The sequence below is a fragment of the Bidens hawaiensis genome, unplaced genomic scaffold (genome assembly GCF_021521415.1).
Source record: "Bidens hawaiensis isolate Kalapana, Puna unplaced genomic scaffold, B.hawaiensis_p1.1 tig00020517_1, whole genome shotgun sequence".
In the NCBI taxonomy this organism is placed as follows: domain Eukaryota; kingdom Viridiplantae; phylum Streptophyta; class Magnoliopsida; order Asterales; family Asteraceae; genus Bidens; species Bidens hawaiensis.
The window spans coordinates 241,423-385,601 of NW_027493135.1; the positions used below are offsets into that span (position 1 = coordinate 241,423).

Genomic DNA, 144,179 nt, shown 5'->3' on the forward strand with positions numbered 1-144,179 from the left:
ACACACATAAAAAGATGAGGTTGTACCACGGATAGAAGCCTTCGTGGCTGATTTTGGGGTACCGTTTCATTAAAAAGGTCCAACACTTTGTTTAGATGTCTCATGGATGTATTTGTTTAATGGTATGATGGGATGAGTCAATGTACATTGTTGGACATATGGGGTCACATGTACATATATAGTATAATACAAATTAAATTATTGGAATATTATGGTGGTGGCCACCACTCATAATCTAATGAAATCAAGTTTGTGGTTTGCAATGGTTGGGCTTCTTTTTTATTGGACATGATATTATTACATATAATGGCCATTAATTAGTTGTGTTATGAGCCCGTTTTTATTGGAATTTGTTATGGAGGCATGATCATTTGGATGAGAATGCACACAATTTTATTTTTACAAGTGAATCGATAAAAGGGTTTTTATATTGAATTTTGTTAACATGTTTCAATCAATGGCTTTTAATTTTTATATTGAATTTGTTATTAAGATGTTTCAATCAATGGTTAGCATTTTTTTAAAAACTTCTACTTTTTACATACAAATCTTATGTCATACTTTAGACAATTATCAGAAAGAGTGAGCATAGATGGGTTAAACGCGCCATGTCTAGACACACATTGTCTATGTGACCCTATAACCATATATATGAGGGTCGGCCCTTTAAACAAATAATGTTGTTCAAAGGAGGCCATTATTTACCAAAAGGTTTACCAACATCGAAAATACTAAAAATCTTTTTTATGCTTGTTTATAGATGTCTCAATATTCAATTAAACGCGAAATTTTATGAATATAAAACTTGAAAAGGTTTGAGTTTAATTATAATAAAAGATGAAGTTGATGATGCAGAAATTGTTTATTGGGCCCAAGAATCCAAGATGACCATGCTCCAGATATACTTCCAAGTTTTCAAAATCAAGTTGGGACATTAATGTGGGGAAGATTAGGATATTTTCCTAGTTGTCAAATGTTTCTATCCAAATGGAAAACTGTTGTGGGAAGCAAATAAGCCGACACCTAGTTATGGCTTATGATATGTAGTCAAGGGACATGGTGTGGTTATGATATGTAGTCAAGGGACATGGTGTGGTTCGTTTAAAAACGAACATGAACAGTTAATCGGACAAACATCTGTCTTCATGTTCGTTCGTTTAAAAAAATGAACATGTTCGTTTATGTTCGTTCATTTAAAATATCACGAACATAAACGAATATAAATGAGCATAACTGAATAAAGATAAGCAACCATATATCAACAAACATAACCAACGCAAAACATAAATGAACACAAGCAAGCAAACATAAAGCATTAAGGTGTAATTTGTTTTTTAAGTGGTAAAATGTATGTAGTTTGCAGGTCACATCTGCTGACACAGAACTTTGTAGAAGAAGACGTAGACAAAATGTCTAAAGTCTGTTTGTTTTTAATTTCTGCAAACTGTTAAAATAAACTTAAATTTTAATAAATTGATTTTTTAAACTTAAAAGAGTTTTTCAAACCTATGTATTTTGAATATGAGTTCTTAAATGACTAATTTCAATCTCATCACAAAAACCTAATGACTAATTTCAATCTCATCATGAAAAACTTTTAGCAAATAAAAAATTTAAAGTCTGTTAGTTTCATTTATAGTCAATGTCGAAGTTCGGAAGAGACGACAGGCGGTGGCGGAGGGCAGCGGGGACGAGAGGTAACGAAGCAGGGTACAATAGGTTTATGCCCCGAGTGTTGGATTTCGATCGATGGAGTAAGGGCTAAGGAGGGGCTAGGGGTGGCAATTTAGACACGATACACGAATACATGACACGAACCTTTACGACTTTAACAGGTATCGGGTATGGCCTTAACAGGTTTTGTGTATTAAACAGGTAGACACGAATCTACCTGTTAATTTTCGTGTCTAACATGAGAGGGAGAATCGGAGAAGGGTTTGTGCGTCGTCAACTTGATGTTAGACTGGAACGGTGTGTAGCGTGTTCAATTGTTTGGTATAAAAGTTTAGTGATAACTATTTAGGGTATACAATATATTATATTAGTATGCATTTTATTAATAAAAAATATATAATCAAGTACTAACGGGTATTTTAAATGTTTAGAGCATTCCCAATCCATTCTCCAAATTATGTTAAGGAGTTCTCCATTTTTTAGAGACGGTTAGAAGTGGTTGTAAGAGGAGAAAAGAGAAAATGTTTGTACATGGTTAACTTTGGAGAAACATAATGTTCACCTCTACAATTTGTAAAATTTTTTGAAAATGGTTGTGAGTGAAGGAGAGAGAAAATGTAATGATAAAGGTATAGATAAAATATTATTTAATTGAAAATAAGAGAGAAAAATTGATGTTTTTAGTATAATTATATAGATAGACATGGGCAATGGACTTTAAGAGCATTCCCAGTCCATTCTCCATCTCTATCTATATAATTACACTAAAAACATCATCTTTTCTCTTTCATTTTCAATTAAATAATATTTTTTATACTTTTATCATTATCTTTTCTCTCTTCTTCACTCCCAACCACTTTCAAAAAACATTAAAAAAATATAGAGGTTGTCACACCCCAACCTAAGACGGAGATGATGGGGCGTGAGCTGATTGTTCACAGCTCAAAGGTACTATCATAAATAAAAATGACAATAACTATTAAGTTAATTATTTCATTTATGGTATGTTTGGTTGGAGGTAATAGAATAAAGGGAGAATAGAATGGAAGTAGGAATGGAATGGCCAAGGGAATGAAATAGATCATTACATTCCTTTGTCTTGTTTGGTTAACCTATAGGAATGAAATTAATTATTTTTATGTTATTTGGTATCCAAACAAATTATAAGAATGAAATAGAAATAATAAAAACACTCCTATCTCAAATTAACTTTTTTTTACCAAAATTAAAAAAAAACTACATTGGCGACGGTGGTGGTGATAGCTCCGGTGACGAAAATGGTGATGGCGATGGCGATGGTAGCAGTGGCGCTGGCGGTCAGGCGGCAGGGGTGATGGTTGTGGTGGCAGTGGCGGCGGCGGTGGTGGTCAAGCGGTGGTAGCATTGGTAGTGATGACGATGGTAGGAAGGCAGCAACGGTGGTGACGGTCAGGCAGCGACAATGGTGGTGGCGGTGACGACCAAGCGAAGACGATGACAACGGTTGGATGGTTACAGAAACGATGGTGGCGACGACGGTGGCGGTGGTAACGCTGGTTGTAAGGTGGTGGTGGCAGCGACGACCACGGTGGTAGCGCTGGTGGTAAGGTGGTGGTGGTGGCGATGGTAGTGGTGGTGGTGGGTGTTGTGTTAAGTAGTGGTGGTGTTGAGAAAGTAGGATGCAGGGGAAATGGAATGAAAAAAATAAGGGGGGTGGGAATGAATGGTTTTGATGGAATGGAATTCCATGTGTAATGGATGATTCAATTCCATTAAGCAACCAAACATCACATTTTTCATTCCCACGTAATGAATCATTCCATTCCCCCTGTCATTGTTGCATACCAAACGCTACCTTAAAGTGCATACAATATCCAATACATAAACTAAATAATTTAAAACAAATAATCCAATCAAGATAAATATAATCTTCATTAAATTCCCTATGGTCTTTACTAGATGTCATTTTCACGTCAAACTTCAATTCAAAGGCAACCTCCATATGCGTAGAAAATAGAGTTTGTCAACAACACATGCTGAGTGAGATTATGACCAATTTTTGCAACGTTATAATAATAATAATAATAATAATAATAATATAAGAAATAAGCAATACATAATAAATTACGGCAGTGAAATCAAACCATGAGCAAATAAGGTGTCAATTAACCATCGCCAAGCGAATCGGGCGCCGGCATGAGCAAGTACTAAAACCGTTGCCAAGCGAATCGGGCGCGGTTCTATAGTATGATCATACTATAAATGAGAATATTTTGGACATCTCCAAATACAATAAAGTAAACAAATAAGTAAGTAACAAGTATATTTGATCAATCACACAAAATTACACGTTTGCTAGTTTGTGATATATAGATAATGCTAAATACTAATAAAAATACGCATACGTCCCCAAAACTTGTGAAAACTTAATAAAATAGGGGAATGATAAAACTCACCTTGATTCCTAGGCAAGCGAATAATAATGATAATAAACGGTTAAAAATTAAACGGATCGCCCGTTAACGCTTCGAACAAAATAAACCAAATGAACTTAAAACTTTGAGTCAAGAAAATATGAGTAAACACGAACTCGTTTCCGCTGGAATCATTCCAAACGGATGTTTAGAACTCCGGTTATGTTAAATTAAACGTTTAAGCGAGTCGGTACTTACCAGAATCCAAACAGGGAGTCGGAAGTTGGGTTTGGTCAGTAGCCTTAAAATTTTCTTACGAGAATAAAAGTTTTCTGGACCGAAAGCTAATGCCAATCAAAAGATATAGTAATTGAAAAATCATTAAAATTAACTTTTATGCCCCTAAACGGGTCGGAAAGCAATTGACCGACAAAACCCCATCAATCTATGAAATTGATTGAGGGATTTTGTTAGTTGGATAAAAATATTCATTTTTTATGGAGACAACTTACCCAAATGAAGAATGGAACAAGAGATAATCGAGGTCAAAGTAGTCTTGAATATCAAAGTCAAACCATAGATGAAAGAACTTGAACAAACTTTATGAAACTGATATAGGGAATGGGAATTTCGTGGGATATAGGGAGGATGGATGGAAATCAGTAGTTTTTAGGGTTTAGTTATGTGTTTTGATTAAATGTAATAGGTTATAGCTTGTTTATGAAGTAATTCGCTCGATTATGAAACAAAATAAGCTATTTAATGAGAAAATCTGGTACAATAACTAACAAAATTTGGCTTGGACACCATGAAAACGAAATTGGACCAACTATAATATTTCTTGGAGTTTAAGTTTCGTTAATTTAATCAAAAATAGAAAAAAATTGGCAAAATTAGTCCCTGTAGTTCCCGAAAATGCATATTTAGCCATTTTAAGCGATTTTAAAAGTTTCTTAGGACTATTTGGCATATTTAAAAGTTATGGAATTATAAAATAAGTTAAACCAAGTTAAATACCAATAAATACAAGTTTTAAATAGTTCAAAAGATCCGAATTACATTTTCGAATTGGTTTAAACAAATACGAAAAATCCTAGATGTTAAAGAGGTGAACAGTGTGTTTCTCCAAATTTAGCCATGAACAGTAACATTTTCTCTTTCCTCCTCTCACAGCCACTTTTAACCATCTCTAAAAAATGGAGAACTCCTTAATATAATATGGAGAATGGATTGGGAATGCCCAAACAGTAAAATACCCGTTAGTACCTGATTATATTTTTTAATTAATAAAATCTTACTATACTATTAAAGTAATATAAGGTTTCCACATGGCATTCAACTGGCATGTCCACATAGGCTTCCAACTCATCAATTTTCCATTTTTATAATTTCCACATGTTAATTTGAACAATAATTTTAAACATTAACTCCTAAATTGAAGAAAGTTTCAAAATAAATTGTTATACTCATTATTTATTGAATAATAAAGACAATTAATTATTTTCATTGCTGTTTATTTAAATTTTGAGACTATGTTATTTTATTTTCTTTGGATTATGGGAAATTAATTATAAAAGTTTGGAGTGGATGTTTGGATTGAAATGGTGGTTTAAGTCACGATGTTTGGATTATATTGTTGCTTTATTAAACGCGCAGTTTAATAAAAATTATAATTATACGTGACATTTGAGCCAAAACCAGGTACACCTCAGTACGTATTTACCGATTAAGCAAATAAACGCTTAAAACGTAACGAACGAACGATTAACCGAGCGGGTCTGGTTATGACCCAGATATCCCGGGGGGGCATCTATAAGTGATATACGTTTAATATAAGCTAATATATTTGTTTTATGGTCTTAGTTCGATAGCAAACAAGTTAAACGAAAACATGCTCGTTTAACTACTCGTTATAGATTTAAACGCGAAAGATAGTTACAAACCAAGCATTGTATCATCCGTTAAGCAGAAAAAGACTTACCAAACACTTATTTGAAATGTTTTAAGCTATCCGTGAAAATATTTTCAAATTTTACAAACGTATACTATGTTTTTTATAAATTTATACAAAAATAGCCGAAAAACACTCATTTTCGCGTTGTTTGTCGTGCCCGATATGTTTTTCGCGCCAAAAACCGAACCCAAACTAAATTTGAACTTGGGCTTTCAAATTTGGGCTTATAACTTTTGTAGTTTGGGCCAAAATGGCCCAAGAGGGAACCCATGGGAGTTGCGGTCGCATAGGGGGGGGGGGCACCCCCTTTATGTATAACTTCTTGATTAAGCATTCTTTATACATCACTTTCATATAATTTCAACTCCCAAGCAGCTGCAAAATGAGTTCTATCAGCTCCCTTCAAAACCTAGGTAATTTTGATTTTTAATCACGTTTTTTAACTTAATAATCATAGTTAATACCATGTAAACATAGTTTAATTGCCAAAAATCATTCCAAACCATGCAAAAATCCTAAAATGGTCCAAAAACATGTTTTGATCATACACATGGTTAGGAACCTGATTTGGTAGTTTTTTTTGCCATAAACACAGATTATAGGGTTTAAACGGCGTTTTTACGGTTCAAAAGTTCGGTTTAATACCCTAGCCTAAACCCTAAGTTAATAGGTTGTTGTGTTGATGAAACTTGCTTGGTTTGTAATATAGGACCTGTATCTAGCTTGCATAGAAGCACAAGAGCCTGAAAACTTGATTAGAAAGGATAAAACGAACCAAAACCGCTAAGGTAATACCGAAACACTCGATTACGGGCTGTTTAGGTTAAGGTTGTCATGTGCATATTGTTAGGTCATGAAATTTTGCAGGGACATCAGGGACCATATCATTGAGTCCCTGTTCAAATTTGGTAAGTTTTCGACCATCCGAGAATATTTGGCAAATTTATTACCGAATTGGGCGTTTATTTGGGAAAAATAGTTAAATGCTTGAAAATTTATAAAAATTTGTGGGAAAAACATATTTGGAATATTATGATCACATATGAAATTTGGGGTCATTTGGAGAACCTAAGTATGTTTTGTGCATTTGCGTTTATTTGAATTTTCATAGTCGTTTTTTGTTCGGAAATGATATTTGGCAAGATTGTTAGAGTTTGGGATTTTTACAGGTTGTTTTGTGACATATTCTGGTCACTCATAAATTTTGGTGGAATTTTTGGAGATTGTTTGGTATAAACGGACAATTTTCGGGCTAAATATAGCAGATAAAATGAATTTTTATAAATTAATAAATCAGTAATTCCAGAAATATTTTTATAAAAATATACATATTTTAATTGATAAGTGGCTAAATTTTCATAATTTAAGAATTAACAGATAATTAATTGTGCTAATTCAAATATTAAACAAATTCAATTCTGATAAAAACCGACAAGTTGATTAACAAATCTGTTGGAATATCAGAAGCCAAGAGTGATCAAAAATCATATTTTTGGATTAGTTAAGTAAAAACAAACTTTTTATGAGAAATCCGAACAATTTGAATAGATTGTGCACGCTTTTCTCCAAAAGAAAACTGAATAAACGGAAACGAGCCCCGTAGCAAATCCAGAACCCCAATGTGTGATCTTTCTTTATAACTTAATCATTTTATCGACCAACACATTTACCCAAGCTTACATCCACATAACTGTTTTCTAAACGCATAAACAAACAACTTAGCCCAGCTGGGAAAACGAGAAAACTCAGCCAAGTTCGGTTTTAAGTATTAGACATTGAACAACATCACAATCTAAGCCTATTGACACTTTCTGGGCGTACCAGCTATACCCAGATTAGATATATAGCCCAGTTTAGTATTGAGATTATAATAATATTAAAATATTAATTTTAATATTATTATAATATTAATTATAGAGACCGGTGATTACAAGTCAAGCAAACCTCGAACTGACGTGCTACTGAATACTGAGTAAACCTTGAGTTTCACGACCCCTCTCTTAAACAGTTTTTACGAGTTTTTGGGGTGAAAAACATGTTTGATTACATATACATATCTGAAACGTGTAATTATGTGAATTATCTAAGTGCTAACACACAAAAGTCCCCACTAATCCAGTGATTAACTTCGAGCCGGTGGCTTGTGAATAGTACTATTGGTTTGGCAAACCCAGGCGGGGCCAGCACGGTTTGCTGAGACATTATCCCGTTTACACATGACCATAACTATACAAACAAACTATGTAGTGTTGGACATAGCTACTTGGGGCATATTGTGGATGGAAAGAGGGCCACAGTGGTTGATTGGGCGTGGGAAATGAATGCACACAACACAAACGAACAATCAAGGCTTCACTGTAGCTTAGCATAATTACATCATTTACTTACATACTTACAATCGTACATACAAGTGTTAACTTATGATTACACATAACTATTTCCTTGAAACTCGTGAAACTCACCAACTCTTGTACTTGACCCGTTTTAAATTACTTTTCAGGTATACCAAAGTTGAAATTACTTGATGATGCTACGTGTCCAAGGTGTGGTTGATGATGTGTAAATAGAAGCAAGGGTCTTTAGTAGTAAGATTAAATAGTTTAACGAACTAGTTTGGTTTGTATCGCCTTGACTGTAAAACCATGATAGAACAATGTAATGTAATAAATTGTAAATTAGTTTGTAATGTTTCTTTATAAACAATGTGGTTGATACCAGAGGTGTCTGTTACATTCCCGTTTTACACTTCCGCATTGTGCTAGTCGGAGTGTGACATTATATCTCATTGTTGTATTCATACTTTTAGCCTTTTTTATGTTGTGTACTTAAATGTTTTAATATTTCACTAAAAATAGTTTTTATAACACATAACTTATGTTACAACATCTACATGTTTACGCTTCATAGTTTACAACATATGACTTCAGTAGGTGATGAAGTTTGAAGTAATATGTCTTTTTTGTTTTATGGTATAAGTTAAAAAGATGTGGCATAACTTAAAATTATGTTTTAAATTGTTATTTTCCTCTATTTGTCTTTATATGTTGGGTTCTTTTAATTAAAATAACAATGCGATACCTTATAATAATAATAATAATAATAATAATAATAATGCTAGATTACCTGACGTTTACAATTCGTTAAAATATACGTAACACGCGCGCTAGCACACACATGCGCGCGCGCGCACACACACACATATACATGAACTTTATAAATTTTCCGTCCTTCTGTAACACGGGATGTAACCTAGCACATAATAATATAATATATTGTATAGCCTAAATAGTTATCAGTTATCACTAAACTTTTATACCAAACAATTGAACACGGCGCACACCATTCCAATCTAACATCAAGTAGACGACGCCCAAACCCTTCTCCGATTCTCCCTCTCATGTGATTTCTCTCCACATCTCCGGTAGTCTCGGCCCTTCGATTCTCCGATCTACTCTCCACATCTCTGATTCTTCGACAATACGGCATCCTCGCAGTTGCAGCGGCGCCACCGGCCACCGAATGGCCAAACCCTTCTCAGATTCTCCGGGAGGTTCGTGTCTTATCGTGTTTACCTGATATTAGCAAGTTCGTGTTTAATTATGGGATACATGTGCACGATAAGTTTTCGTGTAGTGTAGGTATACATGTTTCGTTTCATTTCTTATCATGTTTGTGTCTTATCATGTACGAGTATACACTATATGCCAACCCTAGGAGGGGCGACGCCAGTGGAGGAGTGAAGGGCGGTGGCTAGGGTTGAGAGTCTGTGAAGAAGATCGATGGTTTATGAGGTTAGAAGAGGTAAAAAGAGGTTGAGCCAAATATGCACCAAGAAGAGCACGCGCAGATGTTTTTAATGAAACGTCTGCGAGATAACAGTTACTCTGCAGAAGCTCATGCCTGAGCGTGGTTTGTGCGACATAGACATAAGAGCTTTTTTCATAAAACAAACACCACCTAACTAGATAATTCATCCAATATTTCAGTCAAAAAATGAACACAAGCAAACATAAATAAACAAACATAAATGAACGTTCATGAATATAATTGAACAAAGAAACATGTGCTCGATTGTTCATGTTTCATTTAATTAAACAGATTTAAACTTTTTGTTCATGTTCGTTCGTTTATTAAATGAACGAACACAAACGAAATTCCATCGAACGATTCATGAACAATACATTTAATGTTCGGTTCCTTTACAGGCCTAACCACAGACCAAACCCTTTTTTTTCTACAGCAACAAAGAGAATCATTTTATAGGCAGGCGTGCGTGTGTGTTTAGCAATCATGCCTCCCTAGAAGAGTGGGCCTTATGCGGTTGCCTATCCCCCCAAGGGGCGAGGTGGCCCTTAAAACGGACAACGACAACAAAAATAATGGGTAGTGACATATCAAAAATTTCTCGTCAGTGAAGCCTAAAAAATAGGAGGGAGACGGGTATGGTAAAACAAATTATATTTTATAATAAAAAATCAAATTATCTCTATATGGGATGAATTTTAAGATACCATGATTCTAAGTATCTCCATATATAGTAGTACATTACGTAATAGTCTAGAGGTTAATGTAAATCTGGTATTGTTATTCATATAAGTACATGTTGGACGGTGTGAAATAGCTTGAAATATCGTGTGTATTAAGTTGAATTAGTAAATTAGGGGTGCACATCAAATAAGTCATTTTTTGAGTGTTTTTGGTATAACTTACGTCTTGGTTTTATCATGATATTGTACAAAGTGGGCATAACGTGATAAATAAGGTTGCAACATTATCACTACAAGAATGTATATTCGATTTTTTTTCTATCATTATAACAATAATGATATTAGTTATCTATTAAAATAAAGAAAATAGTGTTGGTGAATTGACTGATCCAGTTGTTTTATTAATTATTCCCCGTAACATTAATTTAAATTTCGGTAAGACCATCCATTGTATAGACGTCATCCATATCACATGGGCATAATGACACCAGCTACATTGCCCTGCCTCAAATCCAATGGAGTGCCATCAGACTAAGCGTCATGTCATTAACACCGTTGCCCGTTGTATTTAGGTGGCCCCCTCCAATTTGCCATCGTGTAAAGGCTACACATACCATACACTTCAACCAAATACACCACACCAAAATTCACATACACCAAGAGCTGTTTTATACATCTCTTATCAACTTTAAAATTTTTGGCTTTCACCATGCAACCAAACAACAACCAGAATATGAACATATGGGATCCGAGGCAATCGTATTATAGAAACCGTCCACCGATCGAACCAAATAATCCCGTATTTTTACAACAATACAAGAACAATGTGGTGTATCGGCCGATATTACCTACCTGGTCACAAGCTCCACACGAGTTGATGTTGCAATGGTTTCAGCCCATAACGATAGTAGTGTTAGTCACTTAGCATGCTCTTTATTTTCTATATAATCTATGTAAGGTTTTTCCCATATTTAAGAATGGAAAAACAATGTCACAACATCTAATTCATTTCTGATTCCCTACGTAGGATAGTTTTGTCTAGAATAATTCTTCTCTATTGTAATTTATTTGCCTACCACATGTTGTCTCAAATTGTGGTGTGGTCCTTAATTTGTAGGTATGTGGTGGTCCTCATATGGATTATTTGCTCTTATAGATTTGGTTTTTGATATTATGTGCATTACTTTTGAATCTTTATGTTTACAGTTTCCACCATTAGTTTTGGAATGTGATAATCGAGATTTTTAATTTAAGCTGTTAGTTTCAAGAATCATGGTCCAATTTTTCTTAATTTGAATTATACATTTATATTTTGGTGGGGGTTTGGTGATGATAATATGAAGAAATGTTAAGAATACTTGAGTCTACATGATTAAAGATGCATATAAATAAATTATAAATTAATAAATAATAAATAAGACTACCTAAGAAACATTAAATCTATTAGAAGTATTACATGTTCATGGGTATGTATACTCACGACCCAAGTATGAGCTAGAGCATTCGTCAATTAAAGCACCCTTTCATGTCTACTTATGACAATGGATTTTTCAAAATGGGTATAATGGTTTTAGTGTTCGTGGGTATGTATAAGTGTAATTACAATACAATATCTTTTAGGTATTTGCAAAAGTCTCGAAACATTAAATCTAATAGAAGTATCTAACTTTTATAAAACTCATAACTCTAGCTAGTTGGTCTAGTGTACCTTTTCAAGATGAACAACACACAATAACGTGACACTTTTGTCGGAGAATGTCAAACCAAGTATCTGATAACACTTTGGTCATATTATTAGACGATTGAATAGTCAAACACACATAACTAAGATACCAAGGCAAAACCATAACTTCGATAACTTGAGCATCACTCTCAAGGTGTTTCATACGCTAATGAAACATTGTATCGATTACTAAATAGGTGGCACCAATATTGTTATACCATAGAGTTAATGAACATGAAGAAGTAATGTCTAGCTCATGTAAAACAAATGTAATACAACAGATTTCTACATCAGTGTGAGCCAATGCACGATACTTAATCTTTGTATAAGAACAATCAATAATATGTTGTTTCTTGTTTCCTTGAACTCACTACCCGTCGGTTATAAGACATTCTCAAGTACATTTGTCAACAATTTTAAATTTTTACATGGTTTCATTACCTGAGGAATTAGCAATATAAAAACTAAAGTAGGGCTGGTAGTTCGTGCCTTATCGTGTTTAACAAGTTAGGGCGACACGATTAACACAAGTATCAAACATGAAAGTGACTCGTTTAACATTTGGCTTTGGAGGTTTTAGCGTGACAGTTATATATTTTATGTTTCAAGGAGTAATGATGAACCTTAGCCTCCTAGTTTTAATTATTTTTAAAAAAGTATAAAATAATAGTGTATTTTTCTACTTAATTGGCGTTATCGTGTGTAAACAGTTACCCGATTGCCCGCTCTACAGTAAAAAGTATAGGTACAAACAAGCCGAGCCCGAGCTCTGGGTGTAAACAGTTACCCAATTGGCTCGTTTAACTTACACAGAGCTCAGGCCCGGCTCGTTTCGATCTCTATTTCTAAAGCTTGAGCTCTGCTCGGGCTCAATTACAATTTCTTAATTTTATATTATATATATATATATATATATAGGGAGAGGATCAAGAGAAAACTCACATTTAGAGAGAAAATTAAAAGCCTCCTAAAAACTTCTAAAGAATTATTTTTAATTAAAAATAAAAAAAATATTTTCAAAATTCTGTGTTAGCCATTATTCTTATATTTTCTTATATTTCACTCGAAAAATATAAAAAAAATAAAAAAATAAAATAAAACCGCTGTAATGCACATACGTATTACTGTGCGATACCGTTGTATTACACATGTGTATTACTATGTATTTTTGAGTTTAATAGTGTTTTATTGCATATATTCAATATTTGTCTATTGTATATGTGTAGTAATGTTGTATTATATGGAAAAAAATAATAATAAAATAAAAGTTGATGTGGTGCACATGTGCGTTAATGTTGTATTACACATACGTACTAATGTGTATTCGATGTGTGTATTAGTCTTATATTGCATATATACAATAGTGTGTATCAAATATGTGCAATAGTGTTGTATTCTATGCAATACAAACACTTTTGCATATATGCAATGCACACTATTACACATGCGCACTATACCGACGAGGTTACCGACAAGTTTTTTTTTAACCAATAACAACATATAAGAATAATGGAAAAAAAGAAACTTAAAAAAAAATTAAAAAAAAGTTAAAAATAGTTTTTTAAAAGTTTTTAGGAGTTTTTAAGTTTTCTCTTTAAGAGAATTTTCACTAGAACCCACCCCTATATATATATATAAGAAGTGAAGTTATATATATTGGGTGGAGTTATAATAAGAAGTGAAGTGTGTCTAAAAAGTGTAAGAAGTAATCTGGTGCGTTAGATTTAGTGATCTGATGGTCTAGATGGAAAATGTGTTTTTTAGGCGGTGTGTTTTATTTTAATACTTGTTTTATAACACTTTAAGAGCATAATTGTCTGGTGTGTTGTATTATATATTGAAACAAAATTAAATTACAACACCAAAAACATATCGTAATCTGTATTACAGTGTGTTTTAAAACATAACACCAAATATTAATCCATATTTAGAACACAACATCAAGAACACCAAGAACACTATAAACACCAACAACAAAAACACACTTAACAAAAACACACCAATAATTATAACATAATTAGTATCAATTCTAACTACAAAAAATATTTATTAAAGCATAGCATATTAAGCTGGCGACATTTCACTCACCTCCGCCGTCACCACCACTGCCTCCGCCGCCGCCACCGCCGCCGTACACCCCCCACTCCACCGTCACCAACATTCACCTCCGCCGTCACCACCACCGCCTCCGCCGACGTACACCCCCACTCCGCCGTCACCACCATCTACCTTCGCCGTCGGTAAACCGCCGTGTTCCGCCATAACAAGAAACAAGGTCGGCTGGATCTTTACGTTAAACCTCGAAATTCAATTTTAAATTCAAAAGATAAATTAATTTTTTATACATCAAAATAACATATGGAATTCTTACCTTTAAACAAGATTAATCAAAATCTTGATTGAATTTCCTAAGAAGTGGTTCTGCAATGAAACAATCGAGAGCAAAGAAAATTTTTAAAAAAATAAAAGAAGAATCGTGATTTGGTATGGCAACCATAATTGTAAATCAAGATCCTGGGTGGTATTAACCACCTAATAGTTCATCCGATTGTAATTTAATCGTTTGAATTGGTTAAACATAACTATATTAATTAGATGTAGGAAAATTGGAAATAAATAATCTCACCTTTTGTGTATTGGCCGATAATAATCTCACCTTTAAAAATCACTACCAATTGTCCCACCTTTCAACTATTTTTGTCACAATGCTCATTCGTTAAAAAATACTTAACGTCGTTAAGTTTTTTTCTAGTTTCAAATCGATGTTTTAGGGCTTTTAATCGGAAGAAGGATACGAGTCGACCGATGTAAAAACTTATCTCGAAATGGTGATCCAAACGACGAAACAATGTTTTAATTTGGGTGCTTGAATTTCCAATTAACAAAAATCAAGTCATTTGAATCACCGTTTCGAGATAAGTTTTACATCGGTCGACTTATATCGTTCTTCTAATCAAAAGCCCTAAAACATCGGTTTGAAACTAGGGAAAAAACATAACGACGTTAAGTATTTTTTAACGGAGGATCAGTGAGACAAAAATAGTTAAAAGGTGGGACCGTTGGTAGTGATTTTTAAAGATGAGATTATTGTCGGCCAATACACAAAAGTGAGATTATTTATTTCCAATTTTCCTTAGATGTATAAAAGTAGGAATTTCCATTAATTCAAAATTTAATTCCAAAATTAGACAATTTAATTTTTGACCATCCTATCCCTATGTGTAATATCTTATCCAATGGCTAAAATTATTTCATACACTTCTTAAGAAATATTGTCTTTTATTCTAACCTTGCTATATATATATATATAACATATTATATATTATTTAGTTATTTTTTCATAATATTTATAGATTAATTCATAATTATTAAATACTTATATATACAAGTATATACATTAATTATATCAATGCCAGGCTCGTGAGCCGGTTCGAGCTTGATAAGTAAAGCTCGGGCTCGTTTATTGAACGAGCTTACTTTTAGGCTCGAGCTCGTGTTTGGGCTCGTTTAAGCTCGGCTCAATCGAGCTTTTTCATGAGCCGATCTCAAGTAGCTCGTAAGCAACTCGGCTCGTTTACACCCCTAGTAAAAAGCCAGTGAATTAGTAGATTACTCTATTACTGAACAAGTGAGCATCACAAGAAAACAAAAAAAAATAAAGTAAAATATTTACAAGTATGGTTCGAATAAACATGTATGCGTGTTTCGTGTAATCGGGCCTCAATTGAATGAAAATTAGCATATAGTTTAGGGGTGTTTACGGTTTGATTTTCATGGATTTTAGGTCAAACCGTAAACCAAACCATTAGTAATGGTTTTTATTTTTGTAAACCAAAGCCAAACTGTTGAACTCTTAAACCGAACCGAACCAAACCGTTAGTAACAATTTGATTCCGGTTTGGTTTCACGATTTGGACTTGTTAGGCTTTTATACAAGATATTCAAAATAAGCAATTTTAACATAATAATCAACAGAACCCAGATACATAAGGGATTTGAAAAGAAACACAGATGATCTCATAACATGAGCATATTGGATTTACAATGTTAGAAACCTGCAAATTAAAAAAAAAACACATTGAGGTCTATTCATTTGTCTAATACATATGGGTGGAGTTATAATAAGAAGTGAAGTGTGTCTAAAAAGTGTAAGAAGTAATCTAGTGCATTAGATTTGGTGATATGATAGTTTAGATGGAAGGCGTGTTTTATAGGCTGTGTGTTTTATTTTATTACTTGTTTTATAACACTCCAAGGGCATAATCCTCTAGTGTGTTATATTATATATGGAAACATTATCAATCTATAATTATCATTTTTAATCCAAATTTAAAACATAGCACCAAAACCATCACAAGATATATAATAGTGCGTTTTAAATCAAAATTTAAAAAAAACAACAGATTTTAATCCAAATTTAAAATACAACACCAAGAACACTAAAAACTAAAACACACTAACAGAAATACACATGATATTAAGAACTAAAACACAATGATCAAAAAATCTTACTAATATATTAAAGCAAGATGATTCTCTCCACATGTCCTTATTCTAGTCTATCCACATAGGATTCCATGTAATCATATTTTCATATCAATAATTTTCACATATTCATAATTATTTTTAATCCACTAAATTAAAATAAGCATTCCAATTTAATTCAATTAATTTTACAATTAAATCTATTTATTCAAATTAATGCAATTAACTCCATAATTAAGTCTATTTATTTCAATTAATATGTCAATGATTTAATTTACTCTTGAGAAAAGAAGAAGAGTCGGTGAATGGTGATCAAACCGAATGTTCTTTAAGTTTTATTTATTTACTTATTAAGAAATGACATGAAAAATGCTATAAAAATATAGATATCTTTGAAAATTATTTATAAAAAACACTCTAAACGAAAAAAGAAAAAAATGTTCTTTAGAACAATTAGGAACATCTTACTAATATATTAAAGCAAGATGATTCTTTCCACATGTTCTTATTCTAGCCTATCCACATAAGATTCCATGTAATCACATTTCCATATCAATAATTTCCACATATTCACAATTATTTTTAATCAACTAAATTAAAATAAGCATTCCAATTTAATTCAATTAATTATACAATTAAATCTATTTATTCAAATTAATGCAATTAACTCCATGATTAAGTCTATTTATTCCAATTAATAACCACCTTGTCAATAATTTAATTTACTCTTGAGGAAAGAAGAAGAGCCGATGAATGGTGATCAAACCGAATGTTCTTTAAGTTTTATTTATTTACTTATTAAGAAATGACATGAAAAATGCTATAAAAATATAGATATCTCTAAAAATTATTTATAAAAAACACTCTAAAAGAAAAAAGAAAAAAACGTTCTTTAGAACAATTAGGAACATTTAAAAAAATTAAATAAAGATGTTTACAAAGAGATTTTCGAAAACTTAATGTGATACAGTTTAAAGTTGGTATGTATTTGTAAACTTAGTTTTCAATTAATATTACAAAATCTTTTACTAATATGTGTTTTTTATTTTTTTCAGGTCTAGTGGTTCATTTGTGCTATATTATTTCTTATTCATTGCATTATTTATTTATAAAGGATTTTCTTTTTATATTATAGATATAGTTTAACATCTTTTGTAACATCTGAGGGTAATAAACTTATGTCAAATATTTGTGTTGACTGAATGCGTAATTTATATTTTGTATTGTTTGTTGATATGTTTTTCACCCGTGTATAACACAGGTTATTATCCTAGTACATACAATATTCAAGTACAATTTAAACACAATGAATAGTTCTTCTAATGATGATTATAAAGAACAAAATATTCAAGTATAATTTAAAAACAATGAATAATTTGTCTAACAATGATTATAAAGAACAAAATATTCAAGTACAATTTAAACACAATGAATAATTCGTCTAACAATGATTATAAAGAACAAAAACACTATGAATAGCATAATTACAATGAACAAAAATACCATAATTCATCATTGCCGTCCTTATTCTCATTTTTGCAATATGATGTGACACATTAAATATACATAAAAAAGATTAAAAAGCAACTTTTTCAAACAAAAGATCAAAGAAAGTAAAATATAATGTGATAGCTGATAATCGTTAAAGCTTCAATGTATAAGCCAATCAACAATAACTTAATCCAACGTTAAAATCTTTTTAATTTAATAAAATAAAAAATAAAAGTCAGATCTGACGAATTAAATTTTCTAATGATTATGATAGTGATGAGTATCATTCTTCTTTAGGCTCATGATGTGGGTTTCATCATTAAATACACCTGAGGTCGAAATGCATTTGGGTTTTGATGGATGCCACCAAAATAACAATTGTGTCGATCAATTTTTTGTTTAACAAATCCACATCACAAAAACAATATGGTGTTTTGTTTAACAATGGTTCCTAAGAACAATAAGAATAATAACTCAAAAAATAATAAAACTGTTATTGACTTGTGTATTACATGGTCAGAAATATAAAAAACCGTCCAAGTAACGTATATATAATTTCAAACGACAACATTTTTTTAATATGTATTTTGAGACAGCAATATAATTTATAATTGTAAGTCATATTCAAACGAAAACATAATATTGAAGGACATGGACTTACAAAAAAATGACATTATATAGTAGAATGTTTACAAACAAAATTTTAAACTTTAAAACATAAACTTCAAAAGCTACAAATTTTTACTTATAAACAATATTTTTTGCTTTGTTTGCAACTTTCTCTTGCTTATCTAAAATAAGTATTTATTTTTTGTTCGTCTCTACTCTTCACTCTTGATAAATCTACATAAAGTTGACCATGTGTAAAACGGGTCTTTTAAGTATGCCAACTCTTACTAAAGACTGGCCTAAACTTTTGTTGATGATCATTGCAAAACCAAACTATAACAGGAAACTGTATTCTCTAAAACTACAACAGGAAGCTTTTTTATCTGAATGTGTCAATTATATATATATATATATATATATATATATATATATATATATATATATATACATACATACTTATATATTTGAATAGTTTGTAAATATTGTATTTGTGTCAAATTATTTTAAATAAATATTATGTTTGCCCTTAACTCACATATAAAAATGTATTTTAATAATCACAAAATTAATAATTCATATTAGTGAACATAACACCATCTGCCAAAAAAAAATAACTATATAAAAGGACTCCTTATTTTATTTCATTCACTTAAACATTTTCAATTTTTTATAAAATAGATCGTTTTACTTTGAATAATTAATTTGTTATGAAAAATAATCCTATATATTAATTTTGCGTGATACAACAATATTCATAAATTAGATCGTTTTACCTCGAATAATTAATTTGTTGTAAAAGCTAATCCTATATATTTTATTTAATTTAGTGTGTCACAACAACAAGCGTTAAAAATTTATTTTATGGAAATTTTTTAAACTAATTTCTATTTAAACCATCATAAATATATTATGCCAAATAAATGTGGCTATTTTATATATTTAATATTAATGTTAGTGTAATTTGGAAGAGATGATGATTATAATGGCCCAAACTTTTTTACTAAAAGAAATAGACGTATTAGATTTTGACCAATTTTAGAAAATGTAAACAAAATATGATACACAATAAAATTATCATATATTATTAATAGAAGTACGTTTTATGTTACAATGCTACTTAACATTACATATTACATGAAAAATTAATCAACACATTATAAGTAGTAACATGCACAAAATTGTCACCCCTACGACAAAGGATGACGAACTGGCATTTATGTTGTCAAATACTATCACTGAATATTTATGTATATCCATAAAATCATGTTGCATTTAACCAATCAGAAAAGAAAGATGAAACCATAATATTATTATAATGGCGTACCTATTCAAAGAATCCCCAAATACAAATAGCTCTCTGAAAGGATCAACGTAAAAGAAATTATCAATAGTTCAATTGTAACATATCTTTTCTTGTAATTAAATTCTCAATACTTTTGTGAAACGATTACCTAATCCAAATCAATGGATACAACAACATAGCCAAGCCTATTACTAACTATCTTTGCCACATATGGCGTCTCAATTTGTAATTTCTAATATAAGTTTTACCTGATAAGAAAACACGAATGTAAACATCGTATGTTACGACTTCTATACCCTTGGTCTATATTATGTAATTGATACATACCAAAACCGACCCATCATATCCTACTCGTTAAATAAAGTTAACTCTCATTACTTATTCTTATTTAATAGTTTTTTAAACAACTCGTTTCGACCCGAACTCATTATGATCATTATTACCTATTTTGTCCCGAATCTAATTGGCATGTTACTCCATCCAACCTGACCCGCTTGTTTAAAATAACATAAAAATTAATAATGCATCATTAATGAATTTGCCTTTTAAGTTTATAGTATAATCTAAAACAACTGGTTTTGACCTAAACTCGTTATCTTGGGTTTTCCATCCATGGAAATTCTTAATTTGCCATTTACTGTATATTCTTTTCCTTCTTATCTCCAAATTTTAAATTTAATTTTGCAACATAGGAACGCGTGTTTAATGTATGATAATTTACTAACAAAATGAGCAAGAATAGAACAATTTATGGGAGCATAAGTGACTCACCAGTAGAGAATAGCAATTTATCATCTTTTACATCTAAAGCTTCAATTGCGAATCAAAATAACAAATTATAAGAAAACTATTTTAATTTTAATTTAAAATTCATTTGCAAATGCAATTAATTCAATATGTGCAGATACCAAACAAAAATGTTATTAACAAAAAATGTCAAACTTTAGGCAAAATTAATGCAAAAGTATATAGAGAGGAAATATTATAATTACCTCCAGATAAGAAACAATAACTTTTGCTTATATCAGTCCAACCAGTGATTCTAATTTGTCGATTCTAAACTCTTCAAAGACACCAAGAACTTGATAGCATTGTAGACACAAGGCATATTACATTGAGGGAAAGATACATATTCAAATAAGATAATTTGAAAATGGTGTGATTCGCAAACAGTGAGTTGGAGAGAAAGGAATGAAAATTAGGGTTATGAAACGTATACGGGTCCATAATTGGTTGTCTAGGAGAAAACGCATCCAATTAAATGATTATTATGATTTTAATTTTGAATTACTTTATTAGTGACAAATTCTATGAGAGATTATTATTTTTGGAATATAGTAAATCAACCAATAGGAATGAGGCAAAAAGAATGTCTTTAATAGTATTTATTATATAGATTAAATGATTTTTATGATTTTAATTTTAAATTATTTTATTAGTAACAAATTATATGAGGGCTTATTATTTTTAGAATATAGTAAAATCAACCAATAAGAATGAGCCAAAATGAATTTATTTAATAGTATATATAAAATAGAATATAGAATATATAGATTTTAATTTAGCATAAAAATAGGAATCTCAATAATTACATATTTTAATTTCAAAAACAATAGATTTCTATATTGACAATCTTACCAATATGTGTTATAACTAATCTAACGGTCAATATCTTTTCCTACGCTTCTTATGAAACTGTGTCTTTTTATTCAAACCTTCCTCTAATACATATATGTGTGTATATGAAATATCCAAAATTTTAATATAAGAATTTCTTACAGCCCGGCCCCGCCCGGCCAGGTTTTATAGGGTTGGTTTTTAATATAAATCGTAAATCCAGGGGCCGACCCACATGTAGAGGATCGGGGTCCCGGGACACCAATGTTTTTTTTTCTTTTTTTGTTTTTATAATTTCTACTCAGTATTAGTTTTCTTAGGGTTTTAAACTTAGACAAAGCACGCAGTCAAAACTCAGAAGACGCTAAACAAATACGATCTGACTCAAGACAACCTCATAACCACTTCACCGGCCGCCTCCCTCCTCTACCGGCGCTGGACCTCCACCCTCTCGGCTCTTATCCCTCTCCTCAAGCTACAAAAGGTAATTTTATGGCTAACTAATTGATTTTGTATTGGCAATTGTATGTTGTTTATCAAATTGTATTTAGTTTTGTTAAAATCTTGAATTTTAGGGCTAATTATGTGAGGATTGAAAATAAAGTTTGAGTCCACATCTTCTTCAAGTAAAACAATAAAGAAAACTGATTTAGTTCTACCGATTGCAACGACAAATGATGAGAGTTGTTTTTCATCCATGAATATGTGAAGACGGATTTATGAAATCGGATGGGTGATATTAATGCTTGTGTTTGTCACTTTGTTATAGCGGAAGAGAGCTTCTTGCCCATGTTTTTTTCAAAAATGTAATGGTTCATTTTCAAAATATGAAAAATCGTCGGGAACAACTTCAAAATTTCGTAATGTTTTTTTTATTCTCGTTTCGAACAACCTCATATTTCGTGTGTTTTCTAATATATTTCTCGTGTTGACCCAACCCGAACAACAACCGACCCAAAAAACACGAACATCAAAAAAATGGGACCCCGTTGGATAAAAATCCTGGGTCCGCCACTGCGTAAATCAAACCCCGTTAGTTACGGTTTAAAAATATTGGAACCGACCGACCAATCGACCATAGTTAGCTAAAAAAACCGACCATAAACCCAAACTAATAACCAGTTTAAACAATTTCTGTGTTTAAAACCCAACTATGAACACCCCAGACATGTTAGGGACCATTCGTATAACAATAATAATAATAATAATAATATCCATGTGTTGTGCTATCTAGGGCTTGCAAAATCCAGTCAAGACAGAAGCTTGAAATTGAAGATCGCCGACGACCTGTGCCGGTATATTTCTATATATATTATATATATATATATATATGATATTCATTCGATTCAAATTCAGCCATCAATTGTAATTATCATTTGTTTGTTATCTGTTTTGATCGAATCGACGGTTAAAAGCCTCGGCTCGGCTCAGCTCGAGCTCGGCTACTTTATTTTCTATTAATTGTATTATATGCATTTAGGTTTGTTTAGTAGTGCTGTAAACGAACCGAACGAGTACGAACAAGGCCTTGTTCATGTTCGTTTGTTAAGGAAATAATGTGTTCACGAAAGAGATTTTATGTTCGTGCTCGTTCAGTAAGGAAATGAATGCGTTCATGAACCAAATACATGAGCCCAGAGATTGAGACCGAAGTATTCATCAATATGAATAATGAAAGCCTGTAAACGAATCCAACGAATATGAACAAGGGCATGTGTCTGTTCATTGACTTTAAACGAACACGGACACTTAATTGAACAAATATTTATGGTCACGTTCGTTTGTTTAAAAAATGAGCTTATGTGTCCGTTTATGTTCGTTTGTTTAAAGTTCTAGACGAACATATTTGAACAAAGATAAATGAACATAAACAGACATATATGAACACAAATGAACAAATATAAAACCAAGTAGATGACTCATCCAGATAATAATTATTTAATTATTTTCTTTTAATACATAAATGAGTATAAATAAACAGACATAAATAAGCGAACGTTCATGAACATAAATGAGCGAACGAAACATGTGTTCATGTTCGTTTGTTTAACTAAACGAACACAAATATTTTGTTCATGTTCGTTCGTTTATTAAATAAACGAACATAAACGAACTTCCCGCTGAACGGTTCACAACAGTTCACCGAGCGCTCGGTTTGTTTACGGGCCTAACGTTTAGGCTCACAAGCCAGTTGGAGCTTGATAAGTGAAACTCGTGCTCGAGCTTGTTTAAGCTGGGCTTTTATCAAGCTTATATCTAAGCTCCAGCTGATCTCGATTAGGTCACGAGTGGTCGGGTATATTTGGTATATTTATACAACAGTTATTATATGAAAATCTATTTAATATATTAAATAAAAATTATATAAATAATAGGCATGTTTTGGCTCTCGAGCTTGATGACTGATGAGCGAAGCTCGGTCTCGGCCCTCAGGCTTGTTTATTGTACAAGCTTATTTTTAGGCTCTAGCCGATCTCGAGTAGGTCACAAGCAGCTTGGCTTGTTTTCACCGCCTAATTCTGTTGGTTAGCAGGGTATTGACGGATGTGAGAGTCTTCCGTTAACGAGTTTTATGGTTACCAAAAAAATTTTATTTATATATATATATATAGCATGATATTGTTCAGAATTTCAGATGCTTGATTGTGGTCATTGTTTGTATTCTGTAGGTTGAAAAATGGGAGAGAAGAAGAAAAGTGCAACACTTCTTATAAGACTGGTTTCTGCCGCAGGGACTGGTTTTTTCTATGTGAAGAAGAAGAATCCAAGAAAGATACAAACCAAGCTTGAATTCCGAAAGTATGATCCGCGTGTCAATCGGCATGTTCTGTTCACCGAGGCCAAGATGAAATAGTTTGATCCAATTTAGCTAATAAAACTTAAAAAGCATGAATCTTTATTACTTATCATGATCATGAACTCTGTTTTGGTCATTGTCTTTTTATAACATGTAAGCCACTATGTTAAAGATTTTATCTTTTTATCTTTGAACTATGTTTAAGTTGATTGTTGGATTGGATATGAATCTTTTTGGTTAGCTTTGTCTTTCTATATCATGTAAGCCACCAAGTTGAAGATTTAATCTTTTTATCTTTGAACTATGTTTAAGTTGATTGTTGGATTAATTATGTATCTTTTTTGGTAGCTTTGTCTTTCTATATCATGTAAGCCACCGAGTTGAAGATTTAATCTTTTTATCTTTGAACTATGTTTAAGTTGATTGTTGGATTGGATATGAATCTTTTTGGTTAGCTTTGTCTTTCTATATCATGTAAGCCACCGAGTGGAAGATTTAATCTTTTTATCTTTGAACTATGTTTAAGTTGATTGCTAGACTGGATATGAATCTTTGTGGTTGGAATTTGGTAGTTTTGTCTTTTTATAGCGTGTAAGCCACTGAGTAAAAGATTTAATCTTTTTATCTTTTGACTATGTTGTAGTTGATTGTTGGATTGGCTAAATCTTTTTGGTTAGAATTTGGTAGCTTGAAGCATTTTTGCAGGAACATATTGGAAGATTACTTTGGACACCGACTTCCCAATAAAGAGCAGTTCTTTCGTATCAGACACAAGAATAACTGATTTGCTTTGTAACTCGGTAAGTTGTTTCATTCATTCATCTCAAGTTAGGCAAAATGTTGATTCTTGATGTAGAAAAAAGTTTAAAAATTTGTTATAAGTGGAAAAAGTGGCATTCAATGTATTAACTGTAAATCCCTCATAAATGGTATAATTTCCTAATCTTGATTATCTTCGTAATCTTCAAGAAAAGACAAGCACACATTTTAGGTTGGCCCAACTTGTTTTGACTGAAACTTGTTTTGACTTGTTACTTAATTTGTCTTTTATGTGTAAATGATGAATAATTCATGTGTGCATATGCAGACAAATAAGAGTTTTGGACACAAAAACATATTCACAATCCAGCCAAAATAAAGATTGTGATTGCACGCATGGAGATGAGTCCAAATTCAGCCTTGTAAAGCCAAGAAAGTGGGCCCTACATATCTACCAGATTGTATATGCAGATGATTATGTGTGTCATCTTGACACAGCATATCTTTTTGTTGATAATAACTTAATAGCCATTGCAAGCATGAGCCAAGATTTTGAAAGAGCAAAAGCCGATTTTGACCAAACGAAATCCGGAGTCAAAGGAATCCTAGATTCCGGGGTGTCGAAGATTCCGAGTATATTTATCCACCCACCGGAGAGTTTACAAAAATATCTGTCTCATGGAACAAGCAGTCTTGATCTGCAAGTCCCGGTGATTGATCTTAATGACTTGGAAGGTGGGAAAGAAGTCAAAGTTGGTCAAATCCGAGAAGCGTCGGAACAATGGGGGATTTTTCAACTGGTGAACCATGGGATTCCAGTTTGTGTCTTGGATGAAATGTTGGAAGGCAGCGTGCGAGGGTTCCACGAGCAACCGAGTGAGGTGAAGATGAAGTGGGACTCGCGTGAGTACGAGCAGCAAGTAAGGTTTTACTCTAATGGTGTTCTTTATGAGGCGCAACCGATTAGTTGGAGGGACTCGATTTCTTGTCACTATGCTGATGGTGAACTTGATCCTAATGCATTGCCACCGGTTTCCAGGTATTACTCGGTTACGGGCGAATTTTATGAAAATGTAATCATAAGTATATTCAAAATAGCGTGCTTTTTTATATGCATACCCTTTGAAAATCGATTTCGGTTGAGTTTATTCAAGATAACGGTTTTTTTTCTTTTTCTTTTTGCATGCCCTTTGTTTTAAATGTAATCAAGTAATCAACTTTGGTTAAGTGTATTCAAGATAACAGGTAAAGTAATCAACTTTGGTTAAGTTTATTCAAACGGGCTATTTTGCATACCATATGAAAATGCAACCAAGTAATCAACGTTGGTTAAGTTTATTCAAGATAACGAGGGTTTTTTTTTTGTTGCAAATCCTTTGAAAAATATTTAATCAAGTAAACAACTTTGGTTAAGTTTATTAAAGTTTAACGGGTTTTTTTGCATACCCATTGAAAATGTAATCAAGTAAATTTTGTTTAAGTCTATTCAAGATAACGGGTTTTTTACATACCCTTTTACTGGTTTGCAGGCGAGCGATACAAAACTACATGGAAAAGATATTAAATCTAAAAGTTACACTAGCAGGATTACTATCTGAGGCTTTAGGGCTCGACCCGAACTACCTAGAAAGCATTGACTGCATGAAAACCGCAACACTCGTGTGCCAGTATTATCCACCCTGCCCTGAGCCAGACTTGACTCTAGGAGTCCCAAGGCACTCAGACCCATCTTTCATAACCATTCTTCTTCAAGATAGTCTCGGTGGTCTTCAGGTTCTCAAAGGAAATCAATGGGTGGATGTCAAACCGATTAAAGGGGCAATCATAGTAAATATTGACGATCATTTGCAGGTAAATGTAATATCTTCGACTGATCATGTCGGCCCAAAAAACCTTTTTGTTCATAAGTTATGATTTTCACAAAGTAATCTGTGTGTCAAATACTCAAATAGGGCTGCTAAGGTCGTATTCATGGGTTGGCGTGCTATATCTGACACAAACCCAAAAATCGTGTCGCGCTCATGAATTTGAATACGACCCGTTTAACCCGATATATATATATATATATATATATATATATATATATATATATATATATATATCTCGTTTTATACTAATACTTAAGTTTTGAATTTACCTATTACTTTTTAGAGCAATCACAACATGTTTTTTAGGTTAAACAGGCCAACTCACGAACCTGTTGGGTTGATACAAACACGAATGGAAAGTGACTCCTGTTTAGACTAAATCCAAACTCACGAATTTCGTGTTAGGTTCATGTCGTGTCTGATTTGACCCGTTTCAGTTTTAGCTAATTTATTTTATTTCTTATTTAACCTTTTTGACTGGCCCGTTCATAAAAAAATACGTTGAAATTGTCACCTATAGTTTTTCGACCATTCACTTAAGTTCTTTTGTTTAAATGTGTGTAAACATGGTTTTGCTAAAGGTGGCAAAACAGGCTGGTCAAAAAGGTTGTGTAACAGGTCAAACGGGCCTAGTTGACCCAACACACTTTTTATCTAAAAGTTTTGAACTTTATAAATAATTAGTGTGTCACATAAGCATTATATCTATTCCAATAATAATATAACGTCATGATTTTAGGAGGTCTACGTTTTAAAAACCCTTTTTATTACGCGTTTGACCCATTTACCCGAATCGGCCCGTTTATAGTTCTTTCAACGTGTGTAGCTCATGAGCAATGACAAGTTTAAGAGTGTGGAACATAGAGTGCTGGCTGCACCAGTCGGGCCGAGACTATCTGCTGCATGCATGCTTCTTTTACCCGAGGACTGCTAATTACTCTAAGCCCTACGGGCCCGTAAAGGAACTGGTGTCAGAAGAGGGTGGGCCCATATACAGGGAAGTGGCCCATAATGAATATATGTCTTGCTACAGGTTAAAAGGTGGAGCGAATGGTAACTCAGCACTTCCTTACTTTAAGCTTTAGAGATGAAGTTTGTGAAGCAATTGTTGGTTGGGAGTATAATGTTGCTGCTTATTTTAAATAAATTGGATATTAGCAAGTAAACTCATATATAAATATATTTAAACTGATTATTTTAGTTTTATTAGTAAGAACACTGTTACATGTTCGTTGTTGTGTTGTTGGCCCGTTTCCCATGTCATCGCGTTTTCCCGGAATAACTGTTGGTCCACTGCCTTTTTCGCCTAAGTCCTAACCTAGGCGGTTCATGTAGCTGGTAGCCACCGCACTCCTATGTACACATGGCACGCGAAAAGTACATGTTTATTTCTATAAAAGAAAAGTCAGAGTATATTTTGTTGACTTTGACCGATCAAATGTTCATTTTGCTGATTTTCCTCAAAATTAATGTATATGATGTAATATGCATTAAAATAACACTTTTGATGAATCTAGTTATAGGTCAAATTTGTGATCATGAGTCATGACAAAATGGACTCATTTTTATGGTCTGATTTGGCTCTTTAAAGTTTCAAATCATAAGTCAGACTATTAAACTGTCAAACCGTGATAACTTGCGTTGATCGACGGTTGGTTGCTTTCAAATGTTTATAAACACCCTAATGGCCTAATCTATATTATGGAATTGGCTTGAAAAATTATTATATTCAACCTTATCACATCATGTAGGCATCTTGAATTATAATGCTAATTCTAATTTCAAAATACAACTCTGCTCTTACTTCAACTAATCTAACATGCTACATGAACTTTACAAAAACCATAAATATATAAGCAAGAAAACAATTAGCAAGAACACTATTACATACATATATACATACTTGACTGAATACGGTTGACCCGTGCTCATGGTCAAACTTGAATCACCAACCTTGTGGCCATCTCCCTTTCGGGTCAAGCTTCGGCAACCATCTTCTTTTCTTCGGTTTATCACCCGGTGCTTTGTTTTCCTTGTCGGGCCATATCAACTTTAACAAGAACCCCTTTCGAAACGCTTTAAAGGTTTGACCTTGACTTTGACTTTGAGTATGAAAGATTTGATCATGTGTTCTAATGGTGGTGAAGTTAATATAGCTTTGTTCTAGGGATTCTTTGGGTATTTCCCTAGCTAACAAAGGAGATGAACCACCCCAATTATTATTATTGGTGCCTAAATATGAAGATGCATGTTGAGGTGATCTAAATTCCAATAATTCTCTTTGCCTCATGTCTTCAAATATTGTCAAATGTCATTTCTTCACTTTTGAGGTTTTTATAATAATCGAAGTGTTAGATAGTTGACCATGGTTGCCTGAGTCAATGGTTTCTAAATGTGCAGTGACCCTTTGGACATGTGGTGTTTTATTATTCATAAATATATTATCTTATTATTTTTTTAATTATGTTTTGTAAAAATAAATACTTTATTTAATGATACTGCTAAGCTTAAATAAATATTTTTTTAAACTATCAGTTATAGATTAATCTTAAAACATTTATAGACACTATTAAAAAATAGATAAAGATAAAATAATTTCCTTTACGTTGTTTTCAGTAATTAGATGAATTTATATATTTTATATCAAATATAAAGTCAATAATTATTTTTAATCTGTAGCAATTTTGTTTGATGTCGTAGTTTGATTTAATGTGAAAAGACATGATTTTAAGGTCGAGAACTTAAGAATAGTGTCTTGACAATAGCTTATAATTTAAAGATAGTTGTATTAGAAAAACACTTCGGTCTCAAAACATTCGCTAATTTTTTTCAAGAACGTAAACATGACATTCGGTCTTAAAACATGCTGCTTTGACGAGTCGAATAGTACAACACGAACACAACTAATATATATGTATTATATAAATCATAACTGAATAGATATTATTTCAGTAGAGTTGGAAACTGTATTCACATCACACAACCAGATTGTACCTAGAAACCTAATCAAAAATCAAAAACCAAAAACCTAAACCTCGATACCGGCCTTAAACTAGTTATGTCAGTTAGCATTCGATAGTCTTGTGCGTATTGATTCCGAGCTCGCTATTTTGTTAACACTGCAAAAGAAAAACTCTATAAATGAATTGAACAAAATGCATTTTAATTCAATATTATTTTGTAAAAATGTAAACTTACCAGCACAAAATATCACCACTAGATGCCACTTTCTCATAAATCCATTCAGAAGCTAGCTCTTGCAACAATCTAAGCTGTTCTTCAGCTTCTCCTGCAAGATTATTAAAAACAGATTAAGGTTTTGAAGATTTTTAAGGTTTTTAACGTTATATAATAATGAAATTAGTAGAAGAAACTTTGTACTTAAACCGAATTAGAGATACAAAGATTCTTACTTTTATCAACAATTTCCACTTGGCTTGAAGTTAACATGTTCATAAGGTCCACTTTTGTGACAACCGTTCGTTTAACCGATTGAAAGTAAAACCAGAGCGTGTCGAATAATTTAGGCAACCCCGCAACCATCTTTTTCCTCCATTTAGCCCGAGAGATTTCTGGATTGTTTTCCTCTAATACTTTCAACTCATTTTCTTTAATCTGAAACATAAACACACTTTAGTAACATAAATATATGAAGCAATGTGTATATATTTTGCAATTTGGATAATGAATGAACCGATGCTAGAAGATCATCCGAGAGAATATCAGAAAGATATTCGTCATCTTCGTCAGTAGATACCCTTTTGACAGGTGGCATTTTACTCTTCACAGGAGTATCAAACGTTATCGATCTCTTGCCACTCGCGCGTCTGGTTAACTTGCTAGGATGCATGAATGAATCGTCATCCGGTGTCGTAAAACACCTAACCGGAGGTCGGGTTGACTGTGCAGGTGTGGCATTGAATGGGGTCCAAACTAGCTTATCTGGAGTTGCATCAATGGAGGACAAATCAGACTTCTTAACAGGTGTTTCGGGTAATTTATGGTCAACCAGAGTTTCAAAAGTCAAAACCGCGGATTCTTGGTTGGCTGGTTCTACATTTGGAGTCAAGATTTGTTTTGAGAACCTTCGTTTGAACGATTGAGGAATAAGAGACGCTGCAACGGGCTGATGTTCGGAAACTGGAGGTGTTGTATCTTGAACCGAATCAAGATTCGGGTTTTGAATTGAATATGAAGGTTTATTAAAAGGTTCAGGTAACCTCTCCTCTGGAACTTCATCACCCTGATGATAAAAACTCGAATCAGCTAAGAAGAATATTATTCAATAATCACAAACCGAACGCAAAAACAAAACCTAACTTGAAATCAGACACTATCGTAAACGGGCTGAACCGAGCCCGAGCTCGACTAGGCTCGAGGCCGGCTCGTTAGAAAATCTATTTCTAAAGCTTGAGTTATGCTCGTGGGTAGTTTTAGCGATCTAGCTCACCCGGGCTTGACTCGTTTATTATTTATTAATTATAGTCACCCACCCACCAGAGAATCTAATGCAAAAACAAAACCTAATCTAAAATCAGACCAGACCATAGAGATAAGTTTGTAAACGAGCCGAGCCAAGTCAAACACAGGCTCAATTGGCTCGAGCTTGGCTCGTTTAACTTATAGAGAGCTCGAGCTCAAGCTCAGCTCATGATCGGTTTTTCATGCTCGAGCTTGACTCGTTTACAATTTATTAATTAATTTGTATATATTTACAGCTATTTTTCACACATGTTTATTTAATATAACTTTGTCTAACATAATGCATATATTGTTTATTTATTTTATCATAATTTTATATATAACAACATTTATTAGATAAAAACCTATTAAATATATTGAATAATATATATATATATATATATATAAGGCTCATTTAGGCTTGCGAGCCATCTCGAGATCGATAAGTAACGATCATTAACACACTGATGAATATTATTACCTCAGGATTGGATTTACAGAAACTCGAAAGCCTGGACCGAAACAGCTTGCTCAGCAGTGAATAATCGGAGGTTTGCTTCTCATCCTTCTGAACAACACTGAAATTCAAAGTGATGTGAAGATCCGGTTTCATACAACCCGTCCGGTCATCACGAGCGAGTATCTTCTTAATCTCAATCGCCTCGGGTATTATAAACTTGAGCTGAGCTAAATGACTATAAGCAAATTTCCTAAACAACAGATAAGCAAATCAGTAAACTCACAGTTGGTTATTAAATTCGTTAAGTTTTACAAGGAGTGTAAACAAGCTAACTCGAGCTCGGAATGTTTATTATTTATTTATTAATTAGTTTGGCTGCCACTTTATTTTATTACAATAGTTTTTTTATTTTAATGAGAAAGCAAAAACTAGTCCGAGCTCGGGGTAGCTTGTTTACGATAAAATGTTTTTCGGGGGACTCAAATTGTTTGTTTCAGAAACCACAGACTCAACCTGTTCAATGCCTCCCCTTAAAACCACATGGAAGCAACCACTAATTTTCTCTTATTTTAATATATTTTAAAAAATAAGCTTAAACAAGCGAAGCCAAAAGTAAAGTTTTAAGGTAAAAAAGTTAAAAATACATAAGGCTCGGGTCAATAACCAAGTGAGTTTAATTTTTTATTGTTCCAGTCTCGAGCGGCTCGTTTGAACTATCAAGTTTATGATACCTGTCGGTTAAGCTCTCGACGATTCGGGCAATGTTGGTAAACGTGGACGCCGATCGTTTCAATCCGAGTAATTGAATCGAAGATAACAATCGATCGAAGAATGAGTTCAGCATTTCATACCTACACACGAAATTTAAATAAGTCATTAGCATTGTTATTGATTTTCTAATAATAATAATAATATTAGAGGGAGGATATGAAACGTACTTTTCCGGTATCGAATCGGGTACTTTCGGTTTCAAAACCGGGTCAGTTACAGGATCTGATGAAACCGACGGTTTCGGATCCGAAACGTGAAGCTTCTTCGCGGCTTCTCGGACTTGTTTTACCGACCGGAGCGATTGACGGCGCGTGAGAGGTCCTCGAGTCGGTTTTTCGGGTGTTTTGGAGCTCCACGGGCTGTGTTCCGGTTTGGTGATGGATGAGCGTTGGATCTTTTTGGATTTGAATGAATCGAACGGTGATGATGAAGCTCCGGTGGAATCCATTTGATGATGAATTGGAGTTGTTTTGGTGTGAATTGGAGCGATGAATGATGGGTTAAATAATAGGGTTTTCTTTTTGGCGCGGAAGCTGACGTGGATTAGTGACAGGTCAGCGTTGGCGGGAAAGCTTACGTGGACGCGGGAAGGGTGGGTTTTGTAACTTTCTTGTGTTTTTGTTTTAGACCCTTAAGTTTTAAGTTTTTTAAGATTTGACACTAATAGTTTTGAGATTTTTTATTTTTTTATGGGCTCAAGAATTTTGACCGTTTGTAACAAACTGGAATTTGTATTTATTATTATGTTATTATTTTATATGCTATCACTTTTCAGACTTTTAAGATTAAAATTTATTAAATTATAAATTGTGAAAAATTCTAAAAAAGAGTTAGTAAAGACAAACTATATACACGTATCTGGAATCAGGATATATACGTAATATATATACCGGCATATACACAAATACCTTGATAAAAGGGAGTATACCAACGTATTTTGATACAATAATACTCCGGTGTAGAAGATTGTAAAAAACTGAATCGATTAATAAAAACAAAATACCTGATTATATCCTTAGATGTAATTCTCGTATCGTTGATGAGAACTTTAACTGCTCAAGTTTTCTCTATCTCGAACTCCAAATTCAACTTCTCCTACACGTGACGAAAGAAAATACACCGACCGTTATCGATAGAAATGCTTTTCAAATGCTTGAAACCCTTCTTTCTCTACATATATATATATATGCATCTATGTATACATTCATGTATATATATCATGGTTAAAATTTAAAATTGAAGACCGTTGGCATTTATGATTTATATCATATCAAATATCCTCATTTGGCATAACCTTTAATTAGTTAGCCGTTAGCTAACCCCTAATTAACACTCAAATCCCAGCCCATTTGTAATGGGCCAAACTTTTAGCCAATTGGGCCTAATTTAATCAAAAAACACTTCATTAATATTCTGGAATCTGGCTGCCTAATTCTAATGCAACATCAATTTAATTTTTTTATATTTTATAACAATAATAATAATAATTTATAATCATCATCATCATCATCATCATCATCATCATCATCATCATCAAGTCTTCGTCTTGTTTGTTAAATCAAACTCTAGAGAGAGAAAAAAACAAACACACAAAAGCTTCTTGGACTAAAAGAAAACTGCAGGCATAATAATAAAAAAAAACACATAAATTCCTTCTTTTTCTGCACGCAATCAAACCAAGATTTATTATTATTATTATTATTATTATTATTATTATTATTATCTTTCCAATCGATTACTTCTGGGGTTTCAGTGACTCATCGATTACGTAATCTGGTCTGGGTTCTTACAGTTCGAGTTTCGTGAATAAAGGGTCTTTTGCCCCTTCGATTTCCCACAGGTAAACTGCTTCAAGTTTTGATTTTTATGGTTTCCAAGAATCTTTTTACTGATTTTGTTGATACCCAAGTGGAATTTGTTTGTTTTTGATGTGGGTTTGATTTGGGTGCAGCTGATTTTGCCCTAAATTGGTTCAAAATTGTATCTTGATTGAATTAGTCTCTTTTATTTCCCCAAATTTGAATGTTAGGATATTGTTGAAGAACTTATGGCTGCCCTTAAGGTTCTTGTTTTTGTTAGAATGTGGTGTTAAGATGATATTAATGTGGAAGTAATTATGGACCGCTACTATATAGAAACATAAAGGAATTATTTACATGATAATAGGATTGGTTATCGATATGTAGAAAAATATTTTGTTGCTTGCCTTTTAGGGTGAAAATAATCAAATTTGGAGAGCATGTTTGACATTGTTATAAGAAAGTGCAACTTACTTGAAACGCATTCTGATTATTCGGGGTCAAAAGAAAGATATTTGGAGGATAAGGGAAGACGTTGCTATAAGAAAATCATTTACTGATATTAATGCTGATTTAACTATTCTTAAATTTAAACAATTGATTTTCTTGTATTTGACTACTCGTTTTCAAACGTCCAAAAACTTTCATCTTTTGTGCTCTCTGATCTAATTTTTTATTAGTTACGTTTGTGCGATGTAAAAGAGACTCGAATTCTACATTTGAATTGATTGCTGTAAGTAGAATGAGAAGAAAGGGGGGGGGGGGAGTGTCAATATATGCAGGATAGAAACCAGAAATCGTGGAGACACCTAACATGGATATAAGCTCATAAACCCTAATAATAACAGTTAATAGTTATAATTAGCATGTGATTTTCTGCCTTTTCCAGAATCGTGGTATGAATAATTAACTTCTTTGGGGGATGGACGACTTGCTTGTGCATATATATAGTTCTATATAAACAATGTTTGGTGGGAAAAAAGGCGCCACAACTCTACACCATTTAAAACAAAAACTACTTGGCGAGTCATCTCTTACAACATCAAATGACTATATTACCCCTGAAATCGAGTTATCGGATTACCAGCGGGCCCCAAGTCCAGGTAGCGAAAGCCCATCTGGGCTTCTTAACGGTGAAAGCTTGAAAGTCGAACCGATTGCTGACTTGGATTTGTTCTTTGAAAGACTTTATAGCTACTATTGTGAAAAGGGTCTATGGTGCATTGTTATTAAGTGGATTGTTGAGCTTTTGAGTTTGGCTTTCACGATATGTTTTTCGGGGTTCTTTTTGTTATTTGTCGATTGGAATGGTCTTCGAAGGGCAAAATGTGGGATGGATGCGGTTGAATCGGGGATAAAACCGTGTGATCTTGCTAAAGAAGCGTTACATGAACATCCTTTGACACCTTTAACAACTTTTAAGGTTGTTATTCTTGGTTATTTGGGAATCACTTTCGTTTATTGGATATTTTGCTTTCTAAGGTTCTTTGTACAGTTGAAGGATACACTAGACATACGCCAATTCTACAGCAACAGGTATTTGTTAACATGATCACCTTCAAATTTCACATGCAAACACTTGTTTAGATGAAAAATTTAAGGTTGATTTTGCTGATCTAAAATTATTATTATTATTATATTATTATTATTATTAATTTTTTTTTTGTTGCAAGTCTTGGTGTGACCGACAATGAGATGCAAACGATGCCATGGGCATCGATTCTTGAAAAAGTGGTTAGAATTCAAGAATCACAACAATTATGTGTGGTGAAGGATCTTTCGGCTCATGATATTGTGATGAGGTTGATGAGGAAAGAGAATTACTTGATTGGAATGTTGAACAAAGGGGTGCTCGCTTTCCCGATCTCTTCATGGGTCCCGGGCGCAGGTCCCACTATCAAGAAAGATGCAAATGGTACACGATATTGCCTGACGCTAACCAAGACCCTTGAATGGACTTTAAATTGGTGCATATTGCATAGCATGTTTGATAGGTCCGTAATCTATCTTTCTCTCTCTTACACACACTCACACACACACATATATATAGGACTCCAAAAAGTTATAGAATTTCAAAACTTCTAATGACCAATCATTTTATTTTAGTTATATTATACATATTTAATATTATTTGAGGGTAGTTTTGTCATTTTTATATCTAATCACAAGTTTACCAATGTGTAAATCAATATACATATATGTCATCCTAAAATTGCATATAATAAATGACAAAACTACGCTCAAATAATATTAAATAAATAAATGTTTGGCTGTTAAATTATTTGGAAGTTATGAAGTGATCCTAATCCTTATGTATATATGTGTGTGTGTGTGTCTATATATATATACATACAAACCCTATTTAAAATTCACGGATTGCCACTTGTGCAAGTTGTTACTAGTTGATATAAATCATTTAACCTGTGAAGGTATAACATTATTTGTTTTTGTATGTACTAAAGTTATATGAAATCTTGTGCAGAAACTTTTGTATTAGAAAGGACTTTGTTAGTGACCGCAATACGTTAAAGAAAAGGCTAATGGTTGTTGGGACTGCGATGCTTCTTCTATCTCCATTTCTAGTTATTTTTATGCTCGTATATCTATTTCTAAGACACGCAGAACAGTTTTATAAACATCCTAGCACTGCTTCTTCTAGAAGATGGTCAAATTTTTCTAAGTGGATATTCCGGGAATTCAACGAGGTGATCATTTTTCTTATTTTTTTGTTTATTTATATATAAATTGCTTGCTTGTTTGATGTCATGTTCTTTTTCTCTCTAACTTATCAAAAAAAAAACGGGTTGATGAGTTTTCCCACACGACCCTGATCACGACACAAAAATAATCAGGTTTTGGGTTGGCATATTTAACCCATTTAAAAATCGGTCATGTTTGGGTTAGCCTGTTTAATTAAATGGGTCGTGTTATGTTGATCTGTTTAACCTGAGCAGGTCGACCCACTAACCTGTTAATGACCCGTTTAACCCATACTTTTACAACCCACTAACACGACTAACATGTTTACAACTTAATTACTATCCACTGACCCGTTTGACACATTTAGATAAATGGGTTAACTGGGTTGTGTTTAGGTTACACAACTTCAAGTGTGTGCGGGCTAGGGTTGATGTTTCTGACACGAGTAAATATATCGGTCGTGTCTGGTTTGCACATTTCAACCCGCAGCCCGCTTGTTATACATCTAAGTTTTTACATTTTTTCAGGTGGATCATTTATTCAAGCACCGTATCAACAGCAGCGTTACACACGCCTCGGATTATTTAAAGCAATTCCCGTCTCCAGTTCTTTCTATCATTGCAAAGTTTGTATCCTTTGTTTTTGGTGGCTTTGCTGCAATCTTGATCATCATCGCGTTTCTTGAAGAATCTTTACTTGAAGGCCATGTAATGTTTTTGTACACATGTTAATATGATAATAATCCCAAAAGTCAAACCACCCTGTTTTGACTTAAGTCTCTTTTTTGTTGCAGATTTTTGGTCGTAATTTGTTATGGTATACAGCTGTTTTTGGAGCAATAACCGCCATGAGTCGAGCCCTTGTTTCAGATGAGCTTTTAGTTCTTGATCCACATGGGACTTTGTCTTTGACCGTTCATAGTACTCATTATATGCCCAAAAAATGGCGCGGGAAGGAAAACACTGAATTTGTTCGAGTAGAATTTGAAACCCTTTTTCAGGTAAAGTTTTGTCCCGTTTGCATATGAAGGGGTTGATTTGGATGAAGGTTGTCCTTGCAACCTTCGATATCTTATTGTGATCATATGTTTTTATGTGTTAATATTTGGTGTGGTGCTGATGTGGCAATGTATGTTTGTAATTTAGTACACTGGGAAGATGTTGCTGGAGGAGATGGCGTCTATCTTTCTAACTCCATTCTTGCTTATCTTTGTAGTACCCGAGGTATTGTCAATATATCTTTGCGATTAACATTAGTAGAATAATTTGTTGAATGTATAAATGCCCCTTCGGATGAGGAAAATATAGAATATTTTGGACCCAACGCAGGCTGTGTTTGGAAATTTTCAAATATGAAAGTGATTACCTACTTATTTTGACTGAACTCAATAGTAATCGGTTTTCTGTAATCATGTTACCATTATTCAAGTGAAAACAAAACAGTCTTATTTACCTTATTTTCCATTATTCTTTTATAATAAAATATTAAATTTGTCAATGGTGCAGCGAGTTGATGATATATTGCAGTTCATTGCGGACTTCACTGTTGATGTTGAAGGCGTTGGTCATGTTTGCAGGTTCATATGCACCACATTCTTATTTATCCTCATGCAGTTTATTTTCTATATCTCTAATTAACATATAATAATTAACTTGATAAATTAATATATATCTGCAGTTTTAGCTTGTTCGACTTCCAAAAACACGGTAACAGCAAGTATGCATCTCCACATAACTCGTCAAAAACCAACAGAAGTTCACAAGGGAAAATGGAGAAATCATTTCTAAGGTAAGAAAATGTTCAACTGTTTGTTAAATGTCTAAAATACCCTTATCTTGTGAACAAATTTTTAAACTTTTCAAAAATGGAAATATGTTTGTTTCATAATTTTATTTTCTTTTTGCAGCTTTCAAAGCAGTTATCCTTCATGGGAACCAGATGCGGACGGAAAGCAATTTCTTTCAACGCTTAAAGCGTTTAAGGAACAAAAGTTTAAAGAACAGGGTATAAGCCCGGGCTACATGATCCCAAACCAACTACCACAGTGGGCCCAAACCTGCCCGTCCCATGGTGACCCGAACAGCTACTTTTCTCGGGAAACGGGCCCAAACGTGTCAAAAAGTTTTTACCAACAAGATTGCATGTGGCTCATCGATCCCGTTCACAAAAACCACCCGTACATCCTCGACTGGTACTACACATCCCCTCACCATCACTCACGTGGGCCCCAAGACATCGAGTCAGGTCCGGTTGATGACATGTGGGACCCACCGGACCTATCCCGGGACCGGCCCCGGTATGATGAGAATTGGGGAAGCTTTTTTGATAACCGTGTTGAGAGTAATCTAGAAGCTTCCACGTCAGCTCCTTTATCGCGTGGAAGTGTTTTACAGCATCATGATTCGGGCCAGACGGGTAGGAGCCACTGGTGGGATCGGGGTGGTGGCCCAAGAGGGGTGGGCCCAGGCCCGGGACCTCAAACGAGCTTTGTCGAGCCGCCAAATTTCAATCGTGACGATTACAATGACTATTATCATGATAATTTGTCGGACCGGAGCTTTGAAGAACATGGTCAACCGTTTGACTGGGGGCCGTCAAAGTCAAACGAGTTGTCGAAGACTTTTTATATGGATGAGATTGGAGGGAAATTTGATCTCCCATTTGATGATATCTATGAAGAACAATCTGAAAGCCCGACAAGAAGCCGTGTGTAGGAACGATGTATGTGTGTTTCGGGTTTTAATCAGTGTATGGAAAACTATTGAACATTCTTTCATTGTATATAGAACTTGATTAGCGAAATCAAAGTCGAAAACGTGTAAGAAAAGGCTTTAGTTTTGGCTTAACATGTTTCTTTCTTATAGTTTTATAGTTGCATGCTTTAGAAAATCATGTAAGTATTTATTTTACCATGCCAGAAAACAATTATATCCATAGTCATGCAAGTGGTGTTATAATGTTTTCAACGTATCAAAAGATGAGAGCATAACTGGTGACGAGACGTCACTAAAAGTATTCATGATACATTAACACCTCACAAATAAATAAGTAGTATTAAGGGGTTATTTGGCAATACACTGCTGAACAATTAAAAGATCTGAGGTGATTTCTGAATAATTTGGCATGTTACTAAAATTTATATAAACCTAGGTAGTACTAACACTTCAATGATCATAAATCAGCCATAGATTTCTAATACAAGGAACATTTTAGATGAACATGTTTAGTATCATAGTTTTTTACATAATATAAAATCTTATGATTTAAAAAAATATCACATTTTACCTGGTTAAAGAAACATGTTAAATCACCTCTTAAACTGCTAATGAGCTGGTGATAGAATTATAAGAAAGTCCTAATGTTCCATATAATTCAGGTTCGATTCTTGCCCCTAACATTTAGTTTCGGCATCACCTGGTGATGATAGAAGATTAGGCGAGTAGGCAGCGATCGCTAGCTCGATCCTTGACCTAAACGGATTTTATCTCACCGCACTGTCGCTTCTTCACGCGAGTGTTCACTGGCCGTCAGCCCTAAGTTAGGATTTTCTCCGGTTCAAAGGCGAGTGCATTGTCGAATTGTCGATGGGTGAATTTCGCGAGTAACTCGTTTGAAGGTTTGTTGGTCATTTAAAAAAATAATAAAATAAATAAATTACCACAATCCTCTAGGGTTTTAACAAGGGTTTCTCCCAAATATCAAAACCCCCAATTCCCACCTCTCAATTTCTTTCTTTAAAAACATTCACCATGAAAAAAGCTTCATCAAGACTTGTTCTTCTTCACTCTCAATCCCAAAAACTCATCACCAAGACCCCAATTCCCCTTTATTCCACACAACCCATCACCCATTTCTCATCAATTGATGACCAAAACACCCACTTCAAACCAAACCTTAACCCCAAATCACCAATCTTTTCAAGAAACCTCAACACCCTTATCAACCCACAACAACCCACTTCCCAATTATCATCCAGACAACGAAAAATCAAAGAAAGATCCCAACTTGTTGACGAATTCGAGGCGGCGAAAACATCCGGTGACATGATCAAGGCATTTGAGCAAATGGGGTCCAATAATTTTGATGAAAATGAGTTGGGTTTGGTTTTCTTGAAAATTGGACTTAAATTTGAGAAGAAGGTGAGTACCCTGATAAAGTTTTTGACTTTGCTAATAAAGCCTTGAAAATCTTGGACCAAAGTGATAATCTTGGTAATCAAGATCAAGATTTGTCTTTGTCTTTACCACTTGCTATGAATTTGCAGTTGTTAGGTTCAGCTTGTTATAATTTGCATAGGTTTCAAGAAAGTTTAGGGTATTTGAATAGAGCCAATAGGATTTTGACTAAGCTAGAGGAAATGGTTAGCGATGGATTTGAGATCAAGCATGTGTTGCATGCGGTTCATCTAAATTTAGCGAATACCAAGAATGCGATGGGTAGGAGAGAGGATGCAATTGGGAATTTGAAAAAATGTTTGGAGATTAAAGAAATGTCGTTGGAGGATAACAGTCTAGAGCTCGGGAACGCGTATCGAGACATGGCGGAAGCGTACGTTGCTATTTTGAACTTTAAAGAAGCGTTACCGTATTGTATGAAAGCTATTGACATGCATAAAGTGGAATTAGGGAATAATTCGGTTGAGGTGGCGCACGATAGGAGATTATTGGGTGTGATTTATACCGGATTGGAAGAGCATTTGAAGGCCTTGGAACAAAATCAGTTATCGCAAAAGGCTTTGAAAAATTGGGGGAAAAGTGCGGATTTACTTCGAGCCGAAATCGATGCAGCGAATATGCAAATTGCATTAGGGAAATTTGATGAAGCGATTAATACTTTGAAGGCGGTTGTTCTTCAAACAGATAAAGAAAGTGAAGGCCGCGCGATGATATTTATATCGATGGCGAAAGCTTTATGTAATCAAGAAAAGTTTACCGAAGCTAAACGATGTTTAAAAATGTCATGTGGGATTTTGGAAAAGAAGGAAAAGTCAACACCTTTAGAGGTATCCGAAGCGTATATGGAGATATCGATGCAATATGAAGCAATGAATGAGTTTGAAACTACAATTTCTTTATTAAAGAAAGCACAAAGTATGCTTGAAAAGATACCGAATGAACAACATTCAGTTGGGAGTGCTTCGGCTAGAATTGGGTGGTTACTTTTGTTAACGGGCAAGGTGCAAGAATCGATACCGTATTTGGAAGATGCGATTGAGAGATTAAAAGAAAATTTTGGTTCCAAACATTTTGGAGTTGGATATGTTTATAATAATTTAGGGGCGGCTTATCTTGAACTAGATCGACCTCAATCGGCTGCACAAGTTTTTGCATTGGCTAAGGATATTATGGACACTTCACTTGGTCCTAATCATGCTGACTCGATCGAGGCGTGTCAGAATCTTTCAAAAGCGTATAGTGCAATGCAAAGGTATGGAGCTCGTTTTTTTCTATGTTAATATTGCTTGGATGTGTGTTATGAAAGCGATAATGTTGATGTTGAAATGTTGAGTAATGTGAATTAGATAATCAGCTATAATATTATGACATACGCGAGTAGGTGATAATATCTGGAAGCACTTTTATTGTTTAAAGTTACAATTAGAGGTGGAAATTTGGACAGTATACTAAATGGGTTGATTTGGGTTATCTTTTATCTTTAGCGGTAAGCACAAGTACAACTGATTTAGCTAAAAAGGAAACAGGTCAAATGAGTTGAACGGGTCAAGGTCAAATCAGCATCGAAATAATGTAATTTTGGTAATCATATTTGATACTAATTAGTAATTTGTAATTACTTATATATATATAAAAGTTAACAAAAGTGGACAAAAATGTTTCAGACAACCTGACTTGACCTGACCTGTACAAACCATTTTTGACCCGTGCAAAAGTTACCATTTTGACCCGTACAGAAGTTACCATTTTGACCGCTACAGAAGTTACCAACCTGCATGAGTGCATGCTATTGAAATTCCGAATTTTGAAACTCAAATACATAAAATGAAACCCTCGGGTGGGCAAAAGTGAAATTGCACTAATTTTGACGTTATTTTACTAATCTCGTGAAAATAACGTTAAAAGTGACGGACGGTTAATCAGGCATCATGTAGTGGCGTTGATAGCCGAAAGACAAGGGTACATGCACCGATTAGCCGGTCCGATGATTGAGTGCTATGTGCCTTATGTCCAAGGCTTGATGCAAAACTACTATCGAGCCGGGGGTCTCACCGGAAGCAGCCTCTCTATCCTTATGGGGTAGAGGTAAGGCTGTCTACATCTTACCCTCCTCAGACCCTACCATAGCTTTGCTATTGGTGGGATATACTGAGTACGATGATGATGATGATGAAATACATAAAATGACCAAAAGGAATATTCATGTGATTAAAAAGATACTAAAGTCCTAGATAATCAAATAAGCATTAGCAAAATCTACTTATCCAAACATTAAAAACTGATTAGTGCAACTGCAACTAACGATAATAATATAGTCAGCTTCATAATCGCAAATCCAACCCCCCGCCCCTAATATGTGTTTTTATTAATTTATAACTCATTTGCTATTCTTTTTATTTTGTTGTGTAGCTATGCACTTGCAATAAACTTTCAAGAAAAGGCGATCGATGGTTGGAGAGGGCACGGGCCGAGTGCAAGTGAAGAACTCAAAGAAGCCATCAGGGTTCTTGAGGAACTAAAGGTGAAAGCTTTGGGTGAGTTCCATGATAAAAACGCGCTGCATGCAACTCATCCTAGGAGAAGAAGCCCACGGTCTAGCGGTTCAGTCGACTAAAGGTTATTGAATGAAAAGGAAGCATAAAACATTTTGAAGAAATTTTACTGCTTGCTATTGACTTCCATTTATATAAGGCTTTTAGCTTTTGATGAGAAGTTTTTGTTGCTAGAAAACCTTTTGCTTTGTGGGATGTATTAAAGATTATTTGATGTATGAGTTTTAATTGAAAACGCCCAAAGGTTATTAGATATCTTGAGTTCTTGACCCTTAGAGATGAAAGATTGGCGGGTCAATGGTTTGAGTAACGGGTCAAAAGAATTTATAGTATGGGCCTAAATGGGTCGAGTTAGGTTGTGTTGAAATACATACACTTTTTTTCTCTTTTTTTTAGTAAGAGACTAAAGCGTATTATTGTTGTTGTTAGAGCATTCTCATCCAACTCCCCTTATTTATGTGAGGGGTGTTTTTATAATTTCGAGAGTGATTCAGGGTGTTGTGAGTGAAGTGTTTTTATATTTTAGAAAAAGTAGTGATTTTTCGGTATATTTGAAAAACTACTGTTCATCCTCTACAATTTTTAATATATTTTAAAAGTGGTTGTGAGTGAAGGAAAAAGAAAATGTAACGATAAAAGGTATAAAAAGTATTATTTTATTGAAATAGAGAGAGAAAATATAGTGAGCTTTAGTGCAGTTTTTGGTCTAGAGATAGAGTGTGGGATGAGAATGCTATTATTCTTTATTGTTGTATATATATATATATACCGTATTAGCATAACTAAAACTTTGAATAAAATGATGTAGGAGGTTTTATAATTTAAAGATTTTGTGCAATTTTTAAACTCCTTTTGTCTCCTATCACATGTTTGCATTTTAGCTATTTTTTGTTACTTATTTGAGATAAAAAAAAATTGTTTCTTTTAATGGATTGAAATTGACAACTCAACTGTTGTATTTTGTGGTTGATTGATCATTTGTGTACGTCTTTTTCTACGTTATGGGTATATATTCAATGGTTGGTGTGTATATATACTCCCTTTGACCTACCAACAATTTGGCTTACTTGATCAAAGTCTTGGTCAAACAGGTGCACACAAGAAAGTACCCATCTTTGCTTGGAAGTTTAATAAATCATAATTAAATCCATTTAATCGATTTAGGAAGTTTAACAACTCTCGACCTATTTGACATGCCTTCGTTTTAGAAACCTGAAGAGGTAGGTCCCAGCAGAGCCCAGTTGGACCCGCAAGACTCACCTCAAAGAGGGACGTCTGCGCAGTTGAACCCGCAAGACTCACCTTCAACAGGGACGTCTGCGCAAAGGCTAAACTCGCACGACTCACCTTGAAGAGGGACGTCTGCGCAGAAACCAACTGGATCCGCAGGACCCACCATGCTCAGAGACGTGACGTCCTTACGCGCAGTACGCAAGCTGTTCCCGCAGGAAAAGCCTTCCAATGGTGAAGTACCCCGCATGTTCCCGCAGCTGCGGATACAAGCCATCAGGGAAGGCTACCTGCGCAGCAAGGCTACACGCACAAGGCACTTAACTCTTAAATAATTCAGTAATGTCACCTGAAGAAGGAGTGAGCAAGCCGGGAACACTCCCGCCCAAAGCCGGGAATACTCCCGCCCAAATGAGCCAGTCCGTACGCTACTGGAGGACCTTTTGTACTGTACCTGACGAGGTATGGACAAAAGGTCTGACCAAAGCAGCGACAGCTCACTGTGACAAAGGAATAGTACACAGCCGGCCTGGTCACTATCAGCCGCCGCCTACTCACCAACCCCTGTCACTATTAGCCGCTGCCTACTCACCAACCTGTCGTAGCACGTGCATAGCCTGCAGTTGGTGGAAAAGAATAGTACACAGCCGGCCTGGTAATTATCAGCCGCTGCCTACCCACCAACTACCAGCATGGCATGTGCGTAGCCCACAGTTGGCAGAACAAGAACACTATTCAGCCGGCTGTACCTTCTTGGAAACCTACCTTCGGCTATAAATACTCCAACACCTTGGAATGGTATGGACACATTTACATTACCTTATCACATCTTATCTTCTCTAGCAATCTCTTAATATACACTTATATTCAAGAGCAATCTAGTCTGATTCTCACGCCGGAGGGTGGTCACAAGGAGGTACCCCCCCCCTTCTCAGTGACGAGCTCACGGTGTCTGTTTTGCAGGTCACCAGAAGAACCATCTTTGCCGTACATAACCCCTCGTGGGAAACATCTATTTAACCCCCAGATTATCCGTAATCTGCCCGGGGTCAATTAGTGTTTCTTCAAAACCGCAAAAAAAAAAAGCACGGAACTTGAAGGGAAAACCGAAAACCTGAAATATTTGTGACCGACATCAAACATGAATGTATTGCAATGTTATATAATCTTAATATATATAATAAGTAATAAGTAATGTGTTGAAGTTGTTAGAAATTCGAAATTATTATAACTAACCAATTGTTAGAAGTGTAGTCGAGTATTCGATATTTCAAGTATGAGCTTTGGATGAGCTTATGCTTAGCATCCTAACAGGTAATTTTTTTACTACATGAGATCATAATCTGACTAATATTCGCTGGTCTACCCACCAAACAACGGGTAATGACTAATGAGTAATTCACACGGAATCGCACCCAATAAAACATGTCCTAAATAGACGCCAAACCGTTAGTAACTTGTTGGTCTGGTTCATAATTCGACTTAAATACCGTTAAAACTGGACCATAAACATATCCATATTTCACAACTCCAACATATATGGATGATTGGCAAGTCCAAGATAGATGGCTAGTTTTTAAAAAATAGAAATACTACCTGAGATGTGGCATGGATCTAGAGGAGTTGACTGCCTTTATAAGCAAAAGAATCTTAAAAGACCAGCAACCAGCCAACCATGATTAAAATCCCTTGGTGATTACTCAAAGTAGACCAACAAGACTTACAGACATGTCATATCTTGCTTTACTGACTTATACATCATGCAATAGAAGTTGTACCTCATGGGTCCATCACTCAAGCACTTTGTAGATGGAATCAAATTATTTCCATTCATTAAAGTTTCTCCTAACAAAAGTGATATATGACAATCATTCTTACACCCCATGCTACCATTTTACCATAACCAAATTTTGTCTCCTTTTTGTGTAACTATAATCTTTTACATCATGCTATCTTTTTCTAAATACAAACCCGATGAAAGAGCGAAAAAAGAATAAAAGAAAAAGAAAGAAAACTCGCTCTGCCTATACGCAAAACACTAAAACTAGACTGGTAGAATTGCGTTTCTTGATCTTGATTCTCGACCATTCCCAAACGAGAAAAAATGTCGTCTTGATCTCCCACTCGTACTCCCCTCTTCGGTGCTCCTATGTTCTTGGAGATTCATGTTACTTTGCAAGATTTCTTGAACCGATAAATAAACATGTAGGTCGATAGCTGAATCCATCGAGAAAGATCTTCGTATCGGTTGGATTGTAAAGCTTTCATCTTTTCCCCTAATATCAATGCTTTCATCTCCCATAATGGAAACATGATGAGTCTTTCTTGTTTTAGCCCTTTTCCCACCAATCTTTCTTGGAGAATGGCTTCTTGATTGACCCGATCTTGACCCGTTTTGATCATGTCCCAACTCAATCACCAGGAAATCCTGATCCCCTGTCGGGCTCGATAGGGGATCCTGAGGTGAAGAAGTTGGGGCAATTATTTGGTCTTTCGGGTACCTTGCGGTACCCGAAATACTCAACCTACAAAGAGGACAATTCGCGTTGTTTTGAAGCCAAATATCGATACAATCCAAATGAAACGCGTGGTTGCAACTTGGCAACACTCGTAAAGTATCCATTTCTTGAAAATCATTCAAACAAACCACACATTCATACCAACTCCTCTTTTCGCCTTCGGCTTTTGTGTATTGACAAATGGGAATCTCGCGGATTAGTAACTCATCAAGCCCTCTAACTTGCCAAGGAGGGGTTGAGTAGGCCGACGATAACGGGTCGGGCCTGGCCTGTTCTCGGCCCATAGAAAAACGTCTTAACGGGTTAACCTGTTGCCAGTTGAAACACCCTCGGGTGACGAAGAAGTAGTAGGAAACAAGTAGGAACGCGGTTGCAACGATGCATAATGCCGCAATGGCTAATATTGGGACATTCGAAGGCGTTGGATCGGATTCGAAAGATGAGTTTTGTTGAATCTTGATTGAAATATGATGATCCATTGGTGAGTTATGGAAATGGTGTGTTATGATCAATAAGAGATGTGGAGATTAAAGAAGGTTGTTATGAAGTGAGAAAAAAGTCAAGATTAATAATAAAAGGAATTGAAGTACAAAAGGCAATAAATGAGTGGGAAAAGAACACATGGTTGCTTCAATGAAGATCTTGAAACATGGAGGGGTTTGACTTGAGCAATGTGCTCCATGAGGTTGACAAATGCAACTACTAATTAAAATATAGGCTATTTGTTCACACCCACACCCCCTCCATACATACATACATATATAGATTATTATTATTATTATTATTAGATCAAATGGAAAGCTTATTTTAATAAGATAATAATACTAATAATAAAATCATTTCACATCATAGTTTTTGGAATATTATTAATCTGATCATGCAATAATTAACGGAGGATTTCATCAGCTTATTGTTTATTTTGAGGTTTGTCTAGTATGTCTTGAATGATAATATAAAAATTTGTATTTGTTATATAAACATTTCTTTTTAAATTAAAGTACATTTTTTACTATTCTCTAAATCTACTTCTAAAGTTATATCAAAATATCATTATAACAAACTAAATATATACAGGAAGAAAGCTAAAATTTATAAGGTATCTATCAATGTTTTAAACCGGCTTATACGAGCTGGTAATACCAGTTAAACCGCATGCGGGCAAGTGGCCAGTACGTTAAAGCCCAGTAAATTACACGAACGGTTTGTAATTTGAGCAATTGTATTACCAACAATAATACCGGTTTATACAATCGTAACGGTTTAAGCCCAAGATATATTTTTTAGACTTCGGATAAAAGATTTTTAGCACCCCGTATTTATCTTCGATTAAAAGTTCTAACCTAGCGGCCTTTTCTACACCATTGAATCAATCAGCTTTAACATAGCAGTCTTTTCTATACCATGAAATTTTTGAATTATTTTTTGTGTTAAAGTTGTATTTTTATGGAATTATAGGATTAACCAGTAAATCCTGTTGAACCATACGATACAACCTGATACAATCGGTTGTATCATTTCTAAGCCTAAACCGGTAAGTTTAAATATCCAGCTTTTAAAACACTGGTATTTATAAGTGATTCTTTATTTATAGGCTAAATAAGATCACTATAACTTAACACAAGTGGGCTCCTGAGTCATGACCGATTGTCAAAAATAGCTGTAAAAGTCAACAAACTATAACAGAAAAGTCAACACAAAGTAAAAGCGCTAAGCCCGAGCGCTAAACACGTGATTTGGCCTATGAAACATTTGTAAAAACAAGTTTGGAATCTGTAAGTGGTTCTCCTATAACTCCCAATGAATTTGGCAAATAATTTTGTTTTAAGAGGTGGAATTGAGAATAGATTTAATGCTTGTTTTTTTTTTTTTTAAACTTGCTGAAAGTTTTATTCTTTAACGGCCAGTCAAAGTTTTAATATTTTTTTAACGGTCATTTGGATCATTGGCGAACCACTAACCTATTAGAGAATAATATATTCTATAATATTCTTTATGAAAAAATAATGGAAACCGCGCCAACATTGCCTGACTTTGCTTTAGCCCTGAAACCAGATGAATATCAACTTCCGGATGTCGATTCCTCATGAAACCATGAAAATGTCAACAAAGGTCAAACAGGAAAGAACAAAGATTAAGAACAAATGTAACATCTATGTGGTGACGATGTTGACAGCCCAAACATGGACTGTATCGCCCTATTGTCTTTTATGAATCATTTTGTTGTTGAGTTTGTTCAAAAGTGTTACCAAATCGTTCATATGTATACTACAAATACAATCTCATAATTATGATAACACTATAATACTAAAACTCTAATAACATAGCCCACCCATGCATTTACATTCCATACTTAAGAGAAAACCCATCATATGTGAACCAAAAAACACTTTTTTTTTGTGACAGGGCAAAGTTCTAATGCAATTTAAAATTAGATATTATTATTTTGTTACATAAAAGTTATATTTATGTTGTTTTCAAAGTGATATTCCTACTAAAAATATCTAGCATTCACACTTATAACAAATTCTGTTTAAAAACTCTTTACTTTATTATTATCAAAAGATCAAATAGATTTATATTTTCTTTACATAACTATTTAAAAGATATAAAGAAGATGAACTCATTAAAATAAACCGGTCAAACAGTTTAATACTGATTTTTTATTTTTATTTATAAGTATTTAGACTTGTTTGGGCGAAATTCATAAGTGACTTTTCATCTTAGTACGAATTTCACATGTTTCATCTTAGTGTAAATTTTGCCCAAGATCTCAAACCGCAACATCGCTGTTTACTTTGTGTCGCTAGCAATTTTTTTGTACTTTTCATATTTGAAAATCAAAAGAACATTTGTTTTGCATCCACTTGTGGCCTTTACGCGTAATTGTATTGTTTGTCATTTTGTCTTTACTTGTGTAGATGTGATCCTTTTTTTTTTGCCGGATTGTTGATCGGGGTGTTACCTTTACAAATCCTCCTAGTCAGTTGGTGTGGGGCATTGTTTTGGACCATCTGACTTTCTTGATTTTGTCTTTTTGTGAGGGTTTTGTTAAGTGTTACCTAGCTGTTTTAATTTTACCCCCTTTCAAATCTTTTGAAAACTCTCATTTTCGCATTTCCATCTCCTTCCTCTCTAAATATCTTAGGCCAAGTTTTCTTACTATGTTTTTCTTCTTTCGTTGATAATGGGATACTCTGAGTATGACACGAGTGAAAAATTCTCAACCATGTCAATGGATGATATTCATGTTGCAATGGATGAGTTTAATGTTCCTTGGGATTTGAATCCCCTTGTTCTGAAATCTAAGAAACCGATCTATAGTTTTCCCAAAGGCACCTTTGCTCTTAGGTTGATCTTCTTAGGGCTTCGAATTGTCGAATTCCCTTTAGTAAGTTCTTGTTAGAAAACCTTGATGTTTTTTAGCCTTCATATTTCTCAATGCCACCCTTTGGCCATTGCTCAAGTTACCCATTTTGAAATTCTCTTTCGATCTTTGGAGAGAACCCGTTCCTCAACCCAATTTAGGGCTTTTATTGTTTGACTTGGTCCGCTCATTTGTTTGTCTTAGAGACACGCTATATGCCATCCATGCCACCCATCCTCCAATTAATCTTCGTGATTGGAAGAATCATTTATTTCTTCTTGATGATCATTGTCTTCCAAAAAAAACATGAAGTGGCGTTCTCTTGACGACGGTGCTATAACATAAATGCTCATGACAAGTATAAGATTGATCGGGATTTTTGACTTTTTGAAGGCAAACCCTTGTGATTTAAGACCCTACCCCGAAGTGGTGTTGTTGTGGGCTCGTATAAGTAGGAATTCGTTCAGTGAAGATGCTATACCTACCGTGGTTGTAGATGATCATGGTTAGTTTTGTGATTGCACTTTATTTTCTTTTTTTTATATGGTTATCTTGTTTTATTGTTTGTCCTTCCTTTTGTCACCAGAGACGGATCTTCGTTCACTTTTGAAGTTAAAGAGTGCAGGTTAAGGAATAGGTGACTAGGTGATGATAAACGAGAGATATTTATGAAATATAAAACACACAGTAAAAGTTGTAAAAGTATGAGTATATTGATAATCGTCTAAAGACCGCCATGAAGAAGTGTTTCTCTTGCTTTTATGCAAAAAAATCAATAAATTCTGATACGCATAATAAAACTAATCAATCAACTTAAGATGATCAAGGAAATCCCATAATCAAGAGATACCCATTTGCTCAATTGGTAGTTGCCACCAAAAACTTTAAAGAGGTTAACTTTTTGGGTGAAATTGGATTTCGCAAGGTTCATAAAGGAATTTTAAAAGTTATTAAAAGATTGGATGTTAGTGGGTTTCAAGGGGATAAAGAATTTGAAAATAAAGGAATTTTAAAAGTTATTAAAAGATTGGATGTTAGTGGGTTTTAAGAAGATAAAGAATTTGAAAATGAACTGTTGGTGTTAGTCATTCTAAATTATTCAAACATCATCAAGGCTCTTGGTTATTGTGATGAAGAAAATGAAAAGTTTGTCTATCCTTCCTATAAAAATCACATTTCCCGTTTGAACCTAGTCCTGACTTCCTATCGCTAGCGTATAACTTATTAATAACAAGCCGGCCAACTACAATACTTTTACCTCATTTGAAGTTAATTGCTCGTGGCTATATTGGCGATGACACTCTTGAGGAGTAAAACAAAAATTTTAAACAATACTTTGTATGTACCACACTAAGTTGATTGGTTTACTACTTCTAAGCCAATAGTTACTCTTTACATAGCGGTGTTGTGTGACATGCGACGCACCAGTCAACAATGTAGAGTTTTACAAAAAGGGGCGTAGTGATAAAAAGTCTCAAAACTCTTTTACAATCCCTCCCCCCCCCACCCCCACCATTCTCTCTCTCAAATCAGCATTTCCTACACAACTCTCCAACCAAAACTTAATCCACAACTTTGAGAAGGGTGGGGGGGGGGGGGGGGGGGGGGGGGGTCAAACGCCGCCCACAACTCTCTCACTACACTTGGTCTTAGAAATAGGATTAAGACAGATAATAAGAATAAATAATGTCCCTTGCTCAACGCTTAGACATTCACAAACCATTAACCGTCATATGATCATATTACAAACTTCTCTAATAAACTCTAACTTTCTTCCACAACATTAAACCTTCATGAACCTCATTAAAAATATTAAAACAATATAATATATATAATGTGTGTGTATAAGAGAGAGAGAGATTGGCCCGCCGTCCATTTACACGTTTGCAGCAACAAAATTCTTCTTGCCAAACTTGTCTCACAATAATAGTGCGCTTGGGTTGGTCTGCAAGCACTCATGTCGGTCGGACGAGCCTAGAAACCTTACGTTGTGGGTGCTTTAATGCTTGTTTTCTCAAACTCTAGTTTTGTGAGTGCCTCAACGTTTGTTTTTTCAAACTCTAGTAGCAATTTGTTTGGGATACGCGCAATTGCGGTGTAGATTACTAATTACCTTTCAAAGTTTTTTTATCACAATCGATTAAAATGACTTCTTTTTGAGTGTTTATTAAAGATCGGTATTTTTTACGAAAGTCGGTGCAAACACGCCTCTTTCTAATGTAACTTAAATCCAGATGCTATTATTTTATAAAAAAAACTATATTTATACTGTTTTCAAAATGATATTCATAATAAAAAATTTTCGAATTTACGCTTAAAAACAAACTCTGTTTGAAGTCTCTTTATTTCGCTATTATTTAAAAGATCAAATCACTTTTGTATTTTGTTTATATATTTTTTGTAAGGTGTTTTTTGCCTATGTTACGTGACACTGATGTGACAAACATTTTTCATTCTTTTCATAATATGTGGCACTGATGTGACAGAACATTTTTCATTTTTTTCATGGAACCATTAGGCTGAGGGGTGTGGGGTCTCTAACGGGGGCGCGAGTGGGGGCTCCAGCCAATAATATTGTGACGTGTGGCAGAGAGAGAAACTGGATAAGGGGGGTGTTGGAGCCCCCGCTGGAGCCCCTGGCCCTGGTGTGGAGGGGCTCCAGCAGGGGCTCCAGCGGATTTTTTTTTTATTTTTTTATAAATGTATTAAAAAACGTATTATTAAAAAAACTCATAAATTATTTAAAAAAACACACATTTTTTTTAAAATTCAAATTACAAAAAAAAAACATACTAAAAATTAAACAAACAATAATACTTAATAATAACACTAATCTAATACAAGATCATCGGGTCGCCTCGCCCACAAGATCATCGGGTGACCTTAGCACCCGATCGATCACGATCACGAGGTGGTGCTCTAACCCTCGGGAGTCGAGGTTGATGGGCTTGATTTTGCAAGAGATCGACCACGGTTGCGGTCAAAACTCCCCCTACATGAAGAAGCAAATCATCCTCTTCGGAGGAGTAGGAATCAGACGAGTACGACGACATTATTTTTAAAAAAAAAATTGGGAAGATGGGTTGATTTTGGGTTTTATTTTGAAGTTGTGGTGATTGATATGGGTGAAATGGGGTATTTTATAGATGAAATAGGGTATTATTTAGGTAAAAAATATTTTTTTTTAATTTAATATGTTCCCAACGGCTATTTTCACACTTCCCAACGGCTATTTCTCTCTCTTCTCCCGCGACCAGGCTCACGCCTGCCTGGATTTCCGCGCTCGCGCCCCGCTCGCGCCCCGGTGGTGTGGGGTTAGCGCCCCGGGGCGCGAGCGGAGGGGCTCTCGCGCCCAGGTTAGCGCCCCACACCCCTCAGCCTTACAGGCAAGTCGCTTGAGTTGACCAGCACATGTGTCCATATTGTGTGTTGCCGTTGACCTTATGATTACCAGAGTGGCCTGACTTCACTCATTAGAACATATTTTGTTAATTTGTTCTTTATCTATCAACTTTTAACAACCATGGACCAACAATGGGCCGAAACATTGAACCTTTTATTCTCTCATTAGTCTCCGGTGACTAGTGACTAGATTTGCACAAAAAAACTTATATAACTGGATCTGAAAATAACCGGGTTTTTATATCCAAGCTTTTACTATCCGAACTTACCCATAGGGTATGCATTTCAATACCAAAACCCGTATCTGGAAACGGACCTGATTTGCACCTGGTAATACACGAAAACCGGAACCGATTCCATACCCGGAACTAGATTTTTCTAATATCCAAAACCGGGCTTTTCAAATACCCAATCTATACCCGAAAAATAACTGGAAAATATATGAAAAATACCCAAAAAATGTGTAGCCCCTTAAGAAACCCAACCTGTACCCGAAAAAAACCTGAAAAACCCGAAGATAGAGCTTTTTCAATACCCGGAAATAGGGTATTCAAATACCCGGTTCTATACTGGACCCAAACCCGATGCATAGGGTATGATTTTAGAGACTATACCCGGACTTGAACCCGGGCATTACTGAAGTTTGCTAACCAGAATCGAAAACACAAACGATATTTAGATCATAAGCTCGATCTCGTAATTCTCATTAGCTCAAAAATTACAATACCATGATATAACCCATGTGCTCGGGTATATATACTAATTTAGATTTCAAACCCCAACTAGACTAGAATACAAATACCATAATCATACTCAAATACTAATTGGTAAAAACAAATCTAAATAATTAAATATCTTGTATCCCAAGTAATGTGCTCGACTTGGTCCACAAGATACCGATCCACCATAGGCTCGATGGACCGGCCCAAACCAAATTATGGCTAACAATTACCAATACTCGATTTTCCAATACCCGGTCATACCCGGAACCGGGTATTAAAAAACCCTGATTTGTGCACCTGACCATACAACCTTCACAGGTTGTGGTCATGATTCCATCACATAATTTCTTAAAAAATGGCTAGCCTGCAGCCGGCAAATCCATTAAACATTAATTTCGAAAGTCAACCTTGAAGCCTTTGTATTGCAACATTAATACAGCAATATTCACCATACAAGTCTTGCATATCAACAACTATGTCGAATCTAGTTTCAACATGGTCCAAAACCACTCAAATCTTACCAGAAAACTACATCTTCCCCTCCAGGATCGGTCGATATTCCGCTATGCCAAAACATTCCATTGGTTGACCTCTCTACAAGTCATAGTCAAACAGTCCAAGAAATACTACATGCTTGTCAAGAATTTGGATTCTTTCAGGTTTGAATGCTTGATAACTATTTAACTTGTGAAGTTAAGTTTTGTGGTTCGATATTAATCTATTATAATCAGGTGATCAATCATGGAGTTTCGAAAGATCTTATTGGTGACACCATGGAAGTAGTCAAAGAATTCTATAACATGCCTGATGAGGAGAAGGAGAAACTATACACAAACGATACGACAAAAACTTGCAAACTTTACACAAGCGTTTATAACTACCTTAACGAAGAAATCCATTTTTGGCGAGACAATCTACGACACCCGTGTCATCCGGTAGACGAATGGGTTCACTCATGGCCCGAGAAACCTGCCAATTACCGGTAATTTGACTTTTATCCGCGTAAGAACCTTGAGTTTTATGATACCTGAAGAGGTAGGTCCCAGCAGAGACCAGTTGGTCCCGCAAGACTCACCTTGAACAAGGACGCCTGCGCAAAGGCCATCTGCTCCCGCAGGACCCACCATGCTCATAGAATCTTACGCGCAGTACGCAAGCTGTACACGCAGGGAAAGCCTCCCAATGGTGAAGTACCCCGCCTGTTCCCGCAGTTGCGGATACAAGCCATCAGGGAAGGCTACCCGCAGACAGCAGGGCTACACGCACAAGACACTAGCTACTTCAGTAGTCACATGAAGGAATGAGCAGGGCGGGAACAATCCCGCCTAAATGAGCCAGTCTGATTCTGAAAGATCTTTTGTACTATACTTACCAACCAAGGTATGGGTAGGACAGACGATCTGACCAGAACAGCCCATGAGCCAATCACAGGGTGACAGCTCACCGACAACAGTGCGAGGAGGAGCACCCTCTAGTACTGTTTGTCACTATTAGCCGCTGCCTACTCACCAACCCTTACTGTGGGGCATGCGCAACCTACAGTTGGTGGAATAGTGTTACTGTTGGCCGTAACCTATTCACCAACCAGCATGGCCTGCGTACAATCCACAGTAGGTGGGACGTGCATAACCTACAGTTGGTGGAATAGTGCAGCCGACTTTGTTACTGTTGGCCGTAACCTACCCACCAACCAGTATGGCCTGTGCATAGTCCACTGTTGGTTGAACAGGAATACTATTCAGCCGGCTGTACCTTCTGGGAAACCTACCTTCGGCTATAAATACTCCAACATCTTGGAATGGTAAGATCATCTGCTATCCAGTTATCTAGCAATCTCTTAATATACACTTATATTCAGAGCAACCTAGTCTGATTCTCACGCCGGAGGGTGGTCACAAGGAGGAACCCCCCCTTCTCAGTGACGAGCTTACGGTGTTTGTTTTGCAGGTCTCCTGAAGAACAGCCTTCTCAGCTAGACCTCATTCGTGGGAAACATTACTTAACCCCCAGATTATCTATAATCTGTACCGGGTCTCTTAGTCTTGAAATTGGCCGGACTAAGCTGGAGCAAGTCGGCCGGTTTGAGTTCAATAGTTTCAAACTTGATAGTTTGCCTTTTTAATAGTTTGGTTTTGGTTTGGAACTGGCCTTGTAAACAAAACTGGTCATTTAACAGACTAGATTTTGCAATTCAAAAATGGGTAGCGGGACAGCTTGTTGCCCGCTTGTCTTATGTTTCGATGTAATCACTACTTTTCAATCTTGTTTTTAAAACAACAATAATAATTTAACTTTTATTATTCGTGTTAAAAATATTGTACTAATGTTTGTTTTATGAAGGTTAATGGGTATTGCTTTATTTTGAAGAGATATTGTTGGAAAATACTCGCTAGAAGTGCGGAAATTATCATTGAAAATGTTAGAGCTAATTCGTGAAGGACTAGGACTTGAACCTGGATATTTCAGAGAAGAGTTAACCGGGAGTCATTTGTTGTCGATTAACCATTACCCTCGATGCCCAGATCCCGGTTTGACATTAGGGTTACCAAAACACGCTGATCCTAATATTATAACGGTGCTTTTACAAGGAAGCGTTTATGGGCTTCAGGTTTTCAAGAACGGGCCGTGGCTCGACCGAGCCACTATTTCTAATGCTTTTGTGGTTAATATTGGCCACCAGTTACAGGTGGCAGTTTGCACCAATTTTAAGGGAAAATTCCCAAAGCATTTATGAAAACAAATTTCTAGTTTTAGGTACCATTTGTAAAAAATTCCAGAAATAGGTATTATAAACTAGTCGTGACGAGTAGTTTGTAGAAACCAATTAGAACTTGCCACGTGTCCTTAAACTAACCGTAACGAGCACGTTCACTAATTATTTACTCGCCACGACTAAATAAGTTTCATGCCTCGTAATCAACGCCCACGAGACTTATGAATTACTCGTGGGCGTTGATTACGAGGCACGAAACTTATTTAGTCGTGACGAGTAAATGATTAGTGAACGTGCTCGTTATGATTGGTTTAAGGACACACGGAAAGTTTTAATTGGTTCTACAAACTACTCGTCACGACTAGTTTATAATACCTATTTCTAGAATTTTTTGCAAATGGTACCTAAAACTAGAAATTTGTTTTCATAAATGCTTATTTTGGGAATTTTCCCCCAATTTTAATCATAATTTAACTAGTTTTGTTTTTTTTTGACCTGAATCGTGTGAATAACCGTCAGTGAAACTGTTTTCAGATAATTAGCAACGAGAAGCTAAGAAGCGCGGAACATAGAGCAGTGACAAACTCAAGGGAGGCTCGGACAACGATTGTGAGTTTCATTAGTCCTTGTATGGACGCCATTGTAGAACCAGCTAAATCGATGATCGACACTGACGTCCTCGCTTCAAGTTCAAAGATTTCTTGAAGTCGTATGAAGAGAAGAAGGGAGACACCGAAGCAATAATGGAAGTGTATAAGATTAAATCTTAAACCACATGTAGATATCTCCTGCTAATTAGTGTATCAAAAATAAAACCCTTTCAGTTCTAATATTGTAAAAAATTTTATCATTGATTTATCTTGTCTTATGTCACAGTTTTGCGTTTTATCTTTGCCTAGCGTGCTAGCCAACGCCGATTAACATGTCAGACATCAGTTAATGCGTCAAACGTCGGATGCGTCTCTATTTCAATGTGACACTTGTCCACAGGCGGCTGGCATAAGAGGGCACGAAATTTATCGAAGTATTTGAAGTCACCGTATGTACCGTTAGGTAGTCATCTTAAACCCGTAAAATAACCCGGTTCCCCGAAGGATCTTATGAAAGAGTTACCTCAATAAAAAAATTAACTAAAAACAAAACCTAGCAGCACCTAGATTAATCAAGTTGCCGCCTGGATTTTAAAAATCTCCCTGGCGCCTAGAAAAATCCACCGCCACCTAAAAGAATCCATCGGATGCCTGGAACATTTTTGTTGGGCGGGTCAGAAAACAAGGCGCAGACGGGAAATATTCTTGACAAGTGTCGCTCAATCATTGGGGGAGAAAAAAAGGGCGGTTCAGTTGGTTTTGAGCTGGACTGAATGAAAACGGTGGGATATGTATCGATATTTTGAAGATTACATCGGTCAAAACGGACATTGTTGTCACTTTCCCTTTTTTATAATACTGTTTAACTTATCATTTATATTTGTATTATTATCTAATTAGTATAATTGAGAACTTTGGTGTCACAAAGTACATTAATTTTGTTTTTTATATATTTTAATGGTTTTGTCTCTTTTTGTATAACTCTAAGTGCTTGGTTTTATTGGGACCCAAGTTCAAATCTTTCATGGTGCAAACATTGGGTTTCTCTATTTAGTTTTCTTTCTTAAGTTTGCCATTATTATTATTATTTTTTGTATGTGAGAATGGCTGTCCTTTAATATTAACTTTGGTGTGGGCCGGATGGTTGTGTTATTAAGTGCACTAACTTAATTCGATCACCCGATTTTGTTTTACTTTCGGTACCATAACGAACATAATAAAAACCGACCGTATTCGAATTTTGTTTTAGTTTCGGTATCGTAACGAACGTGACGGGACCGGCCAAATTTGCGTAGACCGATCGCCTCAACGCTCGGCAGGATCGAAAACGCTCAGTTCTACCAACGCCCATGTTTTAGTGACTAACGCCACCCCGTTGGTCCACCTCGGTTTTTATATTGTTTTTGTCTTTTTATTTGTTTTAGTTTCGATACCATAGCACACTTAACCAAAACTGACTTAATTCGCGTCGACTTACCGTCTCAAAACAGGAGATCGGCAACGCATGAGTTTTACTATCGCCCGAGTTTTACCGACCTGCCCTAGTTATTATTTAATAAAACAGTTGTTTTATAATAATAATTATTAATTAAAATAAATAAATAAATGATTCCTACCCTTTATTTGTTCCCTCCAAATTAATATTCATATTCAAAGAATAACTAACTCCCTCACTAATCAACTAACTTCTCCAACAGCCCACAATCCAATGTTTTTCTCTAATCGATTGATCACCACAAAACCTACATCTCGATCTCTCTATAAACGACGGCTGTTCGCGGTTAGCAGCAACGTCTATACTCTCTGCCAATTGGTGCGTAACTTAATCTTGTTTATGTTTACTCAAGCCCTAGAAATTGCCAGCATTACGTTCGATTGATTGATTGCCTGTATGAATTATGAATAATTGCTCGAGTTTATGATAGTATATGTATAAACGTGTGATTATGAGGTTGAACTGAATCGAATTTGACATTTCACATTGTATTTAATAAATGCTCACCAACTGTTCGATGAAATGTATGTGTGATACGTAGTAGAGGTGGGCAAAAACAACAGGTTAACTGAATCGATCCAAAAGCTATTCAGTTTGAACTGATTATTTAGAAACCGGTTTGGAACTGTCTGAAACAGTAGATTCGGAACCGGTCTATAAGTAACCGAACCAAAACCGGTCAAAAAGTAGCCAAAAACCGATCGTAAACAGTTCAAGAAACCGGTTTTGACTTTTGTTGACCTAACCATGCCGGTTTGTCACCTCTAGTTGATAGAACTAATATGATTCGTGTTTAATAAATAGCATATTCATGTTATGCTATTATTCTAGTAACTAATTGATAATGCTAGGGTGGACAATGGATACTTGTTACTCATTTATGAACATGCAAATCACACTAATTACAAATGGTAAATGCATTTTATGTTGGATGAGGTAGTCTGTGTAAAAGGTACGGGCGGTGGCCTTTTTAAAAACCATTTAGGACAGATCAAATCTTCGGATTTGATCACCTTTTTTCAATCGTAATTTGTTATGTGTTTTAACTTCAAATTCATACCGCTTGTTCAGTTTTTCACATTGAGTGGACAAACGATAATACTCTCTCTATCCTGAAGAAAGACTATTGTATTTGATGATCAGCACATTGTTACTTGTACTGCAATTGAATAACTGTTGTGAAAGCCATAATCTTTAGGAAGATTGCTTTATGACATAACATAATCTTTGAATCTTTATTAGATTTTGCTTCTATAAACATTAGGCATTCTAATTCTAATCTCACATGGTGTTTATCATGGTCAGGGCCTCCATTTCAAAAAGACGCGTAAAGGTGCATTCTCCGTTTATGCCTTTAGTGAGTTATCCAGTCGCTAATTGATATACTCTTCTAATTTGATAATATGTTCTAGCAATAATTTGTTCGGTAACATCGCTTTGATTATATGTTTTGATATTACCCTATATTTCCCGATTATTCCCCAATTTTGTTCTGATTTTTCCATAATTTTATAAATCTGTTAATAATGTTACAAGTAGTTTATTTGGTGTTACTTGATAATCTACTACAAATTGATAATATGATATACTTGCTACACTTGATAATCTGCTAAAACAGCCAGACTGTTTTTACCACTTTTATATGTTTATTATTATTATTATTATTACTATTATTATTATTGTTATTATTATTATTATTATTTTATTTTATTTTAATTTTTTTGTACTTTTACGTTAATGTTATTATGCTTTTGTTTATTTTCACTGATGAAGAAGTTTAAACTAATGCACATTGTTTTGACTTTGCTTATGCTCGTCCGATGATCACTTACATCAGGAGTGGGGGCTTTCTTATCTAGATTTATATGATCTCTCAACGATATTTTTAAAGGGAGCAGATCACACATTCAAGACTTTAGCTCTGAACTTTCTACAACAATCAGATCAAGAGTATCAGGTAAATACACACACACACACACACACACACACACACACACACCTCACCTTATTTGGATTGTCAGTAATTCACTAATTTGTTAATTTGAAGTTCAGTGTATTATATCTTATAAATCCGTTTGAATTGGTTTTCATGTGTAATTCAGTTATGCCACATGCTGCAAGTTGCAATGAAGCTTCTGAAGGGGAATTATAGAAACCGTGCAGTTTGAAAAGATAGCCTCTTGCACGTACTCGGTAATCTTCGATTATGATACGTGATATCAAAATAATGCTGTAATTTTGATTTGTTAGTTGATGTTTTAACTTGATAAGGTTTAATGACATCTTGTTCTGTGTTTAATTATATTATAGCAGGTTGTTATTTGTGTGTTGGATCAGTTTGGTGTTTGAATAATCATCTAAAGACAGACATGAAAAGTGCATCTCTTGTTTTTCCGGGAAAGGATCAACAAATTTTGATGATCAAGGAAATCATATTATCAAAAGATATTCATTTGCTGAATTGGCGGCTGCCACCGGGAACTTTAGAGAGGCTAATTTCTTGGGTGAAGGTGGATTTGGAAAAGTTCATAAAGGAACTTTAAAACACCATGGTCTGGTTGATATTAAAAGACTGGACAGGAGTGGGTCTCAAGGGGCTGTAGAATTTGAAAATGAAGTATTGGTCTTAGCAATTCTAAATCATCCTAATATCATCAAGGCAGTTGGTTACTGTGAAGATAAAAATGAAAAGTTATTAGTCTACCGCTACATGCTTTAGGTTGTCTCGAGGCTTATTTGCGAGGTGAGTTAATTTGTGTTTTATTAGCACACACTTGACACTTGAAACTAGGAGCGACAAATGTAAACACAACCCGACCCCGACACAAAAAACAAAATGATTAGTTATTGGTCTACGGCTACATGCCTTCCATGGAGGCTCTTGGCTATCAAAACAAAAATCATGTCATTCATTGACTCCACCGACTCTAAAGTATATCTAATTTGTTATAGATAACACTTTTATTTAGTTTTTTTGATAAATTGGTTAAACGGGACCCGAATTTATGTGTGTGTGGGTGGGTAGAAATCTTTGACACGAACAAAAAAAAAAATCATATTATACATTTGAGATAATATGCTTTGGTTACTCATTTAATAAATTCTTATAAATATTTACTTAGAACAAAAATCTATATATTTGGCTCGGTTCGGTTTTTGTTAAATGCAAAACCAGCTAGATATGATAGCCCAAAACCCGATTAGTATAAAAGAGAAATCTTTTATGTGTCATAAAACGATTAACTTTATATAAATCAAACTTCATGGCAGGTGTAAATCCTGATAGAATACCACTCGATTGGAAAACAAGAATGAAAATAGCAGCCGATGTGGCTCGTGGGCTAGCTTATATGCATCATGAAGTGAACCCGCCATTGATATATCGGGATTTAAAGTGTTCAAACATTCTGTTAGACGAGAACTTTAGTGCCACATTATCAGATTTCGGGTTGGCAAAATTTGGCCCGGTTGGAGATCAAAACAGTATCTTTACCCGGCTGGTGGGTACCGTTGGCTACCTTGCTCCGGAATATGTAATGAGCGGTGAACTCACCTTCAAATGCGACATCTACAGTTTGGGAGTTGTTTTGTTGCAGCTAATTACAGGCAAAAAAGCTGTTGACCTTACAAAACCCGAAGGTCAACAAAATATTGTTGATTGGGTACGTGTTTCTTTTTTATTCTTTTGTTAAAAGTTTTGAGCTAGGAGTAGGGGTGTGCAACGGGCATGACCTGGACCGGATGGAACCAGAACCGGTTTGAACTTTGAAGGGATTTTCAAACCTGGAACCAACCATTTATGTATGGGTCGGTCCGGGTTTTAAGCTTGTTCTGGAACCGGTTTTAAACAGGTTACCCATGAAACCGGTTTGCAATTGCATGACTCATGGACCACAGATTCCAAACAGCATGCTACTGGCCCGTTTTGCTTTAATCCGGGTTCCCCAATTTATATCAGAAGGCATGACCTCAAATAAAAGTCAATGCTTGACTTCTGAATAGAAGCTTGATGAATGATGACTTTTTGCTTATAAAGTATCATAAATATTTTAATTTCAGAGGAAAAAACTTCACATTCAGTGAAAGCTGGACCTCTATGTCTAAAGTGCTTCATTTTTCCTTTTTAAAAAGTTTATTATATGTTTCTCATTTGTAATATATGAAAACAGATTTGTAAGTTGCCAGTTTGATGGAATGAGTCACATGTCAAAGGACTTGGTCCTCCAGATTGACCAAGTTTCCAATATGCACTTACCGGAAACTTGGCCAATCTGGCTCCTTCGCAGTTGACCAAACCAGCCACCAAGGACCAAGGTATATTTTTGTTTCCAGTGTTAGGAGAGCTTCACAAATCACCGGTTAGTCGTTATCTATTACGGTATCTGATTTTAATGATATATATATATTTTTCTATGTTTATTGTTATAGCATTAGGCGTCGTTTAAAAAAATTAGCTTATATATTTCGTTACTGGTTAGGGATGCAGGCCTTTTTAGCCGAGGTATTTAAATCCTTGGAGACGGCCCTGCATATTGCATTAGTTTATTTACTTTTTCGTGAATTCTAAATTAAATTAGTCATGTGTGTGGATTAATCCCATGGTAGTTCGGTTAGTTAGCTGATTTTCTGCAGTAGTGCATGTGCACGCTCACATAAGTGTGTTTTGTCACTTTGTGTGTGCAACCTTGGGGCCTGAACCAGCAAGTTGATTTGCAGGCCAAGATTAATGTTCACGGGTATCACCTTTTCTGGCGGGTTCATAACCGGACCGATTCCTGGTTAGCTATGGAATACAGAACCGGACATGCTTTCTAATACCGGTTCGGTTAAAATAACCTGAACCTAATAAATAACTAATGGTTTAGTTTTACGTTTTGGTTCGGCTTTGGTTTTTCTATTGATTTTTGTGACCAAAAAACCGAGTTTAAGTGGTTTATAACAAATTAATAAATTGTGTAAAACATTTTAGGTCCAAATGTGTAATACTAATTTAACCATTAATAGGCCCAAATTCATTATTTTGGGCCATGTTTTTTGGTCCAAAGTTTTCAAATAAAGTTTTCAAAACCATATGGTTTTTCGAAAACTCAAAAACACGACTTTTGGGCTTTTAGTTTACTTTGTGCCAAAAACTGATAGTACACACTCTTAAGCTGACTATATTAAAAGTAGTAGTTTTACATGAACTTATTTGGACTCACCCGCCTGTTTTGCTACTTACAATATTTCAGGCTCGGCCGTTGTTTAGAAATGAAAACCATTTCATTCAAATGGCGGATCCGGTCCTCAACAATGTGTACCCGTTTAGAGAGTTATATCTAGCTTTAGGCATGGTTGCAATGTGTGTTGACAGGCAACCAGACGTGAGACCATTAGCAAGGGAAATATCCGAGGCTCTCGACTCCCTTGCTTCGACATCATGAACCAAAACAAACTAGCTCATGAGCTATGGTGTTGAAGCACACTTTGCCCACTTTTAAAAAGTTGACCCCTATCAAATCCAAAATATTCCATAAATGACAGAAAAATATTGTCTTTAACTCTAATCCAAAACCAAACATTAAATGTCCAAAATTAATCTTTTGATCAATCACCAAAGTCATGACCCTAAAGATCTGAAACCAAAGTCATGGCACGAAAGTTGAAACACACTTTGGCCCGCTAACTCTTTTTAAATCAAAATGCCTTAAAAACCACCTCGGCCCCTATCAAATTACGAACCAATTAACACTCTTTTGCAGCAAAAATCGTTGTTCCTAAACTGCCCGTTCTAGAGAGTATAACCTGAAATCAATTTTTTTCTAAATTGCCCAAAATACCCTTTGGATAATAATAATAATATAAATCAGTATTAAACTGTTTGACTGGTCTATTTTAATGAGTTGATCTTTTATATATCTTTTAAATAGTTATATAAAGAAAAGTATAGGTTTATTTGATCTTTTGAATAATGATAATAAAAATAAAGAGTCTTTAAACAGGATTTGCTATAAGTAGTGGTGTGCATGGGTCGGTTTGGGGCCAAACCCATAACCATAACCGACGTGCCAGTTAATAGATTACCATAACCATAACCGATCCGTTATGGTAGTTTCGGTTAATCAGTTCTGAAGGTCATAACGAATCTGTTATGGGTCGGTTAACTATGACCAAAATAATATGATACCAAATATTACTAAAAAAACATGACATAATCCAACAAAGCGTGATAGAAACCACACAACGGTGAAAAATACTAAGCTACAATCAGTTATACAACATTTACGGTAGTTAGATTACAATAAAAAATTAATATATATACAATATACTAATTTATTTAGTTTGACCCATCTGTTGATCAGTTCTTCACGTATGTAATAGAAAACATGAATGTTATGATAAACCCATAAGTAAAACATAACTGTTACAGTAGGGGAAGTAGTAACCGCCCGGATAAGAATGTAGATGACATGATAGTCAGCTTGGTCGAGTTCCCCTTTAGGATGTATGTTAATGATAGGGATTAGGGTTCTTGAGGAAACCGAATATGGAGAGATATATGGGTCACGAATTTCTTTAATGTGAGAGTTAGGTTTTTCTTATGATGTTAATATGTCTCTTCCATGTTTTTATATACACCTAAGGGGAAACCCTTGATCAGCAAGTAATGGCAATATGGTCCATCAACAATTACCTAGCTAATATAATAACAAGGTATAATTAATTTTGATCTATTATTATATAAATGATAATGAAGGCCACACATAAATATATATATCCATATATTTATTCTTACATTCTCCCACTTGGCCGAATAATCATTTATTATAAGCATTAGATTAGTCTGCAGATTTTAACACTCATTTTAGCTTTAAACTCAAACTGGAGCAGAGAAATACAATCATTGAATTGAACATCAGCTCAAGACCCCCATTAATCATACTGCAGTCCTTGTTTAAAACCTAAGTAGTTATGATCAAAATTTTATAAGTAAGCCCTTCAAATATTTGATTTGTATATTAATTTGTCTATATGTCATTACGCATGCAGAACATATTAAGAGACATACAAAATCAAAACTGGTGAGGAAACTTAATAATTAGTCAATTAAAATAAGTCATTCATATAACGATATACTATTATACATGGTCATAAATGATCTCATTTTTATTATAAACGCTTTCAAAAGACTTATGGGTAATAGACCTTTAGTTATAGGATCCTTAAGCATATCTTGAATGTATCAATATGAGAATTTAGTTTCCTCAATTCGTTCATAAGTGAATAATTTATTTCATATCGAAATTTAATGCAGCACCTCTTGAACTGTTACTGTTTGAGAATACATGGCAGCTGACTTTATCACAATAAGTCTTCAATATATAATTTATATGGAGTTTATAAACTTATGAGTCCAATGATAAATTTTCAACAACATTTATTGACAATTGCGTTGAGATTTAATCAACATATTATGTCATTAAATTTAGATTGTTGTTATCTGTTTATTATGAATCTTCCATGAGATAGATTATCTTCTGACATAAGAATATATCCCGAAAATTATATCTTCTTATTTTTTTGAATATGACGAAGTTTAGAGTAATCAATCGGTTTGAATTCTCACTTATTCTTTTAAATTATAGTCCCTCGTTTCCTTTAAAGATATTTCAATACTCTTTTAGATGCTTCGCATTAATGTAGACATATCTAGTGTGTTGCAATTCGAGTAATATTTGAACGAGTATAGACTTGTACTTACATAAGGCTTCTACTTAATGAAGCATAAGGAAATAATCTCAGTGATCCTATTATCCTCTAAAGGAGAACATTATTGTGTGTTACATGTATAAGGACCCTTTTAAGTTAATACTTGTAAAACAAAACTAATGTCTCTTCAGGTCTATCTCAGTATGTTATGATATATATTATGTAAGGGATATCTCTTGAGATCTATCATATCAAAGTATGTATAAACAATACTTAGACTTATGTAACATATGCTTGTCAAAAGAATGTCATCTATATAAGGACAAGTTTGTTTTTAGTTGCTCCCACTCATCTTGAGGTAGGTACATTGATCCACTTAGTTGTTGATGAAAATTATTATATAAAGGTTTCATCACATTTTGATGTTTTCATTAACCCATACATGGATTATATTGACTTACAGACTAAATGTTCTTTGACCTTCAATTTAAAACTTCAAGTTGCTTTATGAACATGTAAATATGCAAGTCAGTTGCTAGGAAAAGTTATTTAAATGTTCATGTAATGTAGCTCTTAAATATTATAAGATACTTTGAACAATGATGATCCTCAAAGAAATCTTTTATAACAAGGGTAAGAAGATTCTTTGATGATTTAATCCCTCTTGAATATAACCTTTAATAATCAATCGTGCTTCTTAGCGTCTTAACGTTTGTATTAGGATTTAGTTTAGTTATGAACACTGTTAGGTGATTCAACCAAATCCCAAACGTTATTTTGACTTATGGAATTTAATTTAGATTGCTAATAATAGCTTTATTCCATTCAGAAGATTGATTAATATTAATGGTTTAATTAGAAGACGTAGGATCAGTAAACTTTTCATCATCCATTTCAACTTCAGTTAAGGAGGTTATATAATCATCAAAGTTAGTAGGCTTTTAAAACCTAGATGACCTCCTGACTTAATTATTGGGTTTATTAGAAGTTTTGGTTTTCTGGATTAGCTCTTGTTTAGGTTGCTATCATTTTCAGGATTCTAAGTGTGTAAGAGTTGGTGCAGTATGGTATACAATAGGTGAAATAGGAGTTGAGTTCGGAGTAAAATTTGGTGACTCTCTTCCCCCCCCCCCCCTCTTGTACCTATGACAAGTCATTATAAAGACTTTTACTGCTCCCATTAACCTTAGAAACCTTTAGGAAATTGGCATGCTTAAGGTCAATATTTAAAGACCAACAAATTCTAATAGAGAAACAAGTTAATAATGTAAGTTGTTGTAGTTTCTCTTGGTGAGGATTAGTTTAGAAAGAAATCTATATGCCCACATTTAAGCAATAATGAAATTTTTGTAAGAGTAGTATTAAATTTTAAGGAGATAAATTTTGATGGAACAGTTTTGTGATGGAGCAATGTCTTGTACGAGAGGTGTAATTGAGTTAATATCAAGTTTTCACCCCTCTTGCAAATCTTACAAGCTATGATTATGACACTTAATGCTCCCACTGATCTTCGAATCTCTTTGAAAGCTACATGAGAAGTTTCAATGATGTATGTGACGCAGAAACATTTCATTCATATGTTAGACTTAATTTGATTTCTTTAACGCCCATATGTCATAAGAAACTTAGGGAGATATTTAGAAGAAAGCATATTAAGTATATATGAATGGATTTCTTTAAGACCGTGGATCATAGAAGTCAGATTAGATACAAGTAAATAGTTATTAAATGATAACTTATGTCTAAATATTCCATTTGGAATAAGTTCCACGAATGTCAGTGAAATATAACTTTGGGTGGACCATATTTATTCCTTAAGCCTAGTAATGTTTATGGCATCCAACATTTGATTTTAAAATCACTTAGAATGAGATTATATGAAAAATCATCCTCATCAACCATGTCATGATTTCTCATGAAGTTTTGGTTTTAATGGATGACATTTATAGGTCTCATTTGTTTTTTTTTTTGTTAAAAAAAATTGATAACAAGAGTTGTGAAAGTATATAGTATCATTTAGTTCTATCTTATAAATGTTTCTATCCGGATATTGATAACAAATAATATGAGAGTTTAATGTAAGAGTGACTTTATGTTGGCTATGCAAACCTCACAACTGTCATAACGTAGCTTAAGTATTGTATTAAATTCTGATTAAACACCCGAACTTATAAGGTATCCTAAAGCATAACTAGAACAGTTTATTATGGTTTATGATAACTTGAACATTTAATTTTGTCACCAACACTCATTTTAGTTATTCGTTGATTTTTGGTAAGGAAACATACAAAGAACTAGAATCAACCTATCATGTGTTAATTGGAATATAGAATTAACAGACTTAACTATCATGAATATGTGACTACTTATTTCAGCCAGTTGTTCTTTTAAATTATGGATAGTCTCATTGTTTATGCCTAGTAAAATGGCATATATTTGCAGCGAGGCTTTTCCTTAGAGAACTTAAAGCTGAAGGTAATATTTGTATTTTGTCCATGAACCTTAAAATGATCCTCTTTTAGGTTTTATTTTAATGGTAGTGAAATAACATCTTAATTTCTAGTACCAGACATTTCTTTTCTTGTAGATATGTTGGTGATCAACACACTCATTTTCGTTTGATACTTTTGAGTGTTATAGTTGATTCTTAAGGCATCAAATTGTACTTTTGAAAAATATAGTATTTAATGTACTGGAAAATTATACTTATTTTCATGTGTGAGCCCTTAATTTTATGTGTCATGTCATGATACTGTACATTATGATGTATTTAATAATGCCATTTGACCTTATAGTTAGAATTTTAAGAAGGAATGTATGCATCTTAGGAGTTATTTTGATTATTTTCTAGATATTAGATTAGTTTTAGGGAAAACTAAATCTAAAATAACTCTACTTGATAGCATGAGTTTATTATTATCATAAGAGACATTATGTTTGACTCATCCCATTTATGCTCTAGGTTTCTTCTTTATTACTATTATTAAAAGGAGCAACGGGATGGTCATGTCTTGAGAGATAATCATAAAAATGAGAAGAGCTAAAAGTTAATGAAACTCTTTTGAGGTAAAACATATTGGGTTTGAGATTAGAGTGAATGATTTGAATGAGAGTAATTTCAAGGAAGAACATTATGACGAGTAATGTAATGGGATATTAAAGTAAGATAGATTATTTAAAATGATCATTAGATTAATGAAAGATCATTAATTGTGAGGATCATTATATTTTGTTGAAGATGTGATATGTCTATTATTAACATCAAATTAATAGACAACTTAAATTAAAAGTTCTACTTAAATAAAAAATATATCACCTTTGGGCAAAATTAAAATTTATTTAAGTATATGTGCAAAACAATTGTAACACATCACCTTTGGGCAGAAGTGAGACAACCATTTTAATTATGAACGAGTTAGTTTTGCTCTATTTAAATGTAACTCATCACCATTGGGCAGAAGCGATACATTTAAACCATGTTAAGCGAAACTAACACGGCTTGTATTAAGACTTGAATGATATGTTAGACGTAATGCATCACTTTTGGGTATAAGTTTACATCAACAATTTATTCAAGTTTAAGCCTTTCTATGTTTTGTAATGTATATTTATATTTTAAGTGTTTACAAAACATTTAATTAATTAAACCAACTGTTACCCGAAAAAAAAATTATCGTGTTTTCGGTTTTATGAGATCTCGGAAATTATGAGTTCTCGGTTAACACTTGAGTTTTCAATTTTTATTGGGTTTTAATGAGATCTCGGTTTTAATGAGATTTTAGTTTTGATGAAATCTCAATCTTTTGAGATTTCGGTGTTATGAGATCTTGGTTTGACCAAGATTTCGGTAAGCACTAAAATCCAAATTATTTAGGGTAAACATATTTTGGTTTAAATTCTTTAGAGATTAATTTTATCTTTAAGATTTGTTTTAATTTTGAAATTTATGTTTTCCATAATTATTCAAAATTTAAAAATCTTTGAAGATTTGTTTATTCAATTATTTTAGATAAAACATAATCATAATCCGAATTTTAACCAAAATATGTCATATTTTCAAAAAACCCATGATGAACACGAAGAACACCACCGAAAAACATAAAGTTTTTAACAGGTTTTTAATGTGAGATTGGTTATAAGATTGTTTTTAAACAGTTTATATATAACCATATTTCAATAAGTTCAAAAGGTTAATAATAATAAAAAAACAGAATTAGGGTTTATTAGATTTTAGTTCATGTCTTCCCGTTTAGATCCAGATTTAAGGAAAACATAAAGAACTGATTAATCATTTATATAATAATAAACAAATGTAAGAATAAATATATGGATATATATATTTATGTGTGGCCTTCATTATCATTTATATAATAATAGATCAAAATTAATTATACCTTGTTATTATATTAGCTAGGTAATTGTTGATAGACCATATTGCCATTACTTGCTGATCAAGGGTTTCCCCTTGGATGTATATAAAAACATGGAAGAGATATATTAACATCATAAGAAAAACCTAACTCTCACATTAAAGAAATTCATGACCCATATATCTCACCATATTTGGTTTCCTGAAGAACCCTAATCCCTATCATTAACATACATCCTAAAGGGGAACTCGACCAAGCTGACTATCATGTCATCTACATCTTTCTCCGGGCGGTTACTACTTCCCCCTACTGTAACAGTTATGTTTTACTTATGGGTTTATCATAACAAACTGTTTTAATTATGCTCTGATACCACATGTTGATCAGTTCTTCATGTATGTAATAGAAAACATGAATGTTATGATAAACACATAAGTAAAACATAACTGTTACAGTAGGGGAAGTAGTAACCGCCCGGAGAAGGATGTAGATGACATGATAGTCAGCTTGGTCGAGTTCCCCTTTAGGATGTATGTTAATGATAGGGATTAGGGTTCTTGAGGAAACCAAATATGGAGAGATATATGGGTCACGAATTTCTTTAATGTGAGAGTTAGGTTTTTCTTATGATGTTAATATATCTCTTCCATGTTTTTATATACACCCAAGGGGAAATCCTTGATCAGCAAGTAATGACAATATAGTCTATCAACAATTACCTAGCTAATATAATAACAAGGTATAATTAATTTTGATCTATTATTATATAAATGATAATGAAGGCCACACATAAATATATATATCTATATATTTATTCTTACACCATCAACTTTGACCTTTATGACTTTTAAGCACTCATATTTTCCACATTTATTGACATAAACAACTAGATCATATATTTAATAATTTATTTAATTTCATTAAATAATAAACATAAACTATCACAGATTAAATTGTGGTGTTTTTTTTTTGAACGACCAACTAAGTAACGCTAGGTACTTTGTACGCGGCCCCTATTGGCTAAAGGTAGCCCGAGCTGGCCACGAGTCCGGACGGACGGAGCCTCTATCGGTCCATCAATTGAGGAATTCACCGGATAAATTGTGGTGTTAAATAGGAGATAATCATAACCTGCTTTATTTCAAACATTAATGAGAATACTAGAATATGTAACTAAATTCTAAAAAAAAAGCTCAATCTGTAGCAAATCAAAAAGTTTTAGCTTCTTAAGGGTGGTTCTGTTATGACGGGTTTGAATTTATTTTTAATCAAAACCGACATGTATTTGGAGGTTTTTGAAAATCCATTATGTCGGTTATCGATTAAAATTGTTGGTAATCAAGAGGGCAATTCACACAATTCACAATAGAATAGAATAGAACAAGAACACCGATTGAATGATGAACAAACGACATTCTTGAATTAAAATACTGAACATTCGATTATACTGAATGTGCGATAGATAATTTGTCTGACATCATTCCCTATTTATAGACTAAATAATTACATATTAACCCTACTAAAATACAATAATTACAGTAAGACCCCTATACTTAATATAAATATTAATAATTTAGTTTACACACTAATAAAAATCGGTTCAGTTATGGTGGTTATGGTTCGGTAAACTGCTATGACGGTTAACTTGTTCACCCAAGGTTATAAGTGTGAATGCTAGATTTCTTTATTAGGTATATCACTTTGAAAACAACATAAATATAATTTTCTTTAACAAAATATTGATATCTAATTTTAAATTACATTAGAACTTAATATAAAAAATAATAAGTTCAGGTTGAGTCGGTGGGTTTTTCACCTATGGTGGGTTTTCAGTTGAGGATGGAATATAGATGATCACGGTGAAGAAAGGGGGGAGAGGGGTCAGTGGCGCGTTAGTGATCCAAATGACCATTAAAAAAATTAGAACTTTGACCGGCCGTTAAAAAATGATACTTTGACCAAGTTTTTACAAAAACAAGCATGAAATCATACTCAATTTCTCTTAAAATAAAATTATTTGCCAGATCCATTTGGAGTTACAGGGGAATCACTTACAGATTCAAAACTTGTTTTTGACAACTCGGGCTTAGTGCTTTTTTACTTTGTGTTGACTTTTCTGTTATAGTCTGTTGACTTTTATAGCTATTTTTGACAATCGGTCATGACTCAGGAGCCCACTTGTGTTAGTTATAGTGATCTTATTTAGCCTATAAATACAGAATCACTTACATATACCAATGTTTTAAAAAGGGGATATTTAACCTTACTGAGTTAGACTCAGAAATGATACAATCGATTGCATAGGGTTGTATCGGGCGGTTTAACCGGGTTGACTGGTTAATCCTATAATTTCATAAAAATATAACTTTAACTCAAAAAGTAATCCAAAAGTACATGATTCCCTGATATAGAAAAGACCGCCAGGTTAAAGCTGATCAGTTCGATTGTGTAGGAAAGGCCGCTAGGTTAAAATTTTTAATTGTAGGTAAATACAGGGCGCTAAAAATCTAAAGTCTAAACAATAGAATTTCAGTACGATTGTATAAACCGGTATTGCCGGTAATACCAACGGTTCAAATTACAGACCGTTTGCTTAATTTACCGGCTACTTGCCCGCATGCGGTTTAACCGGTATTACCAGCTGGTATAAACATATTTTAAAACATTGATAGATACCTTATGATTTTTAGCTTTCTTCCTGTATTATATTTAGTTTGTTATAAGATATTCTAATATATATAACTATAGAAGTATTTTTAGAGTACAGGAAAAATGTAAAATGTACGCAAATGGTTTAGATTGTTATAATGATATTCTGATATAACTTTGGTTTCACGGTTGGTTTTTTACTTTCGGTCGGTTGATCGATTGCAAAATTTTCAAACTGTAGCAAATGGTTATACCAGAATCTTTTTTATTATTTAGTATTGAATAATGTTTAAAAGGCAAGTTTATCCCTTTTTATGCATTAGCATGTGTAAAACTCTTAAAATCAAGTGTCTTAATATACCCTTATCCTATGTATTGTATATAGTATAGATATAGAAAAGATTAACCTATCCGCGACCATTTGTTACAACCACCGCCTATAGACCACTTTTGTTGCAACTAGTGTCACCACCATTGCCTTTGTCACCACTCACCCCCACCATCCTCACCCCGCAATGTTATCGTTGTTGGTAATTTCGAACTCCATATCACAAGTCGTTGAACTTGATGAACCCATATTGTAGGGGTGAGCAAGAATTGGTCAGACCCGAAATTACCCGAAAACCGAACTGAAAATTAACCAAAACCGAGACCGATATGTTAATTAGATTTGGCCTTCGGTCCTCGTATGTTAGCGATCTCGGGTTCGGTCCGGTCCGGTCCTCGGGTTTGGACCTAGAGAACCGAAATGAAATGAAGAATGATGGGAGCATGGGACCAAATTTCAATATAATTTTTATAACCTAGTAAAACTCAATATAGTAGAATTGAAGAAGCACGAGTTTTAACATAGTAAAACAAAATTACATCATTTATTAAAGTTTGTAAACGGTCCAATGACTGTTGGTTATGAGAATGATAATGCTTTTATTTCTTTATTTTATTCAATATCTTCTTGATGATTTGAATATCACTATTTTGTCATTCTATATTTATATTCAAACTCAAAATAAACAGAAAATAAAGAGTCACATGCACTGACAACTTTTTATTTCTTTATTACACTACATCATTTCTATACAAATAGTTTTAATCTTCTTCTTCTTCTTCTTCAAGCAAGTTGCAAATACAAAATTTAGAAGAACTATCTTAATGAAAGGCAACTGTATCCACTTGTAAAACCGGTAACAAAGCATTCAGAATCAAATGATGTGGCTTCATCTTCTTCCCCTTCTTATGTTCTCTTCTCCTAGCCCGTGTAAACAAGAGAGAAGATGAGAATCTCGGGTTTAGCTTGCAAACCCGGATGACCGGACCGAACCCGAAATTATGCCTAGGTCCGGATTTCGGTTCTGGGTTTTCAATATTTTTCGGTCTCGGGTCGGTCCGGGTAAATTGATTTGCACAGCCCTACCATATTGACAAGTTGGTTATAATTGGTTCTGATTCTTAATTACAATATGTTTTTTAATTGATTTGTAATTAAAATAAGTAATGACTTGAGTAGCACGTTAGAATTAGTCTATATAAACCAAGCTATGGTTAAAAATTATAAAACACGTGAAATGCAACCGAGTTAGAGTTTCATATAAGAAACACAAGCTATATATGTGTAACATGGGTTATTTGTAATCAAATTAATCATTACCATCAATAATACAAACAAGAATTAGATTAATAATCTTTGATTGTCACTTTTAATCGTCGCCACCATTTTCGTCATAAAAAACTGCATGTCCCCTTGGATCCAAAACCTGTCTTTTCTTCCCCACAACTAGAAGATTCATGGATACAAAATGACACATTCTTATTTACATTTATACGACAATGAGCCAACTATATAAATTAATTCATCGACATGATCTTTAATAGGATGTCATGCCAAATTAAGAACAAAATATTCTTTTAAAGACACAAGGCAACACAAAACAATGCTTTTTTCCCTTTCTTTCTACAAAACAACTACTAAGGCCTAAGGGGTTGAAACTTTTCACCATATATACATATCTACCGACCACTGGTGATTCAGCCGAGTATGATTCATGCATAAGTGATCAACTATCTTAATTTTGTACATGTTTTTTTTTGGAAGGTTTTAGTAAGTTATGTTACAATCCGGAATCTCTATTAAGCAACATGAGAGTTGATGCATAAATCTGAGAGATTAAATGATTGTACATATGATTGGCATTCCATGTCAGATTTTTAAAAACTCAAGGGGTTAATCACAATCAGATCAATAGAACTGTATTAACTAAATACGAAAAACATTAATAATTAGTAGCTTGAATCTGATGATAAACAATAAACGTAGCGCAAACAATTCACCAATCATGTGGGTGATACAAGAGTCTCAATATATATAATTTGATCATGTGTAAACAACCATCTCGGAGAACAAAAATCCCAGTAGCGTGCTATGAAGTCCTCCGTATTCATTTTGCTAAAAGAATGGTCTCCCTTCAGAACGGCAAGCCAATTGCCAACGCTCACTGTGGATACACACTGCCTTCTACACTTGTTGCGGCTAAAAGCAGCCACCTTCACCCACCCAACATCACCATCCACCCTCCACACATCGCCATGCTTCATATTTAATAATTTATAGGACGCACACAAGTGGAGGCGTCCATTGAGAACGACTAAACTTCTACAATCATCTTTTGCATCACTTGGAACAACTGGACATTGTATTTCCCTAAATTTTTCTGTCTTCACATCAAAACATATAATCCAGCTATTCCGTTCGGTAGACATAGGTGCCACATTGAAATAAAGGCACTCGCCCCATAAAATAGGGTTAGTGCAATCGCATCCGATGTTAGAGCCAACTGAAAACTCTCCATGAATCCAATCTGTGAGAATAGATATAAGCTTTAGAGTGGCTATTCTTCGTGATCAAATAAAGAAGTTTGTAATCATTAGAAGAGTCCATATAGAAACCGATAGCATCAAAAGCACCAATAATGGGAAAAGGATTGTTGGGGTTAGCTGACAACCTCTTGTACGCACCCGTCAATGGATTCCAAAACGCTAGCTTACCAGGTAAATACGTTGAGTCTAAACATACCAATCCATCCAAGCTTGCTAAAATTACAAAATCATCCATAGGATCAAAGTTACGATAAGAAGGGACGGTTGTTGAACTGTCGTTGAGGGGTTCACAATTAAGCGTACGGAAACTGACAGGCCGGCGGTGGTTAAGCGTGAGAAGTTTATAGGCGTTGATGGTTACGTGGTGGAGGTGCATCCTGGCAAACGTAGGTGATGATAGAAATGATTTCCGTTGTTTGCAAACAGACATGAAACGGCCTACGTACTTCGCTGGAAGTCTTGGTAATATCTGCAGTTCTATTAGACTAAGTGGAAGCTGAATGGTCTTCGTCTTCGTCTTCATCTTCATCTTCTTATAGAGTTTCCGGGCTTCCTTCAACATTCTTTCCAGATTTGAAACTGAATATCATCAACCACTGATGTATGCAGCAGGAAATTAAATCATAAACAATGCAGCAAATATGTCTTGGACCTAATTCCCTAATGAAAGGAAAAAACTATGTTAAAAAATAAAATAATATTTAAATTCTATCCCGACAACATCTCGTCTTTATAGATAAATGAATATTATATTATTATAATTATAAAATGTTATTTAAGTTTTTTATAAAAAATAAAACTTTTTCTTAAAAATGTTTTTGTAATATTTATCCCGACGAAATGTGGTGGGGAAAGGTTTTACGTTATTTTTCGGGAGGAAGCTATATATGCCAACTACACTATTCCCGACAACATGTTGTCGGGATAAGTATTTTTGATTTGTACCAACTACATGTTGTCGACAAAGTTCAAAAATCGTTGTCTGGGTAGGATAAAATTCTTGTAGTGACAGGATATATAAATATAGTTTGTTTCTATCAAGAAGACGATTTTTTATAAATTAGCTGCTATCGACCATATAGAAAAACAAACTCAATAACAAACAATATTAATGTTAATTAATTAATTGTCACAGCGTACCCTTAACCCTAAAGGCACCTGGTCACAAGCACTGGTGTTTGGATCAATGGGAGAACGAACTACAGATATTGATTGCTACAGTGGCGGATCTAGACATCAATTTTAGGGGTGACGTTCATTTTTTTTTTACCATATTTCACACAATGTAAACTAGGGCCTTCGCCGAGAATCGTGAAAATTTTTTAGGCCGAAGGCGAAAAAACTGGCCCTTAAATTAGTTGTGTAATTGGGTTTAAACATTAAAAATACATATTTTTTTAAAATATATATAATTAAAAAATAAAAATTCAGGCCTATCGGGGTGTCGGGTCGCGATCGGTCGACCACCCGGCCATGCCTCATAGCCGCCCTTGATGTATAGAAACACGGTAATAAATAAATTAAAACACATATGGTGCAAATTTCTTCTATTCGGTTTTTGAAAGCTTGAAATCAAGACATTACATCCTCTTCTTTACTTTATCAAGCGTTTCTCTCTCGATCGCACAAATTAAAGCATTGTTCAAATACTCATCACCCATTCGGTTGCACAAATCCATCTTGATAAGCTTCATTTAGAAAAACATCTTTCAATGGTTGCGGTTGCAACCGTTAAAACCAACGCTAGCTTCAATATTCGATAAACCAAAGGAAAAGTGGTGTGTTTTCCCGTTTCCACCATTACACGAGCAAGGTCACACATTATACTCATTTTTGCAAATTTATCATCTTCCTTTAAAGTGTGATAAAAGGTCGTAAGATCATCACCCGAAATACACCATCTTTCTTCATTACTAAAATCATTCAGACGCATCTCATAAAATGACACTATCTTAGATATATCAAACTTAAAAAATAAATTGCAAGGATTTAAATAAGGATTTAAACCAGACATATTTTCTAACAAACTAGTTGAGACCTCACTGAATCTATTTTCATGTTCTTGAATTTGCATATCCAAAATCATATTAAAAACTTCAACCTAAAAATGGTGTCGAGTGGTGGTGTCGGGTGCAACGTCGTTTGATGTCTGGCTAGTTTCCAATTTCCGAACAATGAGTATTATTTTTGAAAAATGGTTAATGGGTTTTAATTGGTTTGGGCTTTAAACTTTGGTTGGACTTTTATTTGGTTGAACTTTTAAATTGGTTGAGGTTTAAACAAATAGGGGCAACGTCATATTTTTTCAGGGGTAACGAAATACGAAACCTGCCCAAAAAAATAATTTTTTACACTATCGGCGAAAAGTTGAGAGATAGCGAAGGTTACCCCTGCTAAAGAGCTAGGTCCGCCCCTGAATTGCTATAATTATGTATGCTTACTTAATGAACCCGAGTACAAGGAAAGGAATCAACGGTGGCTAAACCACCGAGCATTTTAAATTTTTAATACGTATGCTTAGTGTGTGTATATATATATATATTTATACATATATTAGTTTTTATGAGTTGAAAAGTCAATAGCCATATTTACTGGTATTCTGGTAACATGTTTATCTTGATATTTTCTTTCTTTTTTTCATTTTTCTTTCTTATGAGGTTTTTCTTTTTGTGAGTGGTACTCAAACTCTCAAAGACTAATTCAAAGGGTAATGATTTACAGCATTAATTCTGAGGTTTAACTAGCCTCTAAAAATGTATCGGATGTAGGCCCGTAAACAAACTGAATGTTCGGTAAACTATTCGTAAACTGTTTGACGGGAAGTTCGTTTATGTTCGTTTATTTAATAAATGAACGAACATGAACCAAAAATATATGTTCGTTTAGTTAAACGAACGAACATGAACACATGTTCTGTTCGTTCATTTATGTTCATGAATGCTCGTTTATGTTCGTTTATGTTTGTTTATTTATGTTCGTTTATGTATTAATAGAAAATAATTAAATATTATCTCGATTGGTCATCTGCTTAAATGTTTTATATTTGTTAATTTGTGTTCATTTAAGTTCGCTTATATTTGTGTTCATTTGCATTTGTTCATACATGTTCGTTTATCTTTGTTAAGTTATGTTCACTTAGATTTTAAACAAACGAAGACAAATGTCCATTTTTAAATAAACGAACATGAACATAAATATTTGTTCGATTAAGTATCCGTGTTCTTTTAAAGTTAAATAAACAAACACGAACATGCCCTTGTTGGTGTTCATTCGATTCGTTTGCAGGCTTTCATTATTCAAATTGATGAATATATCGGTCTCAATCTCTAGACTCCGCTGATTTCATTTGTGTTCGTGAACCGTTCGTGAACACATTATATTCCTTAATGAACGAACATGAACATAAAATCCCGTTCGATAAGTGTTCGTGAACACGTTATTTTCTTAACAAACGGACATGAACAAGGCCTTGTTCGTGTTCGTTCGGTTCACTTACAGTCCTAATCGGATGTGATTTAATCTTTGGGTCGGGTTACTTAGGTTTCAAAGTTGAAGACGATAGCTTATTGAACATTTAATAATTTTCTGTTAAGGTGAATAAAAACCATCACATAATTCTCTCGTTTTATATTTTTTGTCAATTCGACACCAACTACATGCACAAAAATCAGGTTACTCATATATTTTCACTACAGATTTTGTGATTTATTCAGTTTCCATTTGCGTGTCAATGATTTGACTGAACATTTTTTTACTTCTTTGTTTTGTGTAACCATTACTGATGCGCTTATATTTTGTTACACCAGTTAACTTTAGCAACCATGGCCGTTTGACCCGAAACATTGTACCATTTATGTCTTTCATATGTACAAAACAAAATAATCTCTTGTAAGCATACAATCCTCACATGTTCGTCATGATTCCAACACATAATTTCCTAAAACTAAAAGAAATGGCAAGCCGGCAAGTCCGTTCACCCTTTAAATCTTCAAAAATATTAATCTCAAAAGTCAACCAACTCAATCCTTTAAATCATTCAACTATAACAATAATCACCATCCAAACCTTGCATATAATAACTATGGCGAACCTAGTTTCAACCTGGTCCATGTGGCATCCTGGTCCATGTGGCATCTTAGCCTACGACGGAATATGCCGAGACACGAACTGTTGGTTCACAGCTTACAAGGCACTAACCTAACAACATTGGTGACAATAACTAAATTACTTTATTAAATTCAAATCAAGTGCACAAGCCTCAAACAATTACAAATAAGAACAAAACAAATGATAAAAAATAATCAAATAAGTATCTTTTTATGTAGTAACCTAAAGCCAAACTAAACTAAGTTTTTCAACCACTTTAATCATTTAAGATAAACATCCTGCGATATGCGTAAAAATAGGTTTGTCAACAACACATGTTGAGAGTAACCACCAGATTTTTAATGTATTATATATATATATATATACGTAAAAAAATTACAGAATTTTTTATGCACCGAGTCGGCTTTTTACATATGTGTAAAAAACGTAAAAATTAGTATAATCACTTACATATTTATTCTTTCTCCAACTTTAATTTTCTAATCAGATTTAATCTCAACTACATAATCTAATCCATTTAATTAAATGTATGACTAAGAATGAAGTTCTTAAGTTCTTAAAACTCAACAAAGTTCTCAAAATATCAATCCCATATATATATATATAAACAAAAAAAAAATAATAAGCAAACCAATATTGTGAGTATCAGCAATTAAATAATAAGCAAGTAAGTGGTGTCAGTTGACCACTGCCTTGCCAATTGGGCTCTGGCTACTATGACAAATCAATGAGCTATGCTAGAATCAATGATGGACCTTTCCGAATGCTAGAATTAAACAAATAAGCAAGCAAGCAAATCGCAAATAAGCATTTAATTGATTAACAACACAATAAGCATGATTTGCTAGTTTTGGATAATATGTAATATGAAAGTATTAACAAGTACGCATAAAGTCTCCAAAAAGTATTTAAAATCAGTAGAAAAATGGAAGTGATTACTCACCTTATTAACAAGGCGAGTTTTAAAGATAATTAATAAGAGATAAACGAGAAACCAAACTTTAACATGATGACTGAGTTGATCCGAGCGAACTTGAAACTTAAAAACAGTATACTAGAATTAAAACCGAGAATAATGCAATTGGAATCAGATTAAAAGGATTTATAAAACTCAAGTTATTAGGTTTTTAAGATTTATACGAGCTGGTTCAGTTCAGAATCCAAACTTCAAGTCATGAGTTGGGTTTAACCAGTACACTCAAAATTTTATGGTAAACAAAAAAGTCTGCTGGTTTGAAATCTAGTTCTGACCAGAAGTTAGAGAAATCAGATAGTCAAATACGTTGACTATTATGCCCTTAAACGGGCCGGGGTCAAATTGACCACCTAAAATCCCTCAATCAGTAAAACTGATTGAGAACTTTTATTAATTAGATGAAAATACATATTTTATTATAAGACAACTTACTCGGAAAGATTGAGGAACAAGGAGATAAACGAGGTTAAAGAGTCTTGAAGCTTGAAAGTCAACGGAGGCTTGAAGAACTCGATTAATATTGAACAAACCAACAATGGGGAGAGGGAATTCATGAATCACAGAAATGGTGGCTGATGTTTCAGTAGTTTCTAGGGTTTAGAACATGTATTGATTAAATATTAAAGGTTAAAACTTGTTTATTAGGCAAACAACTCGATTAGGAAACGAAATGATCAACAAATGACAAAATCGGGCATACTAACTCAAAGATTTCGGCTTTACAAACAAGAAAACCAATTTGAACATGCTACAATAGTAGATTAATTATCTTGGACCTTAATTTTCGTTATTTGGGTTGGTTTAGGGAAGATTTAGCTTTAAAAGCTGTATAAACGCGTAAAAACAAAAACTGGTCGTGCAGACCCATCCTCCGTGTGGCGCGAAGCATGAGGCTTCACCCCTCAGTGCGCTAGGAATGATCAAATGTTTAAGTTTAGGCAATTTTAGCCATTGTACTTCTATAAATGCGATATTTAGCCATTTTAAGCGATTGCAAGGGTTTCTAAGGGTTGTTTGACAAGTTTGAAACTTTTGAAAATATAAAAGAAGTTAAATCAAGTTAATCACTAATAATTACAAGTTTTTATTCATACAAAAGATCCGAATTACATTCCCGAATTGGGTAAACAAATACGAATACGGAAAGTCCGAAATGTTACAACTACTCAAATATTAACTGAAAACTACATCTTCCCTGTCGATCAACGTCCAGGATCAGTCGATGTTCCTTTATGCCAAAACATCCCACTGATTGACCTGTCCACAAGTCAAAGTCAAACAGTTCAACAAATACTCCATGCATGCCAAGAATTTAGATTCTTTCAGGTTAGATGATAATTTAACTTACTCCAATTTTAGTTCTTTTGAAGTTAAGCTTTTGTATTCTGATATTGTAAGTAGGTGATCAATCTTCAGTTCAAAAAGTCAATCTGACATCTGCTGATGACACTATAGAAGTAGTTATTTTTACAGTCCATGTCAAAGAATTCTTTAACATGTCTAATAAGGAGAAGGAGAAACTATAGTCGAACGATCCGAAAAAAGTCTCAAACTTTACACAAGTGGTTTCAATTATTTGCACGAAGAAATTCGTTATGGCTAGACAATTTATGACACCCTGTCATCCGTTAGACGAATAGGCTCACTCATGGCCCCAAAGACCTACCAAATACCGGCAAAATGACACAAATCGCAATCTTGAATTTGGATATGCACTCATTAGGTTGACTCGACCTATAAAGCCTGTCAAAACAAGTGACTTTTATAAAACTTGTTAACTGTCCAAAACCGTTGTTTGTCCACCACCTGCATGTTGTTGCCATCATCACCGCCCACTAGCCACCATAAAAAGAATATAGCAGGTGAAATCATTTCAATACCTTTTTTTCTAGTAAAATAACTCATTTTAATCCGATTTCATTTTGGCTGGAACTTTTGATCCGAACCAAATTGATACATTTAAACAGCCTAATTTGACCGAACTCATGTTGACCGTTATCCGACCAACCTAGTCTGCCTGTTTTGCTAGGCTTATGTGTTGTTATTGATATAAAAACAATATAACGCGACGACAATCCTAATATAAATCTCCTAATAAAAACGATTTAGGGGGTTTTACATACCGTGATTACTTTTCAACTAGTTCACCTATTTCACATTTCCTTTTTGCTAAAATTTTCCCATCTTATATTATGAAAAACACAACCCAACTAGATTGAAATAATGAACTTGAAAATGATCTACCTAATGATTGATTTAGTGAAAGTTAATGTTGCTTGCTTTGTTTTGAAGAGACATTTGTAGGAAAATACTAGTTAGAAGTGCGGAAATTGTCATTGAGAATGTTAGAGCTAATACGTGAAGGACTAGGACTTGAACCAGGATATTTTGGAGAAGAGCTAACCGGGGCTCAATTGTTGTCGGTCAACCACTACCCTCGATGTCCAGATCCCAGTTTGACATTAGGGTTACCAAAACACGCGCGTTGATCCTAATATTATAACCGTTCCTTTACAAGAAAGTGTTAAGGGGCTTCAAGATTTCAAGGATGGGCAGTGGCTCGGCGTTGAGCCACTACCTCATGCCTTTGTGGTTAATAGGCCACCAATTACCGGTGGTTGTTTTCACTTTTTTTTTTCACAAATAATTATTTTTTTGCGCTAAAAAGTGTAAATAACCATTGTGTAATCACTTTTTTAGATAAATTAGCAGCGGAAACCTAAGAAGCGTGGATCATAGAGCGGTAACAAAGTTGAGGGAGGCTCTGACTACGATTGTGAGTTTCATTCATCATTGTCAAGACACCATCATAGAACGAGGCCAATCGATGATCGAGACAAATGCACCTTGCGTTTTACCCTTAAAATTCAAAGATTTCTTGAACGAGGCAAATCGATGATCGACACAAATGCACCTTGAGTTTTACCCTTAAAATTCAAAGATTTCTTGAAGTTGTATGAAGAGAAGGGAGACACTGAAGCAATAGTGGAAGTGCATAAGTTTAAATCTTAGAAACATATGGCTAATCTCATGTTAATGTAATAAAAAAAAATAATATAAACCTTATATATGTCAGGTGTTCTAATATTCATTTATGCAATTGATAGGCGATAGCTTGAACTATAGCACATCCTTTAGCATGCACGATAATGAAGCACTGAGTTCTAGTCTTGTCGTTCAGAGGTAACTCTTTTTTTCTCTTTGAAAGACATATTTTTTTTGTTTTATGAGACTTGAATTGAATTCAAGACTTTTAGCTGTATATGACTGATTTTTTTGAGATATCTTGGATTTAAATATGGTTCAAGGAAAATTATCAAAAATAAACATATGCAAATCAATGTTTCCAAAATGAATATTGAATTTTCAAATTTCAAAGAAAAATTGGAAATAAATAATTCCATATTTTGTATATTGGCCGATAATAATCCCATATTTAAAAATCATTAGCAACGGTCCCACCTTTTAACTATTTTTGTCATACTGGTTCTCAATTAAAAAATACTTAACGTCGTTATGTTTTTTCCCTAGTTTCAAACCGATGTTTTAGGGCTTTTGATCGGAAGAACGATATGAGTCAACTGATGTAAAACTTATCTCGAAACGGTGATTCAAATGGCTTGATTTTTGTTAATTGGACATTCAAGCACCCGAATTGAAACATTGTTTCGTCGTTTGGATCACCATTTCGAGATAAGTTTTACATCGGTCAACTCGTATCCTTTTTCTGATCAAAAGCCCTAAAACATCGATTTGAAACTATGAAAAAACTTAACGACGTTAAGTATTTTTTAACGAAGGACCACTGTGACAAAAATAGTTGAAAGATGGGACCATTGGTAGTGATTTTTAAAGATGTGATTATTATCGACTAATACACAAAAGATGAATTATTTATTTCCAATTTTCGAATTTAAAAAATAAATGTATTCTTAGTGTAAAAAGGTCAGCGATACATAGATCTTTTTATGCAAACACATTCCACGTGGACACATTAGTTAATGACTTGATACAGTACTCTTTGTAGGAAAAATGCTTTGAAAAAAACTTTGTGCGAATGCAGACTCCATGTGAGGCATCAAATGTTTCTGCGGGACCATGGACGGCGTATATGTTTTAACATCACACAAAAGTATTTTAATTTTTTTTTTCAAATTTTTAAGTTTAAAAATTTTAAATCTTAAATTTATTTACGTTAAGTTATCTTTTTATTTTAAAAACTAATTAAATTTCTTTAAAGTTAACCATTCTTTTTTAATTTTACATATTACTTTCTAAATATAAAAAAAATATATGTTTAGTTTTAGATATTATAGTTTAATAAAAAAAATTTATATATTATAAACTAAAATCTTGGTGCATCACCCGCATCTTGCTGATGACCGTTGATTTTTTTGTACGGAACGAACAAAGATGTCCCGCCGATAACTATTGATATATTTTGTGGCTGGACGCATAAAGCAAGGCCTTTAATTTCGAATAAATGTTACACGTGTCTAGTTGATGGCATGTCCACATAGAGTTAAAAAGGCTATTGTGTGGCCCGAAATTTTCTTATTAAGGGTCTATATTTATTTTTATGAGTTGGAAAGCCAATTTTGTGTTTGAATACATAGGATTGGTTATATGTTTACTTAGAAGAATTTTTTTTAAAGAAAAATCGATCACCACAAATGATTAATTAATTTAATCTTGCATTTAATATTTGCACGGCACCCAAATTTAATTACATAGCGTTGTCAATGATGGCATCTTTTAACAGGATTTATATGTCTTTTATCATAAGAATTATAGAAACAATACAAATGTATTAACTTGATGGCATCTACTTGCAACTTTGGACGGCATGTTCATGTTATAAAACCCCATTTTAAAGCCTACAATTGGTACTTGTTTCTAAACTTGTTTAAGGGTTACTCATGGCTAAACTTGTTTCTAGCTGGTCTAATGGAGTTAACTCCGTTCCTAAAGACTATGTACTACCACCCGAAAGGCGAGCCGGAGATTTTGTCACAGTTTGCAATGAAATTCCTCTGATCGATCTTGAGGACGATCGGTCTGATATCGTCCGACAAATTATAAAAGCTTGTCAAGAATTTGGTGTATTTCAGGTTTTTTTTATAAGTTGTAAACATATGTAATATGTTCATATCTTTAGCTAATGATCAAGAAATATAGTTGTTTAAGAATTCTTGGTTTCGTTAACAGGTGATTAATCATGGGGTTTCTGATAAGATGATGGAGGGCATGATGGCTTTGTATGATGAGTTCTTTAACTTGCCGGTTGAAGACAAACTAGGCATTTACTCGGAGAAACCGCTTAAGGGGTGTACGCTTTACACTAGCGGATTGGAGTATGCAAAAGAGGATGTTCATTATTGGAAAGACACGTTGAAGCACCCATGTTATCCTATACAAGAACACTCGCCATCTTGGCCTAATAAGCCAGCAAGATACAGGTAAGTAAGGTAACACATAGACATGACTGAATCTTAGTAGCAATAGTTGCTACACAGATACTAGCATTGTAGGCCCACAATTACTCGGATCTTAGCACAATGTCTGGTGCCAATCCCCAATTGCCTGATCCTAGTTTTCTTAAAAACTTGGTATCGTTTTGGTATTGTTGCCGGCGCCGATATGTTTCTTTCAGTACCGGTACCGTTTGCTCATCCCTACTTATGGCCCCTGATGGAACCAGAACAAACTCAAGGGCCCGGGTTAACTTTTATTGTTGTATTTACGATCGTAGACGACTATTATCTTTTAACAATCAACGTGCTACAAATACCAAAATGTAAATTTTTCTTAACATTGTCTTAATATTAAATTGATATTTAAATGCCTTTGCAGAAAAAAAACTTGTTTTTAAAAATTAATATCAAATTGATACTAAATAACTTGATGTCGTTAATTTAATTGACCGGATAAAAAATTATATAAAAAAAATAAATTTAGCCATCAAATAATAATAAAAAATAATATTAAAATATTCATTTCTTAGACTCCTAACAATAAGAAAATATTATTCAAATATAGGAAAAAAAACTAAATGCTTATTCCAAAATTAGTAAACAAACTAAAAAAGTAAATAAAAAACATCAACTTACAAAGTTGGTTAAATAGAAATAAACAATTGGTTTAAACCTTTTTAACTTATTCACTATCTAAAAAAGCCCAGAACATTTTTATACAGTTGTTTATAAAGGTCCGGTAATCTATAGGTCATCTTTCTCATGTTATTGTGGTTGCTTTAAGCAAAGCCGTTGGTAACTAGAAAATAAATCTGTCTACTAAGTTTCACCCTTTTTTCATCTCAATACTCTTTAGGGGTGTCCTAGTACTGGCTCAGGGGTATCCCAATATATAAAATAGAAAAGAAAAACTCTAATTACAAGGGTATTTATATTGGATAAGCTCATGCACAAGCCCACCTAAGCCAAAACATAAACAGACCGACTACTAACTGCACTAACAGATTTTTGGTACGATAGTCTTATAGTTTGGTCTTATAAATACTTGTGTTTGATTGCATGTTTTTAGGAAAGAAGTGGGGAGATACGTGGTTGAAGTACGGAAAATGGGATTCAAGATCTTGGATTTAATCCGGGAAGGACTTGGTTTAAAAGAAGGGTGCTTCAATGAAGTAAGCCATGAACATGCGATGGCGATTAACCATTACCCGCCATGTCCGGACCCAAGTGTAGCCATGGGCATAGCTGGTCACAATGACCCTAATCTCATAACATTCCTTCAACAAGACCACTATGGGCTACAAATATACAAGGATGGGAAATGGATGGGTGTTGACCCAATTCCTAATGCTTTTGTGGTCAACCTCGGTTACCAATTCCATGTAAGATTGAAACATCTCTAATGCATCCAAATTTAAAAATACTTATTTTCTTTACAATCTACCGTTAGTTACAAACAACCTTATTTAAAACTATCATCACCTTTTATTTTTTTTTTCGTAATCAGTTTGTTTATTATAATAATTAGTACTTATTTATTTTTAAAATTTGTATTATTTATTAAATTTATAAAACTTCAAAAAAGATTTAAAAGTTTTTTAATTTAAAAAATCATTTTTTTCTAAAACAAGAAAGAAAGTATATATAAAAACCTCAAAACACACACACACATTTTAACCACTCTCTCGTCGTCACCGTACCCACCTCTTCCATTTTCCTTATTTGGGATACGTCCTATGTCGACCGGTTAAAATAAGAAAAAAGTAAAAGATAAGAGCCTTACTTGGCCAACCCCCCCCCCCCCCCCCCCCTTGAACACGGAACACCTCACAGATGCTCACTCCAACATGACGCACCCGTCGGCTGTTGTCACCTCGTCTCACCCATTGGAGAGAATAGTTTTTATATTTTTTTCATCCTAAGATTAATGAAGTTGCCACAAGATATAAATTATAAATTTTTTTTTCTCTAAAATTCAATTTTAATATTTTTTTTTTTGGTGTAGGCCATAAGTAACGGGAAGCTAAAATGTGTGGAACATCGTGGTCTTTTGAATTCAAGTGTCTCTCGAACATCCATTGTTACATTTTTTGGTCCAAATCCGGAACTTCCCATTGTTGTTGAACCTGCAAAAGAGTTGGTTACGTCGAGCAATCCCCAGATGTTCAAAGCATATCGGTACAACGAGTTCATAGCAAATTACTTGGCCCGAGCCTACATTCGCCGACCAGGTCCTTTCAGTGGATCTGCATTGGATCCTTACCGGCTCTAGAAATATGCTTTTGGAAACTCTGTATGATATTGGTTTTGTACATTAATGCATGTTTCTTTTAATTAATAAATTTCTTTTAAGACTTGAATAGGCATAAATTGGTTAAATGATTAATCCAGATAAATAAAATGTTATTTGATAAATGAGGGTGCCTAATATGCTACAAATGTAATTTAACTATATCCCAAATTTTCTATAAATTAGTGTCGCTCCCGGGGCCTCGAAGCACGCTATAAATATTTCCCGGGAAGTTGTGGAGCTGGAATTTGTTTGTATAGTGTGAATGTGTGATGAGAAAGAAGTAAAGGTTGGGAATAACACCATCTTTTGGATCGACTGGTGGTGCCAAGAGCTGGTCCAAAACTAATCAAATCTTACCCGAAACCACATCTTCCCTGTCGATCAACGTCCAGGATCACTCGATATTCCCTTATGCCAAAACATCCCACTGATTGACCTCTCCGCAATTAATCATAGTCAAATAGTTCACGAAATACTACATGCTTTTCAAATATCAATCAAAATCCGAATCTGAAAATTTGGATATCTAAGACTTGGATAATTTGGAATCGGATTTTTAGATATTTTGGATACGGATTCGGATGTGGATTTTTTGAACAACCTTAGCTATAACATTTGTTTAAAGGTACTTTATCCATCAATCAAACTAAATCCAGAAATCGTGACACTTTTTTAGTATGAAGAAGTTCATACCCCAAATATGTTAAAGGTTGTAGAATAACTTTGATATTTAAATAACCCTTGTGTAGGACACCCTTGTTAAATCACCAATTATAGGTGCATTAATAATCAAAAGTCGTTGTCCTAAAAGGCTAAAATAAATGGATCGCCCACAGCTGGTGACTTTTGATATCATCACCGACATTCATTTCAAATCACAAATTACTGAAGCCTTCAAATTGTAAAACTACAACAACAAAAACTATGGCAAATCTAGTTTCAACTTGGTCCAAAACTACTCAAATCTTACCTGGAAACTACATCTTCCCCGTCAATCAACGTCCAGGGCCCGTTGAGGTTTCGTTATGCCAAAGCATCCCATTGATTGACCTCTCTACAAGTCATAGTCAACAAGTTCAAGAAATACTACAGGCTTGTCAAGAATTCGGATTCTTTCAGGTTAATCCTTCATTTTATAATCCATATGATCCAATTTCAATTCTTTTGAGTTTAATGGGGTATTTGGGATTCCTTATTTTACCTCCTTATAACTTTTTCTATAAGTTAATAAGTTACAACTTTGTAACTTATTACGTATTAACTGTTGGAGATAATTCAAATTCATGTAACCGTTGAAGGGAAGTTGGAAGATATCACAAAGTCAATAAAAGTCTGGGTCTATTGCTGGATCTTGTTTTGTTATTCTGCACGTTTGATTTTCCTAGTTAATAGGTTAGTTAGTTTTTCATTTGATCAAGTCTTTTTAGTTTACGTTGTATTCTGCCTATTTAATGGCCACCTGATTATTGAATAAAGTATCTCTCAATCATTCAACAAACTATCAAACCTTGTTATTATTAATCGTGATATCAATCTGCTACAACAGATTGGTATCAGAGCAACCAGGTTCTGTAAACACATAAGCTCATAATTCCTTGTCCTCAACCAATGATTTCTATCAAAAACCCTAATTGCTGTGCTGCTGCTCATCTGTCTAATGGCCTCTAATACTAGTGGTATTCCCTCTACACCTCTTCCAATTTTCAAAGGAGAAGGCTATGAATTTTGGAAGATTCGTATGAGGACGATCCTCATATCTCAAGATCTTTGGGATTATGTGGGGACGGGCTATAATGATGCGGATGGAGATCGAGTAAGGCTCAGAGATACAGAAAGAAGGATGCAAAGGCGCTGTCCTTGATTCAGTCCGCTGTGCATGACGATATTTTCTCTCGAATTGCGGGAGCTACATCGTCCAAGCAAGCCTGGACACTCTTGCAAAACGAGTACCAAGGTGATTCTAAGGTTCAAATGGTTAAATTGCAAGGACTCCGGCGGGAGTTTGAAACCATTCAGATGAAGGAAGGAGAGCCAGTAGCAGATTTTTTGTCAAAAGTTATGAAGATAGTAAATCAGAAACGAGCTTATGGAGAAGCGGTGACGGATCAGACGGTTGTTGAGGAGGTTCTTCGAAGTTTGCCGGCTAGATGGGACCATGTTGTTGCTGCGATTGAAGAATCAAAGGACCTGAGCAGACTTTCATATGATCAGCTTATGGGATCATTACAAGCTCATGAAACTCGGGTTAACCGAGGTGTCCAGACTCCTGTTGAAGAACAAGTGCCGCAAGCAAAGGAAGACGATAATACTAGATTGTTTGCACGTGGAAGAGGTCGAGCACCCTTTAGGAGTCGAGGCAGAGGCCGTGGTAGAAGTTTTAGAAGAGGGAAAAGTACTGTTGAATGCTATAATTGTCATCAAATGGGGCACCTAAGTCGTGATTGCTGGAGTGAACCTCAGGCGGGTACGGTTCAAGAAGGAGAAGGTGATGAGGATGAGGAAGGACATGTGCATGTTGCACTTGCATGCGATGACAAGAAAAATGAAATCGGAACTGCCCTTATGGCAAACGATTATACCATCAAAACCAAGGACATTTGGTTCTTGGATAGTGGTTGCTCTAACCACATGACAGGAGAGAAATCCTTGTTTGATCATCTTGACCATTCAAAGAAAGTAAAAGTTCGGATGGGAAATGGTAAGAAGATCCAAGTAGAAGGAAAAGGAATGGTGAGACTTGAAGTTATGGCTGGGAAACATAAAGCCATAAGTGATGTCCAATATGCTCCTGAACTTGATTTCAATCTCTTGAGTGTAGGCCAACTAATGAGTGTTGGTCACAAGTTGTTATTTGATGAAGGGGTATGCACCATAACAAATAAAAGGACCGGAAAGGATGTATGCACGGTTCCTATGGCAGGTAACAAAACATTTCCATTAAATGTTACGCATACTGATACAGTTGGGCTTGCTGCCATTGGTGATGAAACGAATATTTGGCATTTAAGATATGGCCATTTGAACGAGAGAAGTCTACAAAGTCTTAGTACCAAGAATATGGTGTATGGACTGCCAAAAGTGAAAAGTTGGAATGTCTGTGAGGGGTGTGTCGAAGGAAAACAGACCCGTGAAGAGTTTCCCCAGCATGGTTTTCGAACAATCCAAATCTTAGACCTTATTCATGCCGATGTATGTGGGCCGATGCCTGTCGAGTCCTTAGGAGGTAACAAATACTTCCATCTATTTACTGATGATCTCAGTCGAATGACGTGGGTATATTTTTTGCATGATAAGTCTGAAGTGTTTAACAAGTTTAAGTTATTCAAAGTAAAAGTTGAAAAAGAAACAGGCCTAAAGATCAAGGCGTTGCGGTCGGATCGAGGGGGTGAATTTATTTCAAAAGAATTCATGAAATACTGTGAAGAAGAGGGCATACGAAGAGATTTGACAACACCATATACTCCACAACAAAATGGAGTATCCGAAAGAAAGAATCGAACGGTTGTTGAAATGGCAACAAGTATGCTACAAGAGAAGAACATAAGTAAAGTTTTTTGGGGAGAGGCCGTAGCTACTGCAATTTATATCAGAAATATGTCTCCTACACGTGCAATCAATGATCAAACACCCTATGAAGTATGGTACAATCGAAAACCTTCTATTCACCATCTTAAAGTATTTGGCTGTGTTTGTTATGGGTTAAAGCCTAAGCAACATCGAAAAAACTTTGATTCCAAAACTCGTAAATGCATATTCATTGGTTACTCGTTGAATTCTAAAGCATATAGAGTGTTTGATCCAGCAACTAGTACTGTTATTATTAGCAGAGATGTAACCTTTGATGAGCTAGCAAAATGGAGCTCAAAAGGTGAAGGAAGACATGAATTACCTGTTGAATTCATATGTGATGAGGGTAGTACAAGCGGTTACTGTCCAAGTACTAATGGGCCAGATGATGGGTTGAATGGTGAACAGCAGGGTCCAAGAAGCAACGAACAGTTAAGCCCAAGTAATGAAGAAAGATTAGGAACTCCGGTTAGTGTGACTACTGGTTCGAATGATACTCTAAAAAGCAAAACACCCAAGGTACGTCGACTAACAGACATTTATGAGTCCACTCTTCCTATGGAAGATTATGAAGCATGTCAACTCGCTCTCTCATCCATGGAACCATGTTCGTTTGATGAAGCTGTGGTTCATAAAGAGTGGGTAGAGGCTATGGAAACTGAGTTCCGGGCCTTGAAAAAACATAACACCTGGTCACTAACAGAGCTACCTAATGGTAAACGAGCCATAGGTCTGAAATGGGTGTATAAGCTCAAGCTCACAGCCAATGGTGATGTTCAAAAGCATAAGGCTCGTCTTGTTGTGAAAGGGTATGCACAAGAATATGGTGTGGACTATGAGGAGACATTCTCTCCAGTGGCAAGATTTGAAACCATCCAAGTAATAATATCTTTGGCTGCACAACAAGGCTGGGATATTTTTCAATTTGATGTGAAGTTGGCTTTTCTAAACGGGTCTCTTAAGGAGGAAGTATATGTAATTCAACCCCCTGGGTTTGAAATTGAAGGACAGGAGAACAAAGTGTATAAGTTACACAAGGCATTGTATGGGTTGAAGCAGGCGCCAAGGGCTTGGTATGAACGTATTAACACATATTTTCAACAACACTCGTACATCCGACTCAAAAGTGAACCAACGGTGTATGTTAAAAAGGTTAGTGCCACTGATCTGATCTTAGTATGTTTGTATGTTGATGATATAATATACACTAGCTCTTCAAAAGAATTGTTATCTGAGTTTAAGGCTAAGATGGTAAGAGAATTTGAGATGACTGATCTTGGAAGGTTAACTTATTTTCTTGGTTTGGGAGTAACACAAAGAGATGATGGTATCTTTGTGTCTCAAAAGAAGTATGCAATTGATGTGTTAAAAAGGTTTGGGATGGAGAGTTGCACTGCTGCAGTTACTCCTATGAATTGTGGTGAGAAGTTGCGAACCGATGATACAAATAGTCAAGTTGATGAAAGAATGTTCAGAAGTTTAGTAGGAGGGCTGCTGTATTTAACCCATACGCGACCTGAATTAGTCTACTCAGTTGGTGTTATCTCACGATACATGCATAAACCAGCAGCTTGTCACTATGGAGCTGCAAAGAGGGTGTTAAGGTATATTGCAGGAACAGTAGATTATGGGTTATTGTATGAACGAGGAAGAAATGTTCATCTAGAGGGCTATACGGATAGTGATTGGGCCAGTTCCATCGATGACAGGAAGAGTATTTCGGCTTATGTTTTCTCAACTGGAGCAGGGGCGGTTTCATGGTGCTCAAGAAAGCAATCTGTTGTTGCACTCTCATCCACCGAAGCTGAGTTCATAGCAGCCAACAGTGCAGCATGTCAAGCAATGTGGTTGAGAAAGTTATTAACTGAGCTAGGTCAGATGCAAGAAGAGGCAACACGAATTTACTGTGATAATGTATCAGCAATATTTTTGTCAAAAAATGCTGCTCTCCACAAAAGAAGTAAACACATTGATATCAAGTACCACTACATTAAAGAGCTGGTGGAAGAAAATGAAGTAGAGCTCAGATCATGCTACACTCAAGAACAGGTTGCTGATGTATTAACTAAGGTGCTTGGGACAAAACAGTTCTGTTATCTGCGCGAAAGGTTGGGTGTAAGAAAATTTGAATTAAGAGAGGATGTTGGAGATAATTCAAATTCATGTAACCGTTGAAGGGAAGTTGGAAGATATCACAAAGTCAATAAAAGTCTGGGTCTATTGCTGGATCTTGTTTTGTTATTCTGCACGTTTGATTTTCCTAGTTAATAGGTTAGTTAGTTTTTCATTTGATCAAGTCTTTTTAGTTTACGTTGTATTCTGCCTATTTAATGGCCACCTGATTATTGAATAAAGTATCTCTCAATCATTCAACAAACTATCAAACCTTGTTATTATTAATCGTGATATCAATCAGCTACAACATTAACGTATCCCCTCATAATAACATACAACATCAAACACCATTTAACTTTTTCAAAAACTTATAAGTCATAAGTTGCTTAAAATAAGCAATCCCAAACACCCCCTAATTAAGTTATGTAATTTGATATTGTTTATTTTTAACTAGCTAGGCGATAAATCATGGAGTTTCTGAATATCTAATTGACAAAACCATGAAAGTATGTAAAGAATTCTTCAACATGCCCAATGAGGAGAAGGAGAAACTATACACGAACGATCTGACAAAAGGTTATAGATTTTTCACAAGTAGTTATGATTACATTAACGAAAAAATTCATTTTTGGCGAGACAATCTTCAACATCAGTGTCACCCTATAGATGAATGGGTTCACTCATGGCCCGAAAAACCCACCAATTATAGGTAAAATGATCCAAATCACAACCTATAGTTTTATAATTATAAAGTCTGGTTACAGGCCGAAACTAGTTCGGGATAAAATTGACCGTTTTCTAATAGCATCAATTTGATTCCTGTTAAAATGATGACCCAAATTAACTCTTTGTATAATTTCTAACGTATGATTTTGTGAAGGTTAATGTTTCTTGTTTTGTTTGAAGAGATGTTGTTCGAAAATACTCATTAGAAGTGCGGAAATTATCGTTGAGAATGTTGGAGCTAATTTGTGAAGGACTGGGACTTGAACATGGATGTTTTGAAGAGCTAACCGGAGCTCAGTTGTTGTCGATTAACCACTACCCTTGGTGGCCGGATCCTGGTCTTACGTTAGGGTTACCAAAGCATGCAGATCATAGTCTAATAACTGTACTCTTACAAGGAAGTGTTCATGGGCTTCAGGTTTGCAAGGATGGAAAGTGGCTCAATGTTGGGCCAGTGCCTCATGCTTTTGTGGTTAACATCGGTCACCAATTACACGTGCCCATTTCCACTATGTTTTAATCGTACATGGTCATTTTTTGATTTAAAAATGTGAATTAAAATAGGTGGAACTGTGTTTTAGGTAATTAGCAACGGGAAGCTAAGAAGCGCGGAGCATAGAGTAGTGACAAACTCGAGGGAGGCCCGGACATCGATTGTCAATTTCATCAATCCTTGTCGGGACACCATCGTAAAACCAGCTAAATCGATGAGCGGCACTGATGCCCCTCTCTTTAGACCCTACAAATATAAAGATTTCTTTAAATTATTCCATGAGAAGCAGGGCGACACTCAAGCAGTGATGAAAATTTATAAAATTAAACCTTAACAACAAATGGTTACCTCATGTTAATGTATCAAAAATGAAACCTATTGTCTAAAGTTTCAATCTTGTATGTTTTGGTTATGGGGCTCTAAAGCATGTACTGTAAACAATAGCTGAAACTATAATTTATTACTTTAGTGATCTGTATTTTTATAGCAATTTAGCCTCCATCATTCCACGGAACACTTTGCTTTAGTTTGTGGAAAATTACTTCCCAACATACAAAATGTAGTCTTCCTTATGAATACCTAAGAGGCGACTTGCTTTGTTTTGAAGAGACAATGTAGGAAAATAATCATTATAGTATCTTGATCTGGAGGTTAAGCTACATATGGAACAAGAACATTTTAATGATATTTTAGTGTGACGAAATTGGTATAGGTGAAAAGTTTTGGGTAAATGACTCAAATCTAGAGATACAGAGTCCTAGTTGATAGCGTCGCTCTGTATCCCCATATTTGGTTTGACAGCAATGGGAAGTTCCTGATTTGGACGAAAAAATGTGACAATGATTGTTCGAGAGACGGTTGAATTTAAAAGACCATGGTGACGTTCCATGCATTTTAGCTTCCTGATATTTATTTAAAAAAAACCCATTATATCACATAAAACTATAAGAGAATTGAGAAATTCTTGATCATAATTACTATAGTTAAGTACAAATATTGAGTTTTAACTTTCAACATGATATTTTAACCTATTCTAGAATTATGTTTTATTTATTTGCATGCGTATATATTTTGTTTTGACATGCTTTTTTATTAATAAACATGAACCAACAATGGGACAAAATGCCTGATAAGGAACCGTTTGTTTTCTTTCCTTTCATCTTTCAAGGGTAACAATTAAAATAATATCCAGCAAGCATCAAATCTTTACAGCTCGTTGTCGTGATTCCTTCACAAAATCTGTTAAAAAATGGATCGCCCGCAGCAGGTGACTTTCGAAATCTTGGCATTCATTTTAAATACACAAACTATTGAATTAGCCTTTAAACTGTAAAACTACAACAATAATCACAAACACATCGGTAGATCAACTTCTATGGCAAATCTAGTTTCAACTTGGTCCAAAACTACTCAAACTTTACCCGAAAATTACATCTTCCCTATCGATGAACGTCCAGGATCCGTCGATATTCCATTATTCCAAAACATCCCAATAATTGACCTCTCCACAAATCATAGTCAAACTGTTCAAGAAATACTCCATGCATGCCAAGCATTTGGATTCTTTCAAGTTAGTTACATCTTCATTTTGTTTGATAAAATTTCAATTCTTTTAAGTTTAGGTTTTGTTAATTTGATATTTTAACTAGGTGATCAATCATGGAGTTTCTAGAGATTTAATTGATGACACCATGGAAGTATTTAAAGAATTCTTCAGCATGCCAATTGAGGAGAAGGAGAAATTATACACGAATGATCCGACAAAAACTTGCAAACTTTACACAAGTGGCTATAATTACGTTAACGAAGAAATCCACTTCTGGCGAGACAATCTACGACATCCGTGTCATCCTATAGATGAGTGGGTTCACTCATGGCCCGAAAACCCTACCAATTATCGGTAAAATGACTCGAATCACAACCTTGAGTTTTATGAATTTAAATAAATCCGGCAAAACAGATATTTCTGGTACTGATGGGCCAAAAATGGTTCGGGTCAAAAGAACCGTTTAATAAAAGTATCAGTTCGATTCACATCAAAAGGATGGCTCAATATATCTCTTTGTATAATTTTAGTAGGCCCAGTTACTAGTTATATAATTCTAGCAGGCCTAAACATATACATGAACAATTCTTTTTGTCTATCTTTAAAACATTAACAAGTGAACTATAATTATACACAGTATAATTACAATAGTAATACAAAAAATGATTAGGAGTTTTAAACGCCAATGTAGATTTGAATAAAATCCTTTTAGCTAAAGTTATCCAAATAGCTAGGCTGATTAATAGTTAAATGCAATTTGTCATTTCTAATGTATGATTTTATGAAGGTTAATGTTTCTTGTTTTGTTTGAAGAGATGTTGTTGGAAAATACTCATTAGAAGTGCGGAAATTGTCGTTGAGAATATTGGAGCTAATTTGTGAATGACTAGGACTCGAACATGGATATTTTGGAGAAGATCTAACCGGAGCTCAACTGTTGTCAATTAACCACTACCCTCAATGCCCGGATCCTAGTTTTACATTAGGATTACAGAAACATGCTGATCCTAGTCTAATAACAGTGCTTTCACAAGGAAGTGTCAATGGGCTTCAGGTTTTCAAGGACGGGCAGTGGCTCGGTGTTGAGCCAGTGCCTCATGCTTTTGTAGTTAACATCGGCCACCAATTAAAGGTGGCAATTTCCACTACTTTTTGTTCATGTATATTACTCGTTTATCAACCAAAAAATGTGAATAACAATCAATGGAACTGTTTTAAGATAATTAGCAACGGGAAGCTAAGAAGCACGGAACATAGAGCAGTGACAAACTCAAGGGAGGCTCGGACATCAATTGTGACTTTCATAAATCCTTGTCAGGATACCATCGTAGAACCAGCTAAATCAATGGTCGGCACTGATGTCCCTCTTTTTCGACCAATCAAATATAAAGATTTCTTCAAGTTATTCGAAGAGAAGAAAGGAGACACTGAAGCAACTACCGACGTTTATAAGATTAAACCTTAACAACAAACATATGGATATCTCATGTTAGTGTATAAAAAATGAAACCTTTTGTCTAATGTTTTAATCTTGCACGATGTCACACAATTATCCTCCATCCAATTTGAACAATAAGAACTGAAGGGTCAATTAGAATATGCATGAAAATGGGCATCCTTTGAGAATGAATATATGTATATGCATGAAAGAAGGTTATAATTTATAAATAACAGCCTTTGTATTTCATTTCATTACTTGTACATCATATTACTGGCCCTTTGATTGCATCAATAAGCTTTAATCATGATGCATGTATTCAAACATATTTTCAATTTTCACTTGATTTTGTCAAAATTACTTGATGCGTTCTTTCTTATTTCCCTTACATTCGTGTAGGAAGGATAAGGAGAATTTAGCATTATATGCGAATTTCTAGAATTCGCTACGAAATTCTGCCCACTTTACAATGAAAAAGTGTTTATTGAAATTCAAACTTTTTATATACATTCCTTCACAATTTATAAAACATTTTGTTGCTTAATTTTTGATTGATTAATAAATAATGTTCATGTTTGCACGAATTGCATTAAAGAAACATTTTTGTTCATATCCGTTCATTGATAAAATGAACATGTTTGTGTTATGTCCGTTTCGTTTATACATTTATAAACAAATGGTTCAGGAATGTGAGTGAACGAACATAGGTTAGACTAGTTAAAAGTAATGTGAAGAACAATGTGTTGGGACTGACTGGTAAAAGAACTTTCATGTGTATATTAACGAACATAAATAAACTTAAGCAAACGTAAACTAACGAACACAAAAGAACGAACATAAACGATTTTAAATGAATGAACGTTTGGGAACATAAACCACCATTTGGGAATATGCACTATATTTGATCACCGGGTTGTTTTACGAACGATTATGCAGGGGCATTGGCGAAGTCAAGGTTTGCGGAAACGTTAGTACTTGGATCGATGTTTGACATATGTTTTAATTATATAGAAAAGGCAGGTTTGTTCTATTGTTCATCTGCTTTCAGATTTTGTCATATGCGTGTGTGTATTCTTGATTGATATTGTTAAATTTGGATTATTGTTGCAGGTTTCGGTGCATGTGATGTTAATTGGTTTAAATTTTGATTTGAGTTTGAAATTGTTAGTGGTACGGTTTAGTTAAAGGAGATGAAGGTGAAGGTGTGAAGATGATTAAGCAAAAGCCCGTTGTTGGCCGGGTATTTATCTGATGTTACTATGTTACAGTTATTTGTTACTGCTATTATCATTATCAAGTGCACAATATTTATTTGTGTTAATGTTAAATGGGCCCGACTAGTCTCGAGCTCAGCTCGTGAGTCATTTTTTAATGCTCTGGCTCGATAATTAAATGCGATTTATTTGAGGCACATTTGAACCCTATTGCTAACAAAAACAAACAAACAACTGTTTGAATGGAGGTTCAAGTGGTATATTATTTGAACTTCTATATGATTTTGAGATTTTGTAATTCATTTAAATGGATTTCTTTATGATTTATATATTACAAGGATGCAGATGATGCAACATCTCTAGTGGTACCGGCTGCTTCATTAGGGCCTGTGGGTTATTTTCCGGATAATGAAAAAACTGGCGCGCACGTGTTTAATATCAGTTGATGGTGCTTTTGTAGTCATTGAAACGGTCAAACCCAATATGAGATATTTATTTATTTTTATGTTAACGTTGAACATTTTTGATAGAGTTTCTAGTTTGATTTGTGTTTGCATCTACATTTTTGTAATTTTATAAATATTTTATGCAATGAAATTGCGACGGGCTGCGACAAAAAAAACGCTACATATTTGTCAAACCAGCCAGTGGTCGCAAATATTGGTAGTCGCAAAATTTGCTATAGCAGTAGCGGTCGGAACATTTGCTACCGCGGCAGCGGTCGGAATATTTGCTACCGCAGCAGCGGTTGGTATAACTGCGACTGCATCAGCGGTCGGAATATTTGCGACGGAATGGTGGTTGCAATCTAAAGGCGGTTGCAAAATCGTCGCAACAAGGCAATTGTGACCTGCGTTTTTCCGACCGCATTTTCAGTTGTAAAACGGTTGCAACTGGGCAATTGCGACTGTTTTGCAACCGAAAATGCGGTAGCAAATGCCTAGTTTTCTAGTAGTGCGATTTATAATACAAATAGGTGCAATTTATTTATAACTTAGTTAGAGATTATGATTTATTTATATTATATTAAAGTTTTATGCTTATGATATTATTATTATATAATATAATTACAAACTTTGGTGCCGCTAATTGCCGATTGGGCCATTTGGCGGCAACGTATTTGTCGTTGAATTTTGTTTTTTTTTTCGTTTTTTTTCTTATTTTAGTTCCAGTACTGTGAAAAATATAACAAAAACCGAACAAATTCGCGTAAACTCATTGCATTTTGTTTTAATTTCGGTGTCGTAACCAATATGATGGAAATCGGCCGAATTTGCGTAGACTCGCCATCTCAACTTTCGGAATCGGAAATGCTCGGATCTTCCCAACGCTCGAGTCTTTCCGGCAGACACCACTCAATTGATCCACCTCAAATTTTATATGTTTTTATTTTATCTTTTTCCGGTATCATAATGCACTTAACCGAAACCGACTAAATTTGCGTCGACTTACCGACTCAACGCCCTGGACCTACAACGTTTGGGTATACCATCGCTTGGGTTTTACCAACCTGCCCGGTATAACACTAGTTTGTAAACAAACATAAAATACGTCGCCGTAATGTTCGGGTAACAACGCTAGTTTTAGTTTATTTTATATATGTGTTTTGTTTCACAGCATGTGCTTTAATTTTACTTCAAGATGAATCTATATTTGGAATGAGAAATGTAAAAATTAGACTTGTATTTACGTTTGAAAAACATTTGTTTTAGATTGTATGTTATATGTTTTAAGGATTATAACGAATCCCTTGCCTTGATTGTTTTAAATAATTACGTTTTAAACATATCATTGAATCAGATAAGTTAAGTTTATGAAATTTTTGTTGGATTTAGATATTTATATAAATATATATTTAAATATAATGTTAATGTCATGTTTGCTATTGAATCTGTTTGTATGTCATCATCATCTCGAACAGAGTATATTATGTTTTTATACTATGACATGCAAGGTTTGGTCATGTGAATTATTTTAGAATGAAAGACATGTCTAAAATGAGTTAAATATCATATTTTGATATGCATTAAAAATGTCATACTTGTGAATTAACTAAATTGACAAACCATTTAAGGTTTCTTATACACCATAAGCAGGATGGTATGGCTAAAAGGAAATGGTCAATTACTTGATAATTATTGTCTTCTAAGTTTGATATAAAGGATCTACGGGAAGATGATGTTATCCTAGGTGAAATCATAAAAGGAGTAAACAATGGTAGAGTTATGGCTCGATCTCATTACATTAAGAAAATATTGAAGAAACTTAATCAGTTTGATTTTTTTGGTTAGTACTCCATTGATCCTAATATCAGGCTAATGCCTAATCAAGATAATTCTATTTGTCAGCTAGAGTATTCAAAGGTCATTGAATGTTGATGTATGCTATGATTAGCACATGAACTTACATAGCTTATGATGTGAGTAGGCTGAGCAAATATACTAGTAATCTTAGTGCTTAACATGGCAAACAGTGAACAGACTGCTTAAATACTTGAAAGAAAGAACTATGATTTGTGTTATTAAGGTTTTTTTTTTTTTTTTTTTTTAATTTTAGAAAGATATTTTGGTGCAAGTTGTATAACTAAATTGATGTGTATTCTCTTTTGGAAGAGGCTTCATTTATTATGTAATCAAAAAATGAACTTGCCTCACTTTGATAATGAACTTGCCTCCCTTTGACAATAAAACTCAAAAATGAAGAACCAAATAAAGAAAATCAAAAATGAAGTGGCCAAATCTGATAAAAACTATAAAAAAATAAAATAATTCGAAAAAACTTTATGGCACCGAAATCCTTTTTTTTTGTTTTAAATTATAGTATATTTAATAATAAAGATGCTATAGGTCCATATGGGTAATAATTCAAAAAGTTATGTTTAGTGGTTCATGACTCATTCTTTGCTATTTATTTGTTTTTTTCTCTTACATGTTTCATGGGTAACAATAATAAAAATATTAATATCCGCCGAGCATCAAATCTTCACATGTCGTTGTCGTGATTCCGACACAGAATTTTCTCAAAAGAATGCTCAACAACAAATAATCACCACCAACATCTTACAAATCAAAGTCTATGGCGAATCTAGTTTCAAGCTGGTTCAAAACTACTCGAATCTTACCGGAAAACTACATCTTCCCTGTCGATGAACGTCCAGGGTCCGTCGAGGTTCCATTATGTCGAAACATCCCACTGATTGATCTCTCTACAACTCAAAGTCAAATAGTTCAAGAAATACTTCATGCTTGTCAAGAATTTGGATTCTTTCAGGTTTCATCTTCATTTAGTTTTATCTAATTAATTTCAATTCTTTTGAACATAAGATTTGTATTTTGATATTTTTAGTTTTAACTAGGTGATTAATCATGGAGTTTCTGTAGATCTAATTAATGACACCATGGAACTATTTAAAGAAATCTTCAACATGCCCGTTGAGGAGAAGGAGAAACTATACACGAACGATCCAACAAAAAGTTACAAATTTTTCACCAGTAGTTATAATTACATTGATGAAAAAATTCATTTTTGGCGAGACAACCTACAACATCCGTGCCATCCTATAGATGAATGGGTTCACTCATGGCCCGAAAAACCTACCAATTATAGGTAAAATGATGCGAATCACAACCTTGAGTTTTATTTGATTTTTAAGGTTTGGTTACAATGTAAACTAGTTCGGGTTAAAACTGACCGTTTTATAAAACCATCGGTTTGATTCTTGTTAAAGTGACAACCCAAATTAATAGTTATTTATTTCTTTATAAAATACCAAAATGTGAATTAGGATTAATTACAGAAACCATATAATCACAATCGTAATACAAAAAAGATTTAGGAATTGTAATAATCTAGAATTTGAACAAAATTCTTTTTAGCTAAATATATCCAAATAGGCTCATTAATAGTTACACGCCACAATTTATCATTTCTAATGCATGATTTTATCAAGGTTAATGTTTGTTGTTTTATTTAAAGAAATGTTGTTCGAAAATACTCATTAGAAGTGCGGAAATTGTCATTGAGAATGTTGGAGCTAATTTGTGAAGGGTTGGGACTCAAACATGGATATTTTGGAGAAGAGCTAACCGGAGCTCAGTTGTTGTCGATTAACCACTATCCTCGATGCCCGGATCCTAGTTTGACGTTAGGAATACCAAAACACGCTGATCATAGTCTCATACCAATGCTTTTACAAGAAAGCATTCAAGGGCTTCAAGTTTTCAAGGATGGGCAGTGGTTCAATGTTGCGCCAGTGCCTCATGCTTTTGTGGTTAACATTGGTCACCAATTACAGGTGACCATTTCCACCATGTTTTAATCGTAATTTTGTCGTTTTTCGATTTAAAAATGTGAATTAAAATATGTGGAACTGTGTTTAGGTCATTAGCAACGGGAAGCTAAGAAGCGCAGAACATAGAGCAGTGACAAACTTGAGAGAGGCTCGAACATCGATTGCGAGCTTCATCTTTCCTTGTCAAGACACCATCATACAACCAGCTCAATTAATGAGCGACCTTGAAGTCCCACGTTTTCAACCCTTCAAATTCAAAGATTTCTCCAGGTTATTTCATGAGAAGATGGGAGACACTGAAGCAGTGATGAAAGTTTATAGAATTAAACCTTAACAACATATAGATATATCATGCTAATGTATCCAAAAGGAAACCTTTTGTCTAATGCTTTAATTTCGTATGTTTTGGTTATAGGGTGTTCTAAAACATTTTTTTTTTGGAAGGTTGATATTACTAAACGAAAAAAAAAAAAGAAGACAGCTAGCAAGAAGTGAGAAGCTCAAACATACAAAAAAAAAAGAAAAAGAAATATAGAATTATAATTAGTACCGACACCCTCTATAAAAGGAAATTCGTGAAATTAAATTTGCACCATTACCCATTCAAGGCTTGACCTCTTACTACGATGTTTCAACCACATGAAGGACACGAATTTGATGTCGTTCACCACTTTGGATATTTGAAAAGGCTCGTTATAAAAGATGGGGATATTGGATTTTAATAATCCAAACTTTGGCCTATTGGCCGATATTAATATCAACTTAAGAATTTCCCTATATTAATCCCAACTTTCACTCTATTGGCCTTGACTTAGCCTTTTCTTAACAAGAACTAACCTGATTAGTTTTAGATAAAAAAATATATCATTTCTTTAAGTTAAAGTAGACAAATGAAAAATATAATTTGACTTAAAAACTAACCACCACGGCTGCCCTGCCGCGAACACCACCACCAACACCGCCACTACGACCTCTGCTGCTGACATCGCCACCACCGCCGCCACCACCACCGGCACCGCCACCACCTTAGTCGTCACCACCGCCACTTGTTTATGAAGGGAGGGTTTGAAAATGGGATACTTGATTTTAATAATCCAAGGTCTTTTGTCTAGCAATAATAATTATAAAGATTTTCAAACAGGCGGAGGTGGTGGCGGGGTGGCGGTGGCGGCAGCGTGGTGGTGGTGGCAATGTTAGCACCGACAGTCGCGTTGGTGGTGGCGGCGACGGTGTTGGTGGTGGCGGCAGTGGTGGTCGCGGCGGGGCGGTCGTGGTTTTTAAGTTAAATTACATTTTTCATTTATCTTCCTCAACTTGGATAAATGATATATTTTGCTTTAAAATTAGCCGGGTTAGTTCCCGTTAAGAAAAGACTCAGTGGATGCTAATAGAGTGAAAGTTGGGATTAATGTAGAGAATTTCTTAAGCTGTGACTAATATCGGCAAATAGGCCAAAGTTTGGATTATTAAAATCCAATATACCTAAAAGATGAGTTCATTTCTAGATTTTCAAATCATCCAAGCCGATATAGATTGATATGCGAGACATTCCTCCTTATTCTTGATAATTTTTTCTTGGGTAATCTAATATCTCCTCCATCATACTAAAGTTGGCTCGTCTTGGTAATTTTATCCATTCGTGTATAACCGTTATGTCTACTTTGAGGCGCTACAATGGACCATAAGATGCTGTGATGCTTCCGTGTTGTTTTGAATAACACAATTTAAATCATCCAAAATCACACCTCTAGTTGGAAGCGCCAACTTAATTGAGATATAATCGACTAACAACCTCCAAATAATGCAATTTAATTTAAACGGTACCTATTTAAGCAACATGTCTGGGGAGACGGTTAATGAACTGATGGAATTCCTTGATTTACTTTTTTATTTCAGGTTTAAGGGAGGAGAAGACAAATGGGTTTAGGGTGGTGAGGCTATTGATTCGTTCTCGGTGGCAAAAATGAAGAAAATATTATATAGAGTGGATCCTCCATGTTTGAAGAGTATTCTAGAATGGAATAGTTGGCTGTGGATGAAAGTGAACGCGATCGTTTGGCGAGCTATCCAGAACAGGCTTCCCACTTATGATAATTTAATAAAAAGGAAGATTCTTTTCGGCCCAGATATATGTTGTAATTGTTTAGCGGCGGGGGAGTCGGTGGACCATATATTTGCGTCATGCTACGTTGCGAGCGTGGTGTGGCAAAGGATTGGCAGGTGGTGTAACATTCAAACTTTCCATTTCAAAGATGTTCAAGGGTTATTTGTGGCTGCCAAACAAGTCAACAAGTCCCTGAGATGGAACATAAAAGAAAAATGGCTTACTCCATTGTGATTGCTGCTATTTGGTGTTTATGGGAAACCCGAAACGAGTTCATCTTCGAAAATAAACCGGTAAAGATTGATAAAGTGCTTGGAGACATAAAGGTTTTGAGCTTCTTGTGGATAAAAAATAGGGCAAAATGTTTAAATCTAGATTGGAATAGATGGAAATCGATAGTATTGTAGTTTATGTTCTAGTTTGTTTGTACTTCCAGCCCTTGCTACTTTCTTGATAGAAAGGGTTTTTGCTTACTTTTGATATGAAAGTTGCTGTTAAAATATATATATATATATATATATATATATATATAAAAGCCAACATGTAAACGCAAGAACCATGTGATGCAAAACATTATTTAAAGCTATGACTTATTACTTTGAGGGGTGTGATTTCTATTTTTATAGCAATTTTGCCTCCATCATTTCATAGAATAATGCGCTTTGGTTTGTTGAAAATTATTTCTCAAAATAAAATACAAACAGTAATCTTCCTAAAGCTATGAAACAATTATTACTCTATAATAAAATAGAAGTTAGGTGTCGTTTGAGCACTATTGAACCAAGTTGCCTACATCAATGTACCATGTTATATTTTATGTTTTTTTTATTTAGGTTTTAATTCCGATACGGTAATGTACGTAATGGAAATTGATCTAATTCGCGTCGATTTATCACTGCAACGCTCGAGTTTTACAAATGTTCGAGTTTTATCTATTCACCGCTGCCACGCCAGGGACCGATAATACTCTGGTTTTATCGACGTCTGAGATTCAACGTCCATGTTATACCGACCGAATAAAAATCGACTTAAATATTTATTTCTTTTTATGAGTTAATTCGATAGATTTATTTTTTGGGTTTAATTCTGATATCGTTATGAATGTAACCGATACCGAGCGAATAGTCATTGACTCGACTTCGCAACACTTGTGTTTAACCAACACCTGGTTTTACCGACCGAATACACATTGTTTTAAATATGTTAATTTTTTTTATAATACGCTATACTAGTGCCATTACCTTTTTTGGGTTTGGTTTTCAATATTTTAATTTTGACGAATTTATATTTTACGTTTAGTTCCGATACCATGATGAAGGTAGTTTGTACTGATCGAATTCGTGTTGACTCGCCGTTACAATGACCAAGTTTTACCGACCAAATTCGACACGCAACACGCCCGGGAAAGTATCGTTATAGCTATGAAGTTTTTAGTATATTAATTTTTATTTATACAAACATTGCTAATGTTTTCTGCGTTAACATACACATTATTATTTTTTTTTAGTTTAATGTTGATATCTTAACGAACTTAACGCATACCAACTGAATCCACATTAGTGCACCATTGTAACGCGACAGTTACAGAAATAGATCGTAATCGCCTGGCGCAACGCGCCGACTAAAAAACGCCGACTAAAAAACCTAGTTATATTAAGGATAGTTTGGTGAGACGAAATTGATCATACTGTAAGTGAAAAGTTTTGGGTAGATGAATCAAATATTGTGAGGCCAAAAATGTGACTTACGATATCAAAAGAACAAAACCCGTTAAATATATTATGGTCAAGCAAATAACTAAAATGGGCGAGAAATCCGGATACCAGACGAGAGCTTCGGTGCACGCGTTTAGCTTCAACGGGGAGGAGATCTTCTAGAATATTTGTTGTTTGGTTTTAAATATAACATTTGTTTATTTTTATGTGTGTGTTTTTATGGTGTAAATCACCCACCCAAGGGGAGTTCACCTTGGGTGGGATCGGTGTTCGTTTATCATATGTATCTTTTACCGATTATGAGATCGTTTAATATTATATATTTGTTACATTATTTGTTGATCGTTTGATTTCACCGCACCCGTCTCGATCGCTTATCAAGAACAAAATCCGTTTGTTTGTCGGATCCGACGTGGGGACCCACAAAAGGTATCAGAGCGAGGTTGAATCAACTGATTCATCTTCGTTCTGGATATTTTTTGGGTTCTATTTCCACAATTACCCGAACCAAGACGTTAATCTCTTGATGACCCATTGAAGTTTTGAAAATAAAGTTTGAAGATCTTGGAAATAAAGTTAGATATAATTATGCTAGAAGTTCGTTTTTTTTGTAGATCCAGTGTTTCGGACTTACAAGTGGTTAGATACGGTTCCGTCATGCGCCAAAATTCCGGTGAGTCTACGATTCTTCACCGGCGACGATTCAGAGATTGGAGATATACAAATCAAACTCTGATATTCAGTTTGGCGAGTGTCGGTTATCTCAGATTGTTGCAAAATGGTGAGCCAGAGGCAGCAGCCAGCAGCTGCGGCGGCGGCGGCTTGTTTTTCCGACAGGTGGATCACGGGTAGATTTGTTATGGTGGTGGCTGCGGTGATGCTAGAATACCGTTTTCCTGCGGGGTAACCTTAAGTATACAAGAGAGAGAAAGACCGCCGGCAACTAATGCCACCGTAAGTGGCAGCAGGTCACGTCGGACATGCAGCACCGCTAGCGACAGGTGTGAGGGTGGAGGTGATGTGAAGAAACGGAACTTAACGGTTTCTGGCGATAAAGAGACCATGGAGGCTGAGGCTTATCATCATTATAGAGTTGTCGGAATATGGCTGGCCGGTCAGAGCATTTATTTCCGACAGGGAGGCAGCGCCGGTGACTAAAGAGGTGACGGTGGTTAAGATGTTGCTAGGGTTTGTGTTTTGTGTTTCCAAATCCCTGGTTATTTTTTTGTCTATTATCTTGGGCTGAAAATGGGTTGTGATTTGGGCCAGCAAAGTTTATTCATGTGCTTTGTGAAATTATGTTCTGGGCCAGCGTAGTTTTCTTTTTAGGCCTACTGAATCAAATACTATTCTTTTTGGGCTGCTAACACTCAACTAGATAGGAGCGAGCCGATTAATTTGTGCCGGTTATGAGGTATGGTTTTTGGGCGAAAAAGATTGTTGCTCGGGTTGACCAATGAAAGTCAATATTGATCTGGCTATTTTGTAAAAAAAAATTGATATCATAAGTCAAGGGGGTGATTGTAAGGCAAAAAATGTATGATATCAAAAAGAACAAAATCCGTTAATTATTATGGTCAAGCAAATAAATTAAGTGGGCGAGAAATCCGGATACGAGACGAGAGCTTCAGTGCACGCATTTAGCTTCAACAGAGATGAAATCTTCTAGAATGTTTATTGTTTGGTTATAAATAAACATTTGTTTAATTTCATGTGTGTGTTTTTTATGGTGTAAATCACCCACCCAAGGGGAGCTCACCTTGGGTGGGATCGGTGTTCGTTTATTATATGTATCTTTTATCGATTATGAGATCGTTTATTATTATATTATCTGTTATACTATTTGTCGATCGTTTGATTTCACCGCACCCGTCTCGATTGCTTATCAAAAACAAAATCGGTTCGTTTGTCGGATCCGACGTCGGGACCTACAAATATGTAGATAAATAAATAATCTTACTTAATATCATGGATAGGTCCATATAATTGGTTTGATAAAAATGGCCGGAAAGTTCCGACTTAATTTGGACGAGAAAATGTGACAATGGATGTTCAAGAGACGACTAAATTCAAAAGATCACGATGTTCCGCACATTTTAGCTTCCCGATATTTATATTGAAAACAACCACTATATCATATAAGACTCTTAAGAGAATGAGAAATTCTTGATCATATACAGTTAATTACAAATAACGTGTTTCAACTTTCAACATGATATCAAGTGATTATCAAATCCTTACAGGTCGTTGTCGTGAACCCGTCACGAAATCTGCTAAAAATATGGATTGCCCGCAAGAAGTGACTTTTGAAATTTTGAAATTAATTTCAGAACACGAACTATTGAAGCCTAGCTTTAAATAGTAAAACTACGACTACATTAATGATCACCACCGAAATCTTGCAAATCAAGTACTATGGCAAAATTAGTTTCAACCTGGTCCAAGACTACTCAAATCTTACCAGAAAACTACATCTTCCGCATTGATGAGCGTCCAGGTTTAGTCAAGGTTCCGTTGTTCCAAGACATCCCACTGATTGATCTATCTACAAGTCATAGCCAAATAGTTCAAGAAATACGTACTCCATATAGAATTTGGATTTTTTACCAGGTTACATGTTCATTTAGTTTGATCCAAGTTCAATTCTTCTAAAGTTAAATTTTGTAAATTGATATTTTAAGTAGGTGATCAATCATGGAGTTTCTGAAGATCTAATTGATGGCACCATGGAAGTATTTAAAGAATTCTTCAACATGCCCGATGAGGAGAAGGAGAAACTATACACGAATGATCCGACAAAAACTTGCAAACTTTACACAAGTGCTCATAATTACGTTAATGAAGAAATTCATTATTGGCGGGACAATCTACGACATCCTTGTCATCCTATAGATGAGTGGGTTCACTCATGGCCCGAAAAACCTACCAATTGTCGGTAAAATGATTCGAATCACATCCTTGAGGTTTATGATTTTTAATAAATCCGGAAAAATGGATAGGTTTGGTGACGGCCTACAGAGGTTTGGGTCAAAATAATAATTTAAAAGTATAAGTTTGAATCGCATCAAAAGGCTTTAGATTAACTCTTTGTATAATTTTAGTAGACCCAATTACTAGTTATATCATTCTAGTAGGCCTAAACAAACACATGAACAATTCTTTTTGTCTATTTTAAGGTATTAACAAGTAAATTATGATTATACAAACAATATAATCACAATAGTAATATAAAAATGATTAAGGAGTTTTAAGCGCTAATGTAGAATTTGAATAAATTAAAAGCTTTTAGCTAAAGTTATCCAAATAGGTTTATTAATAGTTAAATGTAATTTGTCATCTCTAATGTATGATTTTTTTTTAAGGTTAATGTGTAGGTCTCGTGGCGGGTGGATCTAACAACGTTTTTGGATTAACCTAACTTAGTGCTAGCAGAAATCACACTAAGCAACCAAAGAGGTCTCGGATCTTGAGTTTATGTTCGGGTTTAGTGAGAGAGAGAGAGAGAGAGAGAGACGAGAGAAAGTGAGAGAAAGAAAGTATATGTGTGTTAGATAATTTTTCAAAAAGGATATTCTACTCATGGCATGCTCCCTATTTATAGAGGAGCATGCATGAGAGATTGTTTTTATTTCCAAAATGCCCAATGGGCTAGATTACAAGTTTTTCCCTTGGATCATTTCTCTTGGGCCAATACATACAAAATAAACTACTAAAGCACGTGAGATACATACATTCAATACAAAAGACTTAGATAAACAAAATGGGTCTAACAATCTCCCTCTAGTCTTTAGTATTGAAATCCGTCGGTGTCTTATTCCAGCCAGCCGTCCTCGGGTAGTGGAAGTTCAACAACTCTTTTAACAAACTTGTTGAAAGCTTCAACTATCCGGTCAGTGTTCTGACGACCGATGTCCTCGACGGTTCCCAGGGGTGATCTGTAGAGCTTCTTGAAATCTTCTATATGCAGCCCTATTAGCTCGTGCTCGTCAAATATGCGGATCTCAGGCAGATCTTTGCAGCGTATGACGGCCTCTCCTGTCGTGTTATCGAACTCCCAGCCAATGAAGTCTCGGAGAATGTTAGGAACATAGGGCTCACCATGGTAGATGATATGACAGTCCTTTGGTGCCCTGTATCTCCACATTGTTCATGGCTCTCCGGTGGCTGGGTCTATTTCTTTCGGGTTCTTGTACTTTCGACCCTTATTGAACTCGAAGTCTTTGTAATCCAACTTCGATTGACGATACAGGTGAGTTGTGACCCATCCCTCGAGTGTATCATCATACTCACCACGTCCCAGAGCTTTTGATAGATAGTGGAGGTCTAGCTCTAGCAACGACTTTAGCTCGTGGTAGTTGAGATAAACAAGATCACCGTTGTATCTTCGAATGGCCCAACAACTATTCCCTTTATTGTATTTTGCATAAACAATCAAAGAGTCATCATGATAGGGATAGTTGAGGGAACGGATACTGAAGCTGCTTGTCATGATATGTGTCTTTCTCTTATGCGTTTGTGTTGCTTGTGACAAGTCAGCGGCTAGATTGGAAACTAGCTCTGTTGCAGGAGTTTCTGAAGCTTGAACTTGAGCTGGAGGTGTATATGGATTTGGCGAGTAGTTGATGTTGTCATCGTCTGCTTCCTTCTCCGTATCTTGTTCAATAAGTTGCTCCAAGTTCATCCCCGCTTCAATAAAATCATCCATAACACCTGCAAAATCATCAGGAAACAGATCTTTATACATATTGTTAATCTCCGAGTCGTGCTGCCTGACTTTGCCAGCCGAGTCGTGAGCAGCAGGGTCATGAACATCTTGTTGAGTGTGTGGAGGTGATTGAGTGTTAACTCCACCTCCACCTCCTGCTGCCCCGGCCCCTCCATCACCTCCGTTTCCACCCTCATCATCATCACCATCATCATTATCAAAACTATCGTGGACGTTGTCATCGTCATCGTCTTCTTCATCATCATCATCATCTTCATTATCATCTTCGTCATCACCATCATCACCTTTGTCTTCACCACCAGCTTGGACCTGAGGTTGTGCTTGTTGATCAGGACCCAAGCTAGTACTTACCCCACTAGTGGCTTGGCCACCTTGTTGTTCCAAACGACCAACAGTTGCTTCACCCTCAGACGCGACAACCCAAACTCCTCGCATAGCCACACTTGGACCTGCGGTAAGCTGTGATCCACCAGCCTGAGAAGTCTCACCAGACCTTTTTCAACTCCTGAAAACTGTATCGAGTCTATCCTCCAGACCATGAAAATCATCCTCATGAATACCCATAAGGTCCGAGGCAGCTTGGTACTTGCTCACCAACTCTTCATTCGTCTTTAGTTGAAGCCCATTAAGACGATCCTGCTCCTTGATTTTTGCTTGAACGACCTCCATTTCGGTTCGTATTGATGCATTTTCAGCTATGAGTGTATCGAGGGAGGCGGATGATGCTAGCTGATTTTCTAGATTAGTGACTCTAGAGTTTGTAGCCTCACTCTTAACATCCCACTTTCTCGTTGCATCCTCGATCTTCTTGTTAAGACTTGTTCTGAAAGCACTTGCACTCGGTAAGTTTCTCTCGAGTGTAGCCATTCTGTCAACAAGCCTGGAGTGGTATGCCCTCTGATTAGCGTTTTGAGAGGCTTCGTGGTTCAGCAACAATTGTTGATTCTATACTTTGGTGTGGAGCATGTTGATCAGTAATCTTTGATTTTCCATTTGAGCCTCATTCACCACCTTCTCCAGAACCTGGACCCTTTCTTTCAACTCCGCCTTCTCCTTCTGTTTCATATCCTTGATAAAGTGAAGAAGCCTAATCTCTCGTTCTGCCCTTTTAGCGTTTGAAGCCTCCAGTACGACGGTCCTATCGAGGATAGGATCGGTGTATACTGGAGGTGTCGAAGACTTCCATCTGGTAATGGGTTTTGGTGAGAAGATTGTGGAAGGTGGGGTTATGGACATGGTGGGTGGTGAGGTGATTTGGAAAGGTACTGTAATGGATTGGGTAGGTACCGGTGAGGTTGTGGAGGTGGTTGGTGTTGAAGTGGGTGGTGATTGAGTTGGTATGGGTTCTAGGTTTAATGCTAGTGGAAGCTTTGTGGGTGGAGAAGTGATAACAGTTTGGCTCCAAAAGCTGGTGGTTTGTATGGGTGAGCTGAATATAGATGATGTGAATATTGAGGAAGTCGTAGGTTCAATAGTTGGTTGTGCGGGTGGTGTGGTTAGAGATGGCTAGGGTTCGGGTTTGGATTGGTTGTTTGGCTGGAGTTGTGGGTTGGGATGGCTGTGTTTGTGGTGGTGAGGTCGGCATTGGTGGTAGGAAGGTTGAGATAGGTTGGTCTAATGGTAAGGGTTCGGGTGATGAATCAGGTGAGTCATGGAGTAGGGTTTTGTTTTTCTTTACTTTGGCTTTCTTTCTCGATTTGGGTTTCCTATATGTTGGGATTTGAATTTTGGCTACGTCTAAGTCTTTAAGTACTTGGGCTAGGGTCTCTTTGGTAACTACAGGAGGGACAGAGGTTTTACCTTGAAAGGGAAGCTTGATAACAAGCTTTGGAGCCTTCTTGGAGTCTCCAAGCTTCCTCAGACGCTTTAGGGGTGGCTGGTCTTCCTCTTCTTCCTCTCTTCCTCAACAACGACCTTCTCCTTGCCCGAAGCACTACTAACGGAAGGCTTGTCAGTAGCCTTCCTCTTCAAGTCATGCTTTCCCTTGGTTCTGCCCTCGGCAGGTTCATCACTAGAATCAGCTTCAATCTCAGCATCAGATCCCCCAATCTCTCTACTTTCAATAGACGCCTCATCCCCAGCAGGCTCTGTCTCTTCAAATAATCCAAATTAGGACCCAGTCTTGGACCCTCATACTGGTATCCTTTCCCTTTGGTGCTTAACAAAACTCCAAAAATTGACAATTTTATCTCGTTCACATGATAGGGCTCTGGCAATGACTTCTTGTCTTTGGCTTCCTTGCTGGGAGGCCTGGGTACTTCGGGCATCATATCATCAATAAGCAGCTGTACAAACCTTGGATACATGAGCCACCTCGAGTTGTTCTTTGCATTGGCGAACATGCATAAGAATATTCTCCTTGAGTAGTTGAACTTCTCTTGAGTGGTCAAGGCGTACATGATCCTCACCCAGTCTACTCTCATGCTATCATATCCTCCACGAATGTCGGCAAAGCAATGGGTGATTATGTGATAGAGAAACCTCCAATATGGCGGGAGGTGTTTCTTTTCTAAGCTCTTCCACTCAGTATCATAAGCCATCTGAGCAACAAAGTCTTCCAATTTAGTCCTGTCACCCTTCTCATAAAAATAGTTCGGTTCGTCTTTGATCTTTAATACCCTTCGAATATCCTCTTCAGTGATGGTCAGTTTCCTCCCAGCCACCTTTGTAGTAAATGACAAAGCATCATCAGCAGGTGTTGCAAATGCCTAGAAATCCAACACCCATTTGTAATAAACAGCTGGGTCGGCAGAGATAGCATATGCAACAGGTGACTACCTTAATCCTTTCACCATAGGTGTGAAAACTTTGTCTGCTTTGGCTTTGGGGAGCTCGAGAGCACATAATTGATTATGACCCTGAAATTAGACAATCAGATCATGAGAATCATCATTTAGTAAAAGCAAAACAAACAAGTTAATTTTAAATGCCTTAAGTATTTACAAATTACTTAACTTAATTAATTTTGTATAGATAATTAATTATGTACATTTTATTTTTGATAAGTTAATAAGTTAGTTTTAGTCAATTAATAAGTTACTAAGTCCAATATGTACAAATATTAAGTCCAAAACAGTTCATCGTCCAAAACAGTTTAACTTGTCCAAACAGTCCAGTAGCCACAGTCTGATCATTCTGAAAAATTTTCTAAGTATAACTTTTTCGCATCAGAATTTTGCATCGGGTCCAATTTCGCTTCGCATGAGCATGCGAAGCGAAACAAAAGTCATTTCGCTTCGCATGGGCATGCAAAGTGAAATAAAAACCATTTCTCTTCGCATGGGCATGCGAAGTGAAAAACCCCTTATGCGAAAAAGTTGACTTGTCTAATTTTTATTTCATTTTCCTTTCTTTGGTGTTGCCTAGACCCGAATTGGGTTTCTGGAGATTTTGAAGGTATCCCCTTTAGATTTACCAGGTCAATTGAACCCTTGAACATATGAACAAACCCTAAAACTACAAACTGTACACAAATAACTCTAAAAACTAATAAGTAAAGATGATTTCATGGTCGAATAATCTAATAACAATTTATAATCCATATGACAAGAACATTTTTGAAAATTTAAACCCAGATCTAGGCCGACGGTTCATGAGAACCCAGAAGCAAAGATTAAAAGATGATTGATGTTGCTTATGAAGTTATACCATGGGGGTTGGATCTGGATTCATCATCATAGATGATAAAGAGGGCCAGATCGTTGATGATTTGAAAGGAATTAGGGTTTGAAAGATGATAAGGAAGAGAGAGAAGTGAGAGAGAAAAGTGAAAAGTATTAGGTGAATAGTGAAAAATAAGTTTGGTTGCCCTTATATATAGGGTCAGTCTATCTCGCGATAAGGTCAAAACATCGCGAGTATTCACCGAAAATACACTCTCAGTCCTCGGTCTATAAACATATTTGCATTTTCAAACCCCGAAAAACATTTACCCACCGAATCCGAGCACTTGTCTATTTATTTGATTTTTCTTTTGTCGGTCCGTGACTATTAACGTTTGCAAGATCGATCTCTTTGTCAAAACAAAACATAAAACAAAGATAATAATGATAATAAAAACCAAAATAAAGATAATAATAAAATAAAATAAAATAATATAGAATAAAAATTAAAATAAAATTAAAATAAAATAAAAAAAATTAAAAATAAAACTTAAAATATTAAACTATACAATTACTTAATATTTTAGAAAACAAAAAAAAACAAAATAAACTAAAACAAAAGAACATTTAAGACATTTTGAGGTTAAAAATAGTATTAAATTAATTTACATAGATCTTTTCTTTAGTTAATTTACAAAGAACGATAGCGACATGGAATCATATTGATTTGCAAAGCCCTATATTGCGTTTCCATTTTGAAATTATTGTGACACAAATTCATCATCAACTGCAGATATTGTCCACTTGTTTAACTTGACAAGTGTTTTGGAGTTAACGTGATACATTTGAGGTTCAATTAGGCACGAAGCTTATGTGGTCCCCACTTAATCAGACATGTTACTGATTTCATCATATCTCGGGCCTACTTTGTGTTAACATATCACCTCAACTTGACTTAAACCTTTCTTAGTTGATCACAGTACTCTTATTAACATATTTCACACTTTGTATTTTGTACACTCGACACTTTATGCTTTGCACACTTGACTCGATCTAGGAAAGTTAAAATAAAACAAAAGATTCAGGGCCTTAACAATCAGATCTTGTATGACTACAAACAGAGAAAGTCCAAGGCTTGAATCAAAATAAATGAAGAAATAAAGCAGAAGTTAAAATTCTAAATGACTCTTTTTCTGATTTTTTATTTTGTTTTTCTGTTTTTTCTTTTTCTTTTCTTGACTCTTTTGTTTTTTCTTTTTCTTGCCTTTCTATGAGGCTTTCTTGACTCAAATGAAAATTAAAATTGACACTTACTATCATAAGACAACTGTGATCAGGTAAAGAGAGACTTGGGTATGACATGTATAGTTACATTTCTGCCTTCATGAATATGACTTCACGGAATCATGCAACCGCTTCTTAAATATATAGCCACTAGCAACGGCAGTAGTTTAAGTTTATATCACCCAACACTTACTTGTTTGTCAAGCCTATCTACACATCAATGAATGACTTTGTAGCCTTTTGTTCTACTCTTTTAACGTGCTAGGATTAATACATACCAATGTACTATCACTTTCCACAAGGTTGGATCAAATTCTTAATTGAAAATTTTAAATGTCCGACTCCCTCTAAATAGGAGCTCCCTCTAAACGGGATAATTCTTTTTGGATTTTCATAAAAATTTCTTAAATAGGAGTAAAGATGAAATTAATATTATATATAAAAACGAAAATCTTTTTTTTAAGTCAAATGACTTGATTTTGGTTTTTCTAAAAGTAAATTTAAAATCTTTTTGGTGAGTTAAAGTTAACTCATTTTCTCCCTCTAAAATTGTGACATATTTGAAAAATATTTACAATTTAAAAAAAACAAAGATAGAATTTACTCAAAAGATATCATGTCCAATGACTCAACGAGAAACAAAAACCGGGCACGACTAAAAGCTTTGCTAAAGAGATCTGCAAAGTGAAAGTCCGTATGGACCCTTTTTATATCGACAAGCTTATGATCATAACAATCACGAATAAAGTGTATTCGGATGTTGATGTGCTTAGTCTTTGAGTGCTGGACCGAGTTTTTAACAATTGCAGCAGCCACCTCATTATCACATTTGATCGTGGATCCATAGAAATTCAAACCGTAATCCAGCAGCTGATGCTGGATCCATATCACTTGAGAGCAGCAGCTGGATGCGACAATGTACTCGGCTTCTACTGTGGAGGTGGACACAGTGACTTGTTTCTTGCATTGCCATGAGATCAACCGATCTCCCAGGAATTGACATCCACCCGATGTTGATTTTCTGTCCAAGTTTCATCCCTCATAATCACTGTCGGTGTAAGCATGAAGTTCCAAGGGAGATTCCTTTGGATACCAAAGACCCAAACGCGGTCTACCCTTCAAGTATCTGAAAATACGCTTGACAGCTGTCATTTGGGATTCTCTCGGGTCTGACTGATGTCTAGCACACTGACAAACGGGGAGCATGATGTCCGGTCTGCTTGCAGTGAGATACATCAGGGAACCAATCATTGACCTATAGAGGTGTTGATCGACTGGTTTTCCTGATGGATCAGGAGCGAGAACAGGTCGCGTAGCGATTGGTGTCATGAAAGCAGTTGAGTCCTTGAATCCAAATTTCTGAACAATGTCATGAACGTACTTCTCTTGATGAATCAAAGTCCCGTCCTTCTTTTGTTCAACTTGTAAGCCCAGGAAGAAAGTCATCTCCCCTAAGGAACTCATTTCAAATCGCTTCTGCATAATCTCAGAGAACTCCTTGCACAGATTCTCATTCGTGGACCCGAATAGAATGTTATCAACATACACTTGAACAAGAATAAAATCACCCTTGACCTTCTTGACAAAGAGAGTTTGATCGACGATTCCTCTCTTGTATCCGTTGTTCACTAAATGATCTGCCAGTGTGGCTTACCATGCACGAGGTGCTTGGTGAAGACCATAAAGTGCTTTTTCAAGTCGGTAAACATAACCAGGATGATTTGGGTCTTCAAAGCCTGGAGGTTGACTGACGTAGATCTCTTCTTTTACTTTCCCGTACAAGAAAGCAGTCTTCACATCCATTTGATACACTTTGAAGTTCATGTACGAGGCGTATACCAGAAAGATGCGAATTGCTTCTAGTCTGGCTACCGGTGCATAGAATTCATCGTAATCAAGACCTTCACGTTGCCAAAAGCCTTGCACAACAAGCCGGGATTTGTTTCTAATGATCACCCCCTTGTCATCTTTCTTATTTCGGAACACCCATTTCGTTCCGATCGGCTTCTTATGTTCTGGCTTCTTCACTAGCCTCCAAACATTCAACTTCTTGAATTGTAACAGCTCTTCTTGCATGGCTTCGACCCAGGAGTTCTCTTTCAATGCAACTTTGTAGTCCTTGGGTTCCACCTGTGAAATGAAACAAGCAAAAAGACATCTGTTAATGGTACCAGAGGTGCTGCGTGCTTGAATGCCAGCGGACGGATCTCGAATGATGTTCTCAGTCGGATGTCGACGATGGATTGGTAACTGTGGAATTTGCTCGACGTGTTCGACTGGTGTTGCCTCAAGCTGAATGGTCAAGCTCTCTATGGGATGAAAAACAGTGGTCGCAGGGACAGAAGCACTTGGTTGAGGATTAATTTCACATTCTTCTTGATCCACCAAGTGTTCTGGAGCAATGGGACCTTCCCATAGGTTGTCATAGAATTGGACAACAACGGCTGGAACAAAAGTTGAGTCGGTGTTATCAGAAGCTTCGTTCGGAGTGGGATCAACCTGCACATTTGATGCATCAACCTCCTCTGTAGGACCTTGATTATCTTCTTCTAAGGGAGGTGTGGGGACGGATTCCACCACACTAGGTTCTGCAGGAGGTGGCTCTGCTTGTTCGGCTTGAACATTTTCTTCGTTGTCGGCTGATACATATGAATCAGTATCAGATTCAGTGATGTCTTCAAAAACGGGCATCTCAGTGGTATCTGCAGAGGGCTGCACATCATTAACCGGGGCTGGTGGATTTGCCCGGGTTGTACATTAAGTATAGGTGCAGCAGCAGCTATATTAACATCTCCAAGATCTCTCAATACAGCATGCATCAGGATAGATTGATCATCAGCAGGTTGAACCGGTGCGGAAACAACAGGGGAAACCATTGGTACAGTGGGAGTCATATACATCCCACAAAACTGCTTGAACAAACCTTTATAATCAAACATCTAGTCAGGACCATTGTGTGCATTGGTAGGGTTCAATTCTTGCTAATCAATGTTGAAAGACTCCAAGATCACTCTGGTTTTCTTGTTGTATACCCGATAAGCACATTTGTCAGCAGCATAACCAACAAAATAGCACTCATCCGCCTTTTCAGCAAACTTGGAGGTTGTTCCAGCATTGGTTTGGAGTTTGGTACAGGGACATCCAAACGTTCTGAAGAAATTTACCCTTGGCTTCATTCCATAGAAGACTTCATATGGAGTCTTGTTCAATCTTTTGTTCAGAAGCACACGATTCTGGGCAAAGCAAGCCTCGTTGATGGCTTCACCCCAGAAATTCAATGGTAGTTTTGAATATGACAACATTGTACGAGCGGTTTCTACTAATGTACGGTTTCGTCGTTCAGCCACCCCGTTTTGTTCGGGAGTATAAGGTGCGCTGAATTGACGGAGGATTCCCTTGTTGTGGCAGAATTCATTCACCACTTTGTTGCAGAATTCTGTTCCGTTGTCACTCCTAATACACTTCACCTTCTTGTCAGTTTGATTTTCAACCAACACAATAAACCTGAGCAGAAACTGCGATGTCTCATCTTTGTGCCCTAACAGAAATGTCCAATTGAAACGCGAAAAGTCGTCAGTAATAACCAGACAATTGGCTTTTCGACCTATTTCCATTGGTTGAATTGGACCGAAGAGGTCCATGTGTAACAACTGGAGAGTGGAGGTTATGGAATTGACGGTCTTGGGTCTGTGAGGGAGTTTGTGCTGTTTGCATTTAGAACAAGATAGACATTTTTCAGCACAATGAAAAGATTTTACAGGTAAGCCCCTCACGTGGTCACCTTTAACCAACTTATTTAAGTTCTTAAAGTTGACTTGACCCAAACGTCGATGCCATAAAGATGAATTGTTCTCTGAGGCCTTGGACATCAAACAGGAAGCAGAACGCATGGAATAATTGCTTCTCATGTCCAGAATGTAGGCATCATTGTGCCTCGGAGTACGCAACATGATCAACTCTTCAGGGACTTTAAAACATGGTTTCAATATAAAACACTCATTTTCAGTAAACAGGGTTGAGAATTTCTTATCACAAATTTGAGATACGCTGAGCAGGTTTGTGGTTGAGCTATTCCACAGGTTGACCTCATCAAAAGTCAAAGTACCATTTGAGACCTTCCCTTGTTTCGTTATTTCTCCTCCAATGTCACCAGCAAAGGAAACATGTCCACCGTCGAATGGTTTGATATCAAACAACAGCGACTCATCTCCTGTCATGTCGGGTGCAGCCACTGTCTAAGTACCAAATACTATTGACAGGCCTTCCAGGCTGACCCTACACACACGGACAACTAGTTAGTGGAGGGTTTCCCGAGATGCACTTGTCTCGGGAAAATTAAACACAAAATCACCAAGTTTAATTTTATGATTTCTGAAAATGTAATCTTTTGGTGAGTCAGAATCAGAAGAGCAGTCCCTCGAGGAACTTGAATTACTATTTCCTCGGTTTTGAAATGGTTTTCTGGATTGCCTTCGTTTTGGTTTAGGCTTAACCGCAAAATCTTCTTGATTAGCCTTAGTGAAAACCTTTGAAGGGTTCTTGGGCTTTTCAGCTTAAGATCCCTTCGCTAACCGCTTCCGTTCCCTTTGGGTTAGCCAGAAAGGTTTCTTCGGTTTCTCAGTTCTTTTGGGTCTTAAATCCGTCTCACTGGCTGAAGTATAGGTTTGGATATGCATTTTCTTAGTTTGAGCAGGAAACTTAGGAAATGTCTGACCAAACTTACTGTTGAAATCTCTTTGTTGCTTCTGCTAGTTCTTGCAATGTCTCGTAAGATGAGAAGGATTTCCACAAACAAAGCAACATTTTCTTTGGTTGCATTTATAGACATCTTGATCACTGATATATGTGGGATAAAATGATGTGGTAGTGTTAACATGTTGGTAACCTGTATCTGTCTGATAATGATGAACGTTTGAAAATTTTGAAGCAAAGTAATTTGAATGTCTAGGTTTCTGTTGAGAATAAAATAGTCACTATCAACCTGATCATAATATTGAGAACTATTGTTTAACTTTGTATATTGGGAAAATGAGGTTTTCTTTGGTGGCACGTATTTACAGGAAGTGCTTGGTTTTTCATTTTCAAAACTAGATTTCTCTTTAGTCAAGTTCTCAAAATGATGATCAGTTGATGAGCAACTAGGATTAGTCTGTTAATCAACCTTGACTTCAATGGTTTCATCAAAAACAGTTTCACATTCTGAATCAGGAGAAGAGCATTCACTTTCATTACAAACATTTGTACAACTGTCATCACTAGATGTTTCACAAAATACAGCTTTTGATCCTGACATCAAACTTCCTAACATTGACTCACACACTTTATTACAGACAGGATTGTTAATTGTTTTTGTTAGACCCACACAAGACTCAAAACGGGTTTCTAACTCTCCTTTTGGCTTACAACCCTGGTTAACCTTCCCACAATCACCATTTACATCAACTGCTACACAAGACACGTTGAAGTTAGACTTATCAAATGATGGAATTGGAGCAGTTGATGGAGAGGCAGCAGAAACAAATTTCACTGGTTTTGGTAGTTTACCAATTCCATACGCCATTTCTTCATCATGAGAAGTATTATAGCTAAAGTGGGGCAAGCTAGTGTAATTATCATTCATCGTTGGAGGCACCGCTGAATAATCATATCCTAGCCCTGCTTTAACTTTAGCACTTCTTTGTGCTCCGATAAGATCATCCAATTGCTCAGATGACGATTCAAATCTTTCAACTTGTTTTTCTTTTTCTCTTTTATTAGAAGCATCAAGTTTTAATTTCTCAATTTCATCTTTTAACTCATTAGTTATATTTTTATAATAGATGACATCTTGCTCCTTTACAAAATTTTTAAGTTTAAGATTTGCTACATCATCATGGTGAGTTTTTATCTTTTCAACATAAATCTTGTCGGCTTTAACATATTCAGCATTTAATTGACGAAGTTTTGCATTTTCTTTCAAAACTTCGTCTTGAAGATATCTATAATATGTAGCCTTGTTTATGCAAGCTTGAGTGCAAAGATTGTGATTTACCTCATCGATAGGTGATGCATCGGAACTTGCAGCTGAGGATGTGGACGCTTCATTGTTTGATGTGAAAGCCATGCCTGCCATATTGAGAGGATTCTGCAGCTCTTGGAATTGATCATCCCAATCCATGCCAACTTTGGACCTCCGTTTGGGAGACAAGGGCCTTTGTGTTTGAACTTGAATTGCCCTTGTGTGGATGATTACCAATTCTTAGAGCTGAGCTGCTTGGCTTATGCACCTCATGCTTCTTTCCGGCAGCTTTGCTGTTTTCTTCCTCAGTCACCTCGGTCACACGAATATCATTTGCTGGCTTTGACGGATTCGTGCATTCTATCGAAAAGTGACCCATCTCGCCGCAGTTGTAGCACCGTAGCTTTGACTTGTCAAACCCGATCCTCTTCCTGTCTGAATCCTTGAAGCTATCTTTCCCATACTTCTTCATGAAGTTTGTGGCTCTATGCACGGCCATTGCCATTTGGTACTTGATATCCATCTTTTCGAGATCCTTTTGATTGATGTCTCTCATATCACCAATCTCGAATTGTGGTGGCAATAGATTTCCTTGCATCAACTCTTCATGGCTTGACAAAAAAGCATGAACGATTGAGATGTTTGAGTCATTCAACAATGGTAGTGCTTCACAGTAGCTGGAGCTTTTACTTGGCTGATTCTTTGATGATGATGAAATTCCGTGGGCCTTCAAAGCTTGCTCAACTGCGCTATCGACTGCCTTCTGAAATGTGCTAGACTCAGATGATCTAGATTGACTTCCCGTTGAGATAAAGGCAGTAGTCTGTGGAGGAACACTTGAGGAGTACTTTGGAGTGTTCACGGGGTACACATTTTGCTGAGTTGTGCTAATAAATGCAGTTGACATTGAAGATGCAGTACTCACCCCAGCTTGATTAAGAGAACTCAAATGGTTGTTCATTCTCATTTGCTCGTCCATCTCAAATGACTTGATAGTAGATATCAAATCACTGTTTGTCATAGCATTCAGATTGGTGGTTCTCTTGATTGTGATTGTATTTGTACTCCAACTATAAGGCAATGAATTCATCAACTTGTGATTGACCTTGGAGTTGGTGATGTTGACACTTAAAGCTCTGACTCTCACCATTAGCTTCTCAAATCTCTTCACCAAGTCCAACACAGCTTCACCCTGACGATGATTGAACATATTAAACTCTTCTTTCAACAGGGCTTTCTTGTTTTCCCTGATCTCAGCATTGCCCTCAACTTTCTCAACAAGTGCATCCCACAAACCCTTTGCACTTCTGTGTTCACGTAAAGTTTCAGTGATCTCATTTGAAAGACAAACAGTCAAAATGAGATATGCTTTCTTGTCTTGTGCTAACAGGTCCCTATCATTTTGATCATGATTTTCAGGAGCCTTTAGTTGTTCCCCAGCTTGTGTAACAGTCACGGGAACATGAGGACCTTGTTTATAACATCTCATCAAATCAGGTTCAGTCAATGAGATATAGTTCATGAACCTCCATTTAAAGTCGGCAAAGTTATCATCTAGGGTCATGTACTTTGGAGGTTTTTGAGGTGTTCCCACTTGATTTTCCAATAATAAATACCCCTTTAATAGCTCAGAATCAGTGCTCGTCATGATCTTAGCAGTCTCAAACACTTAACAGTCTTTAACAGTCTTGGATTTTGAAACAGACAACAATTTCGCGCGAAAAAGTTTTTCAAGCGAAGCGAAAAAGTTGGTGAACAGTGATGCGAAGCGAAAAAGTTTCTAAGCGAAGCGAAAAACCACGCGATGCGATATCACAAGCGATGCGAAAAACTTTCACGCGAAGCGAAATGCCTTTAGATGCGAAAAAGTTCAGTTTTCTAGAAGAAATCTTTTTTGGGATCTGTCCCACCTAACTTGTCAGTACTAGGTCAAAGGTTGGTACACTAACTTTTATTCCAAGCGAAGCGAAAAAGTTAACTTGTCATTTAACAGATTTTCAATCCCGTAACACCAAATTTAACACTTTCAAACCCAAAACTTTTTGATCTAGGGCTAGTACACTTGTTATTTTCAACCAAGAACACAATCTAAGTCATGTTCATCAACTAGAAACCGATTGTTTTTGTATTTTTTATGATTTTTCTTGTTTTTGTAGATTTTCTTGTCAAGAACACTTCTTTTCTTTTCCCAAGATCAAAACTCAAGGTTGTGATCCAAAAAACCCTCAACTAGTGAGCCGAAGCTCTGATACCAATTGTAGGTTCCGTGGCGGGTGGATCTAACAACGTTCTTGGATCAACCTAACTTAGTGCTAGCGGAAATCACACTAAGCAACCAAAGAGGTCTCGGATCTTGAGTTTATGTTCGGGTTTAGTGAGAGAGAGAGAGAGAAAGATGAGAGAAAGTGAGAGAAAGAAAGTATATGTGTGTTAGATAATTTTTCAAAAAAAATATTCTACCTATGGCATGCTCCCTATTTATAGAGGAGTATGCATGAGAGATGGTTTTTATTTCCAAAATGCCCAATGGGCTAGATTACAAGTTTTTCCCTTGGATCATTTCTCTTGGGCCAATACATACAAAATAAACTACTAAAGCCCATGAGATACATACATTCAATATAAAAGACTTAGATAAACAAAATGGGTCTAACATAATGTTTCATGATTTGTTCGAAGTGATGTTGGAAAATACTCTTTAGAAGTGCGAAAATTGTTGTTGAGAATATTGGAGCTAATTTGTGAAGGACTTGGAGTCTAACATAGATATTTTGGAGAATAGCTAACCGGAACTCAGTTGTTGTCGATTAACCACTACCCTCGATGCCCGGTCCTGATTTTACATTAGGATTACAGAAACTCACTGATTCTGGTCTCCTGGCGATGCTTTCACATGTGACATGGAAGTGTTCATGGGCTTCAGGTTTTCAAGGATGCGCACTGGCTCGGTGGTGAGCCACTTCCTCATGCTTTTGTGGTTAACATCGGTCACCAATTACATGTGCCATTTCCACCATGTTTTGTTCGTACTTTAGTCGTTTTTTGATCTAAAAGCGTGAACTAAAATAGGTGGAACTATATTTTTGGTAAGTAGCAACACGAAGCTAAGAAGCACATAACATAGAGCAGTGACAAACCTGAGAGAGGCTCGTACATCAGTTGTGACCTTCATCAGTCCTGTCAGCACACCGTCATAAAACCAGCTAAATTAATGATCGACGCCAGTAATTTCTCTCAATACAAAGATTTCTTCAAGTTATTTGAAGAGAATAAGGGGGATACTAAAGTAATGACGGAGGTTTATAAGATTAAAACTTAACAACATATGGAGATATCCTGTTAACGTACCAAAAATGAAACCTTTTGTATAGTGTTTTAATCTTGTATGTGTTGGCTATGGGGTTCTAAAGAATGTAAAAAGGAAGCCGTAAACATCTATTGTGATCATCTTTAAACCAATTTCTTCTCCATCATTCCATAGAACATTGTGCTTCGTTTTGTGGAAAATCACTTCCCAAAATACAATAGGTAGTCTTCTATATCATTACCTCGCAACAATTGAAATCGCAACTTATTGCTTTACCAAAGGATATCGATAATCGTTTAAAACACAGATGCGGTTTACTCAAAATAGAAGCGATCAGTTTTGAATTTAGTTGATCTAGTACAAGCTGTAAAACATTAATTTTTTGCTGTCGGATTTTAACCCAAGTTTAAGACTTGAATGGTTATATAGTGTTGTACGTTTATACTTATGTATGTGTTCGTGTCGGGACATGTTCGGGTAGAGTTCGTTATAGGTTAGAAGAGGTTCAGGTCGTTACAGGTTCGTGTCATACGAATCAACTCAAAAGGGGGTTATTTCTTCTGGGTTAGTATAGGTTTAGCTATCTTTGCGGTTCAGGTCGAAACGGATTTTGGTCGAATCTTCTAAAGGGGTTACTGGCTAAATTCATCGTATCAGGATACATTCGTCTTTTGATCTAGGGAAAACCCTCACCTAAGGCCATCGCCCGTGAACACTCGCCCAAAGGCACGTCAGTGCAGTGAGTAAAACATGGTTAGTTCAAAAATTCAAATAGTGAATGTCACCTACTCGCCTAGTCTTTCATCATCATCCGGTGCCGCCTAAAATAAATATTATGACAAAGGAATTAAACCTGAGTCATATCAAACACCAAATCTCTCCCTAACCATTTCACCACTAGTTCATTAACAAACAATATATATATATATAGTTATCCAAATTAATACAAGTAAACGGACAAAACACTGGCCACTTGTGTCATTCTTCATGAAACATATCCACGTGCTTCCCATGCAAATCCACTTCTTGTACTATAAATACCACCACCACTAGCAACCTTCATCATCATCAACCACCGACAATGGCAAAACTTGCACTTTTTGCACTCACCTTCACGGCCATCTTAGCATTTTCTGCGGCGTCTTCCTACAGAACCACCATCGTCACCAAAATGCACGTGGACAACGCAATTTATCCTTATGAAGACGCCCTCGACAATGCAATTTATCCTTATGAAGACGCCCTAGGCAACAAGAACAATGCTAAGTCCATCAACGCAATTTATCTATATGAAGACGCCCTCGACAACGCAATTTATCCATATGAAGACGCCCTTGGCAACAAGAACAGTGTTAAGTCCATCAACGCAATTTATCCATATGAAGACGCCCTCGACAATGCAATTTATCCATATGAAGACGTCCTCGACAACGCAATTTATCCATATGAAGATGCCCTTGGCAACAAGAACAATGCTAAGTCCATCAATGCTATTTATCCATATGAAGACGGCCTCGGCAACAAGAACAATATTAACTCCATCAACGCCGGCCTAGTGAAAAGGCAACACCGAAGAAATCTGAAGAGTAAGTTATAAAGTGTAGGAGCATATTGGGTTGCTTCAAGTTATGTTTATCAGATATGCATGCATGCAGCATGTACGTGGGCTTATGGTGGTTTAACTCTTTGTTAGTCTTTGTTTCTTTCCGTGTGTTTAGTAAGATCGAGTGAATGAAATAAAGGGAGTGGTGGGATGCCACACAACCCATGTACGTTATTAGTTGGTTATTGTATATTTCATTTCAGTTTCTATTTGTAATCCTATAAGTATAAGTAGGAATTAGGATCCATTGTTTTCAAGAATTTGGCTTTTCCTTCATGTTACATATTCATTTAGGGAAATTTTTTTTAATTTTTTACCCACCATATTTCATTACCGGTCATCATTTCTAAAAATACTCAAAATAGTCATTCCAATAATAGTAATACGAGGGACGACGATTTGGAACCTGACATCCGACGGTTTATGCGATTATCAAGATCCTGACACGTGTCCTCGAAATCCGTCGGAACGACCTAATCTTGCCAAAATCCGACGAGATAGAAAATTTTTTTGCTATTTAGAAAGCAGTCGGTTTGACAGTTTTAGAAGCTGTTTTCATCAGCAGACTGATCTAATGATCTATTCCGTCAGCCGCTGTATTAGAAAAATTCAAATCAAATTGATAAATCCGAATATAAATAGTAAAAGTTATAATATATTGTGTAAAAAAAGCGCTTGGCATAAGAAAATCTACATATTTACGTGGTTAATTATTCAAATTATGTATATGAAAAAAATGTACTTTTCATATTACTGATCTGAAAGTGTACATTCGAGGGCTCAGTTGTTATCGATTAACCACTACACTAGATACATTGTGTATGCGTTGGCTATGGGGTTCTAAAAAATGTATAAAAGAAACCATAAACAATAATTGAAAATGTAACAATATTTTTTTGAACCGTAAACTTTTATAAACAAAAGCGAAAAAAAGAATGCTGAGAAAAACCGCACCCTCCACAAGCCGGAGAAAGCCACCAACCACCAAACCTGAACAATTACATAAACACAAAATTACACCGTCAAGATCAAACTAGTGAGTTTCTTTTGGATCTATTCTTGTACTCAAGAAGAGAAACCTAAGAATTTGATCTCCCCTATAATCTCTTCTATTTTAACCTCTATCCCCCATAAAGTTTATCGTTTCTCGCTTTCTATAAGCTCCAAGCAAGTATGATCACAATCACCTGAAACACGAATTTTTTGTAATTCTAGGTGGTTTAGAAGGACCATTTGTATATGTAGGTGGTTTATTTAACTTTTCGTAAAACTAGATAACTCGCAAGGGGGGGGGGGGGGTTGTGAGTTTAACCACAAATTATAAACTCGCAATGGGGGGCAGTGAGTTTAAAGAGAATCTGACAAAACTTTTAAACTCACAAGGGGGGACAACGAGATTTGAATACATCAAATTACTTTTAGAAATTACCCATGTTTTTATCCCTATATATGTTTTAATACAGTATATGTTTGATACATTGGATCTTTCTTAACAAAGATTCTCATGATGAGATTATTGAAAAAAAAAAAAAAACAAGATGTGGTCACGGGTTCTCCAAAAGCTTTTACGCGAAACTTTTACAAAAATAAAAACAAAAACATCTTTTGTTTCCTCTTTTATTATTTATAAGCACACAAGAATCCAGAATATGTTTTAAATAAGTTCACCAGTATAACATATCACTACACCCACTGTCAGAGCTAGCCATTTTTTCCTATGGATTTGGGATTTTTTTGGTGCTCGATTTTTTCCGACGCCAAATTTTCGGACCCGGATAGGTCGGGTCAGGTCGGTTAGATAAATAAAATGCAATATCACCATCATAACAAAAGCACATATCACCACACCCACTGTCGGAGCTAGCCACTTTTTCCTATGGGTTTGGGATTTTTTGGTGCTCGATTTTTTCCGACGTCAAATTTTCAGACCCGGATAGGTCGGGTCAAGTCGGTCAAATAGATAAAATGCAATACCACCATCATAACAAAAGCGCGTCGTCAACAATTAATAAATACAAAGTCATTTTATATAAAAAGAGATTAAATATTATAATTGTTCTCTACGCGCTTTCATGTTTTGAAAACGACTCATAACATCTTCAATCACGATTTAAAAAAAAATCATTTTCAATCGCAACTTTTATTTAAATTTTATTTAGGTATTATGTTTAAAAACGTTAACTGGTTATTGTTGGTCCATTTAAAAACGTTAACCGGTTATTGTTGGTCCATTGGTTATTATGTTTAGAGAGAATTACTTTTTGCGTCCCTGTGGTTTTAGGGCGGAGACACAATGAGTCCTCGAAAATTTTTTTGAACTGGTTGAGTCCCCGGGGTTTCAGAAACGAACAATTTGATTCCCTATGATTTCAGAAACGAACAATTTGAGTCCCTATGGTTTCAGTAAATACCCTAAGTTAAGTAAGGGCAGAGACTCAAATGGTTTGTTTCTGAAACCACGGAGACTCAACCAATTCAAAAATTGTTTCGGGGATTCATTGTGCCTTCGCCTTAAAACCACAGGGACGCAAACAGTAATTTTCTCTTATGTTTAAAAACGTTAACTGGTTACTACTGGTCCATTTAAAAACATTAATTGGTTATTATGTTTTAAAACGTTCACTGGTTATATATAAAATAAAAAAGACGACCGAACCCGGTGGGCACTATGTAGCTCCACCACTGACTATGCTTTTCTTAACTGGACCTATATTTCATTCAACACCAACATAGGAATGATTTGATATATAAAACATATGGAGGGAATAAAAAACATATGATTTGTGAATAGGTTGTAAGATTCCTACTCTAAACATATGCATGAAATAAAAACATGGGTAAGATGATTTGATGTATGCAAACCTCGCGCCCCTCCCCCCTTGCGAGTTTAAAAGTTTTGTCAGATTTTCTTTAAACTCGCTGCCCCCCATTGCGAGTTTATAATTTGTGGTTAAACTCGCAACCCCCCTTATCTAGTTTTACAAAAAAATAAATAAACCACCTACATATACAAAGGGTCCTCATCAACCACCTAGAATTAAAAAAAAATTCCAGAATAAAAAAAAATTCCTGAAACACGTACCTCTTTTTCTTTGTCTCCTAACCCCATGGATTTGAAGAGATCCAGAATGTCACGCTCCAAGGGGAGTGATCTCTACCTTTAAAACAATTTTGCCTCTATCATTCCATAGATAATCTGCTTTGGTTTGTGGAAAATCACTTCCCAAAATACAATAGATTGTCTTCCATATCAATACCTCACAATAATTGAAGCAGTAACTTAATGATTTACAAAGGATATCAATATTAGTTTTAATCACATATGCGGTTTACTCCAACTAGAAGTGATCAGTTTTGAATTCATTTGATCTAATACAAGCTGTAAAACTTCGATTTTTTCAAAAAAAAAAATTTGTATATTTTTTTGATAGCACTCATTTCTTGAAGTTGGATTTTACCCAAAGTTTGAGTGGTTGGAAAGTTTTTTCATGCTTGATGTGTTGCCTATATTATTAATTTGGTTGTTTAAGAAGGTCTCGCCAATGAAACCATAAAAGCCGGTTTGAGATGCTTTAGATATATGTTACAAGATGCTTTCAAAAGTAGAAAAAGAAGACATTTTGAATCCAAAATTACGGCAAATCAGTTGAAAGAAAATATTTGAGGCCGAATTGGGGCGTTCCAACCCGTTGGAACCAGGGGCGGACCCACCTTAATGATATCGGGGTCCCGGGACACCGATCTTTTTTAAAAATATAGTAGAGACGATAGGTTAATTTTTTAAAGGACCCCATAAAAATACTTAAGTTGAACCTATTATATCAAAATTATCTCTGGTGTAGTGGTAAATCCAGTTTCTTTCAACCCAAAGGCTACAAGTTCAAGCCTCACCAAGAGTAATTAAAAAACTTTTCTATTTTATTTTTCTAATTTTTAAAACATAGTGTTTTATTTGGTTTAAAAGCAAATCTTTTTTACGTTTTTCTATATTTTTATTGAGTGTTTCTAAATTATAATTAACGTTTTGGGTTTTATTTGGTTTAAAAGCAATTCTTTTGTTTTTTTTTATTAAATTCTAATTTAAATTTAAGGTTTTATTTGTTTAAAAGCAATTCTTCAAAGATAAAGTTACATAAATCTCATATCCAAGTAACAAACAATTTTAGGAAAATTAGAAAGAAAGTTTGAGTCCTTATATTCTTTAAATAGTACTCGCGCCAACCGACCGGAATGGCGACTGCCCCAAAAATTCTAACGTTGGGTAGTGAAAAATATACACCGAAAAAAGGGACCCCATTGGATGAAAATCCTGGGTTCGCAGCTAGTTGGAACTCAACTTGTCATATGCTCTTGTGTGTTTTTTCCTAGCAAGAAACATTACATGCATTTCATAAAACTCTTGTGGATCGGTGCGAAGCCGATATGTTTCCCGATGGTGCTTGGGTAAATATTGGTTATTTCTTGGAGTATCTTGATGTTTTCAAAACCGAAACAACTAAATTGTTGGGTGTTTATTATCTTACTAGTTGTTGGATGTTGCAAGAATTATACAACATCTTCTTGAATTTTAAAGAGTTTGAAAACAAGAATAAGAGTTGTTTTGGGTAAAAATCAACAAGTACAATTTTCATAACCAAATTAGTAAGCGAGATTAGGTGCTTGATTGAAATAAACGTAAATGCAATGATACTGGGATTTGTTGAAAGGAAAAAGCTCGTTATCCTGAGGATAACAAGAAAAAAACCTCGGGTAGTGAAAACTATCACCACCAGTTTATTAAAAAATAAAGTGATTACAAGTGTTGGAGCTATCTGGACTGTGTTACAATGAGCGAATACTGCTAAGTATCGAGTGCTAATGTTGTGTTGCGTGTGTGATTTTATCCAGATGTAAGCTCTATTTATACAAGATATAGACTAACAAAATCTCCTAAAAACAGGAAAAGCTAGACTAATTCCATTATAGCTGTTATTTCCTATAAAGCATGTTCCTTAGGCGGTTGTTGAGTAGCCCGAGTCTTCAGGAAGACGTGTGAACGTTATATGACCTTTTAAACATCAATGAAAAGAGGTTGAATTGTTAGTACAATAGTATATTAAGGATACCTGTCGTTTTGGAGGATACTGTATCCTAAAGTTATCCTGAATATATCGCCATTTAGGATACCAAAAATTCGATGTATAACAATTGTCCTCAAAATTGACAGTTGTAAATGGTGGTTACAACTGTCAATTTTTTTTGAATTTTGAATTTGAAGCTTGAAAGGATAGGCTACACGTGTTGATCATCCAGAATGCCGTCAATACCGCTTCATTATCCTATATTTATCTTGGATAAATATTTCAAATACACACATCCGATCATTATCCAGGTAATTTTCTCTTTATTCTTTGCTCTTCATCTTTAATCATCATGAGTAAAAAACTCAAACTTTCTGGCATCGAGGATTTTTCTTCGCAAAACCTCATCAAAGATCCTGTCAACGAAGTGTGTACCTTCAACGACATGGATATCGAAAGCCTAAAAGCCAGAGGTTGTTTTCCTCCGAAAACATCAGTTGATCAGATCTGATATGGTCTCATAGACTTGGATTGGTTTCCCTTTTCTCCTATTCAAATCGGTTTCAGCTTACCTTTTCCCGCTTTTACCTCCAATTTCTTCAGAAAGGCTGGTCTCAGTTTTATCCAGACGATGCCTATGGTCTGGAGGACCTTATATGTTCTTAAAAACTTGATTTCTGCACATGCTCTTGACTTCACTCTTTCAGAATTAGCCTATGTATATGACCTCTACAACCACTGTTCTTCCCGATACCTCCTTAAAACCAAATCCGATCGAACCCTCCTTATTCTGAGGAACACTTAGAATAACGACCAATGGAAGAAGCAATTCTTCTTTGTTAAGAGGGATTCTCTTCCAGATCCCATAAGCCTTCCGTATCATTGGGTCACAAAATGTAGGAAACGTTATGCTGAGATGGTATGCTGAAGTGTTATATACTAATATGATTCATTTCTTGTCTTTTTTGCAGCTTTGAAATTCTTCGAGATCGCTCCCCCAAGTAGCCAGACTATCAGCAAGGTGAACTCGTTTTACCTCATTGATGAAAAAGAAAGAACCTTTTATCTTCTGTCAAGCTTTCAAGACGATCCATCTCGCTCGGAGGAGTCTCCATCCGACATGTCTGGTAAGAAACGACTACACATTAGTCATAAAAATTAAGGGTTTAAAGATACTGACCTGTATTTCCATAGGTAAATCCGCTGCTGTATTCGATCTTGAGGATATTGAAAGCATGGTCTCCACCCGCAGTGCTGTGAAGAAAGAAGCTGCTCCAAGCTCCCTGCCCAGGCCAGAAAGTAGCCGCACCAAGGGCTCAAAGAAGAGGAAGAATCAAGAGTTCTCTGACTCCACCCCCGTGCATGACATTGGCTTTCAAGATGCCATGAGTAAGACATAACAAATATATATCTTTCTTTATTGTATCCTTATAATAGGTTATCCTGGAAATAATTTATCCTGAGAATTGTTTATCTTGACAGGGTCTTGAATACCTCTCTTCCAGGTTCGTAAGTATGAGCCAAGAACTCCTTTAATCCAACACCCGTGTTGCTGATGTAACATTTCGGGTTTTTCGTACTCATATTTGTAGTTGTTTATCGGGTTAGGAACATTATTCGGATCTTTCATATTAATAAATTATGCAACTATTAGTGAAATAATTATTTTTATTTTATTTTATAATTCCTTAACTTTCATTAGTGCCAAATAGCCCTTAGAAACTCTTAAAATCGCTTAAAATAGCTTAAAAATGCATTTTTGGAACTACAGAGACTAAAAATGCCAAAAATGAAAATCTGGTGGAAATTCCCCCTTCGCGCGGCGTGAAGGATGAGGGGTGAATCCTTCGCGCGGCTCGAAGCTCCGTCAAATCAGCTATTTTTTGAGTTTGATCTTTGTTTAATGCTAAATCTTTCCCTAATCGACCCTAAATCACGAAAATTTAGCCACAAGTTATTGTATTTAGTTTGTAATGATGTCTAGGTTCAATTTAGTAATTTGGTTAATATATCGATGATTATATGACCCGATTTCATCTTTAATTGTTTGATTCGGTTACCAAAATCGACCTGTTTCGTGCCCAACAAGTTGATTTAACCCCTATATAAACACTTCATAGCTACAAACCCTAGATTTTACTGAACTCAAGTATTTCCAGCCGTCACATACCCTATACCCGATGTTTCTTGGTCGATATTGCTTGTTTAAGTGAAGATTCGTTAGCTGTAGTTTGACTTTACCGGTTCTATCATCTTTGACCTTGATTTCCCGTAAATCTAAGCATATTTCGGGTAAGTTGTTAACTGATCAAGCGTTCATTAATACTCACTTGTCGATAGCACTCAATCAATTTCTGAGCTTGAGGGGTATTGACGGGTTAATTAGAGTCAAACCCGAAGGGCAAAATAGTCAATAACTTTGACTATCTGTTTTCTTATACTTCTGGTCGGATTCAACGTTCGGTCCAGAAGACTTTTATTCTCGTAACAAAATTTTAAGGCTACTAACCAAAACCCGAATTCCGACTCCCTGTTCCGATTCTGGTCAGTACCAGCTCGCTTAAATCTTAAAACAAACATGACTTGAGTTCTAAACGCCCGTTTGGATTGATTCCAGCGGTAACGAGTTCGTTTTATTTATATTATCATATCCAAAAATCTCAGATTTTGAATTATATATATCGTTTGACATGTAGTGGATGACTCGCTTATTCATAGCTAGTTAATCGCATTTATTGATCACTTTTCATTAATCTAAGGTGAGTTTGATCATTTCCCTTTTTATTCACTACTTTCAAATGTTTTGGGGACATATGCGTACTTACTCATATTTTATATCCTATATATATACACAAACTCGTTAACATAATCATTGTGTGAATATCAGTTGAATGCTATTTGCTAATTGCTACATGTTTAATTGTTTACTTCACAACATTCGGAGAGGTCCAACATATCCCCTTGTATAGGGTTCTTATTAGTATGATCATACGACCGTCTTAGTAACCGGAGCCCGATTCGCTTAGCGAAGGTAAATCGACAATTTTAGTCATTGTAATCAATGCCCGATTCGCTTGGCAATGATTCATTGGCATAGCAATACAACTTAATTATAGTTTGTTAAAGTTTGATTGATTATTACCACATAGATTTGTTTGCGCATTTAACACTTATCATTTATCTATTATTATATTATTGGTTTGTCAAAATTTGGTGATCATCTCACTCAACATGTGTTGTTGACAAACTCTATTTTCTACGCATATGCAAGTTGCTTGTTATTGAAGATTAAAGTTGGACATTTAGACAAGACCTTAGGATATAAATAAGACAATCATTATTTGAGTTTCCATTCATGTATTTAAATTGTTTGTTATATTTGAATATTGTTTGTAATCTTGTCATAAAATAATTAATTAGATATTGTCAGCTTTTATATATGATAGTATTTTCGAGTTGTGAGCAATCGGATCACGCCCCGGCATTTCCGCCTTAGGTTGGGGTGTGACAGATTGGTATCAGAGCCGAAGGTTATAAGATAGGTCGTTAGAAATGGTTCTAAACATATGTTTGGAACCCTATACGTGCTTATCTGAACTGCCTTATGAGCTATTTAATTGTTTACAACTTAATTAGATTAATTATCATATTGTATTGTATCTTATTTATTTATTGAATGCACACACGAATTCCGAGGTTACGCCTCACTTTCAAAATATTTTTAAATCCTCTTATTTTTAGTAGATTGCCTTTTATTGTGGGAAATTCGTTAAGAATTCCCGTGTTTTGTTTTGCTCCTTCACCTTGAAGCATGGGGGTATGACAAATTTCGTACAACCATAAATTTAAGTGGTTCCTGTAATTGGCTTAACGGTTGCGTGGTAAACATAACCGGCTAAACGGTTATACTTCCAAATTGTGTTTTTAAATGCTTAGTTGGATGAAAAATCCATGGAAATCCATGGGCACTCCAACTATCCATTTCTTAAACCATTTTTGATTTGATTTTTTGGTTTGGAACGCATCGTCCGGGGTAGTTCCTGAGATACACCAACCACTTATATTTGATTCATTGATTCGATATTTAGTTGAGTTGGTTAAATGCCATGTAACGCTCACGGTCCGACCAACTCCATTGATTTGATAATTCATTAATTAGTTGGGTCAGTTAAATGCCATGTAAACGCTCATGGGCTGACCACTCAATTGTTTATTACTCATTTTTGAATTGGGCCAACAAATTGCCATGGAACGCTCATGGAAGGCCAATTCACGAACTTTATGCTGCTTTATTTAGTTAGGCCATTCAAATTGCCGTGGAAAGTTTATGGGAGGCCAACTCATTGAACATGTTTCGTTATTTTATTTGGGATCTCGAGCTACCTTGGGAAGCCCGTGGAAAGCCCAACCCAATAACATTTTACTTTTGAAATTTTTACAAAACATTAGTTACTAAATTAAATATCCCAAAAAATTTATACACATTATTTTAAATCTCGACTCGTCCTCGAGTCTTCACTAACACTAATTCATATTCATACATATATATATACGCATCTCTATATTTTCACATCAACTCATTCCCATAACTTACCCGTCATCTCACACATTTTTTATTGTTGATCCTCGTAGAATGTCTTCTCAATCTCATCGTCGTAATCATCGCCGTTCGTCAACCCCTCATGATCCCGTCTGGCTGCCAGAATCACTAAGGACTTCACTACTGCTTTACCCGAGATCGTGACCTAGCTGCAAAATATCAATTCCAATGGATCCGCTACTTCGACTGCACCAAACAATTACCACTACAAGAACTTCACAAGTGCTAGATCCCCTCCTTATCTTGGCGAGGAGAATGCTACTAAGCTCCTCCGTTGGTTTGAACAAATGGAGAACAAGTTTATCCACTACGAATGTCCGGAATATAAGCGTACTAGATTCGCATCGAGCGTCTTTGAGGAACGAGCTCTTACATGGTGGAACTCTTATAAGGACCTCCACGGTGTTGAAGAAGTTTTGGCTATGACTTGGGAGGAACTCAAGGATGAAATGAAGAGAGAGTTTTGTCCCGAGCATGAACTACAAAGGCTCGAGACGGAGTTTTGGGAGCTTAAACAAATTGGTGGTGACAATTCAACCTACTCAAACCGTTTTAAGGAACTTAGCCTGCTAGTACCTCACCTTGTAACTCCTTTGGCTCGTGGTATGTGAAAGTACATTCGTGGATTACCGACGATTTTCCGTGACACTGTGGTTAGTCGAGACCCTCTCTTGATCGAGGAAGCTATTGCTCTTGCTGCTTCACTGTCTGATGACCATGTAAAAGATGCAGCCCTACCTAGTAAATATGATAAACCTAATCTTGAGAACTCTTAAAACCGATTCCTCTACTGATGCTAAGGCCAAAACCAAAACCACTTCACACAATAATTACTCCTCTCACCACAAACGTAAACCCAATAATCAAAACTATGCTGTTAACAAAGCCAACCCACAACCCTCCAACCAAGATACCCCAAACAAGAAACCTTATACTAGACTTCACCCATTATGCTCCACCTGCAGATATCATCACCCTACATAGTCCCTGTGCCGTCTATGCACCCAATGCAATCGTTATGGTCATCTTGCTAATGTCTGTCGTACACCGTCTACTCCTAAACCCCCTACTAGTCGTGCTTTCTACAATTGTGGAGATCCTAGTAATTTTCGTAATGCGTGCCCTCAACTTATCCATGCACATCAAGCTCAAGCTATGCCTGCACCCTACTACACCACCAATGATCCTCAAGTCGCAACCCATCAACCATACCCTCTGCAAGCTCCTCTCGTTAACCAAGCTTCCCTATACATGACACAACCCTATCCAACCCCACACCCGCAAGCTCAATTTTACCTAACTCACTTTAACCAAGCCCCGCTGATGCAAGCTATTCAAGTTCAACCTATCCAAGCTATCTCAAATCCATCTACCGCTACTACTCAAGTCATCCTGGATCCAAGTACCTCAAGTGCTCCAAGTCAAGGGAATCAAGGCAATCGTAACTGAAGATCTTGGAAGACTTTGAAGATTTTATTTCTTTATTTATTTCCATTTTTAAGACTATATTATCTTTCCGTTTATGCATCGTATTGACTCTTTGATTATTTTTGACGTTTGATGATTTTTAGTTGAACTATGTTGCACGTTTCATCTTATGAATGATGTTTCCTTTTATAATTCGTTAGGCTTTTGTACTTTTACCTTATCATCTTATTCATATCCATCACAATTCATTATAGCATCTGTTTCAAGGAATTCATTTTCTTTCGAACTTCCAAATTCTACCCTTAATAATCAAAGACATAATAAGAATTACATGGTTATAATAATCCAACTCGCACATTTATTATCTCTTAAATGTATATTTAAAATTTTCAAAACGTTTGTTTCTTTCAAAATGATGATTTTAAATGTGTTATAACCCACATGATGGAACGAGTTATGAGAACCATCCGACGATAAGAGTAATTATGGTCCGGAACATAATTATTCGAGTCCTCCCATGGAAATCATAATACGTACAATTGTGTGTCATGATTTAGAACCTAAGGTAGCTTGGGTAACGGTACGATTGATGAGATGATAAAGGCATGGTGGATACGCCGCCGGTACATCCTATATATAACCATAAATTTTTATGACAAATCAATAAATTTTTATAATATAACAATAGTCCGTAGAGATCAATCGTTCAATCCGTAACGTACTAATCATAATTGTAACTCAATCCATATCGAAATTCTAAATTCATTATACGTATTGTATCAGTTATAATTCACTCATAATATTATTTAATTAGGATTCTTGTCCATAATTCTCGTAGAGCGTGATTTTCACTTACTTGTCTTATTCATTCCCGTTTGGCTTATTCGATCAGGTGAGTTTGATCATTCCCCTTTTTATATACTATTTTCAAACGTTTTGGGGACATATGCGTACTTATTCATATTTTCTATCATATATATATCTCAAACAATCGCAAACATGATCCTTGTGTGTTGTATCAATTAAATGCTATTTGTTTAAGTGTGTTTGTATTCTATCAAGTCTTGGATTCTCATTATTATGATCATACGAACGTCTTAATAACCGGAGCCCGATTCGCTTGGCGAAGGTAAACCGACAATTTTAGTCATTGTAATCAATGCCCGATTCGCTTGGCGATGATTCATTGGCACACTAGCACGATTTGGTTATATGCATGTTTTGTTATGATTTGATTGATTTCTATCACATGGTTGGTTTGCGCATTTATCACTTATCATTTATCAATTATCTATCATATATATATATATATATATATATATATATATATATATATATATATATATATATATATAAAATTTGTTGTGTCAAAATTGGTGATCATCTCACTCAACATGTGTTGTTGACAAAACTCCATTTTCTACGCATATGCATGTTGCTTGAATTGAAAGTATGGATATTTAGTCTAGACCATAGGTTATAATGAAGTCGATCGTTAAATCATGTTTATAATCATTTATTTGAATTGTTTTGTAACGTTTGTAAATATATGTGTATATTTGAATTAAAATAATTAATTAGATATCGTCACATTTATATTATGATAGTATTTTCGAGCTGTGAGCAATCGGATCACGCCCCGGTATTTCCGCCTTAGGTTGGGGTGTGACAGATTGGTATCAGAGCCGAAGGTTATAAGATAGGTCGTCAGAAATTGTCCTAGTCATATGTTTGGAACCCTATACATGCTTATCTAAACTGCCTTATGTGCTAAATGGTTATACTTCCAAATTGTGTTTTTAAATTATTTTAAATGCTTAGTTGGCTGAAAAATCTATGGAAATCCATGGGCACTACAACTATCCATTTCTCAAACCATTTTCGATTTGATTTTTGGGTTGGAACGTATCGTCCGGGGTGGTTCCCGAGATACACCAACTACTTATATTTTATTCGTTGATTCGATATTTAGTTGGGTTGGTTAAATGCCATGTAACGCTCATGGTCCGAACAACTCCATTGATTCGATAATTCGTTAATTCGTTGGGTCAGTTAAATGCCATGTGCTCATGGGCAGAACAACTAAATTGTTTATTACACGTTATTAGGATTGGGCCATCAAAATGCCATGGAATGCTTTTGGGAGGCCAATTCACAAACTTTATGTTGCTTTATTTAGTTAGGCCATTTAAATTGCCATAGAAAGCTCATGGGAGGCCAACTCATTGAACATGTTTCGTTATTTTATTTGGGATCTCGAGCTACCATGGGAAGCCCATGGAAAGCCCAACCCAATAACATTTTACTTTTAAAATTTTTACAAAACATTAGTTACTAAATTAAATATCTCAAGAAAATTATTCACATTATTTTAAATTCCGACTCGTCCTCGAGTCATCACTTGCACAATTATATTTAGGTATAGTTCTCCATTATCTCACATCAACTTATCCACGAAACTTACCCATCATCTCGTAAAGTTTCATCTTTGGTCATCATAGAATGTTTTCCCTAAGAATCCATCATCATAAATCAATGTCGTTCATCTGCTTCTCACGATTACCATACGACTACTAGAATCACCAAGGAGTTGCTATTGTATGCTATTAACCAACCAACCACCAACCTTGACAAAACTAAAATACCTCAAACAGTAAATCTTATAATAACTTATATATGTTATAATGTTAATTAAATTGTCTACTCTAATTTATATCTTCAAACTATAAAACTATTAAGTGTACTTAAATCTTTACCCTCAATTTTAACTATAAAATATTTTATTACTTATCTTTTCTCAACCCCATGTTAGTTTTC

At 35.3% G+C, this 144,179-nt stretch overlaps 6 protein-coding genes and 8 pseudogenes across 10 annotated transcripts; 11 read left to right on the plus strand and 3 right to left on the minus strand.

The window, feature by feature from the left end:
- Positions 1-25,797: 25,797 nt before the first annotated feature.
- Positions 25,798-28,336, plus strand: LOC143560949 (1-aminocyclopropane-1-carboxylate oxidase homolog 1-like; annotated as a pseudogene). Its single transcript, XR_013140207.1, has 3 exons — positions 25,798-26,331; positions 26,822-27,143; positions 27,987-28,336. The product of XR_013140207.1 is annotated as a 1-aminocyclopropane-1-carboxylate oxidase homolog 1-like (transcript).
- Positions 28,337-30,181: 1,845 nt separating this feature from the next.
- Positions 30,182-33,300, minus strand: LOC143560950 (CDT1-like protein a, chloroplastic). Its single transcript, XM_077049135.1, has 7 exons — positions 33,020-33,300; positions 32,813-32,932; positions 32,103-32,331; positions 30,855-31,403; positions 30,574-30,775; positions 30,359-30,449; positions 30,182-30,279 (listed from the first exon to the last, which is right to left on the minus strand). The coding sequence occupies exons 1-7, from the start codon at positions 33,298-33,300 to the stop codon at positions 30,222-30,224; spliced, it is 1,530 nt and encodes a 509-aa protein (XP_076905250.1). The 3' UTR covers positions 30,182-30,221.
- A 1,275-nt stretch (positions 33,301-34,575) lies between these two features.
- LOC143560962 (autophagy-related protein 9-like) lies at positions 34,576-40,098 on the plus strand. Its single transcript, XM_077049141.1, has 10 exons — positions 34,576-34,692; positions 35,541-36,187; positions 36,325-36,645; positions 37,134-37,356; positions 37,879-38,058; positions 38,145-38,351; positions 38,497-38,574; positions 38,857-38,927; positions 39,029-39,139; positions 39,258-40,098. The coding sequence occupies exons 2-10, from the start codon at positions 35,616-35,618 to the stop codon at positions 40,063-40,065; spliced, it is 2,571 nt and encodes an 856-aa protein (XP_076905256.1). The 5' UTR covers positions 34,576-34,692; positions 35,541-35,615; the 3' UTR covers positions 40,066-40,098.
- A 1,002-nt stretch (positions 40,099-41,100) lies between these two features.
- LOC143560951 (protein KINESIN LIGHT CHAIN-RELATED 2-like) lies at positions 41,101-44,307 on the plus strand (annotated as a pseudogene). Its single transcript, XR_013140208.1, has 2 exons — positions 41,101-42,778; positions 43,936-44,307. The product of XR_013140208.1 is annotated as a protein KINESIN LIGHT CHAIN-RELATED 2-like (transcript).
- A 2,866-nt stretch (positions 44,308-47,173) lies between these two features.
- LOC143560952 (RING-H2 finger protein ATL16 pseudogene) lies at positions 47,174-48,306 on the minus strand (annotated as a pseudogene).
- A 7,484-nt stretch (positions 48,307-55,790) lies between these two features.
- LOC143560953 (hyoscyamine 6-dioxygenase-like) lies at positions 55,791-58,798 on the plus strand (annotated as a pseudogene). The gene is made up of 4 exons (XR_013140209.1): positions 55,791-55,974; positions 56,047-56,297; positions 57,683-58,001; positions 58,563-58,798. The product of XR_013140209.1 is annotated as a hyoscyamine 6-dioxygenase-like (transcript).
- A 2,062-nt stretch (positions 58,799-60,860) lies between these two features.
- On the plus strand, positions 60,861-65,536 carry LOC143560966 (putative serine/threonine-protein kinase PBL7; annotated as a pseudogene).
- Positions 65,537-77,152: 11,616 nt separating this feature from the next.
- On the minus strand, positions 77,153-78,257 carry LOC143560968 (F-box/kelch-repeat protein At3g06240-like). Its single transcript, XM_077049144.1, has 2 exons — positions 77,765-78,257; positions 77,153-77,676 (listed from the first exon to the last, which is right to left on the minus strand). Exons 1-2 carry the CDS (start codon positions 78,255-78,257, stop codon positions 77,153-77,155), a joined length of 1,017 nt encoding a protein of 338 aa, XP_076905259.1.
- Positions 78,258-83,743: 5,486 nt separating this feature from the next.
- LOC143560959 (hyoscyamine 6-dioxygenase-like) lies at positions 83,744-85,790 on the plus strand (annotated as a pseudogene).
- A 1,907-nt stretch (positions 85,791-87,697) lies between these two features.
- Positions 87,698-90,524, plus strand: LOC143560955 (hyoscyamine 6-dioxygenase-like). The gene is made up of 4 exons (XM_077049137.1): positions 87,698-87,889; positions 87,987-88,237; positions 89,322-89,634; positions 90,258-90,524. Exons 1-4 carry the CDS (start codon positions 87,698-87,700, stop codon positions 90,522-90,524), a joined length of 1,023 nt encoding a protein of 340 aa, XP_076905252.1.
- A 945-nt stretch (positions 90,525-91,469) lies between these two features.
- LOC143560954 (hyoscyamine 6-dioxygenase-like) lies at positions 91,470-97,780 on the plus strand. Its single transcript, XM_077049136.1, has 4 exons — positions 91,470-91,664; positions 96,686-96,936; positions 97,134-97,449; positions 97,535-97,780. The coding sequence occupies exons 1-4, from the start codon at positions 91,470-91,472 to the stop codon at positions 97,778-97,780; spliced, it is 1,008 nt and encodes a 335-aa protein (XP_076905251.1).
- A 556-nt stretch (positions 97,781-98,336) lies between these two features.
- LOC143560957 (hyoscyamine 6-dioxygenase-like) lies at positions 98,337-100,517 on the plus strand (annotated as a pseudogene). The gene is made up of 4 exons (XR_013140210.1): positions 98,337-99,016; positions 99,096-99,346; positions 99,806-100,124; positions 100,212-100,517. The product of XR_013140210.1 is annotated as a hyoscyamine 6-dioxygenase-like (transcript).
- Positions 100,518-104,713: 4,196 nt separating this feature from the next.
- LOC143560956 (hyoscyamine 6-dioxygenase-like) lies at positions 104,714-106,269 on the plus strand. Its single transcript, XM_077049138.1, has 4 exons — positions 104,714-104,914; positions 105,000-105,250; positions 105,620-105,938; positions 106,024-106,269. The coding sequence occupies exons 1-4, from the start codon at positions 104,720-104,722 to the stop codon at positions 106,267-106,269; spliced, it is 1,011 nt and encodes a 336-aa protein (XP_076905253.1). The 5' UTR covers positions 104,714-104,719.
- A 5,900-nt stretch (positions 106,270-112,169) lies between these two features.
- LOC143560958 (protein DOWNY MILDEW RESISTANCE 6-like) lies at positions 112,170-128,683 on the plus strand (annotated as a pseudogene).
- Positions 128,684-144,179: the final 15,496 nt, after the last annotated feature.

What these genes read in the sequence shown, in the direction of transcription:
- LOC143560950 (XM_077049135.1), bottom strand. Translation starts at nt 33,300, where the DNA reads ATGGATTCCACCGGAGCTTCATCATCACCGTTCGATTCATTCAAATCC. An exon ending in GTCGAGAGCTTAACCGACAG is followed by an intron (nt 32,332 to 32,812) that starts GTATCATAAACT and finishes TCTGTTGTTTAG; the next exon opens with GAAATTTGCTTATAGTCATT. An exon ending in AGTGGAAATTGTTGATAAAA is followed by an intron (nt 30,450 to 30,573) that starts GTAAGAATCTTT and finishes ATAATCTTGCAG; the next exon opens with GAGAAGCTGAAGAACAGCTT.
- LOC143560962 (XM_077049141.1), top strand. Translation starts at nt 35,616, where the DNA reads ATGTTTGGTGGGAAAAAAGGCGCCACAACTCTACACCATTTAAAACAA. An exon ending in TTGCATAGCATGTTTGATAG is followed by an intron (nt 36,646 to 37,133) that starts GTCCGTAATCTA and finishes AATCTTGTGCAG; the next exon opens with AAACTTTTGTATTAGAAAGG. An exon ending in AATCTTTACTTGAAGGCCAT is followed by an intron (nt 38,059 to 38,144) that starts GTAATGTTTTTG and finishes TTTTTGTTGCAG; the next exon opens with ATTTTTGGTCGTAATTTGTT.
- LOC143560968 (XM_077049144.1), bottom strand. Translation starts at nt 78,257, where the DNA reads ATGTTGAAGGAAGCCCGGAAACTCTATAAGAAGATGAAGATGAAGACG. An exon ending in TGGTGCTTTTGATGCTATCG is followed by an intron (nt 77,677 to 77,764) that starts GTTTCTATATGG and finishes CTATTCTCACAG; the next exon opens with ATTGGATTCATGGAGAGTTT.
- LOC143560955 (XM_077049137.1), top strand. Translation starts at nt 87,698, where the DNA reads ATGGCTAAACTTGTTTCTAGCTGGTCTAATGGAGTTAACTCCGTTCCT. An exon ending in AAGAATTTGGTGTATTTCAG is followed by an intron (nt 87,890 to 87,986) that starts GTTTTTTTTATA and finishes TTTCGTTAACAG; the next exon opens with GTGATTAATCATGGGGTTTC. An exon ending in ACCTCGGTTACCAATTCCAT is followed by an intron (nt 89,635 to 90,257) that starts GTAAGATTGAAA and finishes TTTTTGGTGTAG; the next exon opens with GCCATAAGTAACGGGAAGCT.
- LOC143560954 (XM_077049136.1), top strand. Translation starts at nt 91,470, where the DNA reads ATGGCAAATCTAGTTTCAACTTGGTCCAAAACTACTCAAATCTTACCT. An exon ending in AAGAATTCGGATTCTTTCAG is followed by an intron (nt 91,665 to 96,685) that starts GTTAATCCTTCA and finishes TTAACTAGCTAG; the next exon opens with GCGATAAATCATGGAGTTTC. An exon ending in ACATCGGTCACCAATTACAC is followed by an intron (nt 97,450 to 97,534) that starts GTGCCCATTTCC and finishes ACTGTGTTTTAG; the next exon opens with GTAATTAGCAACGGGAAGCT.
- LOC143560956 (XM_077049138.1), top strand. Translation starts at nt 104,720, where the DNA reads ATGGCGAATCTAGTTTCAAGCTGGTTCAAAACTACTCGAATCTTACCG. An exon ending in AAGAATTTGGATTCTTTCAG is followed by an intron (nt 104,915 to 104,999) that starts GTTTCATCTTCA and finishes AGTTTTAACTAG; the next exon opens with GTGATTAATCATGGAGTTTC. An exon ending in ACATTGGTCACCAATTACAG is followed by an intron (nt 105,939 to 106,023) that starts GTGACCATTTCC and finishes AACTGTGTTTAG; the next exon opens with GTCATTAGCAACGGGAAGCT.